The sequence below is a fragment of the Panthera leo genome, chromosome B3 (assembly GCF_018350215.1).
Source record: "Panthera leo isolate Ple1 chromosome B3, P.leo_Ple1_pat1.1, whole genome shotgun sequence".
NCBI lineage: Eukaryota > Metazoa > Chordata > Mammalia > Carnivora > Felidae > Panthera > Panthera leo.
In genome coordinates this window covers 79,681,956-79,826,134 of record NC_056684.1, presented here as the reverse complement: position 1 = coordinate 79,826,134, position 144,179 = coordinate 79,681,956, and the positions used below count along the sequence as shown (strand labels likewise).

The window sequence follows — 144,179 nt, the reverse complement described above, 5'->3', positions numbered from 1 at the left end:
CTTTATGTTCCATTGCCTCTGATAATCCCATGGGATAACTTCCATAAAAGCATGAAGTGGTATCGGCTTGGGGGTTCCAGCTGAAGGTCTGGAGAATGGTGCCACCTACAATGGAGGTGGAAGCAAGATCTCTGAGATTGATGACAGAACACTGGAAAATGTTTTCAATGAATAGAGATCTCTAAAGAGGTAAGTGGTCAGTGGTGTGCCTGCGCATGTGCACACATTGTGTGTGTGTGTTTTGTGTGTGTGTGTGTGTGTGTGTGTGTGTGTGTGTTGTGTGGGGAAAGCAGTAAAGTCTATCCACACCTGTCAGAGTATTTTAGCAATACTACTAGCTGCTCTGCCTAATTTGTGCTCCAATGCTTTGAAGAATAGGATACAGATTTCTCTAAGGAGGCAGGGTGATGACAGCTGAATTTCCATGTTACACGTGTAAGGGTTTCTTTGAGACAGGGATAATATTGGCAGCTTTGTCCATCTTGCTTTCTTCTGAAAATCTCTAAGCATACTCCACAAAAATATCTGTATGGTTATTTTGTCTGTGTGTTATCAAACCAGAAGGTTGATAAGAGGAAGAGAATGGGAGGAATAACAGGGAGTTCCCTGTAAAGGAGAAACAAGGGATACTCACTTGTTCAGGAATTGGCATCACCCCTCCTGCAGTTGTCCACCCCATTGTTCTTTCTCACAGTATCTGGGCGAGGAGGGTGGATTCCACCTACCTGAACTCTCAGAAGCAGGGCCTCATGCCAAGAGGTCTACCTTCTGTTCTCCTCTGCTCACTCAGTGGAAAGAGATCAGGCCTCAAAAGACTTGTTGCAGCTAAACAAGTCTCTGTTTTCATATTAAAGAAGGTCAAAATCATGGATGCCTCATATCAATGTATTAAAGAAAAAACCTCACTCAGCTATTTATTTTTTTTTAAACAGGGAAAAGAGCTAGATTGCTAACTAAATAAGTGTTACCAGAATTCAAATAGGTGATAATTGCAAAAGGAAGTCTAAATGGGCTTTTATTTTGCATTGAAGAATGAAAAAGTCATTGGTGTTTCAGAATCATGAAGAGCCTAACCCTTTGTTTTCCAGGGTTCGGAGGAATCTTTTGAATTCTAAAAAGCCTGACCCATTGAACTGGGCTAGCTGTCTAATTTTCCCTATGTTTCTTATGTTCATAGATGGTCTTCACTTGCACCTCTGGTACTAGTCATAACAGAAAGCAATAATTGCATTACCGAAAACTATCTGCTTTGTTATAATGAGAAAATATTGGCTGGCGGATGCCTTTTTCTGTGGTGTCCCAACACCAAACCTTGCATCAAATACCTTGTTAAACTAGTTATCTTCAACACAGTTCAACCGACCTTTATTGGATTTTTAGATTGATGTACATCACTGTCCTAGTCCTTGAACTTATAGAGAGGGAGTCCGTTCTCTTATGCTTACTATATAGAGGAGGGTACAGGTACAAGTAACTTTGGTATAAGGCAGACTATGGACTGTAATGTAGTCATGTGCTGAGTGCATTGGGAAAGATGTATGGTGATAAAATAAGAGAATGCTAGGAACAATCATATATTAAGTAGATTAAATCATATATTTAATAAAATTGTATGATGAGGGTTGCCCATCAGTTGGTTAAGTGTCTGACTTCAGTCCAGGTCATGATCTCATAGCTCGTGGGTTCCAGCCCTGCATTGGGCTCTGTGCTGATAGCTCAGAGCCTGGAGCCTGCTTTGGATTCGGTGTCTCCCTCCCTTTCTCTCTCTCTCTCTTTCTCTCTGTCCCTACCCACTCATGCTCTATCTCTTTCTGTCTTTCAAAAATAACAAATAAACACTAAAATTTTTTTAAAATAAAAATTAAAAAAAATAAAATTCTGTGATGATGACCATGATTAAGATGGGAGCAAAGATGAGGCTTGAGATATATTTGGCCTATGATAACTAACATTGGATCCATTTCTTATCTGAAATCTGGACCACCACAGTAGTTTCTCCAACTTAATATTAGCTGGCACTTTTGAGTGCTTACTATGTGTCTATCTCTGTAGAGATAGAACTATTATTAGTCCCATCTACAGTGAAATAATAATATTATGCTTAGAGAGATTAGGCCACTTTCCAATGCCATTGTACTAGTAATGATGAAACTGGAATTAGAAACTGGGTTTGACTTACTCTAAAGGAATTCCATGTTCCTATGTTCCCTGTTTGCATGTTTGGAATGGATTCACCAAGGTACACTGATCCCTAGTGCATAGCACATTCTATCCTAGTAAGACTGGTGAGAGTTGTGATGCCAAACTATTTTTCCTCAGGTTTCCTCATATCACAAAAGAAATAATGAAATTGTCTTGGGCCAAAATTTAAAATTTATTTTTAGTCATTTGTGCCAGAGGTAATTTCATGCTAAAAATGGCAGTGTCAGAAGCATGAGCTGGGTATGGGATACTGGTTTTGTCATTGCTTTTTTATAGCTTGTCCTTGCAGAATGTTGGAATTCTGAAAGAAGTAGGAATATAGCAAACAATATGATAGCTAATTAGTAACTAAAGGAAAGTTCTATAACTTCGGTTAATAAAATGTAGATCTTTTAATATGTTTATTTTTTATTATTATTAAAAAAAACTTTTTTTAACGTTTATTTATTTTTGAGACAGAGAGAGACAGAGGATGAATGGGGGAGGGGCAGAGAGAGAGGGAGACACAGAATCTGAAACAGGCTCCAGACTCTGAGCTGTCAGCACAGAGCCCGACACGGGGCTCGAACTCACAGACCGTGAGGTCATGACCTGAGCTGAAGTCGGACACTCAACCAGCTGAGCCACCCAGGCGCCCCATGATCTTTTAATATGTTTAAAACAAAGGGTCATTTAAAAATGTTATTCTGAACATGAAGACATGTAAGGCTGTCCATTGGAAAAGTATTGCAATATGAGATTTGGCCTGACTGCACGCTATCATTTATAAAACAGTGATTCCGTTGCATTTATGAGATTGTGGTGAGAGGCTTCTCACTTGCTCATCCAGAAATTACAAAGTGAGGTAATTGTTCATTTTTTTCAATGTAAATGTAGTCTCTAATCTGATTGAAAGACAGTAGACTGGGATTTGGGTTTTAATTTTGCCACTAAGTTATTTGCCAGTTTGTCTCTGTTTCTTTCTCTGTCCAGTGGATGTGAGGGCACTCCGATTGTGATATTGGAAATCACGGTTTATTCTGTTTAGATGTTTCACTGCTTCATGTGTATCTTTCACTGAGAGGAAGTGCATTCTGTGACTAAAGCTCAGCTGTGAAATGGGAGTAATAGTACCTATCTACCCACAACATTACTGGGAGTTATCAGTGAGACAGTGGTTATGAAAGCTCTTTTGCTAAAAGTATACTTACTGTGAGGCTATGCATATTGCCAATAGTAACTTCTATTTATAGCATATTCACAGATTTATATTTTTCATTCTCACACCATCCCCTGAAATAGGAAAATGCTTTACAGATGAGGAAACTGAAGCACCTAGTGATTTTGTGACTTACTGGCTATTTGAGAGTAAATTAGGAGAATTAGAACTGGACCACAGCTCTCCTAACTTGTTTCTGGGCACTGTTCCCTCCAAATGTGATATATGATTATTTTATTTTGCATCACAGAATAATGGAGAACAAGAAAATTGAGAGTCTTTTAGAGTGGTTTTTCAAATGGCCTGAAAAACAAAAAATATGTTTTTTCCCCATTTAAAGAAGACTTTTGGAGACTCATATTTATTGGAGGAAACAGGGCCATTCAAGAGGTAATTCCTTATGGTGTTTGATTTTACTTTTTGGTGGGCAATTGCCTTTTTGTTTGTTTGTTTGTTTTTTACTCTGCAGTAGGAAAATATTACTATTGTAAGTGAGGGATGCAAATGTGAAAACAGGCTCTCAAATGAAAATTGTATGGGATACTTAGCATTTTGAAAAATATTTGAGTCATTATGTTGCAGTTCTAAAATTGAATCAATGCTATATTTAATAAGGCACAACAGGCTATGAATTATTGCACGTTAATTCATACCCAGTGTGTTGCTAGGCACATGGCTAAAATCTGAGTACAGTCAATGCAACTAAACATGAATACACCATAATTCACACACTGGAGGGGCCCAATGTAATTATAAAATGCTATTATAAAGGGTTATTTAAAAATATTTAGATATGTTAAGTTTTATACCTACATTATTCATGATATATGGTATTTTTATAAATTTAGCAGCTCGATCCCCTTTTCTCAATACCATAATTCCAAGATTTACATGTTAAATCCTAGATCTCCATTTTTCTCATCAGTAGGCTCTTTAAGGCTAGAAATATTATTCTGTGGTTTCCAGTTTTCAGTTGGGAAGAAACAGAACTTTCTCTAAGCAAGAAGTGTCATATGAAGCTGTGTGGAGCAACATTTTGATTAAGGTGGAATAGTGAGGGGCTAAAAATTCTACTGAAGTTTCACTGGAGATAAAATGATGGTCAGGCTGGAGGGTGTGGTTGGGCTCTCCCAAGAGGATGCCACTGGGCACTGAGGAATAGGAAAACAGAAGGAAGCCTGAATACTGGTTCCAGGTATATGAGGAGAGTGCATGAGAGTAGGTTAAAGGAGTGATTGCTCTGGCCTGCTTTTATTTTTAACTTCACAAACTATGGTTTTCATTTAATATTGATAATTGTTGATGAGGAACTTTAGGAAAATCTAATTCCACAAATATTTATAGAATATTTATATTATTTATATAAGGCATCCTGAGGATCTATCTCGGCATCACTTCCAGTGACCCAGAAATGTAACAGAGGCTGCTGGGATTCTAAGTCAGAGAGCTCTGTGTCCTTACCCTCACACCTAAGCATGAGGCAAAATAAATGTTGGTGTAATATGTGCAATAAAACTTCATTTTTACATATCACTTAAAAATTATGTTGTTTAATAAGGAAGAAGTGTTTGACTTAGATTTTCATACTCATTGACACTTGTGTAGCTGAATTTGTTAAAATGAATAAGAGGAGAAAAGTTAACCTTTTATCTCCAATCATTAGTTACATAAGATTTTATTTTTAATTATTATATAGAAAAAATATACCAGCCTCTTATTTTTTCCTGAAAATCTGTTTTGTTCTTGCCTTACAATATTAAATTGTGATTTTATTATTTATATTATTGAATTATATTGTAAACTTTATAAGGCAAGATATTAACATAATAGCTAGGCTTAAATACTATTAAAAGTCAAAGAAGGAAGAGTATTGCTAAAATTAATGAACCGACTTCAATTTACATTTCTATTACCAAGACTAATTGTAAGATCTTCTTCCTTGATTAAAGTCCTTAGTAAATAAAAATATGTTCAAATTTTTTGAGTGTTTGAATTGTTCATGTATTACAGGAAATTAGACTTGACCAAGACATATGTCTATTCAGACTAAGGATGGAAAAATGAACTTCCTTGAACAATGAGCCCTATAGACACAAACTAAAGATCTATGTGGTCTTGGTCATACACTTATTAGTTCTGATTTTTAATTGTACATGTTGTATTGAAAGTTTAACCATATTAAAACATGTTAAAACTAGGTAGTTCCCCCCCAAAAATTCTACAAATAAAAACACTGTGCTTATGATGCTAGTTCTGTTCTCAGCCTAATGTAATGGCTCTCAAACCCAAAAGAGCATCAGAATCACCTGGAGGGCTTGATAAAACACAGATTGCTGGGCCCATCCCCAGAGTTTCTGATTCAGTAGCTCTTGATGGGGCTCAGTAATTTGCTTTTCTACCAAGTTTCCAGGTGATGTTGCTCTTGCAGGTCTGGGACCACATTTTGAGAACCATTGATGAATTTCTTTGAATTATAGTTACTGTTTTAGTTGACGCTATTAGCACACAAGTTGGTATTTATGGAGCCTGGCAGAGATAAATTGAGTCTGTGATTTATTTACTTGATGACTAATAAGGCAAGTTAATAGGTCTAGATTGAAAGAAGAATGTTCAACATAGGATATTTTCCAAGTTTCTGCCCCTTATGAGTATTAATAGGTCGAAGGCTTTCAATCACAAATGCCATTCCTGGTTTATGAATGGCTTGTTTTCCAAAGTTTGTTGTTTCTTTTTGAATGTTCCACAGATGGCAGAACTAACTAGCAAAAGAGAAAAACCAGCCTATTAAATCCCATGTGTCTCAACCGCAGCACCAGTTGAACTCTTATTTTCCATTACTTTTAAGGAAATATGGGTTTTAAGTTAACAATTAAAATTTATAAAGCAAATTAAAATGTCTAAAGTGCTTTCATATTTATGTCCCATTTGATCCTCACAATAATCCTATGCAAAAGATCTTCATTATAATGACTTTAAAGATATGTTCTGCATAAGGTCGTGCATTCAGTATATAACGGAGTTTGGATTGGAATTCAGGTTCTTTGATTCTAGACCCCATGCCCTTTCCACTTGCTGTAATATGTCTAAGTGTCACCTAGGACATTGAGACCCTGGGAACATATGACTATGCAGGAAGCCCCAACCTTTGAACCTGTCTGGTTTTTTATTCTTCCCACCTGAATTTCCGGGATTAGTACCTATTGATCTTGGACTAGATCTCCTACTTATTCCTTTATACCTAATCTTTGACACTTTTCTATTTTAGCTGTCCTTATTGGATTTGACCTCTACTTACTGGAGTAACTTTTATTTCCCCTTTATGTTTAGTAATTCAGGTTCTGTTGTAACCCCAGAAGTGTTTAAGAGAAGGCTTAGATTTCAGGCCAAGAACTTCTTTGCCTGTTAATTTGGAGTCAGAAAGTCCCCTGAATAAGTCTATTTTTGAGGTTAAAATGAAACATAGAGGATAAGGAAGACTGAATAAAACGTATGTTCTTGAAAAGCAAATATTCTCTCACTTAGTATCAACAGAGAGTCCTCCAGCTTTGATTGAGAACGTTGACCATTATGATGGTAGACGAGATAGATTTCTAGTGTTACTGATTAATTTATGGAAAAGCCAGATTATTACGACTATGACAATATTTGAGGTCCCCACTTAGTCCAGGGCACCAATGCATAAACATATGGTTTGCAGGTCCTTTGAGATATTAGTTATTGGTTAATCAATTATGTTACAATATAAGGTGCTTGTTGCCCGCTGAGGATGCCAGTCTTACATGGCACATTCCTGGTATTAAGAAGACTCCAGATTAATAGTCCTCGAGGCTATGTTTTTTCCCCAATATACCTCTTGGATCATGTAATCTTCAGTTGTCCAAAGTGCCAATTTTACAAAAACTATGGTAGAAGACAAGTAAGGTCCCCAGCAGCCTCAATTAGCACAAATATAAGTACATACCATTAACATGAAGAAGAATATGTGGCATGTCTGTCTGATTAAAGAAACACCAGTGATGAAGGCAGAGTGGTGCCACCAGAAACAAGGGGGCCGAGATCGCCTTCAGGCCCATGGAGAGTTAATATTAGCCCTCTTCAGACATGAAAAATAATAATTAAACACTGCTTGTCAATTAATGCCAACTTAAAGAAAGGCCCTACACTTAGATTAAGTGAGGAGCACGGGTTGCTTGAGAAAAGCAAGAAAGGAGGAGGGAAAAGGGTGTAAAATAATGGAAGAGATAAGGTGAAAAAGAATAATTAAACACACATGTACTTTCACAGAGTTAGGGCACTCATATTTCTAATTAGAATTTCAATGCAGGAGCCCAATTTAACCTTAGGGAGTCTTTATATTCATGTCACTGTTGTACACAGCAATCAATCCAACTCTGGCATCTTACTTGCAAGTTGAATTTTCATACTACATTAGTGGAGCCCCAGTCTCTTTGTATCTTTAATGGATATTTTCTTTTTTAGATCTTTAGTGTGTGTTTTGTCTTCTAGAAAATTCTGTTCTGGAGGAACAATAGCCATTTAGATACTGAAATTCAAAAGGGTCAGTGGCTTCTTGACATTAACCCATTTCTTTCTTGACAAATGCTGTCATGGTTTCGAATTATCTTCTATCATTTCTGCTTGAGTGAAGTTAGAGGAATAATCCATGTGTGTTCAACAAAACAGCCTGGTGCACTAGGCAGTGAATGGTAAATAGAAGAATCCAGAATTCTGTCTCCTATTACTTACTGTATAGTCAGCAGTTAATAAGCTGCCTTGTAGTGCACTTCCTCCCAAACCTCTGAAATGGAATTTTGACTTTCTTGTCTTTCCCTTCTATGGTTCGCAGCAGATTCAGGTCTACCTAGCATTTTCTAATTCTGGAACATATCACAGAACCACCATCTATCACTCTATACAGCTAAAAGGTCAGTGGTTCTAGTCCTCCGTCTTACCAAATGGGAAACTGAAACCAGAGAGGTTAAATGTTTTGCCTCAAATCAAGTGGCTCAGGAGGAAGTGATTTTAACTCATATCATGTAATGTAGATCTCAGCACATTATTAATTCCTTTCAAGCAGGAATTTATGACCTCCATGATATATATTACATTTTAGACAGCCCTAAACTAACACTTTTATACTAGATCAGATCTAAGTATTAGCCAGGCCTATAGTTTGTCTCCAACAATATCAGTAAGGGGATATTTTGTTCCTACTCCTTCCTCATAGTCCTGATTTTCATCTGAGCTCTCAAAAACTACATGTTTATTGGCCTTCTCATCGCAGTATGTGTATGGTTTTTTAAATTATTTTTAATTTTTTAAAATCTAATTTTTTTGTCAGATTGGCTTACATACAACACCCAGTATTCATCCCAACAAGTGCTCTCCTCAATGCCCATCACCCATTTCCCCTCTTTTGTGGTTTGCCTCACTCCCTCTCTGTTTGTAACTATTTATTTTTTCTTTCTCTTTCCCCATGGTCTTCTGTTAAGTTTCTCAAGATCCATGTATGAGTAGAAACATATGATATCTGTCCTTTTCTGACTAACTTATTTCCCTGAGCATAATATCTTCCAGTTCCATCCACATTGCTGCAAATGGCATGATTTCATTCTTTCTCATTGCCAAGTAGTATTCCACTGTATATATAAACCACATCTTCTTTATCCATTCATCGGTTGATGGACATTTAGGCTCTTTCCATAATTTGACGATTGTTGAAAGTGCTGCTATAAACATTGGGGTACATGTACCCCTATGCATCAGCACTCCTGTATCCCTTGGGTAAATTCCTAGTAGAGTATGGTCATGGTTTTGTCAGGCTCACAGTGTGAAGTCAGAATCAGGAACCAATACAGAGCCTCAGTAAGTTTACTAACTCAGAGCAATGATAATCCACAGAGAAGTGCATCCTGTGTACTTATCTTAATCACAAAAGATTATGAATCAGGATAATAGGAACTGATGAGGATATTGGCATGGAACCCAAGACGTCTTCTGTTTCTCAGTCTAAAGAGACTGAAGGAAACACTGGTCACTGCCTAGAAACATGGGCTGGGCAGCTAGGCATAGGCAGAGCTAGTGTTGGACCATACTCTGTGGTGGGTTTTGTGAACTAAGACAAACAAGTAATCCTTCCAACTGCTGGCCAACGCTGAGATGTGAAATTTTCAATGCTAATAATTCTTCCTAAAGTTCTTTTTGTACAGTTTAACTGGATTAAGGCATTATGATTTCTAATAAGAAAATTTGTTAGAAAGAATCTTATACATTATCTGGATTCAAAATATTTTTCTCATTCAGGTTAAGAGAGTTGAAATCTGATCGTCTTTGCACATTGCCAAGTGGAGAGGTGCAGCCCAAGAAACAAGCAGATAAATGTTTTGATGAGGTGGAGGGAAGAAAGCTTTGTGTGGTGTTCAGTTCCATGGGTGCTGAATGGAGGGAGTTGAAGAAGTGTCTGAACCTTAAGGATACTGAGACAGTATCTGAGGGTGATTCTGAAAGGGCAGTGATAGAGAGGATAGATAGGATTGGTCAAAGATAAATTTATCCTTGTTCATAATTTTTTTGGGGGGGGGGAAATGGGAGCTGGGGGGAGGTTTGGAGTTGCGTTTACCAACTTATTCTTGGAAAAGGCCTTTATCTAATCTTCAGCCCCATGTTCACCATATACCTGTTATCTGTCTCTACCCCCCACCATTCTGTAGGGAAGTTCCAATAGAATTACTTACAATTAGGTGAGAACCAAATCAAGGAAGCTACAGGTACACCAATAAGATGCCTTAGATTATTTTTCTTCTTACTTCTTCCCAGCCCTCTCTTCCTGAAGCCTAATTATTTACATTGACTTGAAATGTGTTGCTTACCTGATTTGCAATTTCCATATTGTCTTGAATGTTAATTTTCTCTGTGGAGCTACTTCCTCTGCCCTGATATGATCTCTGGACCTGCTATAAACATGTGCTTTCTAAAAGCGGATTAGGAAGCAAGGCAAAACAGGCAACACTTTCCAAAAGGTTTCTCCATTTAGATGGAGATATATGTATATGATCTGATAGACACAATGCTGATACATACCAGATCATTTAATTGCAATATTGCAATATAGAACTTGGCATTTGAACCCCTGAGGACAGGATCTGTGTTTATTTCATCTTTTATCTCAAGCACTAGCTCACTGCCTGGCATATTGAAGAAGCCAAATAAATATTGATCTGAACAGTTGTATTCATTTCACTACTAGAGAAGTACTTGCTGAGTTCCAGGTAGTGGGTAGGAAGTAAAGGTAAGCCACACATTGTGTCAAAGAGTTTACAAGTTTGAGTAAGTGAAATGCACATTATAATAGAGGTTTGAAGAAAATGCTGCAGGAAATGAAAGTGGTAGGTAGTAAATAAAACAAAGGACAGGGAAAGGCTTCATGGAGGAGGCATCTGAGCTGAGCCTTGGAGGATGAATTGAAGTTGGAAAGGTGATGGAGTAGGATAGAGGAGAAAGGAACAAGATAAACTTAACCAGGATTTAGGAAAGTTCTAAACCATAATTTAAAAAGTGTCTTGAGAGGAGGAAAAGGAGATGTGTGTGCATTTGTGTGTGTGTGTGTGTGTGTGTGTGTGTGTGTATGTGCACATGTGTGATAAATTCAGAAAGATATATGGTAGAAAACTTTGGATGACTTGGTTTCAGTAGATAATGGGAATGACTCTGTCACAATTGTGCTTTACGTGCCAATAGTACATAGAATAAATTAGAGGGTGATAAATCAGTTATGAAGTTAATGCAGAAATTTAGGCCGGGGACAGTAAAGGCTTGAAAAATGGTATGGCAGCTGCAAATGTGAAGGAGGAAGTGGATTCAAGAGCTAGTATAGGGACACAATTAAGGAAAAACAACACACTTGCAGGCCAATTGAAAGAGGATGATATGCAAGAGCAGCTATCAAAAATGACTCATGTTTTACATCAGCATAATAGGAGGACCTGATGACAGTAACTGAAATAAGGAAAAGAGGAAAGAAAAGTTTTATAAGTTGGAAAATTGAGCACGTGGCCAGTTCTGGTAAAATGGAGCTGGAATGAATAGGTACTGGCCTCCTTGTCCAACTCTCCTGTCTTCAGTTCCAGTCATCTCTGCCACACTGAGGAGTTCCTTGGCTCTGTGCAGAATGTGGAAGGTGTGAGCAAGGCCTTCACTTAGGTGGGGGAGCAAGCACAAAACCTTTGCTGTCAGCCTGAGAGCCTGAGGAGAGCCTGCAGATTACAACAGAACACTCAGGAATTAGGACCAGAATGCTGGGCATCCTGAAGAAGGCTCAGCTTGTGGATGATCCTTGGGTCACCCTCAGCTGCCTCCCAAGGAAGAATTGCCCCTCCCCCTAGCTCCCAGGAGCTGGGGTGGGGGGAAGCTTAGCACGTAAATGTAGACTCCCCACTCTAGAATCTGTAGAAACCCTAACTTTGACTGTCAGGGAGAGAGGGGAAATGAGGATCTTCCTTCCAGTGCCCAGGTAACAAACTGACAAATTGACTTTTAGAGATGACCCATGGAAGCAGGATGCTTCTGTTTAGGGCACCCCAAACTCTGGATGTGAGATCTGAGAGTGAGTCAGAAGTTGGCAAAGAAAACTAGGGGATCTAGCAATGATAGAGGAAGAGGAGCATACAGAATATGTAACACCTAAAAAAAAAAAAAAAAAAAAAAAAAAAAAAAGAACCGCTGGTGATGACTGAAAACAACTTGAACAAAAATTGCTAAGAGAGCTTGAGGTTCGAATATAGTTTAAAATCTTTCACATCCTGGGAATTAAAAACTCATAATTTTGGAATTACTAAAATTAACACATAAATTTAAAGAGAAGATAGTCCCCCCTGAATTCTTAATCACTGTTTGGGAAAATTAAATGGAAAAAAAGACACCTGAGAATAAAAATAGGAAGCTAAAGAAAATAGGAGGGAAAAGATAAGTGATTTCTGAGGACAGGTACAGGGCACTCAAAATACAAATAATAGAAGTTCCATAAGGAGAAATAAGAATCAATGGAGAAGAGGCAATACTTGGACAAATAAACAATTTCCCTGTGTTGAAGGAAGATTTGAGCCAGAGATTCAAAGGACTCACTGAGTTCCAGGCATGATTGTCAAAACCGCCACCACCATCACCACCTAGGCCTAGTCTGATAATTTTTCTGAGCTCAAAGGATATAAGGAAAATTGTATATACTTCCAGAATGAAGGATCAAATTGTTTTCAAAAATAATAAGAAGCTGTCAATCAGCTCTCACATATACAACACTGGAAGATAGGAGACAATAGAAGATATCTAAAGATTACCAAGAGAAAAGTAGGCAATCTAAGAGTACTAAATCCAGGCAAGATACTCCTCACTTGTTTGGGCAAAAGAACAGTATTTGAGGATGCATAAGAATTCAGAGAATGTATTATCTACATGCTGAATCTGGGGAGAATATTCAAGAAAACCTCTAACAAACAATAATTGAATGAAAAAAGATGAATATATATATGTAAGTGTGCATGTGTCTGTGTATGAATGGATCATTATAGCATATTGGGGACATGTAATGTAAATACTACATAAGGATACTTGAAATACAAATAATATGACTAATGCAAGCTTTAAGATTTGGGTGTGACACAGTGAGATGGGGAAAGAGGGAAGTAACAGTATTCTAATGTATAATGACTTGATCTAATCATCAACATGGATCCTGTTTTGTTTACAGTTTTTGACATTTTGTTCATCATAGACTTTTTTGCATTTAATTTTGATTTAAAGAAATGTTGCATTAAAATATCATTTATTTTGATTATTGAGTTTTTTGACAGCCCCTTAAATATTGTGCCCAAGGCAAGTGCCTCATTTACCTTTCCCTGGTCCTGGTCCTGCCAGCAAAAGTAAGGAAATAGAAAAAGAAAACAATAGATGCATAAAGCCACATAAGAAGAAAGCTTTATGAAGGATTATCAGCAGAATTAGCATAGGATAAGGTCTGAGTAGAGGTCATTGGGTGTGGTGCTGGGTGAGCTATGGTAACAGTAGCAGTAATCTAGTAGAGGTAAAGTCTAAATGGGAGGTTAGAAAGTGGAGGCAACAGATATAGACAATGATCAAGTAAGGTATTGCTTTTATAAATGAGAAAGCCAGTTATTAACAATTCCAACAAGCTTTTGTCCTTGAGGATGACATCATGAAAATTTCCTAGGAAATCACTTGGAGTTAGAGCATCACCAAAAGCAAATAGCTCCCACTCATCTTTGGCTATTGAGGCAGCTCTGAGGATGAAGATGGTCTTTAAAAGAAACTTTCTAGGAAGTCCATGTCTCCTTAGATGTATCATAGCCAGGAAAACAACACAGGCTCTCAAAAATCATTGTTCTCTCACTCTCAAATAGGTATCCACGACTATGGAAAATGATGTGTTCTCCTTTCTTGTACATCCTTCATTACACACATGCACTTCTGAAGGAATAAAAATAGGGAACTTTGACTCTTTTTTTTTAAAGGCCCTCTTCAGACCATACTCCATTTAGGACTTGCTCTTCCTGTAAATACTCTGAGAAGGGTTGCCAAGGAAACCTGAAACAAAGGCGACTTCATGCACTCAAAGCAGGGAAATGCATCAGCACCTCAAATCTTTATACATTACTGCAGATTGACAGTCTCCTTCCTTTCTCTAACTGGAGTTTTAAAGAACAGCCTTAAAGCACTTCACATTTTTTTTTAAAAAATCTGGGATACAGTAGATAGGGAGTTTTTCCTCTTATCTTCTGGCTACCTTTCAAGTGTTTTTGCCATTATTTCACAGTTTATGTATTCAAAAGTAAACATTACAATAATAGCAACTTTTCATTTGAAAAAAAATGAAAGGCTTAAATAAAGAAAATGTAGTTTTCATTTCACATTGACTTCTATAGTGCACCTTTAAGAAATATTACTATGTCTTATATGTTGATTTTAGAACTCCTAAGGCTAGTGTTGCTATCAGTGCAAGAGATCCTCTGTTGCTCCTCACCAGAGTATATAACCCAGCAACCTGCTAACACCTCAAAATCTTTTTCTTAATCTTTTTTCAATTAAAAATTAAATTATTTATTTATTATTTTTAATATTTATTTATTTTTGAGGGGGGGAGGGGCAGAGAGAGAGGGAGACAATCTGAAGCCGGCTCCAGTCTCTGAGCTGTCAGCACAGAGCTCGAACCCACGAACCATGAGATCATAACCTGAGCCTAAGTTGGACACTTAACCAACTGAGCCATCCAAGTGCCCCAAATTAAAATTTTTTTTAAAGTTTGTTTGTTTATTTGTTTATTTATTTATGGGGGGGGGAGAGAGAGAGAGGCTAAGAGAGAGGGAGGGAGGTAATCTAAAGCAGGCTCCATGCTATCATCGCAGAGCCCCATGTGGGGCTATCTCACAAACTGTGAGATCATGACCTGAGCCGAAATCAAGAGTAGTACGCTTAATTGACCAAGCCACCCAGGTGCCCCACACTTCAAAATCTTTTGAATACAAATTGGCTGATTGTCAGAGTTAATTGCCGTAACTGAATATGCGTCATTTTCAACATTGCAAATTGATACTTTTGGTTTAATGCAAAAGACATCATAGTTTTAGAACAGGAAGAATGTATTATATTAGGCAAGAGTCTTTGGGAGGAAATAAAATCCTTATATTTGGCTAGTTGCATGGACAATGCAGGGCTATATAAAAACAAACAGGTTTTTAATAGGTTTTAAAATAGAGTGTGACTGGGTAGCAAGGACCTGGGAAAAGTTAAGGAAGAATGAAGGGATATAAAATAAGAGTGGCCGTTTGGGGTTTGGTAAAGATGGTCACTAACATAGTATCAGAATCTGTGTGTGTGTGTGTGCGTGTGTGTGTGTGTGTGTATTTTCCAAAAGGCCAAGTTTAACTTTTCTTGTGATCATCTTGTTCTGAAGGGCACCATTTTTTTTAACTGTATCTTGCCCCAAGGTACTATTTTTGAGAAACTGCACAACCTCCTGGGAAGAGATGAATGTGATGTTGTGAGAAGCAAAGGGACTGGATACTAGCCACCTGAGTCAGATGGAAGCAGCTCAGAGATGTAGCGCTTCAGGAGGTGTGGCAGCTATCATGTGATAATCATATCCTTGGAGAATCACAGATTCAGAGCAGTACCTCTTGCCTTACAATGCCCTAGGGTGTGATTATCTTATGATAACCATCTTAAAGATGTCTTTTTTGCTCAATTAACACATACTTCCATGAAAATTAGCTATCAAGATGAGTTACAAAATACAGATATTTAACATGACATGTTAAAATAGTGCAGATGTCTTCATCCAATTATTACAATTTGCACTCTGGACAAGGAAAACTACTTGGATGAGTGATTCAACTTGCTAACATTTACAGGTTTTGTAATTGTATATGATTACCAGATTTCTTCATATTGGGCAAACTGTATTTTCGCCGACAGAGCTGTGTTTTTGAAAGGCATACCTAGGAAGGTTTACATAAGTGTCTTCTGCTCTCCGTAATTTGTTCTGTTTGGACCTGCCCTTTTACAAAACTTCCCCAGGGATTCCAATACATTTTCTCATCCATTCTGTGGCATGCATTGAGAAGGAGCCAGGCCATTTGCTTTTTGAGTGTTTGCTGGCAGAGAGTGAAACACACTTGTCATGAGTGCACATGGGCTGGGAATATTTCTTAAGAATAAATGGAGCAGCAATATGAGGAAAAGTTTGTGCACTGTAGAACAAGTCAGTGTTGATCTGAATTCCTCCTGGTTCCTGGCAGAGCACTGAAATACCTCTAAGGCCTGTGGGTTCCTTATCTGAAAGTGGGCAAATTCATTCAAATAATCTCTAACTTCTTTCCAGTTTAGAACTCTGTGCTTCTGAAGTGAAAATACATGCAACCTCTGATAGGTGAAGATGTGAAATGGTTAGATGTTTCCTAAACTGTGTGTCTAGTTAGTAGTTTTCAACCAGAGATGGGACAGTTGACAATGTCTGGGGACATTTTTGATGGTTGCAAGGAGGGGAAATGCTACTGGCATCTAATGGATTGAAGGCAAGGATGTTGCTAAACAGCCTACAATTCACAGGACAGTTCCCCACTCCCACCCGTCCAACTCCAGCAAAGAATTATCCAGGTCCAGATGTCCAGTGTTTAGATTGAGAAACTTTGGTCTAGGGCAAGTTCCTTAACATCTCTAATCCTTAGCTTCCTCATCTGTAAAATGGAGATGATAATATCAGCCTAAGAGAGTTTCTGTGACGATCCATTGACACAATGTATGTAAAACAACTAGCACTACCTGGCACATGTGATAGAGACTCACTAAGTGTCAGCAATAGTCATTATTGTTTTAATTAATAGTGCCAGTATTTAAAAAATATATTGGCCATACACTTGGAAGAAAAATTCTTTCAAGTCAATTTTTGAGTATTTTTCATACTCAAGTATGCCAACAACTTGCAAGACTTCCTGGATGTCTGAAACAATCTATCAGAGTGATCCTCATGATACAGTCCCTGGACCTACAGCATCACCATCACTTGGAAACATGTGAGAAATGCAAAATCTTGAGTCCTGTCTCAGATCTGTTGAATCAGAGACTCTGATGGTGGGGCCCAGGTAGGTTAACAAACACTCTGGGTGATTCTGATACAAGCTAAAGTTTGAGAACCATTGCTCAGACATAGACCTCAGGAATAATTCCTCAAAGTGGAAACTGGGTCTCATCTTTTTAATCACTTCAAACACCTGGTTGAGTGCCTTGTATGTGGTAGGTACTTGGTAACATGATTGAATGGGTTGAAAAGCTAATTCATGAGCAGGACCTGTTCCCACATTTTCAACAGTTGTCCCCGCAGATTGGCATTGGCTGATGTTGACAGACACAAATGAGTTACACCCACAGGCCCTAATCACTCTCTGCCTGTACCAGGTGTAAGGCAGCACGCCTGTGGGCTAAAGAGGCCACTTGTGCTTACAAGTTGAGACCTGCCAGCACAGCTCAAGTGATCCTACACCTTAGTTAGGGCCAAACAAAGGGAGAGGTTTCATTAGAAATAATTAAACTCAAATGAAACAAACCCAGGAGTTCAACATAACTGCAGCTGTGACAGTCATCAAATCATTCCTCTATTGTTTTTATTCAAGGGATTCTGGAACTCATGGACAAATGTTTTGGGGATGTTTGTATGTATATTTGCATTAATGATGTAAATGCCATTTTCTGAGTCTTCTTTTCAGTATTCAAAATTGAATCACCCTGAAAATATAAATCATATTGTAGAAATATGGAACCAAGAAGAAAACATGTTAATTTGAACTTGAAGTCATCCTCTACTATGGTTGCGTAAATTTAGAAGAGGGATTCAGATAATTAATCATAGGAAGACTTACTAAAACCTCAGCCTATTTGGATCAACATGTCTAGTGATAGGTTTTTAAATTGTAAATGTGGCAAGTAAATAGGAGGGAGTCAGAATATTTGGGAGGTAGTTTTTAAAAGCATATTTAAAAAAGTGTTGGCCACATAAAGATATATATTATGTGTAAGTTACAATGCATAACTATAAAATGGATACCCAAGAGGCCACTATTACACTTAAGCAGTGGAATATTACCAATGTTATTGAGGCTCTGTCTAGGTTACTAGTTCATTGCAAATCTTTGGCTGCTCTCCACACTTCACCCAGGTAACTGCTATCTTGAATTGTACTTGAAAAAATGATTTTAATACATGTGTATTTATTTATAATTTACTTACTTTTAGAGTTTGCTTGTTTTTGAACTTTGTTACAAATGGTATTATACTGTATGTATTGTGTGACCTACTTTTTCATGCAGTGTTATTCACGTGGTTGTGAATTCTTTAATTCTTTGCTGAATTATAGTCCAGTTTGTGAGTTTATTATATTTTGTACATTCTTCTGTCCAATTTGGGGTTTATTTATTTACTTAGTTATACATTTTTAATGGATTGATAACAATTGGAAAAGGTCTCTTGCATGTGAATATAACCTAACATCTTCATCTAGAAAACAGAGGAGTTCAACCAGTAATTAAATGTTGGAGTCCAAAGTACTTTCTATCCTTGCTTTTTGGTGATTTGTGATCTTTACATTTGTCTATTTTATTTACTACATAGTGAGTTCTTTGTGGACAGAAATAGATCTATTTCATTTCTGTTTCTCTAATACCTAAGATGGTGCTTGATCTATAGTGGATACATTAGTAGGAATGGTGGCAAGTGACAGAAAATCAACTCAAACCAGGTTTTGTCTTTCTTTTTTTAAGGGAATATATTGGTTGATTTACCTGGAAATCTCAGAGTTGACTCCAAGAAACTTCAGACTCCTATCATCACAGCATCCAGCCCTCAAGAACACTCTTTGTGTTCTTTATAAACACTCTGTATTTATAACTCCCACAGAAGTTCTTGGATATACTCTTACTGGACTGAATTGGTTCAGTTGCTCATCCCTGTACTAGTGATTGTAGTTCCAGGTTATGACATGCTATGATTGTCTTAGGCCCAGATCACATATTCTGTCCCTGGGGCCCTATCTAAACTGCCTCTGTTAAGAGTAGGAATTAAGTTGTTCTGTCAAAAAATTAGGGGGTCCCAAAGAGAAGAAATAGATGTAAAAGCAGTAATTGTCTATTACGATAGATGATTGATAAATTCTAGTTGAATAAAAATGAAAGAGTAAACATAGAAAAGTAATTTAAAAATTACACAAATAGGAACTAATCAAGGGTAACAGGGTATAAGCAATAATAATAAACATAATATATAATAATAAATATAAATAGTAATTTATATTAGCTTATAAAATAATCCAGGGGACCTATTAGAATGGAAAGTCACTTTCTGATGGTAAAAGGGAGAAAAGGGAAAGGAAAAAGAGAAAAGTTATGGTTATTTCAACAGAAATTCCGTGGGCTGAGTACTTCAGAGATGCTAGACCAATGAAAACCAAGTGGTCTGGGATGACAGGTAAACATTGGTGGGATTTGGAAAGAGGTTAATAGGAAGCCCAGGTAATGGGATCAATTTTAGTGCCAGGAAAAAGGTTGAATGTGTGGAGGGAGGAAGATGGAAAGAAGGCAGGGGATACCAATGCCAGTTTGTAGTTGACACATCCAATTTGCTTTCCTTGAAGGAAAGGATTTTTATCAATTTCATGTTCCTTTCATTTATTTATTTATTTTTATTTTATAATTTTATTCTTTTTAATTTACATCCAAATTAGTAAGGATATAGTGCAACAATGATTTCAGGAGTAGATTCCTTAATGCCCCTTACCCATGTAGCCATTCCCCCTCCCACAAAGCCCTCCGGTAACCCTCTGTTTGTTCTCCACATTTATGAGTCTCTTATGCTTTGTACCCCTCCCTGCTTTTATATTATTTTTGTTTCCCTTCCCTTATGTTCATCTGTTTTGTCTCTTAAAGTCCTCATATGAGTGAAGTCATATGATATTTTTCTTTCTCTGACTGACTAATTTCACTTAGCGTAATACCCTCCAGTTCTATCCACTTAGTTGCAAATGGCAAGATTTCATTCTTTTTGATTGCTGAATGATACTCCACTGTATACATATACACCACATCTTCTTTATTCATTCATCCATCCATGGGAATTTTGGCTCTTTCCATACTTTGGCAATTGTTGATAGTGTGCTATAAACATTGGGGTACATATGCCCCTTTGAAACAGCATACTTGTATCCCTTGGATAAATACCTAATAGTGAAATTTCTGGGTTGTAGGGAAGTTCTATTTTTAATTTTTGAGGAACCTCCATACTGTTTTCCAGAGTGTCTGCACCAGTTTGCATTACCACCAGCAGTGCAAAAGAGATCCTCTTTCTCTGCATCCTCACCAACATCTGTTGTTGCCTGAGTTGTTAATGTTAGCCATTCTGACAGGTGTGAGGTGGTATCTCATTGTGGTTTTGATTTATATTTCCTGGATGATGAGTGATATTGAGCATTTGTGTGTGTGTGTGTGTGTGTGTGTGTGTGTGTGTGTGTTGGTTGGCAATCTGGATGTGTTCTTTGGAGAAGTGTCTATTTATGTCTTTTGCCCATTTCTTCACTGGATTATTTGTTTTTTGGGTGTTGAGTTTGATAAGTTCTTTATAGATTTTGGGTACTAACCCTTTATCTGATATGTTGTTTGCAAATATCTTCTCCCATTCTGTCGGTTGCCTTTTAGTTTTGCTGATTGTTTCCTTTGCTGTGCAGAAGATTTTTATTTTGATGAGGTCCCTATCGTTCATTTTTGCTTTGGTTTTCCTTGCCTCTGGAGACATGTTGAATAAGAAGTTGCTGCGGCCACGGTCAAAGAGGTTTTTGCCTGCTTTCTCCTCAAGGATTTTGATGGCTTCCTGTCTTCCATTTAGGTCTTTCATCCATTTTGAATTTATTTTTGTGTATGGTGTAAGAAAGTGGTCCAGTCTCATTCTTCTGCATGTCACAGTCCAGTTTTCCCAGCACCACTTACTGAAGAGACTGTCTTTATTCCATTGGATTTTCTTTCCTGCTTTGTCAAAGATTAGTTGGCCATACTTTTGTGGGTCCATTTCTGGGTACTCTATTCTGTTCCATTGATTTGAGTGTCTATTTTTGTGTCAGTACCATACTGTCTTGATGATTATAGCTTTGTAATATAGCTTGACATCTGGGATTGTGGTTCCTCCTGCTTTGGTTTTCTTTTTCAAGATTGCTTTGGCTATTTGGGGTCTTTGTGGTGGTTCCATACAAATTTTAGGATTGTTTGTTCTAGCTCTGTTAAGAATACTGGTGTTATTTTGATAGGGATTGCATTGACTGTGTAGATTGCTTTGGGTAGTATTGACATTTTAATAATATTTGTTCTTCCTATCCAGGAGCATGGAATGTTTTTCATTTTTTGTGTGTGTCTTCAATTTCTTTCATAAGCTTTCTATAGTTTTCAGTGTATAGATTTTTTACCTTGGGAACATTTCTCATATCAAAAGGCAGAAGGTTAAAGTATGGGAAATACTTTCTTCTTGAAAGGTAATATGCAATGACTGTAAAACCGATACATGTAAGGCATAGATAGTTATCTCTGTAGTTATCATCATCATCATCATCATCTGGTTAAAATCTTAAGTCAGAGCAGAGTGATCTCTATGTTCTTAAGCGTAAATGTAAGAGATGCTTTTATAATTTAGTTTTCATAGGTTCAGAGTTTGAACATGCAACCAACCTAAGTCTTGCATTCAGGGAAGATATTTATGACTTGTATTCAGTTAAAAAAAAAAGCCTTGAAAAGCATAGCAGCTTAGGGAAGAATATTTCTCTTTTTCTCAAAGCCGTGGAATTTCAGTTAGGTGGGTTTATTTCCATAGGAAGTAAGATGGTGATAAAGAACTGATGCCTTGGGGTGCCTGGGTGGTTCAGTGGGTTGACTGTCTGACTTCGGCTCAGGTCATGATCTCGCTTTCCATGACAGCGGGGAGCCTGGAGCCTGCTTTGGATTCTGTGTCTCCCTCTCTCTGACCCTTTCCCGCTCATGCTCTGTCTCTCTCTGTCTCTCAAAGATGAATAAATGTTAAAAAAAAAATTTAAAAAACCCCAAAAAACTGATGCCTTTCAGGCCAGGGTGACTTCTCATGTGATCTTGTCCTCTTCTCATGTCCTTGGTACCTACTTTTTAGTTGTTTGTACTCCTTACACAGCGGGATTTCCCTGTTTCCCAAGGTTTCATTCTTGGGGTCATTTCTCTTTCTCTCTCCCAGAGGTTTTATCTATTCTTGTTTCTTCAACTATTATCTCTATGCAGGTAATTTCAGATCATTATCTCCAGATACATAGTTTTAAGTGTCAGTGGGATATCCTTTAGGCACCTTAAACTCTATATCCAAAGGCAAGCTACTCATTGTCGCTGAGTGAGGATTTCTTATCCTGACTTTCCTATTTTATATAATGACATCAAAGTCTCCTAGATTTAAAACCACCATCAGTAGTCTTTTAAAAATTCTCCCTGATATCTAACTTTCTAAATTTTTATCGAGAATAGACTAGAGAATATGTCTTCTCTAATCCATCCCTACTGCCTCTATCCTAGCTAAGTCTGGTTACTTCAGGTCAGCTTTCTGCATTAGCTTTTCTTCACATCTTGTCTGTCCCACCACTAATCTGTCTTTTGCACTAAGGCCAGATTAATCCTCCCAAAGTGCAACTCTAATTTAACCTGCTCCCACCTCCCTGGTTAAAAGCAAAAAAAAAAAAAAAAAAGCAAAAAAAAAAAAAGAAAAGAAAAGGAAAAAAACTTCATTGGCTTCCTACTTCCTACATTGTTTAGAATAAACTCTTCTTTGGTATTTGATGGTCTCTACAACAGACTATCAATTTATTTTCTAGTTTTTTTTTCTTTTATTGCTCTGCTATTTATGCCATCCCCTTTATCATTTATCATTATGTACACACTTTCTTGTAAACATACCTTTGCTTTACACAGAATGATAATAACTAATTCTTTTACAGGACTTAATATTTTTCAGGCAATAATAGTCTAAGCACTTTGTTTATAATAGCATATTTAATTATGACAATTATCCTAAGAGGTATGTATTATTACTACCTCCCTTTTATAAAAAGGATATCAGAGTGAGAGAGTTTAAATGACTTGCCCGAAATCACATAGCTGATTGATAGTAGAACCTGAATTAGAATCCAGGAAGAGCCCATGTTCTTTGTCACTATGTTTTTTTGCTTCTCTTCTTGTCAAATTCCTAACCATACCTCAGTGCCCATCAAAATCTTCACTATCCATCAGGGCTCATATAAGTGCTGCTTTCAATGATGCCTATTTTGGACTTCACAAATAGTGGTGATTTCCTCCTGCTTTGAACAGCATTGTAATTTGTTTTCTACATTTCTTCCACTATATATACCATGCATGGTAATTTAGTTTCTCTACTATTTTTATTCCTCAACTAAATAAATAAGGCCCTATTCTTGCTCTCAAGGAAGTCATAGTCCTATGTCTTGAAGCATCTAGCAAAGAGATGTCCAATATTTAATTAATGTGTATTGGAATTAATTAGTTAATTTTAGTTAATTAATGTTATTGAAAGCAATACAAGATTCATTTCCAAACCTAGTAATCAAGACAGATAAACTAAAATGTTTAATGCACTTAAAAATTATAAATTATTTATGATAGAGTATAGTTGCCATCTTTTAAGAAAGACTTTTCACATTACTTTACATTGGACTTTAGTGCATGTTTTATTTTGTTTTTAAATTTTTAATTAATTAATTTTATTTTTACTTATTTTTTAAATTTTTATTATTTATTTTTGAGAGAGAGAGAGAGAGAGAGACAGAGTGTGAGCAGGGGAGGGGCAGAGAGAGAGAGGGAGACACAGAATCCAAAGCAGCTCCAGGCTCTGAGCTGCCAGCACAGAGACTGATGTAGGGCTTGAACTCACAAACTGCGAGATCACAATCTGAGCTGAAGTCAGATGCTTAACTGACTGAGCCACCCAGGTGCTCCTGTGTGTTTTGGTTTTTAATTCCATACCAGAGTTATTTGGCTGTTCAAAATTAGGAGTAAAATTACAAGAGAGATTTACTGTGGTTTTTGCTAAACCTTGCTAAACTTGACCCCTTCACTTGTGCTTTGAATAAAACTTCCAGAAAAAGCTCTGGGGATAGATTAAACATTTCATTTGTTATTTGCTTCAAGGTATTGTATTCCTTTGCTTTATAATGCTTACCCACACTCTTGTTCATATTTTCTAGTCCTTTGAAACGTCCTTTTTTAAAAAGAGGGATCTAGTGCAACAAGTATGTGCACTTGTTTGAACATAATACAGAATAAGCACAACATTTTTTAAATTCATTTTTCTACTTCACGTGTCTCCATTAATGTAACGAACTCCTACAAATCCATTACCAGTCTGGGTCCCAAGTCTTCAGGTTCTATTTAAGCCCTCAGTCTGGGGCAAAGATAAAAAATGGCAGAGAAACAGGAATGAGTTATTGACAAGAGAACTCCTAATCTCCCAAAGTGTAAGTCTTCATTTTGTGGGATTTGCCCCAATCAGATCTTCTTCCTGTCTTCCCATGTCTTCCTTACCTTTCTCTTATTACAAAAATTAGTATTCAGCTGTGGATTTTCTTCCTGGAACTGTTTTACCAGGTAACCAGAAAATACATACATACACACACACACATATGATATATGTATATATCTATATCATATATATATATATCATATATATGTGCATGTATATATATATATATATATATATATATATATATATATATATATGTATATATATATCACACCATCTACAGTGAAAGTGGCAAATTTTGGGATGTTGTCAGAATCAGTAAGATCATTTCCTCAGTTCCATGTTCCACTGTGTTGATCATGAAGTTAGCCTTAGAGGCACATTGAGCCAAGAAGGCAGTCCCTAATGTAGGATGTGCAGTCGTGTGAATAACATTGTCACTAACATGAGTTGAAGTGAGATTTCTGCATATAAATAAGGTGAGAAGCAATCAGGCAGCAGCTACTTGAAATCACTTGCTAGTGGCTCTGGATACCTAGTAGAATTATATTCTTTTATCAATAGATTTTAATTTCTAATTTAAAAAAACTCTTTTGCATAGTAGAGTCTGTATGTGAACTGTGGCTGTAGTGAACCAGGCAACATTCATTATCAAGTGTGAGTCCCCTTCCTGGAAGTTGTGTTACTGACACACAGCTTTAAAATTGAATATTATCTTATACTCTCTCAGCCACAGAAATTTTTGGCTGAGATTGTGCTAATTTCTGTATTGGTGGGAGAAGGGGGAGAGAACTTTAAAGATCAAGACCTGTAAGAGATAGAATCAAGGAGTGAGTTTTTGACCAGGAATAGTTCTTTGTTGAAAACTCACCTGGCGGGGAAGTCATCCTTTACAGTGGAGTCTATTGATTGCAATGTGATATCCATGTAATTCTGGGTAAAGGACTCTTCTTGCCCAGTTACGTCAATAGAATCAAATTAGGTCATCAGTAGGTGACAGATGTCATATCCAGTTCAGAATGCCATTTGGTTGATGGCCAGTATGATATTTTATTTGAATGTTCCAATATCCTACAATGGAGTTTCACGTTATTCTGCATATCAAATTATTTTTATTTTTATTTTTTTAATTTTTTTTAAATTTTTTTTTTAATATATGAAATTTACTGTCAAATTGGTTTCCATACAACACCCAGTGCTCATCCCAAAAGGTGCCCTCCTCAATACCCATCACCCACCCTGCCCTCCCTCCCACCCCCCATCAACCCTCAGTTTGTTCTCAGTTTTTAACAGTCTCTTATGCTTTGGCTCTCTCCCACTCTAACCTCTTTTTTTTTTTTTTCCTTCCCCTCCCCCATGGGTTTCTGTTACGTTTCTCAGGATCCACATAAGAGTGAAACCATATGGTATCTGTCTTTCTCTGTATGGCTTATTTCACTTAGCATCACACTCTCCAGTTCCATCCACGTTGCTACAAAAGGCCATATTTCATTTTTTCTCATTGCCACATAGTATTCCATTGTGTATATAAACCACAATTTCTTTATCCATTCATCAGTTGATGGACATTTAGGCTCTTTCCATAATTTGGATATTGTTGAGAGTGCTGCTATAAACATTGGGGTACAAGTGCCCCTATGCATCAGTACTCCTGTATCCCTTGGATAAATTCCTAGCAGTGCTATTGCTGGGTCATAGGGTAGGTCTATTTTTAATTTTCTGAGGAACCTCCAAACTGCTTTCCAGAGCGGCTGCACCAATTTGCATTCCCACCAACAGTGCAAGAGGGTTCCCGTTTCTCCACATCCTCTCCAGCATCTATAATCTCCTGATTTGTTCATTTTGGCCACTCTGACTGGCGTGAGGTGATATCTGAGTGTGGTTTTGATTTGTATTTCCCTGATAAGGAGCGACGTTGAACATCTTTTCATGTGCCTGTTGGCCATCCGGATGTCTTCTTTAGAGAAGTGTCTATTCATGTTTTCTGCCCATTTCTTCACTGGGTTATTTGTTTTTCGGGTGTGGAGTTTGATGAGCTCTTTATAGATTTTGGATACTAGCCCTTTGTCCGATATGTCATTTGCAAATATCTTTTCCCATTCCGTTGGTTGCCTTTTAGTTTTGTGGGTTGTTTCCTTTGCTGTGCAGAAGCTTTTTATCTTCATAAGGTCCCAGTAATTCACTTTTGCTTTTAATTCCCTTGCCTTTGGGGATGTGCCGAGTAAGAGATTGCTACGCCTGAGGTCAGAGAGGTGTTTTCCTGCCTTCTCCTCTAAGGTTTTGATGGTTTCCTGTCTCACATTCAGATCCTTTATCCATTTTGAGTTTATTTTTGTGAATGGTGTGAGAAAGTGGTCTAGTTTCAACCTTCTGCATGTTGCTGTCCAGTTCTCCCAGCACTATTTGTTAAAGAGACTGTCTTTTTTCCATTGGATGTTCTTTCCTGCTTTGTCAAAGATTAGTTGGCCATACGTTTGTGGGTCTAGTTCTGGGGTTTCTATTCTATTCCATTGGTCTATGCGTCTGTTTTTATGCCAATACCATGCTGTCTTGATGATTACAGCTTTGTAGTAGAGGCTAAAGTCTGGGATTGTGATGCCTCCTGCTTTGGTCTTCTTCTTCAAAATTACTTTGGCTATTCGGGGCCTTTTGTGGTTCCATATGAATTTTAGGATTGCTTGTTCTAGTTTCGAGAAGAATGCTGGTGCAATTTTGATTGGGATTGCATTGAATGTGTAGATAGCTTTGGGTAGTATTGACATTTTGACAATATTTATTCTTCCAATCCATGAGCAGGGAATGTCTTTCCATTTCTTTATATCTTCTTCAATTACCTGCATAAGCTTTCTATAGTTTTCAGCATACAGATCTTTTACATCTTTGGTTAGATTTATTCCTAGGTATTTTATGCTTCTTGGTGCAATTGTGAATGGGATCAGTTTCTTTATTTGTCTTTCTGTTGCTTCATTGTTAGTGTATAAGAATGCAACTGATTTCTGTACATTGATTTTGTATCCTGCAGCTTTGCTGAATTCATGTATCAGTTCTAGCAGACTTTTGGTGGAGTCTATCGGATTTTCCATGTATAATATCATGTCATCTGCAAAAAGCAAAAGCTTGACTTCATCTTTGCCAATTTTGATGCCTTTGATTTCCTTTTGTTGTCTGATTGCTGATGCTAGAACTTCCAGCACTATGTTAAACAACAGCGGTGAGAGTGGGCATCCCAGTCGTGTTCCTGATCTCAGGGAAAAAGCTCTCAGTTTTTCCCCGTTGAGGATGATGTTAGCTGTGGGCTTTTCATAAATAGCTTTTATGATCTTTAAGTATGTTCCTTCTATCCCGACTTTCTCAAGGGTTTTTATTAAGAAAGGGTGCTGGATTTTGTCAAAGGCCTTTTCTGCATCGATTGACAGGATTATATGTTTCTCTCTTTTTTTGTTAATGTGATGTATCACGTTGATCGATTTGCGAATGTTGAACCAGCCCTGCAGCCCAGGAATGAATCCCACTTGATCATGGTGAATAATTCTTTTTATATGCTGTTGAATTCGATTTGCTAGTATCTTATTAAGAATTTTTGCATCCATATTCATCGGGGATATTGGCCTGTAGTTCTCTTTTTTTACTGGGTCTCTGTCTGGTTTAGGAATCAAAGTAATACTGGCTTCATAGAATGAGTCTGGAAGTTTTCCTTCCCTTTCTATTTCTTGGAATAGCTTGAGAAGGATAGGTATTATCTCTGCTTTAAACGTCTGGTAGAACTCCCCTGGGAAGCCATCTGGTCCTGGACTCTTATTTGTTGGGAGATTTTTGATAACCGATTCAATTTCTTCGCTGGTTATGGGTCTGTTCAAGCTTTCTATTTCCTCCTGATTGAGTTTTGGAAGAGTGTGGGTGTTTAGGAATTTGTCCATTTCTTCCAGGTTGTCCAATTTGTTGGCATATAATTTTTCATAGTATTCCCTGATAATTGTTTGTATCTCTGAGGGATTGGTTGTAATATTTCCATTTTCATTCATGATTTTATCTATTTGGGTCATCTCCCTTTTCTTTTTGAGAAGCCTGGCTAGAGGTTTGTCAATTTTGTTTATTTTTTCAAAAAACCAACTCTTGGTTTCATTGATCTGCTCTACAGTTTTTTTAGATTCTATATTGTTTATTTCTGCTCTGATCTTTATTATTTCTCTTCTTCTGCTGGGTTTATGCTCCCTTTGCTGTTCTGCTTCTATTTCCTTTAGGTGTGCTGTTAGATTTTGTATTTGGGATTTTTCTTGTTTCTTGAGATAGGCCTGGATTGCAAAGTATTTTCCTCTCAGGACTGCCTTCGCTGCGTCCCAAAGCGTTTGGATTGTTGTATTTTCATTTTCGTTTGTTTCCATATATTTTTAAATTTCTTCTCTAATTGCCTGGTTGACCCACTCATTCGTTAGTAGGGTGTTCTTTAACCTCCATGCTTTTGGAGGTTTTCCAGACTTTTTCCTGTGGTTGATTTCAAGCTTCATAGCATTGTGGTCTGAAAGTATGCATGGTATGATCTCAATTCTTGTAAACTTATGAAGGGCTGTTTTGTGACCCAGTATATGATCTATCTTGGAGAATGTTCCATGTGCACTCGAGAAGAAAGTATATTCTGTTGCTTTGGGATGCAGAGTTCTAAATATATCTGTCAAGTCCATCTGATCCAATGTATCATTCAGGGCCCTTGTTTCTTTATTGACTGTGTGTCTAGATGATCTATCCATTTCTGTAAGTGGGGTGTTAAAGTCCCCTGCAATGACCACATTCTTATCAATAAGGTTGCTTACTGCATATCAAATTAAATGTGTCAATTTCTTTACTAATTTAGCTTTATTAGTTAATTTCATATGTGTGTACATATGTAGTCAACTCCTATCTTTCCTAAGGAGGTACTTTTTTAAAATGAAACGAGGGAGACTTTAAAAACAAAGTTATATGGATCCAAATATTATCAAAATATTACCTAAGTATTTTAATCATAAATACTAATGCTTCCTAGGAACAGTGATTCAGTTTTATTCAAGTCAATTTAGCACATATTTATTGAGTTCCAACTAAGTGTAAGAGAGCATATTAATTAGGTACTATTACATGCTGAGCAAGTAAGATGTAGTCTCTGCTGTCAGCGACTTGGCAATAGTGGGGAGGGCAAACATTTATAAAGTATAGAAATGATGAACAAGGAATTTGTTTTTATTGTATATAGTTGAATTGAATATCCATTAGTCTCTGAACCCCTTGATAGGGAGGGGGTGTTAGTCATCATTGTAGCCAGTATAAAGTTTAGGACATCGTAGGTTCTTGGTGTTTGCCAAATGAAAGGATGAATAAATGTCAATTAAATACCCAGTGAGCATATTTAGCCTCAGTCATTTGTAAAATCAAAAATAATCATATATTTGTGAACCCTGGCACTTTATTAAAAAAAACACAATACTTATTATCTACTTGGTGTTCATCCAGTGCCAGGCACTATGCTAATAGCTTTACATATACACAGTCTTATTTAATCTTCATAATAACCCTGAAAGGCGGATGTTATTTTATAGATGATAAGATTTAGGCAAGTCTAGTAACTTGTCTAAGATCCCATAGCAAATAAATAGAAGATTTAGGATTTAAATCCAGGGCCTTCAAACACCAAAGTCCTTTCTCTTGACTATGCATAGAATAGTGGATAAGACTCTTTTTAAAAGGCCAATAACTTTAAAGAAACAGTTTATTAAGTTTTTAGAGTTTTACTTGTATAATAAAAAAATTACTAAGAATAATTTGAAGTATTTTAGTTCATGGTACAAAATAGTATTGGTGTTGACAGAGACTCTCAACCCATCTGGTCAGACAGGATAGGCTGTGGTCTCATTCCCACAGTGCTGGACATGAGTGTAAATTTAACTGGGGAGCAGAGGAGTTGCAGTGGGGGTGGTGAGCCCAGGCACACTGCTGAAAAGCAGGGCTCATTGTAGGCGTTCAGGTCTGTGTGGAGACATGAGATCTCTATAAGCACAATGAAGACAATTGCCTTCTTTTTTTTTTTTTTTTAAACTTTCTTGGAACCTTGTCATATCTTTTCTTCTTGTCATACTTCTTCAAATGAGCTTCCTCTATATTAATGTAGGGCAGGAGATGCTGCTAGGGCCTAGAATTTCATGGGGGTGGTAGTAAAGGGGGTGCAGTGGGTAGATGCTTGTTGCATGGTTATTTCTTTAGCATCATTAGGAGAAGCCCAACAAGACATTGTAGGACTGTTGTGAAATGTGGTCACACCCAAAGACTTGTCCCTGGGGTGGAAATCTAAAGCAATGAATAGAGGTTATGTTAGAGGAAAGAGAGGTAAAAAATTAAAATTATTTGTGCAGGTTGACAAAATAAGATTTGTGACTGAACTCACTTGAAACTGAGACATATGCAGATGATCTTTTCTTATTTCTTTCATTGTGTTGCACATATTCTTGATTTTATATTGGCTCAAAAATATGTTTACTTATTCACCTTTATGATAAATCTGTACGTTATTTTATTCATATATTAAAATCAATTATCCTGATAGCCCACAGATTAATTTGCCACATGTATGTGAGCACATTTAAATAGCAGGTCTCAGATTCTTGGCCATCTGCCATAGAACCTGCTATCTTCTTTTCTAGGTTCTATCTTCCCCTGAGGTGTAGTCAGAGTGCAGTCACCCAGAATGTGGAGGTAAAAATGGAGGCCAGCAATTACCTAGGCTCCCTCCTAGGTTTTGATGGAGGCAAGGTGTTATGATGGTGAGAAACATGGCCTGGGAATAAAACCTGAGCACGTCCCTGGGCCTCAGGTTTCACATCCATTTAATGAGGGAGTCATTGTTCCAATCTGATTAGAAAATGGGGTAAAAAAAGGGAATATCATGTCAGTGGTGCGAGTGAGGTGGATAATGGAGTTGAGGTTGTGAAGCTGACTGGATTTGAATCCTGGTTCTACCCACTTATTGCAGTGGGAACTTGTTTTTAACTTGTTTTTAACTTCTTTAATTCTTTCCTCATCTTAAAAAGGGATAAACCAATAATTCCTTCACAAAATTTTGTGATTAATAAGGTAAATAAATCAACTGAGGACCAATTGATTCTCAACAAATAGAAGCCATTATTGTTGTACAACCCCGAACAAGTTGTTGAGCCTTGCTATGTATCAGTTATTTAAGCCGTGAAATGGGAACAGTATGGGTACTTATCTAAAATGGTTGTTTTGAGAATTTAATGAGGCAGTACTTGTAAAGGATCTAGAACAATGCCTGGCATATAGTAAATGCAATAAGTGTTAGAAGAAAAAGGAGAAACTCTAATTGGCAGCGTCAGGTAGGGTGGCATTTAAATGAAATTAAAGAATATAAAGATTTTGACAGACTGAAAATAAGAAGGACATTAAACATATCAGGGAAGTGTACTGGCAAAAGAATTCCATGAAAATGCATGGCATGTTTGGTGACCCTTATATTTTCATGTGGTGGGAACATAGTATTTATGACCACATGCAGTAGGAGTTGGAGTAGGAGATGAAGTTGGAAACAGAAAATTGAGGATAGTGGGGGAAGATTTTGAGTGTCCTGCTCTTATGTTAGCACATTTTGAACAGTTTCCTGTTTAAGTAGTTTGATTTCCAGGCTCATTATAAGATGTTGGGCAATATCTTTTCAGTGAAATGTCTTCTGTCCTCTCCCCTGAAGATAGCTCTTCTTTGTGTACCCTTGGTATGTCGCACACAGAATATTTTAATTATTTATAATTATTTAGAATTGCAATAGAATATTTCAGTTATTTGTTTTACTACATCTTTCTCCTCCTAGGCAACTAGGAGCAGGAACTAACTGAGTCATATTTGTAGAGATAGCATGTAACAAGCACCTCGTCCTTCCTTTTCTATTCCTTTTTTAGAATAGGTTGAGAAGAATAGGTATTAACTTTTCTCTAAATGTTTCATAGAATTCCCCTTATATTATGCCAGAGTCCATCTGGCTCTGGACTTTTGTTTGTTGGGAGATTTTTGATTACTGATTCAATTTACTTGCTGTTTATTGGTTTGTTCAAATTTTCTATTTCATACTGTTTCAGTTTTGGTAGTTTATACCTTTCTAGGAATTTATCCATTTCTTCCAGGTTGTCCAATTTGTTGGCATATTGTTTTTCATAATATTCTCATAGTTTTTTGTATTTCTGTGGTGTTGATTGTGATCTCTCCTTTCTCATTTGTGATTTATTTATTTTAGTCCTTTCTCTTTTCTTTTTTGATAAGTCTGGCTAGGAGTTTATCAATTTTATTGTTTTTTTCAAAGAACCAGCTCCTGGTTTCATTGATATATTCCATTGGGATTTTTTTTAGTTTCTATATCATTTATTTCTGCTTTAATCTTTATTATTTCCCTCCTTCTGTTGACTTTAGGTTTCATTTTTTTTTCTTAGCTCCTTTAGGTGTAAGGTTAGTTTGCTTATTTGAGTTTTTTTCTTGCTTCTTGATGTAGGCCTGTATTGCTATGAACTTTTCCTCTTAGGACCACTTTTGCTGCATCCCAAAGGTTTTGGACTGTTATGTTTCCATTTTCATTTTTTCCATGTATTTTCTTATTTCTTCTTTGATTTCCTGGTTGACCCATTCATTGTTTAGTAGCATGTTGTACATGCTACAATATATACATACAACAGTATGTATGTATTCACGGTCTTTCCTTTTTTTTTTTTTTTTTTGTGGTTGACTTCAAGTTTCATATGTTGTGGTAAGAAAATATGCATGGTATGATCTCTCAATTTTTTTGTGTGTTTTTTGAGGCCTGATTTATGATCTAGTATGTTATCTCTTCTGGAGAATGTTCCATGTGCATCTGAAAAGAATGTGTATTCTGCTGCTTTAGGATGAAATGTTCTGAATATATCTGTTAAGTCCATCTGGTCCAGAGTATCATTAAAGCCATTGTTTCCTTGCTCATTTTCTGTTTAGATGGTCTATCCATTGATGTAGGTGGTGTGTTAAAGTCCCCTAATATTATTGTATTATTATTAATGAGTTCCTTTTTGTTTTTTTACTAATTGTTTTATATATTTGGGTGCTTCTATGTTGGGTGCATAAATATTTACAATTGTTAGGTATTTTTGTTGGATTGTTCCTTTTATTATGATCTAGTGCCCCTGTTCATCTCTTATTACAGTCTTTGGTTTAAAGTCTAGTTTTTCTGGTATAAGTATTGCTCCTCCAGCTTTTTTTTTTTGACATCCATTTGCATGATACATGTTTCTCCATCCCCTACTTTTGATCTGCAGGTATCTTTAGGTCTAAAATGAATCTTTTGTAGGCAGCATATAGATCTTGTTTTTTTTTTTTTTATCCATTCTGACACCCTATATCTTTTGATTGGAATGGTTAGTCCATTTACATTCAGAGAAATTATCGATAGATAGATATTTAGTGCCATTTTGTTACTTTTTTTAGTTGTTTCTGGAGATTTTCTCTATTCCTTTCTTGTCTTTGTCACTTTTGGTCTTTTCTTTCCACTCAGTGTCCCCTTTATTATTTCTTTCAGGGCTGGTTTAGTGGTCATGAACTCCTTTAGTTTTTGTTTATCTGGGAAACTCTTTATCTCTCCTTCTGAATAATAGCCTTGCTGGCATAGAGTATTCCTGGCTGCAGATTTTTCCCATTCAGCATGTTGAATGTATCATGCCTTTTGCTTCTTGCTTGCCAAGTTTCTGTTGAGAAGTTTGCAGCTAGTCTTAGGGGCCTTCTTTTGTAAGTTAAGGACTTCTTTTCTCTTGATATTTTTAAGATGTTTTCTTTATCTCTATATTTTGCAAATTTAATTATTATATGTTTTGGTGTTGGCTTGCTTTTGTCAATTTTGATGGGAGTTCTGTGTGTCTTCTGGATCTGGATGTCTGTTTCCTACCCCAGATTAGGGAAGATTTTAACTATTATTTCCTCAAACAAATTTTCTGCCCTCTTTTTTCTCTCTTCTTCTTTTGGGACTCCTATAATACAAATGTTATTATGTTCGATGGAGTCACTGAACTCCCTAAGTCAATTCTCATTATGTATAATTCTCTCTTTCTTTTGTTCAGCTTCATTATTTTGTCTTCTGTATCAGTTTTTCATTCCTCTGCTTCTTCCATCCTTGAGTTCATTGCATCAAGTCTGTTTCCTGTCTCAGTTATTGTATTTTTTTCTTTAAAATGTTTATTTATTTTGAGAGAGAGAGAAAGAGTGAGAGAACTAGCATGGGTGGGGGAGGGACAAGGACAGAATTCTGCAGGGCTTCCATTAGAAGTATTATCAGGTCTCATTTAACAAGCATACCAACACACACCTAGTTAAAACTCACCACATTCTGGCCAAGGACCAAACACTGCCCACTGCAAGCAAGGATAGCCTCTGCAGACAACTGGCGTGAAGGATAGAGCAGACAAAACACACATCAGAGCACACACAGCACACACCAGAGACACTCTCTGAAGTGATAGGCCCTGGACATTATATGACCTCTTCATAAAACCATTACTCTCAGGAGTAGGAAACATAACAGGCTTTCTAACACACAGAGGAAGGCATAGACTTAGTCAAAATGCCAAGAAACAGGAATTCATCCCAAATGAATGAACATGATAAGGTCATGGCCCGAGACCTAAGCAAAACAGATATAAGTAAAATGACTGGTGGAGAATTTAAAGCAGCAATCCTAAGAATACTCACTGGGCTTGAGAAAGGAATGGAAGACTTTAGGGAGACCCTTACCACAGAGATAAAATTTAAAAAGAATCAGAAATAAAAAACATGGGGCTCCTCAGCCCAGTTGGTTAGTTGTCTGACTCCTGATTTTGGCTCAAGTCATGATCTCACAGTTCGTGAGATTGAGCCCCACATCAGGCTCTGTGCTGAGGGTCCATAGTCTGCTTGGGATTCTGTCTTTCCCTCTCTCTCTGCCTCCCTCCTCCTGCATGCTCACTTGCTCTCTTTCAAAATAAATAAGTAAACATTAAAAAAATATTTGAAATAGAAAGGTAGTATAATAAAGCAGTTAATTGAATTAATCCTTAGACAATTTTCACATCAGCTTAAAAACCTTATGTTGCTTGTTTATAAGATCTTGTTTCATAACCTGAAAGTTATGAATTTTATCATTGGAAGAGATTTTATGGTTATATTCTTTAATTACCTCAATTTACAAATAATGAAGCTGAGGGGTAAAATTTTAACAAACATATTTCTAGCAATAACAAATCTAAAAATATTTCAGAAAAAATTGATGAGTCATTTAAAATTTTTTCTCAACACCAAAGGAATTCATCAACAAAATGGAAAGGCAGCATATTGAATGGGAGAATATATTTTCAAATCACATATCCAATAACGGATTGATATCCAAAATATGTAAATAATTCATACAACTTAATATCAAAAAATCATGGACGGGGTGCTTGGATGGCTCAGTTGGGGAAGTGTCTGACTTTGGCTCAGGTCATGATCTCACAGTTTGAGATCATGTTGAGTCAGTTTGAGCCCAGTGTTGGCCTTTGTAAGCTGACAGCTTGGAGCCTGGAGTCTGCTTCAGATTCTGTGTCTCCCTCTCTGCCCTTCCCTCATTTGCTCTCTGTCTCTTTCAAAAATAAATAAACATTAAAAAAATAAATTAAAAGATCATGGACAGAAGATCTGAGTAGACATTTTCCCAGAGAAATATGCAGATGGCCAACAGGTATGTGAAAAGATGTTTAACATCACTAATCATCAATATAAAATCAAATCACAATGAGACATCGCCTCACCCTGTTAGAATGGCTAGTATCAAATGACAAGAAACAACAAATGATGGCAAGGAAGTAGAGAAAAGGGAACCTTCATGCACTATTGGTGGGATTGTAAATTGGTATAGCCTTTATGGGAAATGGTATAGAGATTTCTCAAAAAACTAAAAATAGAAGTACCATATGATTCAGTAATTCCACTTTTGGGTATTTATCTGAAGAAAATGAAAACATGAATATTAAAAGATACATGTACCTCCATGTTTATTGTAGCATTATACAATGCTACATTGTATAGTGGTAAAGACATATAAACAAGTTAAATGTCCACTGACAGATTTATGGGTAAAGAAAGTGTGCAGTATATTTTGAGAGACAGAGAGCTCTGATAAGGGTGAGGGGCAGAGAGGAGACAGAATCCCAAGCAGGCTCCATGCCATCAATGCAGAGCCCCATGTGGGGCTTGAGCTCATGAACTGTGAGATCATGATCTGAGCCGAGATTAAGAGTTGAATGCTTAACTGACTGTGCCACCCAGGCACCCCAGAAAGTGTGCAATATATACACAATGGAATAGTCCTCAGCCATAAATAAAAAAAAGGATGAAATCTTCTCATTTGTGACAACATAGGTGGACCTGGAGAGAATTAGGCTAAGTGAAATAAGTTAGCCAGAGATAGGCAAATGCCATTTGATCTCACTGATACGAGAATCTAAAAAAAAAAAAAAAATTCAAGCTGATACATACAGAGAACAGATTTGTGGTTGCCAGAGGTAGAGGTGGGAGATGGGCAATATGGGTGAAAGGAATCAATAGGTACAAACTTGCAGTTATAAAATAATTCAGTTACAGTGACTATAGTTAATAATATTTTATTAGAATATAGTTAATACTATGTTATTGTGTATTTAAATGTTCCTGAGAGTAGACCTTAAAAGTCCACATCAGAAGAAAAAATATTTTTGTTACTATGTATAGTGACTGATGATAATTATACTGATTGTTGTGATCATTTTGCAATATACATAAATATCAGATCATTATGTTGTACACTTGATAGTAATATAATGCTATATGTCAATTGTGCCACAATTTAAAAAAATCTAGGTAAAAAATCTTCATCTTTTAAAGTTGTATAGAGGTCAAATTCTAGTTTTTCATTAAAAATAAGGTAACTTAGTTTTGAAGAAAGTTTTCACTTATCTAGTTTGGAAATTAAAAAAAAAAAAAAAAAACCTTTCTACATCAATCATGAGAATCACTGATTATATGTACCAGGGAGGAAAGGAGTTGATTTCTTCAACAATATTTGGTAGATATACATTGAAAAAGCTTGATATATTTTAGGAGAAACAAACAATAGTCTCCTTGCAAAAAGCATTGCATTTTCTACAGCACTTCTCATATTTACTTACTTGGTTCTTACATAAAGGTAGAAGAAACCAGGGCTGGTGTTTTCAGTTTGCAAAAGAATGATGTTTAGAGTAGGCCCAAGAATGAAAGGGACAGCCAGGACTGTAATATGAGACTCACTCCAATATAGTTGTCTTCACAACCCAATAAACTGTTACTATTATATATCTGTAGGAGTATTGTGGTTGGGATGCAAACAGTTTTTTGTTAAGATTCAATAAAAAAAATGAACAGTGTTTAGTCATATTTGTAAACATGAAGATTTGGTATCAAGATCTCAGAAATGTGTATCAGGACCAGAATATTTGGCCAAGAAGACATTGGAAACCATCAGCTAATATCATACTTAATTGTGAAAGACTGAATGCTTTTCCCCAAGGTCAAGAACAAGACACAGATGTCTGCTCTTGTAATTCTTTTCAACATTGTGCTGGAGCTTCTAGCCAGGGAAATTAGGCAAGAAAATGAAATAAAAGACATCCAAATTGGAAAGGAAAAAGTAAACTGTCTCTATTTGTAGATGATATGAAAATCCTAAGGGATTCACAGAAAACTATTAGAACTAATAAATAATCTCAGTAAGGTTGAAGGATACCAGATCAATATACAAAAATCAATTGTATTTCTATGCACTTACAATAAATAATCTGAAAATAAAATTAAGAAAGCAACTCCATTTACAATGGCATCAAAAAAGAGTAAACAGTTAGGAATAAATTTAACAAAACAAATGTGAAACCAAATTCTGTAAACCACAAATCACTGTCAAGAGAAATTAAGGAAGACTTAAATAAATGGTAAGATATCCCATGTTCATAGATTGGAAGATTTAATATTGTTAAAATGGAAATATTCTCTAAGTTGACTTACAGCTTCAGCATAATTACTATCAAAATCCCAGGTCAATTCTTCACAGAAATTGAGAAACTGATCCTAAAATTCCTTTTAGAAATTCAAGGAACCTAGAATAGTCAAACGCTAATGAAAAATAATATCAAAGCTGTAAGTTTCACACTTCTCAATTTCAAAACTTACTACAAAGTTACAATAATCAAGGTAGTGTGATACTGGCATAAAGATAGACCTGTAAATCAGTGGAATATAATTAGAAATCCAGAAACAAACACACACACTTATGGTCAATTGATTTTTGACAAAATGTCAAAACAGTCCAACATGGGAAAGAATAGTCTTCTCAGTAAGGACTTTTGGAATGGCGGAACATTTCTGGGCAAAAGAATGAAGTTGGAGTCTTACCTCCCTATAAACAAATTAACTCAAAATGGAAAAAGTGCTTAAGAGTGTGAGAACTAAAACTGTAAAGCTTTTAGAACAAAAGAAGGGGAAGTCTTTGTGATCTTGGTTTTGGCAATGGTTTTTTAAAATAAGACACCAAAAGCACAGGCAACAAAAAAGAAATAGATAAATTGGACTTCATCAAAATTAAAATCTTTTTTTCTTCAAAGGACACCATCAAAAAAGTGAAAAGAGAACTCCGTGGTTGGGAGAAAATGTTTACAAATCATTTATCTGATAAGGGATTTATAGCTAGAATATATAAAGAATTATTAAAACTCGACAACAAAAAGACAAACAACCCAATTAAAAAATAGGCAAAGTATCTAATAAACATTTCTTTAAAGAAGATAAACAAATGGCCAATAAACACTTGAGAATATTCTCAACATCATTAGTCATCAGGGAAATGCAAATAAAACCCAGTGAGATACCACTTTACACACACAAGGAAGGTTATATTTTAAAAAAAACAAACAAAAGATAACAAGCATTGGTGAAGATGTGGAGAAATTGGAACTTTCAACATTTCTGGAGAGAATATAAAATGGTGCCTCCACTTTGGAAAATAGTTTGGCTGTTTAAACATAGAGTTACCGTATGACCCAGCACTTCTATTCCTAGATATATATTGAAGAGAAGTGAAAATGTGCATCCACATAAAAACTAGTACATGAGTATTCATAGCATCATTATTCATAATAGCCAAAAGTGGAAACAATTCAAATATCCATCAACTGATGATGAATAAATAAAACGTGGTCTATCTATACCATGGAGTATTATCGCTCAATAAAAATGAATGAGGTAATAATACATGTTACAACATGGATAAACCCTGAAACATTATGTTAAGTGAAGGAAACCAGTTACTAAAGCCTACATATTGTATAATTCCATTTATATAAAATGTCCAGAATGATCACATCTAAAGATACAGAAAGTTAGATTAGTGGTTGCCCTAGATTGAGGGGGGCTTGTGGTGGGAAGAAGAAAGGAAAGTGACTAGTAATAGATATGACATTTCTTTTAGGGGTGATGAAAATTTCCTAAAATTAATTGTGGTGATGACTGCACAACTCTGTGAATATACTATGTATATGTAAATGTATCATTTAAATTGGTAAATTGTATGTTATGTAAACCATATCTTAATAAAACTCTTACTAAAAAAAATAAAGACGATGACATCGGTCCATTCTACAAATGTTTCTCTCTCTGATAAACAGAGCCTTAGTGATGGAAAGAAGATATGTAAAGCTTCAGCAGTACTTTAGTGGATCCAGTCTGGATCCTCATTGCTTTCTGATATTGGGAGGCCACAGTGTCGTGTTTGAAGTGTCTTCTTTTATTTGCTCTTCTTTTGCTTGGATTCTTTGGATGCATAATGGAAACCAAGTTAAGTTGGATCAAGAGAAAAGGGGACAATATCATAAGGATATAGGTGCATCCTACAATACCCCAAAGAAGGATTATAGTTGGGTCTGGGAGCCATGAAGCACAGCTTGGAAAACCATTCGGGTTCTAAGAAATTCATATTCATATTAGTATTCAGTCTCTCTCTGGTGTGATTTTCTCTGTTTTCAGTCCACAGGGTGAAATTTGGACATCTTTTAGCTCTTTTCCTAACCCAGTGTCATTAGAGCTACACAGAGAAATGAATTGGCTTCTCTTGTCTCCTTCTAGTCCAATTAGCTATGGTCTAGGAGTGGGATCATGTCTTCTGGATGTCTGTCTTAATGAGTCTGAGGGAAGTGTGGGAAAGGGTAATGACTTGTGGCTTGATCAGATATTTGAAAGAGTCTAGCATGCTTAGGCAATACTAATAAGGATAACAATAATGATAACAGTTCATGTTATGGAAGATCTGCCTGTCTTAGCACTGTGTAGGTGCTTCACATTATAGTTCATTAAATCTTCCTAATTCTTTGAGGTCATATTATTAGTTTTATTTTATAGATAAGAAAATTGATACTTGGAGGAGGTTATAAGTTTTCTCAAGACTGATTCTAGTCCTCCATATGATGCTGCCAATTCCTAATAGCCCTATTCTTCTAGCTTAGCCTAGCTCAGCCCAGCTTCTGCTTTTTTTCTCATACTTCTGTAAAGACACAGGGATATGGGGAAGACAGCATTGACAGTGGTTATTCTGGTAATCTAATTCCAGCCACTCCAAAACTTAGTGGCTTATAATAATAATTTATTATGATATCATAGTTCTGAGAATTCATGAAGCTCAGCTTGGTTCTAACTTGGGCATCTCTTGGGTGATTGCCATCAGATGGTGGCTAGGGATGGAGTCACCTAAAGGTGTGACAGAGCTAAACGTCCAAAGTGTTTTTTGTTTTCATTCCATTGTCTGGTGCCTAAGTCCTTTTCCATGTGGTCTCTGTCTCTCAGAGGAGCTTGTACTTCTTACACGGAGGCTGAGTGCTCTACAAGGGAGTGCCTCGGAGTGAACATTCTAAGAGGAGGCAGAAGTTGCCAGTCCTTCTAAAAGCTGGGTCTGTAACTGGCACAGCATCACTTATTCTATATCTAGTGGTCAAAGCAGTTGCAGGCAACCCAGATGCTAGAGATCACATGAACATAGGAGGAAGAAAGGAATTGTGGAAGCCATCTTTGGACTCAAACTCCATACTGTTAAGTGAGAAAGTAGATGTAGAATCAGCATATTAGTAGGAAGCTAATGGTGTGACAGAGTAGGATCTTTCAAGATAAACATAGGCTTACACAAGGGGTCTGCTCTCTACATTTACCTTGACATAACCGGGAAGGACATTTCCAAGAAAACCTTTTGAAAGACACAGTTCCCCCAGCTATCCTTTTATAATATTTTGTGTTAGCAAGACATGATATCTAGGTGTAGATATTAGTTTTATCCTCTGATTTTTAGCCTGTTCCTAAACCATCCTATGGACATAAATGTCCCAAGAGGAAATAAAAGCTAAGGCTGTAAGAGCTGGAGTCATTTGCTCAGTTCCTTTGCCTGCAGGTAAACCATAACAAAGTCACAACTAAAGTATTTCTGTAGAGGTCCACCCTAGTCTTTGATTTGAAGAAGTTTCCATAAAACCCATAGGAAACCCACTGTGAGATACAGTCATTCTTTATGTATGACCTAAGTCCTTCATGCCATGTGTCAGTCACTTCCCTGAACCCAACTCTCTCTGCCTGGGAATCAAAGCATTCACATACTTCAGAAGGAAGTTATTTCGATGAACTAATGAATGGTTACAAAGGGCTTTGAAAGTATAAATTGCAGCATAAATACTTAATGTCTATATAAATACCTTTGCTTCAGCCTGAGGAGGGCTCAGGCTTTTTGAAAGATTTCAACCTTAAGGAGTACCTCAGTAGTGAAGATAAATCTCCTGCTAAGTGAGGATAAAATGATTCTTGCCTCTATTATGTATATTATTTATTGCAAAGGCTTTTCTAAAATAGCAACATGGCAAATTTTAGACAGGCAAAAAAGTATTTCATGCTTCCCTTAGACTCTCTAAGCTCTTTCAACTAAGTCTGTGTTCAGTACACATTTAAAAAATATATATAATTTACAGATATTGGTGTTGAGAAATAGTGTGCAAGTGCTTTCCTGCATATGATTTTTTTGGGGGAGTGGGAAAATGGAAAGAAAATTTGCACTGTATTTTCACATGATTTTTTCCTCCTCTTTGATTTTTAAGGCATAATTTTAAAATGAAGGACATGATTTGGAGCATGCCTTATCAAAAATTATTTTTTTAATACTTAGAAATTGGAAAACAATGTTTAGGGATTACATTAAATAAGATATGCTTCTTTAAACAAATAATTATTACCCCTCCGTTCTGCTGGTGAAGGTTAAAGGAAGAAAAGGATGTATCACACACACATCTGGGGCTTATAGTTATCCTACATCTTTGCTTCATGGTCTCCTTTCCCTGGAATTATTAGTAGGTCAACAAAGATAAAGAATTATTTAGGATCTCAAATTCAGAGGAATTAAGAGGTAAATAGAGGAAGTTAAGGGCCCATATGGGGAATTGCTTAGGAAAAGACAAAAGAAGCTTCCTTATGGGGGCACTATGCTACTCCCTTGATGCCTTTATCAATTGGTAGAGCTTCATGAAAGAGTAAAAGCAGCAAAGATGGAGGGATGGATTCTTCCTGAGGTTGAAACTGAACACAACAGATCTTCACATCCTTTGATATTCTATCTGAGCACAGAGAATTAATCTTTGTTTATTCTTTTTAGCCTTTTATACCTTCTATAGTTGAGGCTTGAGTTGCTATAATCCAAAATGGCGGGCAGAATAAATTAAATGAATTTGATGCAGACTGCAATCAGATGAACAGTGTATTGTCTGTAGGAGAGTTTTGGAGAGCTGTTTTGTAATTAACCTGCAAATGACATATTCAGATTTGATTAATCTCATGTGGTCAGTAGATAAACTTGAGTTGAAGGTTATTGTTTTTTATAATCAACGATAGGCCCTTCTCTATGATATGTTTGCAGGAGAATGTTTAAATAATAGAAATAGCAAAATGTTGGTCAATGCCATGGTCAGACATTTGGCTCATTTTCATAAATAAAATGTATAAAATATTTCACTATATTTGATATACAGAAGTTGATTTAGGTTCATATTTATGCATTGTGAAATCATATCTGTATGTACAAATATGTGTATCATATGAAGATTTTATAGATGTGTTTGTAGATACATAGGGGTACATATATACACTTTTATGATAAAAAGTCATATAGTTATTTAATCAGAAGGATTTGGTATTCATTTGATCTCTAATTTGTTCTTTAAATTGGTATACATGATATATCTATATGAATATATATAAACACACACACATATATATGTATAGTTATAGATTGTGTCTAGTACATTGGTAGATTTCAATTCAGACCTAAAGATTAAAATTTTAATTTTCTCTCATTCTTAATGAAATAACAAAATAGTAGGTCCCTGTGGCGAGATATGAAAAGTATTGTATAGATACCCACTAAAACATTTGCAGACCTCCTCAGTTTTCTGTTTTTAATGTGATGAAAATTTGTACAAATAACAAAGAAAGAATGTCATGGTAATGAAAACATTTCCTATACATGTATTTTAGAAGGAAGCTAAATCAAAGGTCTTCAAAGAATTACTAGGGTTCTTTCTAGGAGGTTATTGACAAATACGTAGTTTGTCTCTGGAGTTTGTGCCTCTTTCACAGATTGGTGTATTTGTGATCCCACCGGCAGAATAAGTGTCTGTAATTCATTTCTCCTTGTTAACTAGTGTGCCTTTGTGTGTAGGATGATTGGCAGCAAACTCGGCTGAGTCCCAACGGATGAGCTTGTTAGCAAAACCCTAGCATCCTATCTCTAATAAAGCATATCAGCAGTACATTTTGTCCTATCTATTAGCCTCTCTGTTTCTTTTTTTGTGAAAAGCTGAGTGTCCCTTTGAAGCAATGACAAATAAACCCCTGAACTGAAGTGCTAGGCTGCCTTACGGACAGCTGGATAGTAAATGTCACACCGTGTAGAGAATGCCTATTATCAGAGTGAGCCATTTGTTCCCGGCCTTTCAGTATCTTAATGTAATACAAAATTGCTAAATCAAGCCCCATGTCTGTGACAGAACATAATTAATGAGAAAGCAGGAGCCAATTCAACACTCTTTATTGGGACCTAATTGGCTCAGGCAACAGAGTTGTCACTCAACAAGAGACTTCCTTTAAAGCAATTTTGTTCTTGGTTGTATTACAGAGCCTATTAAATTGTCCCCTCCTTGATCACACAAAGAAGTATCTGCATGCAATAATTAGCTTTTCCAGGGGGAATTTTTTTTAACTCATGCAATACTGGATCATTTTAAAACTGTCTGAGAAAACACCCAGGCCGTGGGGATGTGCTGCCATACTGAACAGTACTGGAGGCTATTTTCCAGTCTGCTGAGGCACCAGGAAGCTGTGCTGCGGAAAGAAGAAAAAGAGCCCCAAGGAAAAGAGAAACGTGTTCAAATGTGGCGAGTGGGAGGATGATAGAGGGAGTGGGTATAGGGAATTACTTGGAGGGGTAATCATAGCTCACTTCATAATCTGCAGTTTAAAGGAGCAAAAAATGTGGATACCTATATGTGCATATTTAAATGTATAGTGTGTGTGTGTGTGTGTGTGTGTGTGTGTGTGTGTGTGTTTTGTTTTGTAGACATACCCACTCAGGAATGAAAATTATTACAAAGCTATGGCAGGGGGTAGAGGTTAAACATAATAGGATTGTCTGGAGCAACATTATTTTCATTTGACCATATCTCAGAGTTTTATGGGTTGCACTATTTCAAAACTGGTACAAATATTTAACAGCATGTGATTATTAATTACAACTTAAAATTTCACTTTTTGGGGGATTAGGCTCCTTTCCTCCCCCGTATTTAATAAACCTAAAATAAATTTATTCCTGGTATTTATATGATTGTTTCAAAACTGTTAGCCACCCCCCCCCCCACTCATCACAATATCACAGACTTCAAATAAATTTGCACCGTCTCTTGAGAAGTTTTAAGACAATGTGACATGCAATGACTAGAGACGGCAAAGAACCGAGCTTGCAGTTTACACTGGCATTTGCCTGGCAAAAAGGGCACAGCTGGCTAAGCTTGAGGTAAAGCAAATGGGAAAGTTGTAGGAAATATCCTTCAAAACATTCAGAATTAAGCAATAAACAGTATGAGTTTGAAAAATGCAACAGTTGATTTTAGAAAAAAATTATTAAAGGTAGATTTAAGTGGTAACACTTTGTGCAGCCTAAATAAAGGCAAGTATGTAGTCCCTTTCTGGAAATAGCTGTCAATATCTCCCTTCTGTGCCTTTAGAAACAACGCAGACTGTCTAGTTTGCATGGCAGCAGCATTTGGTAGGATTTAGAGGGCTGTTTTCCTCGGCATTGTTACTTTCCTCAATGTGAAGTGCCAGATACTAGGAAAGGAAAGAAGGCAAACCTCTGAAATAGAGGAGAGCTGTGCTGTTCTCGCTGTGCTGTGTGCTTTAGAGAATGTTTTGCAGCTGCTGAAATCCCAGGGACTGTGCCACAGAGAGGATGGTATTGTGCGGCAGGCACTCTGTGTCGCGTATTTTAGATTTTCTAGCTTTTGCCGACATATTAGCCATATCAGTTAATTGTAATTTACTCGAGTAGATAGAGAAATCGCTGCATTTCCCCTGCTCTTAAACCTCCTTCTGACCAGTGAGCAGTTAGTCTCCTGAATGTACTCTAAATGTTTGAAAAATATTAGTTGTTATTCCATAGGGTAATAGAATATAAAACTAACAGCAATGCAAAAATATTAGTCAATAATGTCCTTTCCCAGGTGACTTTTGAACCTTGTGAAAGCACACATTCTCAACAAAGATTTATTAGTCGAGTTGGGGAACACATGATAATGATAGCAAGAGCTGCCAGAATCTAATTTGCTTTAATTAATCATTTGCTTCATAACACGGCAATTCTTCCCCCTCCCCCTGCTTTTTTTAACTGTCTAGATTATTTTAAAACATTAGATATTACACTGTGGATGACTGATGAAACTGAAATTGAATGCTATAAAAGTTAGATTAAAATTTCATTTAACAGGATAAACATTTTAGAGTGCAGAATGGTGCCGATTAGGTCAAGTGAGTATGGAGTGATAAAACAGTCATGGAGTTGAGAGAAAAAATATTGTCAGAGGGCACTCAAACAGCTGGATTTAGTCTAATTTAAATGTTATAGCAGTAAAAAAAATCATTGACTAGAAAACCTCTTATAATTATTCTTTGGTATTTTAGCAACACAGACTGGTAAGAAGTCAGAGTCTCAGTTTAAAAACATTTATTCATTTAACTGTACAAACAAGCTTTGGTTCTGACTGGAAGCAGTTCCCATGGTTAGGGCCAAGAACCTTCAGTGGAGGGCTGAGGCTGAGCCAAAGGCCACACTGCCTGGCTCCCTTAAGAGATTAAATGGCCTATCTTAGATTCCCATGAGGGCCAAGCCTCCAGGTATAGATAGTGTTCTTCCAAGCAAACACTTGTGTTCAGAAGTCTTGCAGACTTACTCCATTTTGTTGATGACTTGATGGACAATTTTAGCACTTAACTCTTACCTTTGTCTTTGTAAGTCTTCCCCATTAGTTGGTTGACTGTTAGGTGGGACTTGGCTCAAGTAAATGTTGAGCATTCTCTAAGAGTTCCCCATTATCTACATGATAATCCTAACCTCTTTTCCGTGTCATCCAAGACCCTTCATGATCCGGCTGCTTTATATATATATATTACATTAGAGATAGATTTAGATAGATAGATAGACAGATAGATAGATAAAATACATACCCAGCCCCATTTTGGCTCCTATTCCATTTACTCACTACCCAACATTTTAACTCACCATTTATAATATGCTACTTGTATTTCTCAATTATGTCCCACCAACTCAAGTTCCTGTGCCTCAGCCTGAATGTTACTCCTCAGACAACTTTTCTTGCCTCTTTCATATGCATATTGCTGACCTTATATGGTTGCTATAAGTATTGAGTTAATTTATTCAGTATGAACCTGACACAAAGAAAACACTACGTAAATGTTAGCTGTTATTGTTAAGCACTCCCTACACTTTGTACAATTCTCCCAGATCAACCACATTATAATATTGTTTGTTCTGTGGCTTATTTCTTGCTATATTATGATCCTCTTGATATATATTGATCACCTCTGGATCCCCTAGTGTAACACAATGTCTGGCTACCATGTAGTAGGTGCACAGTCAATATCTCTTGCATGTTGTAAACTACTCTGTAGTCTGGTCACTAGCCAATTTTTAATAAGTATGTAAGACCTTAAATGAGTGTTTTTTAAGGAAGTAGACATTTTGTATGGGTGAATAATGTTTTTTCTCAAGCAAGTTTTCATACTGCTTTCAGAATCATTTCTAAAACCTCAAAGAAAATTAGCACTAGAATATTATAGTCCCATCTCTTTTTTTCCAAATAAAAACAGTATTCTCCAGGACAATTGATTCATTACCTAATTAATTAAAAATGATAATGAATTAAAATAGTTTTAGAAAATCCATCCTCTACGTATGAAAATTTGGCTCTCATGAAAATATTCAGAGATATCTCCCAAATGAGTTTACGAATGACAGCAGGCATGGAATGAGTTTGTTTTCTCTCACTGCAGTCCTTTGATGGAGGCTCTATTCCAATACTCTATTAAATTCTAAGTTCTAGAATATCCTTAAAATAAACAAACTATTTCATTTCCTTGCCTACTCCATAGATTTCACCAAATACAATTACAATTGTAATTGTAGACTGATACAGCATAGTCCATTAGGATGAGAAAATGAGAGAGCTGTGAGCCTTATTCTGATCCTCATGGATATTTTAGACTAGGAGAGTCACCTATTTTGGAATTTTGGAAGGAAAGGAGCATTGACATCTCCTGCTTTAATAGTGGAAAGCCTTATCGACTCTTATGGTCAACCCTCCCCCCCCCATTAAGTCATATAGTTCTTTTCAATCCCCTGACCCTAAGAAGTTGGGGTGTCTACTGTAGCTCAAGGCACATCGTCATAATAGAGTCATAGGAAGTATGTGCCTAGAAGCAGGGCAGAATCAGATTTATGCATCTCCTTGCAGTTTTCTCTCCTAAAATACAAGGGGGAAATTACAAACTGGTATTGATTTGACTGACTTTGTATCTCACTGAAATGATCCAAGCAGAATGGAATGCACTGTCACTTTCTTGGTTCAGAATTTCTTAACATAAAAAATGGGGGCTGGGGAGTGGTGAGTAACTCTTGTGGTCCCACAGGGAGCATTGTAATCAAGGAGAGCTCTGTACAGTGTTAGAAGAGTCTTTATATCCCCTCTACCTCCCTGCAATATGCACTTGCAGAATTGGTTAAATGAGCCACCATATTCTGGTCAATATGAATAGGCTTGTAAGATGCTCAGTTTGATTTAATGGCCACCCATGGACACTTCCATACGCAGAAGTTCAGTCTGAATAAAGCTCTAAAAATTCAACTATTCCATTTGGCATTGTAGCTGTATTTTAATGTCCTCTTCAGAATTCTCCGTTATAGTAACATCTCTGCAATCAGTCTCACATAAAAAGACCTGTTTGTAATAAATTGGTCAGCCTCTTATGTGCCTATCTTTCCTGATGGGATATAAAACTATAAGATTGTTCCTTGTAGACTAGGCTGTAAGATTTTCAGTATTACTAGTGTATCTCTACATTTGCACAAATGACTTATTTCAGGCTTTATTTCTGTTTCGAGTCTTTGTTTTCATTTTATCTCATAATTGTCCTGAGGGAGGAGGAAGCAAATGGATTGTGCTTGTGAAGTATAGGTCTCTGAGAGCCATTTAACTGAGATGTAGTTTATGAAGAAGTCAGTAAGTGAAAAATAAAATTGTTCCATCTTTTGTCATCCTTTCAATTAGGAGACTTATGTGACAGTTGTGAACTGTAGTGCCCTGGACAGGAATGTTGGCAGACGTAGAAGTGTGCCATTGATTTTTGTGAATATTCTGAGGTGGAATAATCACATTGCCTTGTTAGTATATAATAATCACCCAGTGCACAGACCCTAGACCTTTGGAATCACTCAAAGTTTTCATTAGAGAATCAGCAGTCTTTTAGACTCACTATGGTGTACCTCAATGTTGAAATTGCATATTACAGGTTATGCTCCTGTAAATAAAGGACATTTTGTTATGCCCACACTCAGCTGCGTTTCCTACTGTGATTTCTTTACCAGACCCTGCTGTGACCTATTGGCAAATACAATGCATTATTGGTGAGCCTTTTTTGTCTGAACTTGATGTCTGTCCAGAAGACAAAAACACTGATTAGGTAGAAGGAGGATGAAAGTCCTTCAGGAACAGAGTGACTCTGGACCTCAGCTACAAACTGCAGCTTATTCATAAATGTCAAGAAACAAAAGGTGAGGACTAGTACATCCTGTCTTGAGGGTGCCTTCTCATCTATCTCTGGGAAGCATGACTGCCTTATGGATTGAAATTTAATGGGAAATGACCAAATATAATCGCTGGGCTAAATTTGCCAAGGCCACTCTGATTCAGTTTTAAAAGGGAATCAAATCTAAGGGCCATCTTTTGCCTCCATTTCTCTTGGAGGGTTCTCTGAGGGACCCAAGGATGGCTCACTTTCAGAAATACTGATGGGGTTATTACAGAGTAGGAAGTTTCCCTAGACCTCATTCCTATTTCTTAGTGCTTCTTGACTCTTCACTCAAAGTGCTTGGAATAACAATCTCTTCAAGACATACTGGTATTCTAAGTTGTCATGTAGATGAGGAAACTTTTTTGTCCTCCAAGAAATTTCTTCTCCCTGGTCATTTAATGGCCTGTAGATATAGAATCCTACTAGTGAAAAATGATGGTTATGAGATTTTCATTATGAGCTTTCTTGGTGAGGCCAAACAACAAATATTCATAATGACATCAACAATTTACTGTTTCATTTATTATAAGTCCCCTTTATAAACATTCTCAAGTTATCTATACTTGGCAGATAAGGAAATGTAAGTTCAGTAACTTGGCAAAACCTCTTTGTTGACAGTAGCTGAGAGCAAGCTTTTGAGTTAGACAATCCTGATTCTGCTGCTTATTAGCTTCGTGCACTAGTTGCTATTATCCTTCTTCATCTGGTTTCAAGTTCAGTGTTTCTTCCATTTTACTGTGCTACCAACCTCAAATCATTACCTTGCAAATTAGCTGAATAGAAGGGGAATGTATTTTCCTAAATATGTAGCACAGGTAGTGAATTTTAGACCCTGTTTTGCAAAGAATGGTAGAAATTATAATTGTTTTTTTCCAAAGCAAGAAAACTTGCTTGAAAGAGAAGCAGTTGTTCTGCTGCTGCACTCTGTTGGCTGAGGATACAAATCTTATCCTTCTATTCTAGCAAAAGAGAAAAGCACTGTTTTATACCTGCTGTATGTGGAGTCATCAGGGGTTAGTGATGTTTCTATTAAAGAGTCAACACTGTCTACAAGAGGCTGAAGATGACCAGTTTTAGACAGTCATGTCTAATGCAGAGCATGAGCTTTGGAACAATAGCATTTTCCCCTTTTTGCTTTATGGCAGTTCTCTGATTAAAGGCCAGGAAAACTCTGTTGAACTGTGAAGTAAGGAAGGATTAAGAAATTGAATATGATCAACGTATCCAGCTGTACCTTAGAGAACATATACACACGCAACACACACACACACACACACACACACACACACACACACACACACACACACCAAAGCAAAACAAAGAGCAGTTGACTTTCAGTTCTATTCATTAAAAAGATCCATTTATAATTGTACATGTGCAGAAGGGCTGCGAGACTGAAGTGATACCTGAGAGAGGCCTGGGAATATGTTTGCACCACATTACTTGGACTGCATGATAATTGAGAGCCATTGTGGCTGAACACTTTATGAGTTTGTTTAATTTGTCACAGTAAATAAAGCTTTTTTGATGCAAGTTAATTAGCTCGCTTGTGTTACTGCACATCAAATGTAATTAACAACCAACTGCCAGTGTGGGGTTGCCCTTGTGGAACATGGTAATAGGGGGAAAAACTTAACTGGGGCTGGAGTAAGTAAAAGATATATTGTTGAATCAATCACCCTTCTGCCGGCTTAAATTTGGATGGCCTAGAATCTAAGGGAAAATATCAGATCTCATAAAATATCAGCTCTTTAATTGGATTCCCTAAAAATCTCATGTATTATTCCAGGCTCACATTTGCTACCATATTGAGTAAACTCATCTAAGTGAAATTCCTACCACTGCTCAGACTTCACTTTCTCCTTGATTGGCATTGCCTATATATCCCCTCTCCTTGGATCTTTCATTTCTAGCCATTTACCTTTCTTTAGTTTTGACATTTTGTTTCCCCTATGATAAATGCTGCTATAGCTAATGCAGAAGGAGGGCTATTAAATAATAACCGAGAAGGAATTCGTTTGAATGGGCAGAAGATAATGGAAGAACTCATTCAAAGAAGGGGTCCATACTTCCAAATTCATAATGGTATTCTCATTTAGTTTGTATTTTGAGAAAGTATTCTGCCTTACTTTTTATTTAACATTTTATTTTACATTTTACATTTTAGTTAACACAAAGATGTCAGAGAGCCTTAGTTTAACCCTATTTTTGATCATGTATCAAAAAAAAGGTAGGAAGGCAGAAAGACCTTTAAAAGGACATAGTAATAGTAGAGTTGAGATGCTCCACTTGTCTACTATTTACATTGTAAATATTCACTGGGAAACAATTTATGTTAGGATGAGATAAACTTATAGAACTTTATAGTTTTACTGGAGTAAACCTTTCCCTCTCATTACCTTCATAAGGTGTCACCTCCTTTATAAAAAAGGAAGAATCTATGCCAACTTCTCTAAGTAATAACAGTATTTTTGGGAATAACAACCTAGATAGGAAGGGAAATTGAACTGATAGTGGAAGAACTAAGTTAAGTTCTGACTACCACTAACCAGTTATCAGACCACCTGGGGTGACTCACCTTCTCTGGGACTCAGTTTCCTCATAGAAATCAGAGTTCCATTAGATGGTTTCATCTTTGTCTTCTAGCTCTCAAGTTCTCTTGACTGTATGCTCTCTCTCATGATTTTTCAGGAGATCCTCTGAATTCATTTCTTTTTAACCTGCCCACCACATGTCTTTGCTGTCTGGTTTTGACAACAGAAAACACGTAAATCCAGTGACTCTGAAGTTAAAAGAAGTGTGTTTAAGAATCAAGACTCTGCCCCCATTCATTCATTCAACAAGTATTTATTGAATACTTTCTATGAATGAGGTTCTGGGAATCTGAGGATATAAATGATCTGGATAATCCTTCATATATATAATTGAAAAGTAGATAACAAGTAGCTAGCTTTAAAAATTAGATCTCTCTACTCATATTGAATTATTTAAAAATATTCCTATGTATTATATATATCTCTCTCTTCCCTGGGTTTTTATTTACATGCTGTATGTATTCAACACACCAAAACAAGCAAGCAGGCCTAAACTAAGGCAGAGGGAAGAAAATAAAGCTCCTTTTATACCTGAGCATTTCCTCTTGAGACAGCTCTCTTTACTGAGAGCTGGCAAGAATATACAACTTATTTTCTTTTATGTGATTTGAATATGAAGAATTATATTACATTTGAATTCATTTTTACCCTTTCAAAACTAATATTTTTATTATAAAAGTAATACACGCTTACTCTAAAAACAAAATATTTCAAAAGTTTATGATAGAGAAAAAAATTAAAGTGCCCCATTTTCCCACTTCCTAGGGAAAATCACTCTTAATATGTTGGTTCATATTTTCTCTCTTCCTCTCTCTCCCTAGACACATACTAGTAAAAATATATTATTATGTCTTTTTACACAGATAGAATAATACTATTAATACTGAAACTTGATTTCTTTCAAAGTGTATCCTGGCTCTACTTCTTTGTAAGTAGATCTTTTTTTTTAAATAACTATGTTGTATTCCATTGAATGAACCTAAGTTTATTTAACTAGTATTGCAGTTGATACTATGGATTTATTTAACTAGTATCGCTGTTGATAGATGAATTGTTTTCAGATTTTTGCTTTGTAAATGATGCTGCATAATATTTTTATAATATTATCATCACTACAAAGAGTAATAAACACCTCTTAAGTACTTATGAGGTATCAGGCACTTTGGAACACACTTTATAGACATCATTTCATTTAATTCTTGAAATAATCCGACAGATGAAGGCAGTGAAATCTAGACATGCTAGATAACTTGTCCAGGCTCACATACCTAGAAAGTAATGGAGCTGTGATTTCAGCCCAAGCATGTCTGATTCCAGAGCTAAGCTCCACACTTAGCAAATATTTTTGTACATACAGACAGTTTTGTATATATGTCTTAGTATACGTGTGTGGTACATTTATAAAGATTAAATTGCTGAGTTAAAGGATAGGCAATATTTGAACTTAAACATGTATTTTCAGATTGACCTCTAGGAAGTTTTGCCAATTAGCCCTTCCAATTGCAGCAAATAAGAGCAATATTTTCTCCACACTCTTGCCAACATTATGTAGTATCTTCTTCCACCCAATATGATAGGCAAAATAATTATATCTTTGTGTTGTTTCAATTTGCATTTCTTTATTAATTTCACTCTATTACTAATAAAATGTATATATTTACCATTTTTTTCTTCATGTGTTGAATTATGGCTCATATGCTTATAATCTCTGTTTTAAAGAAATTGCATAAAATTCTCAGTGAAGTTTTATTTTTCATTTTAATACACTGTTAATTTTCTCTGTCATTATATATATCCAAACCGCTGTTTTGTTTCTGTCTATCCCTAATGCCTTTGGAATTCCTTTATGGGCTGGATATAACCAGGTACCATCCTACCAGCAAACTCTGATTATTCAATTTAGTAATCAGTCAAGGTCACAGGACTTGGGCAAGTTAACTGACAAGACAAGGATGGGAATAGGCCACTTAAAGGTGACTTTTTCTCATAAAAATTATGGTAGTTATGGGAAGAGAAACTATTGACTTTTTAAAAAATAACATATTTTGAAAAGATAGCAGAGGGCCTAAAGGGAAAAACTGAGAAGAATGACATTAAAATAACAGATGTTCAAAATGATTTTGTTCAATAAAAATTTTAAAAATTCTTCAGAAAATATAAACTTCATTGAAACCTCAGGACTAATAGAGTACACATATTTGAAATTATGAATGTGCGCTGTAGGATTGGCTCAAGATGCATATAATTAGTTATACTTTAATTTCTAGAAATGAACACATATTGCTTAAGATTTTTCTAATTGAGACATGCTCTGGAGGAGTGACAAAGGTAACATCTATTTGACTTAATCAAGAACAACAAGTTTATATTTCTTATTTTTTTTCTCTTTGAAAGCCACCTGCTTTCAGACATGTCCTTGTGGAATCAAGAGTTTATTTTCTGTAAAATTCTAGCTTCTCATGAGTTTAACCAAAAAAGAATGAAATAATTACTCTATCATGCTATTTACTTGAGACATTAAAAATGCAGACAGACAGAAAGATGGTTAGTCAGATAATCGGATTATACTGGCTGAATCCTTAAGGAATCTGCCACTAAGAGCAAGACAGGAAGGAATAAGGAGGTGTGAGACTTAAAGCCTGAGACAGTGAAAGGTAAATGCAGTGTGCTGTGTTGTTGGGCTCAGAATGGAAAGGGATGACATTTTAGAGGCTATCCCTTTGTCAAAAAGTTCTTGCAGGAAAGCAAACTTAAAAATGTATTATCCGCTACAACCTACATCTTGAAGAAAGTGATTAATGCAATTTGGCCAGTCTATAACAGAGCCATAATATATTGTTGAAAGGGACCTGCTGAGGCAAAATGTAGTGTTGAAAATGTGCTGTTTCTTAGTAATAATAGAGGCTACCGAAGTGAGCCTTAAAAAAGAGCAGGGCTGGCCAATGATTAAGCTAACATTAACACCTTTTCCTACTTGCAAAGACTCCAACTTTCTCTAAGAACCTCTGGTTTTTAAAGCTTTTTCTTCCTGTTGTTTTTGCCTGGTTTGGATATTTTATTTTCTGGTGAGTATTTTGGAAACAAATAAGGAGTGAAGAGATGAAGAAACTCTTGGAGAAACAGAAGCAGGAAGTTGGATTTTGCTTTGCTTTCCATAACTCTATCTTCTTTTTTTAAGTAGAAATATTCTGTATATCAAATCCTGTCATGTGTCATGTTTTAGGGTATGGCACAGTTAACATCTACAGAATGGGATAGACTAGGGGGAACAGAACTTTGAAAATAGACTGCCCATTGGGTATGTGCAGTTCTGGAGGGGAATCCTGGGCATGTGTTAGGTAATGATTTAGCCTGGCCAGCAGAGCAGGTTTCTGAAAGTTTTAACAGACAGGTGGTAATTGAAGTAAGAAGCATGTATTGGAGAGGGCATTTGATAAGAATTGAGGTGAAATCCTGGCAAAATGAGGCAATGGGAAATTCTCAATGCCAATTTGGAAGGGCATGTGGTAGGTGGTGTGAAGGTAGGGAGTGGCAGTGCTCCAGTCACTGAACTGAGGATAAAGCACAGGACTGAAGCCCTCAGTAAAGAAACTTACATGAAAGGACTCTTGCCCCATGGAATATTATTTTCCTGGCACTGACAGGATTCCTGTTTGGTTAGTGGCTAAGTTGTTACCACAGAAGGAAAACAAGGAAACGAGCATGAATTGTTGATTCTTCTGAAGTGGGTAGCAAAACAGCAGTAGCAGGTTGACGTTGCAAACTCTCATCTCTAATGTAACAGTACACAATTCCCTTGACAAGAGACAAAGCAACTGCTAGGTTTAATGTGTCTTTACATGAGCAAATGATCTCGCATAATAATACCGCACCGTGCTGACAATCCTCTATGAATACCGCAGTGTAACGCCGACAGTTAGCTAACAACAGAGCTGCCTGCCCAGATAGAAGGTTTGGAACTACACGGGAGGGACATATTCGACTCAAGGTACTTCTGGGGAAATGTGGAAAGGCTGACATCTGGACTGTCATGCAAAGCAGACACATTCTCAAACACAAGAGAAATGCCGTCTGAGAGGTCTTAGTGAGGCTTCCAAATTGTCATCAAGAGGCTGTTAAATTTTCATAATTTTAAAATAGAAAAAAGAAAGGATCGCTTTAGAGAAGTAGTGGGAGGAACCAGTGCTTGAGATGGATGCATTTATTCATTTACTAAATATGTCTTGACTACTTTCTGTAGTCCAGGTAGCATGCTAGGTGACAGAGCTGCAGACATGAATAAGATCATCCATGCCCTCAAGAGTGTTATTATCTATACTTGGAGGAGGAAATAAGCCAACAATTACAGTGTTCTGTGGTGATAAGCAGGAATTAAGTCAAGGTTGTTATGGGAGCTGAGATAAAGAGTATCTAACAGTGTGTATGTGTGTGTGTGTGAAGGGTGATATTGGTCAAAGAAAGCCTCCAGGAGAAGGGGATATTTGAATTAAATGTCGAGGAATGGGTAAGTGGATGGATGGGTGAACATTCTCGTTGGAGAGAATAAGTCCAAAAACTTAGATTCATAAAAGGGACTCTCATGGAATATATGGTGAAAGTAGTGCTAGGAGATAAATGGAGACATGGAAACCAAGAACTGCCAAACCCCTTATTCAGTAGTACCCTTGGGTCTGTGTTGATAATAGATTATTGAAAACTAAGAAGTAAAATTCTTCTTTCTAGGCAAGACACAGTCAGAGTACAAATGAAGTATTTCCTGATGCAAAACTGGTTAGACCTTGGAGGAAGTTTTGGGGGAAGATTAGGAGATTTCCTTCTCTGAAAGGTATGGTGTAGAAAGTAAGGAAACAAATCAAGAGTTCTTTTAACTTTATAATTTTTCTTTATTTCCAAAATTGCCTAAAAGGAATAGGAAAGATTATTGAAGGGGAACACTGCAGCATAGAATGAAGCTGCAAAATTCTACAAAATATTGGTGGCAGGCAAACATTATGGGATCTTATAAAGGGGTATTTCAGTGTCAAGGTAATGATTGTGTCATAATGAACTAAAGTTATTTAATAACCCTAAAGCATTTGAATTATGTATAGTAAATTCTAACATGCTATCCTTGCAACCTTTAGAAATGAGAACTCACTTAGGTCAGGAAACTGCACTAAGATAGTCTAGATTATTATGGGCATTTAGTTGGTCTTCAGTGATAGGTGATGACTTCTAATACTATCCCTGTTTTATAGATTGTCTTCAGCCATTTGTGATCTGTAGGGTTCAGATCCAACCTGTGTATGGTGGCCCATTTAGTAGTGATGGCCAGGTTCATGTCTAGTTCTCAGCTTAACCCAACTACTTGTGTGGTAACTTTATCAAGCTCTTGCTTTGACATTTACATCTTGCAAATTGCATGCAAAGTATAAACAGAAATTTTCCTCTTTGAAATAGAAATGTTTTCAAAGAGCATTTCTCCATTTCTTCTTTGTGTATCACATCCCATTGATATTAGGAGAACCAATGCTACCAGAGTCAACAGCAGAGCTGGCTGAAAACAGAATGCCATTCAGTGTCACTGCATCTGGTAGCCTGGGGAAAGCATAGGTAACTTCATAGAAATTATCAAATTCTATGGGAAGCACATTGGATGTTGTCTAGTTCTATATCCTCACTTGGCATATGGGAAAACTGCAGTGTTTGCTCAGAGCTCTGTGATGACAATAGATTAGAATTTAGATTTTTCTAAGTTCCAGGGCAGTACTCCCTTCTATCCTATAGCATTTACCCTTTCATCCTAAAGTATACAGCAGAATACTTCTTTTCTATTATGGGTCAGCTATTTTGGAAAACACTTTGAAAATATAAATGTCATAAAAAATGTGTTATTTAAAAATTTTGTGTAAGAAGATTTACATTCACAGGTCTTTAAAATATTTTTTTGGGGGGGTCTACGCAGGCAAGGGAAATAAAAGCAAAAATAAGCAATTGGGATGACATCAAACTAAAAAATTTTGCATAGCAAAGGAAGCCATCACCAAAACAAAAAGGTAACCTACTAAATTGGAGAAGATATTTGCAAATGATATATCTGATAAGGGGTTAATATACAAAATATATAAAGAACTCCTACGACTCAATAGCAAAAAACCAAACAATTCAATTAAAAATTGGGCAGAGGACCTAATGAGACATGTTCTCAAAGACACACATACAGATGGCCAACAGACATATGAAAAGATGCTAAACATCACTCATCGTCAGGGAAATGCAAATCAAAACCACAATTAGATATCACCTCATACCTGTCAGAATGGCTAATATCAAAAACACAAGAAACAACAAGTGTTGGTGAAGATGTGGAAAAAAAAGGACCCATTGTGCACTGTTGGTGGGAATGAAAACTGGTACAGCCACTGTGGAAAACAATATGGAGGCTCCTCCTCAGAAAATTAAAAATAGAACTACCCTATGATCCAGTAATCACACTACTGGGTATTTACCCATAGGATATGAAAACACTAATTTGAAAAGATACACGCACCCCTATGTTTATTGCAGCATTATTTACAATAGTCAAATTATGGAAGCAGCTCAAATGTCCATCAATAGATAAATGGAGAAAGAAGATGTGGTGTGTGTGTATATATATATATATATATATATATATATATATATATATATATGCGCTCACATGTTTTCTATGGCATACCTTTAGACTCTCTGCTTATCATTTTACAACTAGTACTCATGGAAAAGGACTAGAGGAAAAGGCTTTCCTATCCAAATCAGGGCCTTTAATTGTCCTACTCAAATCAAGGTCATTTTCTAAAGATATAACTCTTACAGTTTTATTATTTATCCCATTAGTGACTCCAATGAAGAGAAATATATGGGGTAGATAGAAACTTTTATAAACTTTATATCACCAGTATCCACAGATCTGCAATAGTCAGGCTGACTTCAGACAACATATTAAACAGGAACATATGGAAAACAACCATTGACTTAATCAAATAAATTTCTTTTCCTGCCTCCCTCCCTCTTCCCCTTCCTCCTCTCCTTCCTTCCTTCATTCCTTCCTTTCTTCTTCTTAATACATATTTACTGAGAATCTATTCTGAAGATAGCATATATGAAGGTGATAGGGAGCTAACAACCTAGCTGGAAGACAAGTGTACACACTGGGATAGAGTCAGGATTTGGGAGAGAAGGACTTCATTAGTAAATAAGTTTGGGAATGTTAAGCTAGCAGGGATTCTATACTCAGATGCCTTCAGAGGCCAGGGTGGTCATATGAAGATAATATAGTTTGAAGATGATAAGGAGAGGTGCATCTGCAGGCTGCAAATTTGCCCTTCTGAGTAAAAAAAAAAAAAAAAAAGAAAAAAAAGCCCCTTGGAGCATTAATATCCTGAGACAAAGAATTTTAGAGAAAGTGGGGTGCCATTGAAGAGTTTTGAGATGGATATAATATCATTAAAGCCATGTTTTGAGGGAGATTGAGAAAAAGGCAGAGATGTCAGTGTGAATTAAATGTAGAGAGACATTATACCCCAGAGCATCAGGCAGTCCTGGTTTAGGCCTCTTATCCGCTGTAAGTATTAATAGGGTGCCCTTTCACTCTAAATAAATGTCCTGATTTAGATAGTAAGTAATAACACCTAATCAATGGGGTACATTGGCCATCCCTTCAATGAATAGAACCCCATTCACAGGATTCCAACTGGTTCCTATGAACGTTTAAGGTAATTTCTTAGTAGGAAGCCCTTTATCTAGTCATGGCATATTATAGTTGAGGTGTGGATAGAGAGAGTGCTCACACACAAAAGAACAACAAAAGTTGATATTTCTAAGGTGCTTTGTTGCTGCAGTAATGGTGGCATGGTTGAGAAGTTTAGATATTAGTATAATCATAGGAAAATATGGGTAAAGACAAATATCAAACAGGGAGTACTGATTTTTTCAGAGGAAGTTGATTAAATGGGGGGAAGGAGAAGACTATGAATTTTTACTTATATACTCCTATGTTGGTTGAATTGGTGAAATTCAATTTAATTTTAAATTCAATTAAATTTTAAATTTAAAAATTAAATAATAAAATTTTAAAAAATTAAAATTGAATTGGTAAAATTGGTTAAAAAAAGACCCAATAAAATAATTTTGTAAATATTATGGAAAAGGCTAAATTGGTCTTAGATCTGGTGATATACTGACAGATTTACATATATGTCAGTATGTAAACAGATTTAGAAGATCTTATTTTCTTATGATCTTATCTCCATTAAGAGCGTATGTTTTTCATATCTGGTAAGTGATATATCTTTCTGTTGCAGTGTACTTAATTTTTAGTTCTTAAAGAGTAAAGAAGTGGATTTCTATGGGGCACCTGGGTGGCTCAGTCAGTTGGGCAGTGGAATTTGGCTCAGGTCATGATCTTGCTGTTTGTGGGTTCAAGCCCCGCGTCGGGCTCTGTGCTGACAGCTCAGAGCCTGGAGCCTGCTTCGGATTCTGTGTCTCCCTCTCTCTCTGCCCCTCCCCCACTTATACTCTGTCCCTCTCTCAAAAATAAATAAATGTTAAAAAAATTTAAAAAAAAGAGTAAAGAAGTGGATTTCTATATCAAAGATTATTGAGCAATAAGGGAAATTAGTCATCTAGAGACAATATACCCCAGAGCATCAGGCAGTCCTGGTTTAGGCCTCTTATCCACTGTAACTATTAATAGGGTGCCCTTTTAATAGTTAATAATAATAATAGTTACCATTAATAGTTACCAATACCATCTATGAAATACTGTGTCAGATGATATCTCTATGACCTAGCATAGTTCTGTACGGTGGATGTTATAAATGAGGACGTGGCCACAGAAAAGCTCAGTAACTGGTCAGAGGCCACACAGTTAATAGGCATCAAGCTGGCATTCCCACTCAGGTCTATTGGTTTCAAAGCCAATGCAATTGTAAGTAAACAAGAGAAGGCATATGTAGCAATATTAGATTTTAAAACTTTCAAACTTTGGATCTAAGTAGAGCTATTAGTCATTCCAGCAGGTTGCATGGGGAACTATTAAAAATAGTTTCAAAACTTCTTTTAATGATGTTCTCTGAGAAGACCTACAATTTTGGTCTAAGGCAGATAGGTGGTGAACTGTATCTGATGGCATTTAGTCATTGTCATAGCAAAAGGATCTTTTAATGAAATAGTTGTATCAGAACAGCATGAAATTTATATATTTTTCTTGTTATTAATATCTCAAAGCATATGGCTATTAAGTAATTCTCTTACCAGCATTATAAAGATAGTTTTAAGATAATGTTTGATAACATTATGGCATACTCTTAGAGTTGGCCCTATTTTACAATATTCTGTTGAATGCAAATCATGTTGTTCATGGAGTCAAAGTTCATGGGCTCTTCATGGTCACCCATGACTATGAAACTCCTAGTGACTTGTATTCTTGGTTTGCCAACCTGGGTGACTGTGGGAAAGTCACTTATATTTTTAAGGAACTTATATTTGATAACTACAGCCCTTCAAAAACTTCCTCTCTTCCATCCATTTCTGGGAAAATCCAAGGGAAGTCTCATTTGCTTGCGAATTGGTCTGGACCACAGTTTGCTTTTTTACTCTTTTTTTGGTATATTAATAGCTGGAACTCTGATGCTTCTGTTGCCCTTTCTCAAGCCTCTTTCTGCTGCTGATGTTTCTCCCTACCCAGAACCCATTTTTCACGCTATGTCAAGGCTCCCTGCTTGTCATAGGGAAATTGTCTGTGTAAATGGCTCCCCTAGAGCTGTGAAGTACATAACTTGTGCAATGTATGACAAAGCTCTGTTTAAGTCTAACCCACTAGTTTACTAAATATGTCTAGACCTATCTGAACCTCCTACTAGTAAAGTGGAAGCAGTGAATATTTCCTACATATAGAAATACAAGTGGTTACTATTATAAATACTAATTTGTGACAATTCTAAAGAGACACTGAGTATTATACCCTGACTGAGGAGAAAGTCTTGCTCATATGTTATATAAGTGATATATAGGTCACATGGTAGGTAGGTAAAAGACGTTTCAGTGCCCTTTAACAACCTCATACTCTGTGATTATAAAATTACACATAGATCCACATAGGTAACCCAAGAAGGCTATGGGCCTAAAAGGTCATCTCTACAAAAATAGCAATGCAGTTCCATTTTCAGTATTCTGAGACTGAAAAAGTTTAAGTTCAATGACAAAAATTAGAACAGAGCAAAATAATAGAAAAACATGGTAATTTTTTTCATATTTTACACATGTATGTATATATGTACACACATATAAAGAGTAACTCTAGAGTCTGCTTTAAAGACTAAAGAATTATTGCTGCTTTTAAAAATAAGAACAAAAAAAGCAAATGTGAAAACTTCTAAATTAAATTCCAACATTTTCAAACAAATGCTGCCTGGGAGATCACGCAAAGCATTCAAAGCCTAAATTGAATGTATGTTGGCAAGAGCATCTTCACATCTCTCTAAATAACTAGCTAATACAGTCAGTATTTTGCACCTCATCGAGGCCTGGCACTTATTTGCAAAATGTTGCAGTCAATTGTCAACTAAAAAGAATGCACCATTTCAATCCTTTTTGGTGTGGGGGTTAGGGGACTGGCAAAAGGTTTCTCCTCTGAAGAATGTTGCGTTGCAAAGACTGAAATTCTCCAGGGGCTGCTAATACTGCTGTCAGGTGTAATCTACCCTATCAACATTTTGAGGAGAAAGAATCAACACAAAAAGAAAACATGAGGCCATTAGAAAAGGAGATGTAGAAGCAACCATCTTGAAGCTGCTGTAATTAAGCCTTTTATCTGTTTTATTGAATAAAGTTTTGTAGAAAGTCAAGTAGAGAACAAAAAAATATACTCTAAATTGTTTCTCTTTTCCTTATTCTTTTGCCAGGCCTCTGCTTTAATAACCACAACAAAGGTTCACCAGTCATTTGGCCTTTTATTTAATTCTTTCTTTATTTATTTAAAAGCAAGGCAAGTGATTGCAAAAGAAGTATTGGCTTTGCAGCTTAGCAATCAAGGAATATATATCTAATGGGAAAAAAGCATGTATTGAAACTGTTATAATACAGAACAGAAAACAAGAAGCATCATGAAAGATGAACAAGGGACTCTTAGCATCCAAAAGAAAAATGCGTGGATGGAGATTAGTGTCTCTCATTTTTTGAACCCACCTACATTATAGACATTATGCTTAGTGTTCTATACATTAATCCTCTAACAACGCTATGTGATAGGTGTTACCCCATTTTACAGATGAGGAAATTGAGATGTAGAGGTTAATACATTTGATTTGGTTTCCACAATAGATGGTAGAGCTGATATTAGAATCCTCAAATACCTCTCTAACTCCAATTTCTAACAGGAATGCTTTAGGGAATACTTCACAGAGATAGGGGCTTTTGCATAGATTCTTGAAGATTAAGGGGATTTGAACAGTGTGTGATATGGGAAGTGCTCATTTCATAAAGAAGAAATAGTGTGGGCTTACGGATTGAAGTTTCGTTGGAGCCTAGGGTAGGAGCAGAGTTTCTCTGTTTAGTGAGTTGGGACTTATAGCTAGTTTATAAATTGAAACCTTGGTAAAAGTGGGGAAAGAGTTTAAAAAAACATATGTAGGCCTTTATTTTAATATAAAACATACAAGTATATTTTTATTTGTCAATCATCTCTTGAGGCACCAAATCATTTTCTTGAGTATCAATCTGTTGATTGTAGTCTGTACCCACAGTCCACCATTTTATGCCTGATTTGATACAAACATGTTTGGTTATTTAAAATGGAGCAAAACTGGAAGACACAATCTGAGTGTGGCATCCTTCTGGATTTTTATTACTTTTTTTTCTCAATTTGTTATAGCTGTCTTGCCCATTCCTGGTTTGACATCAGTTTTTTTTTTTTGTTGTTGTTGTTAGCTTGTTAGTTTTTTTAAAGCAAGCACATAACTTAGTGTTCATAGAAACAATTTTCTTTCTGTACTCATATTTTATCAGTTTTCATATTTAATTAAATCACATAATTGCAAGAACAAGTAAGACTGGCATAAATAGGTTTGGACAAGTATACAGCTAATTGGTGGGAGAAGGGCACAGATATACTATATTACTTGCTAGCCTGGAGTGTTTAATCATCCATGTTTTACAGAGGGAATGGAGAGCATTGATCTGATGAGTCAATTAAACAGAAATGTGTTAAAAGAACTGCTGTTGCAATGGAAAAATAGGAGATAACATATATTAGGGTCAGATCTTTCAGGGCCTTGAATGCCAAGCTGAGAAGTTTAGTCATCATTGATTAGCCATTGTTGCTATCCCTACAATGTTGGGATCATTGTGTTCTGAGCTGTGGATGGGGATGATTAATTTAAATGCTGCCTAGAGAGATTTGGTAAAGAAAATTATGAGAGGGAATAGTATAGTGGCAAGTGTGAAAAGAGAAGAGGGGATGGATGTGAAAGATATTTTAGATGTAGGGTGAGTAGGACATGACTGGACCAAATATGAGTGTGGTATTCAATGTATCTTTCTCAGAAAAGTGAGCAAGTAGGAATTTGTCACCTTGACATTGTATGAAACTCCAGGGACTTTACTAGTGCTTTTGACTTCTTGTTTCCATTATGCTTAAGTCATTCTGCAAACCATCCCAGTGATTGCAATGGTATCTCTTGTATTAGCCCTCTGTCCATCACTATCTGTACAGCCTCACCAGTATTTAGCACTGTTGTATATTATTCCCTCATTGTTTTAGGTATATACGCTATTGCACTAAGACACACTCTATGTTTTTTTCATTTTAGCATCTCTAAAATCAGAATGCATCTTAAAATGTCAGTGCATCTTGACATATGATGACATGTTAAAATTTTTTTGTGCTTATTTATTTTTGAGAGAGAGAGAGAGAGAGAGAGAGAGAGAGAGCAAGCAGGGGAGGGGCAGAGAGAGAGGGAGACACAGAATCCAAAGCAGGCTCCAGGTTCTGGGCTATCAGCACAGAGCCCAACGCAGGGCTTGAACCCACAAACTGTGAGATCATGACCTGAGCCAAAGTCGGATGCTTAACCGACTGAGGCACTCAGGTGCCTCATGATGACATGTAAAAATTTAATTAGTTGCATGTTTTTCCTTTCTTATGGCTCAAAAAATAGCTGTGTTTTATAATCTTGAGCACCTTCCTTCCTCAACCAGGTTATAAATTCTAGGAGCAATTCTCAGACCACTTATCTTCTTCATCCTTTACAATGTCTCATACAGTGCCATACACCTTTAGTAAATATTTTTGAATTATTGTTAACTCGAATTAGAATTATGATAGGTCAGTTCATGAATAAGGCATTGAACGAGGACTTGGAAACTACAGTATTCTGAGCTTCAAGGATACTTCCACAATGTCTTAAGGAGACTCTAAGAAATGAAGAAACAGAAATGTAGATTTCTATTCAGAAATCACAACATGAGTAAGAATTAACTTGGTTGGCTTGATATTTAAAAAATTTAGTATCTATTGTTGATTAGCTCTCATGACACCTAAGGAATTTTTGAAGGGGACTATTTGATTTCCCTTCTGTTTGTTTTCTTCCTTGGGAATATATAAATTACTAGACAGGAAAAAATGAAGAGAGAAGAATGAAAGATTCAGGTAATAAAGCCATATAGACTCTACAAGATAAAAATTTTTTTTTTAAAGAAATTTTTTTTAACGTTTATTTATTTTTGAGACAGAGAGAGACAGAGCATGAATGGGGGAGGTTCAGAGAAAGGGAGACACAGAATCTGAAACAGGCTCCAGGCTCTGAGCTGTCAGCACAGAGCCTGACGCAGGACTTGAACTCATGGAGCGCGAGATCATGACCTGAGCTGAAGTCGGCCGCTTAACCGACTGAGCCACCCAGGCGCCCCAAGATAAAAATATTTTTGATAAAGTTGACTGTTTCCAAGATTTGTCTTAGCTCAAAAAGTCTAAAAGAAGAAGCCAGATGCCTGAGTATACATATGTTAGAAGGCACAGTGGCATTTAGGCAAAGGAAACAGGTTAGTTTAGCAGTATTCTAAGGAAAATCGTCAAAATAAGTGTGGATTATCTGCCAATTTCTCCAATTTTCCTATGAGGATATAGAAATTGCTTTCCTTAGAAAAATTAATGAATGATGGAAATACACTTTAAAATCTTCTACTGATATAAATCATTAATGGAATTATAGATAATGAGAGTTTTTTAAATGTTTATTTATTTATTTTGAGAGAGAGAGAGTCGGGGAAGGCCAGAGAGGTAGGGAATGAGGAGAGAGAGAGAATCCCAAGTAGGCTCTGCACTATCAGTACAGAACCCAACATGGAGCTTTAAGCCACGAACTGTGAGATCATGATCTGAGCTGAAATAAAAGTTGAACGCTTAACTGACTGAGCCATACAAGCACCCTGATAATGAGAGTTTTGAATGAAAAGATATTTGCATTATCTACAAATGGAAAGTGAAAAATTGAGGATTTGGCACAATGTTTCTAAAGTGGGTATGAGGTTTTTTGGAGTCTGAGGACAAAAATGTAAGAGATTACAATGGGTATGATTTGAGTGTTTCTCTCTTACATTACAGAACCTAAATCATTTTGGAAAACCAAACCACATTTACAAAATGCAAACTTCCTGGAAACATCCACTCCTTGTAGTGAATAAATACACTTTTCCCCATGGGTAGAGTCTACACCAGGCCTATTAGGAAAATGGTAGTAGAAATGAAATTATAAAAATAAAATATTTAATGAGAAAATGTTTAATGAGGCCATAGTATGATATTGATTTAATAATGATGAAAAAGGAAAAGATGCTTTGTATTATTTATCCTGGCAGCTTCATTTTGGATTGACTTTCCTAGGTTTATTAAGATTAAATAATGTGAAAAAATTAAGACACTGCCAATTCTCAATTATTGGTGTGAAGAGGTAGTTTATTGGCATACAATTAATAACAAATTTTGACTTCCAATATATATTGTAATGTTTCCCAAACTTTGCTACACATTGGAATTACTTGGGAATCTTTAAAAAATATTGTGTTTGCCTCCCAGCCCTAGGCATTCTAATTTCATTGGTGTGGGGTATGACCTGAGCATCAGGTTTTTAAAAAGCTTTCTGGGTCATTCTAATATACAACAACGGTTAAGAGTCACTGTATTGCCAGTGAAAACAAGTATTGCCTACTTTCTGTTTTACTGACATAGAACTCCCTCCGTTCACTGCCTAGGCAGAGAAATGTTTTGTTACTGAAACACATGCCCTTTGCAGAAAGGGTAGTTTGTGTAGAGGGCTGTTTCTGCCTGATAGGTAATAAGCCTGATGGACTAAAAGGAAAATATTCTGATCATAAGAGATTGTGGGAAAGAATTAAAGGTTCTGATAAAAAAAGAAATATTTCTCCATTCCACCTGAGATTGGACTTACTGAGTCCTCATTAATTAGCTTATATTAATTTTCTATAAAATATATATCCATATTCAAAAATCAGTTCAAAATATATTAAAAAGATAAATTTTGATGATTTACTATTCTGAATTACTTAAGTCTTGGGGAATAATCAGAGGTCTATTTTCTGAAAGGGAAAAACACTTCAGATTGTTGATCATTGCAATCACTACTCTAGGTAGATACATATTATATCTTTGTTATCTTTCATTTCGATGATTCCCTGAACTAAAACTTGTTGTAATACTACCCTTCATAATGGCCCTAACTATTCTTTAGCAAGTTCTGTGATAAAAAGAACAAGATAGTAATTTCAAGATGTATTTCCTATACGACTCTGCTTTTGTGACTTTATCGATCCCAACATTATCTGAACTCTTTTCCTTCTAGTTTTGGGATATCAGATGAGAAGGAGTTATTTTAACTATCTCTTGGAAAATAACATCGATGAACTATTTTCGTCCAGTGCAGCATAAATTGTTTTTGTCCACAGTGGATTCCACCCAAAGAAGGCAGACTCTGATTACTGGTTATTAAGCTTTTTTCCCCTGGCCATATGCCTGAATGGAAACGTGGCAGATTTTCCTTTGGGTTTCAACAAAGTGTTTTCTCAAACCGCAATGAAACGAGCTGATTGAAATGTCATAATAACAGTGGTGGTAGTAGATTGTTGCTACTTCTTGATAAAACAGAGAAATGGGGCTATTTGAAATCAGGGTAACTTTTGAGTGAAAGGATAAGACTTGGAAACCAAATATCAAATATGCTGGCTAATAATGAAGACCATTTGCTTGTTTGGAATTTCTGCAGATAGGCTATATTAATTAGTTTCTCATCTCCTGAGACATATAAGAAACACCTCAGAATGAAGAAGAAAATGCCAGAGCAGCACTTGTGTTGGGTGATGTTTGTGTTGGCTGTACTTATGTAGGACGAAAATGTCTTTTTTCTCTTGTTTAGTAGCATTCCCGACACATTTGGGGTGATATCTAATGGGACTGGTCATCAGCCCAGAAATGCATAAAGGAGAATGCATTAGCCACAATTTGTCCTTATAATGCTCTCTTCACTTATTCTGGCACAAGATACGGATATATTCTAAAGAAGATCACCTTGCTAGAAGTGCTGATCACAATGCTCTCATTAGTCATCCTGAGTCACTGAAGTGGACACTTTTATTGGTGATATGATGTAATTGTTGTATTCTCAAGTCTGAAGCCAAAAGAGTTTAAGATTCATGAGGGGTTTTCGATAAAATATATTTAAAATCAAAGTCTTAGTCTTGGGCCTCATGTAAACTGAAAGTAAAATCGAGATATATTATTTGATCAAGTGCCACAAATTTTGGACAAGGCTCATTTTTTTTTTACCTCAACATATAGGATTAATTCTGTATGTTATTTTTTCATTTGTTACCCCCCCTCCATGTATGTCAGCCATTTATAGTTGTTTTTTAAAATTGTGATAAAATATTCCTCACATAAAAATACACCATTTTAAGTATTTTTAAGTGTGCAGTTTTGTGGCATTAAGTACATTAACATTGCTATGCAACCATACCACCATACATTTCTAGAAAAATTTTGTTATGCCAAACTGACACTCTGTATCTAATAAACGGTAACTTCCCATTCCCCTTTCCTCTCAACCCCTAGCAACAACCACTATTCTACTTTCTGTCTCTGAATTTGGCTAGTCTTGGTATCTCATGTAAATGGAATCATATAATATTTGCCCTTTTATGTTCTAAATTCTTTTTTAAGCAGCTGGTTTTATATAGTCATCACAATTCAAATAAGGAAGAGATCAATAATGCCAACTTACTTTCATGGATAAGAGAGCTGATCCCTGAACGTTAGCCAATTTGTTCTACTGACTTCTAGCCCCAAAAAACATTATATCCAGTTTAAGATACTTCATTAAAACACTATTTTGTACTTCTAATCACTTTTATGATATTTGTTCTAAGAAAGTCTTTATTTTTTAAAATTTATTTATTTTGAGGGAGAGAAGGAGAGAAAGCATGCATAGGGGAGGGCCATAGAGAGAGGGAGAGAGAGAATTTCAATCAGGCTCTGCACTGTCAGTACAGCTCTCAAATATGGGGCTCTCAAACCCATGAGCCGTGATATCATAACCCGAGCTGAAATCAAGAGTTGGTTGCTTAACCAACTAAGCCACCCAGGTGCCCCAAGGAAGTCTTTAAAACCTCTCTCCCATCATCTCTCTACTGGTCCTATATTTAGCTTTCACAAAATGAGTTGATATTAATTATAATGATAATGAAGATAGCTAATATTTATTGTGTGCTTCCTGTTTGACAAACTTAATGCTGTTATATATGTATTGACCTCATTTAGTTTATGCAACATTTTATAAGGTAGATACTCCAATTATTCCCATTTATAGGTGAGAAACTGAGGCATGAAAGATGAGGTTGCCTCCACTGGGTTGTGCAGCTAGTAAATGTAGAGCCAGGACACTGAATACCACTACCTGGTCGATATGTAATAAATAAAAATCAGCATGTTAAAATGAACTGGATTTGGGAAGTCTATTAAAATTAAGGAAAGCTATGAAATTTCTGGTTTTTTACTTTTTCAATTATTTTATTTTCATTGGCAATTCAATTCCTTCATACACAAATGATCACCCAATTAGCAGAATCAAGGATAATGCTAAATTGGTTAAATAATAGACATTGCAGTAACATTCTCCTGTACAAAATACTTTTAAAAAGGATGGTCTTTGATTCCTTTCTCTGTATATCTGTAAATGTTATTACACATATGTTAGGCATTAAGTAAATTAGTGACAATAAGACATATGAGAGATGGGTAATACCAAGTTAACCACCAACCTAAGTAGACCAATGCTCTGATGATGCTTTTATCCTATAGGAATTTCAAGTTCTATATCTTAAGTCCACATTCTTTGATACATCAGCAGCACCTATCAGGCTAGGATTTTCTGTTAACTTTATCCTGGTTCTAGTCTTGGTTTGCTCTGCAATAGAAACTGAGTCTTTCTTCTGTGTCTCAGTCCTATGGTTCTTTCAATCACATCTAACAGTCCTAATAGGATGGGTCAGTGGAATAACTAGCCAGTCAGGAGAGCATGGCTGAATAATTCCCAGTCAGGAGGTTATGGGTTATTCAAGTGATTGACAATATTTTTTGATAATGAGTCAGGTAATGGCTTTGTTCTGTCTTCCACGTCATAGCAATCAGCAATTAGAATTCCATTAGTCATTTCCTCTCTGGTAGCTTAACTCCATACACAGCATCCCCAAATATTCACCAGAGATGCATCCTGTATAACAGGTAGTTGGAATGGCTGTTGCTGCAGGACAACAAATGATCTTTGAATTTGGAGAAACAGTCTTTTAACCTCTAATATTGAGGTAAATTTTTTTTCCCTTTCTGTAAACATTGCTTTAAGACTGGATCATTTCAGGGCCAGAGGGGAGACATGGTGTTTACTCCTAGGTTCTCCAGAAATTAGCCTAATGCCTAAAATAGATCATTATTGGATAGAACTTTTAGATTCTCAGTTTCTACTGCCTACTTTCATTCTGTTACTCATGGTTATGTCACCTGTCTCTACCCCCATGCATGCTTCCATCTCCTGCTTTGTAATTACTTTCTTCAAAATATTCTTGCCTGATGATTACATCCCCCACTTACTCGTCATAAGTTTTATATAATGTATATATTGTTTGTAATGTGTCATTTTCCTTTATATTGTTACATTGTAAACATGCTGTGTTAAAATATGTTAAATTGGTTTAAACAAGTTTCCTTTTTAGCTGCCTTTAATTTAGCTCAGATTGGTCTAAATCCATGAAGAACCATATATTAAACACTCTTGAATAGCTTCTATGAAAAGAAACTTAATTTATGATGTTTAGTATTATACATTATACAGTTTCTTTATTTTTCGCTCAGTTCATCATGCTGTGAAAATTCATGAATATTTAACTATTAAATGAAATGCAAAATTTTCATTATCATTTTATTGAAAACTTGACATCTTAAAATACCATACATACCATTAGTATTCTAATGCATTGTCACCTTATTGAAAAATGCTGCTAAAAAACAATACAGCCATTCAGAAAAAAAAATTTTGTCCGCCCAAGGCTATTAACTATAGTTCTACACATACATTAGTGACAAATAAGTGAAGCAGCCAATGCTCACAAAAGATGTCACTAAAATGCTAGGAAACAACTGTAACCATAGAAACCATCTCACACTGCAATCTGAACATCTTTTGTCAGTGTGTGACTAGAAATGAGATGCTTAAAATCATTAGACTATCAAAAAATCTGAACATCTCTCCATTGAAATTTACATATTTAAATATTTTGAAACCTGCAAAAACTTCAACATGATACTTCTATAAAATATTGTTTCAGCTCCTAGCCCTCAACTATCAGTTTAGATATAACAACAAAAATTATACATGAAGACTTACAATTTTTCCCCCTCTATCTTTAGGCTATATGCATTGTCTAAGGAGCCTAAACAAACACCCTGGAGAACAGAGGTTAGCTCTGAGGGCTGTCTACCCTCCTGCTCTAAATCTTCACAATGGTGCCATTCTTCACCTTTCCTTTCTCCTTTGAACAATCACTGGCTTAAATTGTACCTGCTCCAGCAAGACAGGTTTGCAGGTTTCATAAGCCTTCATGACAGTAAGTACAAAATTGTCTTAGATAATGAGATATTTAAATAAAGGATTTGACAAACCAGTGTAGGAGAGCGTGAGTTTGGATGAATGTGGAACAGCCTTTGCAACCTTGGCTATGGAACTGACTTTTTCCCCTTGTCTTCATCTTCTCAGAAACTCCTGAAAGGTCTGGTTATTTAGCTGAATGATCTGTGTTTAAGGGGCAGTAGAAGCCATTTTCCCTGAAACCTCCATTTGAAACTAAAGGTTAAGAAGCTTCTTTAGCAGCCTGGATTATTGAGACTTTACTGCTTCTAAATCACTCTCTCTACCCGCTTCAGTCATCATTCTAAAAACATTTATGAAGCACCCATAATGTGTAGGCACCATTCTAGGCACATGGGGCAGACACATCAGTGAGCAAAGCAATGTTGCCTGCCTTATGGAGTTTGCATTTTAGCACTTGGAGACAGAAAATAAACAACAGAACAAATACTAAATTTATAGTATGGTCTATATACTTGGTATTTTTTGAGTGCCTACCTCATGCCAGCCACCATTCTAGGCTTTTCAGATCCAGCACTGGACAAGATAGGCACAGCCTCTGCTCTCCTGGAGCTTTCATTCTGAAAGAATCTTAAGGAAGGATTTAGTAAATACATGAATACATAGATAACATACTTAATCTTTGAGGCTTTATCATTGGGATCATCCAGGGCAGCTCCAGCTATCTATATTATAGGCAATCAACATGACATAAATAAGTTCCATGGAACAATTCTTTGTGGCTGACCATGTATCTAAAATATGGTGTCCAATTTTCTGTTCATTTCTTCTCATTATACTTATTTTTCGGATTTCTAATTCCTCTACTCTATAGAAAATGAAAACCCTATCCTTTATGAATGGTTTCTATTTTCCCACTGCCAAATAACAATGGTCTTCTTCCATAAATCTCTATAAATGAAGCTTACCAAAGATTTAATAATACATAATGCATGAAATACATATTGATATATGTATACAGACAGTCCCTGACTTAAAACGGTTTGACTTAATGATTTTTTGACTTTATGATGAGGTGAAAGTGATAGGAATTTAGTAGAAACTGGAGTCTGGATTTTGCTCTTTTCCTGGGCTAGTGAGATGTAGTGAGATCCTCTCTCATGGTGCTGGACAGCGGCAGGAGCTGTAGCTCCAGGTCAGCCTCATAATCATGAGCATAAGCAACTGATACACTTATAAGCATTCTATACCCATAAAATCATTCTGTTTTTCACTTGCAGTAAAGTATTTGATGAGTCACATGAGATATTCAACACTTTATTATTAGATGATTTTGCTCAACTGTTGAGTAATGTAAGTGTTCTGAACATGTTTAAGGTAGGCTAGGGTAAGCTATGGTGTTCAGTAGGTTAAGTATATTAAATGCATTTTTGACTTAGTATTTTCAACTTATGATGGGGTTATCAAGACCTAACTCCATTGTAAGATATGTAAATGTGAAATACATGCATATACACACAGTTTTTTGAATACTTATTATGTGCTGGGCATCATGTTAAAAATATCATTCTCAGGGGCACCTGGGTAGCTCAGTTGGTTGAGTGTCTGACTTCAGCTCAGGTCATGATCTCACGGCTCGTGAGTTCGAGCCCCATGTCAGGCTCTGTGCTGACAGCTCGGAGCCTGGAGCCTGCTTCGGATTCTGTGTCTCCCTCTCTCTCTCTCTCTCTGCCCCTAACCCACTCACATTCTGTCTCTGTCTCTCTCAAAAATAAATAGACATTAAAAAAAATTTAAAAAAATATCCATATTCTCATTTAAATATTAAAAGAGCTTGTGGAGGTGGGCATTATGATCATCATTTTCTGTGGGAGGGAAACCAAGGACTAGAACAGTATAGTAACTGGACAAAGGATACATAGCTAGTGACTAGTATTGCTAAGACTTCAACATGAACGCATCAGACTTTGGTCTATGATTTCAACCACGATTATTGAGTCAGGGAGAAAGACAGACTGTGCTTCCCCCCACCCACCCACCATGTGCCCCAAAGGGACTCTCCAGAAGGACATAGCCTGCACTTTATCATAGTGGTCCTGGAGCTTCTTCAACTCTCCTGTGGGTGGCTCCTGTCTACTCACTGCATTCCTGCATCTTCTCTACACAGCCGCATGGTCTCCACTAACCACAGTGTCCAGGATGTTCCTTCACAGCTGTGTATGCAGGGGTGGCATTAGGAATCAGACCAAAGGAGAAGGGTTTCTTATGATTGCTTAATAATGACCTTCTGTACACAAATGTTTAGAAATCTTAAAGTTGTAAAGGACCATGAAGGTATCTAACTCCCTCATTTTACTGATGACTAAATGGAGATTTAGAGTTGACATGAATTGCCCAATTACTTCATTAGCTAATTAGCATCAAAGCCAGGTCTGAACCCAGGAATTCTATCTCTTTTAATAGTAGACTGGCTCCTACACATATCTGTTGTGTGTATGTGTGCCCATAAATGTGCAGATAACCAGTACAGACATACACACACATGTGCATTCTGTATATATTGAGAGTTACCCATATGTTTAAATTTTATTTCCAGTTTAAATTTTACTCTGGAATATCAATTTTGTTTCTTGCCTAATTTTTGTTATGATTCTTTAAACTGCATCTGTAATGTCACAAGCAACCTTGATTCATGGGAGGGCACTGAAGGAGGAACTAGAGAAATGATGTGAGTCTCACTCATCAAGCCTCCATCTCTCCCCACCTCCGCAGTACCTCCCACAGAGCCCACAGTGTAGTTACACTTTGCACCATTCCAAACCCCTATGCCAAGTATGAATTTCATTAGTATTTTACAAACAATATATTTTATATATGCATACATGTGTATGTATACATAGAATATTTACATCCAATAAGAAGGCCCACACATGAAATTTTCTTTTTCTTTAAAAGTGTAAATGTGTTACAAAATAGTTACTCTACCTTTTTAGATAATAGAGAAGATGATGCCTCTGAATTTTAAAAGGTCTTTAATGATAAATGAACAAATGAATAAAAATTTAATAAAAATGGCACAGCACCTTGATCTTTGCCATGGTAAGTCAAGCGTGAGAGCTTTGATTCCAATCCTCAATCACTCAAATGATATCGAATCTAACACATAAGTGATTTCTGTCCACACTGCAATGTAATATCCAGCTGTTTGCTTTTCTTCCGGGACCCTGCTGCCCACCCCATCTGAAACTGAGGGGAGGAAGCACTATTAATCATTCTTTTGCTCATTATTGAACTGGATTCTTCTCAGAGCCACTGGCCCCCCAGGGCATGGGGGAACCTGCTTAGGCGGACCACCCAGGATTCCTTAGAAAAGTGGTCATTCTGAATGCAGGTGGTTGGTCTCCTGCTCAGGTTTCTGTTAAGACCCATTAACTTTGTCTTGATGGGCACTTAAGAGTATTAACTCCTTCATTCCCAAGGCATCTAGGCACTAAAGTTTTTGAATGTTCCAGGAGAATTATTGCTCCTCAGACTCAGGGCACCAGCAGCTCTAGTTCTGATGAGAGAACACCACCCCAGGAAAATTACAGACTAAGGATCCAAATCCGAGCCAAGAAATCCCAGCAGGTACCTCTTAGAAAACTGGGAAGTGTTCTGTATTATGGAATTGAAGATAGAAGTGTTTTTCAGGGTGCTTGGGAAGATTCCTTTGGTATCTCAATGGCCCCCTCCATTAGTTTTCCAGTGGTTGAAAATTTACCATGACAGCTTTATTCCTTTCTATTTAAGATTTTGCCACCTGTAAAAATGCAAATACCCTTGGAAGAATCAGCATATTAAGCTTTATGAATGAAAAGAACATTTAAATGAGAGAGCTGACCAGATTCGTCCTAAGTACAAGCTTTGATAGAAGCTGGTGACAATACTAAGAGAGGGGGATGGAGTAAAGACAGGTGGAGGTGCCAACAACAGGAGGAAAGGAAGAAGGAAGGGAGATGGGATTTGCTGAAAACACTTGTCATTGTTAATAAAGGCTATCAATTCAAGGATTGTAGGAGAAAAAGAAAGGCAGAGGGATGAATGGGGGGTGGTGAATGGGAGAGGAGTGAGTGTGTGTAGGAGTCAGAAACTAGTGAGAGACTGGTAAGACAAAAGGTTGATTTACTTTAAATGCAAACATTGGGCAAAAAGAGATGATCATCTTTGTAGATCAGATACTATGAGAGAGCAAAGAAGTTGATGTCATCATAGTAAATTGGTTTGCAGTACAGATAGAAATCAGTACTTCTGTTTTAAAGTCATCCAATTCCTGGGGTGCCTGAGGGGCTCAGTTGGTTGAACATCCAATTCTTGATTTCGGCACAGGTCTTGATCCTAGGGTTGTGGGATTGAGCCCCACATCAGGTTCTGCACTGAGTATAGAACCTGCTTAAAATTCCCCCTCTCTCTCCCTCTGCCCCTCTGCTTCTCTCCCCCACTCATGCTCTCTCTCTCTAAAATAAAAAAAAATTAAAATCATCCAATTTCTTTGTTGGTATCTTTTACTTTTCTCCATTAAAGTCTTTAAGGATGCACATAAAGCATGGAGACTTAGTAAATATTTGTTGAATTGAATTGAAACCGAAATGCTTTTTAACAACTTTTTCTTAAATCTACTCAGACAATATCACTACCCTGACAAATAGGCCCTGGGAACTCTGAATCCAGAATTGAATAAAAGAGAAGCTCTTTACACTGGGTTAAACCGCCTCTCAGATGTCAGTGCTCTCTCCCTTACACCGAGCATGGTTGCCATTGCAGGAGAGGAAAAATACCTTTTATTCTACCTTTTTAAGTTCTCGCTGGGGCCCTGTTAACAAAGAACATATTAAGAGAAAAACATACAAATTTATTTAATGTAACTTTTATGTGACATGTGAGTCTCCCTCCATAAGGAAATGATACGCCAAAGAAGCAGTGAAGCCTGATTGTGTTTTGTTTTGTTTTGTTTTGTTTTTTTGCTGGGCATCGTGAACCTTGGAGAGTTATAGAAAATGTGATAGGACCAAAAAGGCTATGAGCTAAGAGTAGTAAACTGGAGAAAACTTTTGAGGCCCGTGCATCTAAATTCCTTTTGACATCCCTCTGTCTTCAGAGATAAGGTTGCTCTTTTCCTCTGAATATAGGAAAGGCACCTCTCACATGAGGATCTTATAACCTGCTTCATAGGAAGGTCAGAAAATCTTTCAGGTGCTTGCTGTTTCTCAAATTCCTTCACCTTGAAATATTCAATATGCCAAGGTGTCATATTTGGGGGTGGCCTGTACTGAATCCCGTTACCATTTTCTGTACAGTTTTTCTACTTCTCACTTATGAATATCTACATATCTGCTGTGTCACATGAAGCCCTGTCTCTTCTGGTTTTCACATTTGCTTTTCAGATTTAATGTCTTCTGTTAGACTTTTTTCAACTGATAAAAACTAATTTTTCAGCACTGAGCTCTGTACTTTCCTTTGAACTTCCATACAACAGTCCTGAATGCAATACCTTAACATATGCTGAATAGGACTTAGACTGATACAGAAAGATCTGACAGATAGTGTCTAGATGGTGGGGAGAAGACGTGGATGCTAATTCCATAGTAACTGTTGAAATGGTAATGTAAAATGTGCCAGGATCTATCTCTAAATTATGATTCTAAGCTCTAAATTATGGTTCTAGTGTAACCCTTAGGAATGATTCCAAAAACTCTAGGGACAAATGGCCATAGCTCTTATTTATTTATTTTTTTTCCAGTAAGATGTGTATTTCTCTTTTGTGTCCACTCTTGGAAGTTTATACAGTTCACTTGAGGTATGAGTCTGAATTTTGTATCCAATCAGGATAAATCAGGGATTTGGTTCCTGTGATGCTACACACTATAGTTATTAATGAGCCCTACAGAGTGCTGATTTCTACCAGCCAAATCCTATCACCAGATCCTTGGAGAGAAGATGGTCATCCTGGTGAGAGGGAAGATGGAGGGAGAATGGTTAAGCTTACCTAAGAATACCCAGGTTCATCCTGGATCATCCCAGAGTTTTTGCTTTTAGAGCTTAAGCTCTTCCATTCCCATCCATATGTCCCTCCAAGTCCCTCACAACCCCAGACACACTGAATCACAGATAATCTAATTAGCCATTCCTTCAAGGGCTTGAAATACCTGTTATATGGATCTGTCCTCCAGTTGTTGGACAATTTTTCCTTCTCAACCCCTGTAAGATCTTCTTACATGCTTTTTCTTGACAATAAAGCCATCCATCCAGTTTCCAAGAGAGGTTCCAGTTCTACCCACCTTCACTATTTCTGAAGATGGGAGGGTGGAGGTAAGTTTTATGGCTCAGAGGTGAATTATCCTCTTAAGAATTTTCAAGGAGATTTTTCAGCATCTCTTCTCACTACAGCATAGAAAAAAGTCCAATTTTCAGTAAGCCATCCTTCTACTTTAGGTATCTCCAGGGGTAATTTTGTTAGTACTACCTTGAAATCTTTTTGGTGGCACTTGAGTATACATCAAATTTAAAGTGCTTCTGGAGGCATGGTGTGAGGCAGGGTTTCTCAATTTTAGAGGCTCTTAAAAGAATGGCTGATAGAGTTTTTTAGTTGGAAAATACATAGAGATTATCCAATTCAGTGCAGCAATTAGACATCAGAGTGTTTTCAGTTTCCTCTCTCATGTCATATATCACTAATAAAACTAGAGCTCTTTCTTGATGGACCTTTATTCAACCCCACAATCCTTTCCAATTTAACACTCCAAGGAGACATTCCTAATTGATCAGACTTGATAAGCAATATGAAACCTATTTCCTCTGCACATTTAGCTTGATCTTTTTTTGGCATATTATAGAGAGAGGGAGGAAAGGAGAGTGGAAAAGAGGGAGCTACAGAAGGAAGGAAGGAATGGAGGGAAGGACGGAGGGTGACTGTCTTGCTGGAGTCATATAAGTTTTTTTGGTATCATTGAGAGTATAATTTGTGCTATGCCAACCTTTAACATTTTCATTAATTAATGCTAATTAATAGTTTTTGCTTCACAAAGCTCTTATTATAGAATTAATTCTCCTTAGAAAGCATCCCTAGGAAATAAGTTATAGCATTGTATAATGTAGAGGATCTGAACCTCATTAGAATGAGGGACTTTGTAGCCTTTTAATTTCCAAGCAACTTCTGTATCACTGAGAGCAGAGCTAATAATCCCACAGACTCACAAGCTGAGAAGTGATAGTGTGATTGGGTTGCAGTTTTTAATATTTATGAGTGCCTAACTGTCAAATGGACTCAAATCTAAACTTTCTGCTGTCACTCTCAACAGGGAGGCTGAAAGCAGGTCAAGTGTGTGGGCTCATCCTTCAGTTATTTTGGAATTAATGGTCCACTTAGGTTGGATCTACATAATGCCACATCAACTCATTGAAAATGAAAAATTAGGTCAATCACCTAGCTATTTTGATACCCAGTGAAAAGTCATCAATGTGTCCATTCTGAGCTTTAGGCATAAATCATTAAAATCTTATTTGTGGTATGGATAGACAACAAATACTATTAGGTTCTATGACCCAGTAATGATACATGATATTTAATGAGTACATTTTATATGCCAGGCCCAATGCTAAGCACTAGTACTTTAAATATATTATTTTATTTAACATTCACAACAACCCTCTATACTATTTTCCTTGTTTCAGAAATGAGCAATCAAAAACATAGTTATCTTTCTTTTTTATTAAGATATGGATTATATATTGGGGACCTGGGTTGCTCAGTTGGTTAAGCGCCTGACTTCTGATCAGGTCATGATCTCATGGTTTATGGGTTCCAGCCCCGCATCGGGCTCTGTGCTGACAGCTCAGAGCCTGGAGCCTGCTTCGGATTCTGTGTCTCCCTCTCTCTCTGCCCCTCCCCCACTTGTGCTCTGCCTCTCTCTGTCTCTCAAAAATAAATAAATGTAAAAAAAATTTTAAAAAATATATGTATTATATATTTAATAAAAGCAAATATTCTTTTATTCTGTGGTCAATTATAAGTCTAAGGAGTTTCTGTTAAAGGTGGATCAAATAATAGGGTCTTAGTATAAACTGCCATTGTTTTGGTTTCTAAAATTCTTCAGAATAAAAAGTGAATTTAGAAAAACATATTGGATATCTGGAATGTTGAGGCCTTTCAGGAGAATTGAAACCTTGGTGGGATTAGGACTTTTTATCTTCAGTCTTCCATTTCCTGATACCTCATAATGGGTTGAGGTCACAGTAACAGAATTGAGACCCTGTTCCAACCTAGTTCCAACCTAGAGGAACTGTGTCATATTGGTACCAAGGAAAGATACTGAAACAATCTGGAATTCTGTTTGCCAAGATCATCCATAAAAAAGTACATGATCCAGGAAAGTTGCGCTACTTATTGCCAACCATTCAACATTAAAAAAAATGTTTACTTATTTTTGAGAGAGAGAGAGAGAGAGAGAGCACAAGCAGCGGAGGGACAGAGAGAGAGGGAGACACAGAATCTGAAGCAGGCTCCAGCCTCTGACCTGTCAGCACAGAGCCCCACGCAAGGCTCAGACTCAGGAGCCGCGAGATCATGACCTGAGCCAAAGTTGGATGCTTAACCGACTGAGCCACCCAGGTGCCCCATCAACATTTTTTATACACATGAAATGGCTCATGTATACAGGGAGAGAAGACTTGAAAGGAAAAAGTAGTCAAAATAGTCAATCAACAAATAATTTAAAAGGAGGGACATGGAAGGCAGATATGAAAGTACTATAATTTTGCCTTGGTGATGATAGAGGAGGTGATAGGGCAATTGTGGGTATGCATGTGAGTTTCAAATCATGTAGCTAAATTCCCTCTTTTACCTCATCCAGTTGCTTCCTTGAGTTAGTAATAAAGTTCTCACAGATGAGGCTCCCTCCAAAGTTTGGAGCTCAGATAATAGCTAAGTACACGTCTCCCCTTTCCCACCTGTATACTTTGGACATAGATCTACATGCCAAGTTTCTTCCTGGTCAGGACATGGGGACAGTGCTCTGAGTAGAGACTTGTAGCAGATAAGGCATATATGAGATGGCATATAAAGTCATCTTTCTAGGCCTGTGCCTTGTACAGGGTGGTGAGGATAGTGGTAAGTGTATGTGCATGTGCATGTGTGGAAAAATTCTTAAGGGCAGAAGATGCAATTAAAAGAGAAGAAAGAATAGACATGCAGCATAGGGAAAGGAAAATATCATAGGAAACAGAAACTAGAAAAGACATTGAAGTTGACATTGAAGTTGATACCTAAGAAATGTTTGACTGGCAGAATTGTTTGGTCAGGGTAAATGATATTTGGCCAGGGTTAACAATGTTTGACCAGGGGAAATAAGGCAAAAGCCTTATTTTCCTTTCCAGTTCAAACCCAACATCCTAGCAGTCTGAGATGCAAAAGGTACTGCCTGTAGTATGGGCTTGTTCAGAGTTTTGGGAAATCTTATCTTCCAATTGTGTAGCATGGAAGAGTCAGGGGTCAAAATTTAACAGCATAAAAAAATGATGAATACAAACACAGATGTTTAAAACTCAGGTGCAGATTATTATATTGATGCCCCCTGATCATCCTACAAATTAGAGAGGGCTGCTGACTCTAGCCTGTTCAAAAAATTGTACCTCAGCAGTTAGTTTGTCTCAGATTTAGCCCCTGGCTAATGGAAAGGAACAGACAGGAAGTACAAGTAAGTTATCAAATAAAAATGTTTCTAGTGCTTTTTCACTTAAAAGGTAGCTCAGTGATCTATAAATTGACTGAACTTGGCTTGGTTTCACTTTGCCAGATATTGTCATCATCTTTGACTCACTGATGCTATACGAACCTGCAGGTTTTCCATCATGGGTACATGTTCTTTTGGTGGAGATAGATGTTCTTTTTTGGAACTCTTCATCAGCTGCCTTTTCTCCAGCCTTTCTTTCTGCTCACTATTTTTCTAGGCATGAAGTTCAACCACTGGAGATTTCACTGACATCTAACTGCAATCATAGTCTTTGGAGGATGGAAATAATTAAACTAGATTATATTCACATTTCATATCTTTTTATAACTTCATATACTTTAATACACCCACAGCGACAGGTAAAAGTAAGTCAAGATTTCCATAAAGAGACATTTCACCTTGTGTCTAATTGAAAATGCAAAATAAGAAGTGAATCTTAGAGATGAAACCACATTGGAACAGAGGCTTTGGCATATGAATGAGTTTGTGCCTCAGAAAAAATGCATTTTATTTTTGTTGGGAGGAAGAAAAGGAATGGATATTTACTAGTCATGTGAGCTTGGACAAATCTCTTAATATTCTGGGCTTGAGTGTTTCCATCTGTGAAGTGAGGAGATTGGATTAGATTATTTTGGTATTTCCTCTAGTTTTCAAATTTCATGATTTGGATCTGGAAATCATAAAAACATTCTACATAAGAGGTGAGTGCAATGGGAGGGAGCAAAGTTTTCAGAAGATGCCCCAACTTAATTTGTGATTTAAAATTTTCCTTGTTCTGTTACAGTTATTGGAATATCCATGTCTAAGAGGAACAGAATCACTCTCCCTTGGACAGAACTTGATAAAGTTTTTATTCTTTATATTTGTTCCCTAAGCAGCATTATATATGACATGTGAGAAAAGTTTAGCTTTCTCTGTTTCACAATCATGTTTTCCTAAGGACACCCTTGTTCCCCTTAGTGTGTGTTCTTGAGTAGATGGAATGAGTAGGAGTGAGTTTAGAGAGCTCAGCAAAAAGCGAGGCCAACTCACAAAGAGTCTTATATGCTGTAAGAGAGAGACTTAGATCTCTCAGCACCTTATTAGGAAGGTGATGAAAAGCCATCAAAAGCTTTTTAGGTTTTTAGTTGTGTTGTACATGTAGAAGGTCAGGAAAAGAGGGAAGTTGATGATGACTCTTAGGTTTCTGTCTTGGGAAACTGAGAAGATGGTGGATGTTTGGGTAAAGAAAACAGTGGGCTCAACTTTATGCATGGTAGATGAAAGTATAGCAGGAATGGTTGCAAGAGGAGTTGAAGGAGGAAGGGAAATGTTGACTTTAAAGCAGAGGGAGAAAAAGAAACAACAAGAGAAGGTGGAGGCCTTATTGGCATAGCTAAGGGCTTCACAATACTGGGGGCTTTTTGCCACCTGCTGCTCTAGACTTGCTCAGCTCATTAAACAAACACTTCATTCCTCGGGGAACCTATGGCATGGGAGAGAGAAACAGAAAAACAATTATAACACCATTGCAGGAGCTAGCATCATGCTTCTTTCTGTATTCCTGATGCCAAGAATGATGAATAGTGAGCCCCTTTATGCTTGTTGAAAAAATGGATAAATTAATTAGTGAAGTTCCTTATTAAAAGCATATAAAACATGATATAGGATTATCAAAGAAACAATGAATTATTTTTGAGTGGAGAGTAAATGTCAGATAATATTTAACAGAAAATGGCATTTACTCTGGGACTTGAAGGCAGAGAATGGCTGAGAAACAGTTGAGGTAAAAGGAATGACATTTGTAAAGTCATGTTGGTATTAAAGTGAATCTATTCTTTATATTGAGCTTTTGTCCTTTTAAGATAGTGGTGTTGAGCTCTATTTTTAGTATGGATTATCACAGGGGGATTTAAAAAATTCTTAGAAAAAGACATTCACTCTTGAAAATATGCTTTTATTTCACGGTTTTTAAGATTGCTAAACTATTATGCTTTGCGCATACAATAAACAGAAATGGTGTGTACAGCTTCCCCCACTTAAATGAAATAGGGAAAATAATTCAACTAAGCTATTTCTGCAGTCATTGAGTGAATGATGTCATAATGATTTTATGTGAAGAATAGCATCAGTGTTGATGAGTAAATTCTGATAAATTTCAAAGACCTTAGTTTTAGAATGAATAAATGTGGACTAATTTAGGTTTAAAAACTACTATTAATTCTTTTTTTCAATAGAGCTGAAGATCCATGAATATGCATGTTTCCAGTCTTCCTCCTTTGAGTCTTCAACAGACTGTTGAAGTCTAGAACCCTGTCCTAAGGTATCAACATTCTGATATTGTTGTAATTTATTCATGCAAAATAAGAGAAACAAGGTTTTCTAGACTGTCACATGTGTCTCCTTCCTTAATCAAATACTGTTTAATATATTCTACATGTCAAATATAAATATGTATCATGAGGAATATTCTGGCTCCTGAAGATATGGCAGATTAGGAAGAGAGACAAAATTTACCTAAATGGAAAATCAAAAACAGTCATAACTTGTGATTTTGATTATTAAAGTTCAGTAGAATTCCCAAAGAAATAAATTCTCTTTTTAGCTACTTGCCTTGTTGCATGTTGGTAACAAATACCTCAGTATACAAAAGACCCTACTATGTACATCTGAGAAATTTATGTTTTATTCACCTTCTGCTCCTGAATCTCTACTTATATTCTGGTGTTTTTTCCAAAAGAATTACTTTTATGAACACTTTCAATAGGCAAAAAAACAGACAGCAAATATTCTCTAAGTGCTTCCTGTGTACCTGTTACCTTGCCAGTTATGTTGGAGGCTTATGAGATGAAAAAGACATAGCCCCTGCCATCGACATGCTTTATTTGGTAATGGGAAGAGTGGGAGTAGGTTGGGAGTTAGACAAGTACTCAAATGACTTTGATCCAGTCAGAGTAAGTTAAGAATCATGGAGAAAGAACTCAAAATGCTATGGGTGAAAGCAATTGTCTCTCAAAGCATCAGCAAAAAATAATAGTGAGAATCTTCTATGTATCAAATGTATGGGAAATAAAAAGGCAAAGAACATGGGTCTTCATAGAACAGCAAAAATGAGATTCAGTAAATGTTTTTTTCTTTGAATGGATCATGTAAACCTTCAGTTTACTTGATATAAAGCATCATCATATACCTTGAAAGACTCAGTGAAGTCAGTATCATGTTTGATAAGCCTTTCCTGTCCACAGCCTGAGCTCAGGACCCAGGGCAATTTTCCCTTTTGTCTGAGACTCAAGTATTTTTTTTGGAAGCAGACAACCTGAGGGTCCTTTTCTCTTTCAAGATCAGGGACATCTCTTATTAGCATACTGTAGCTGGCATATTTCTAGCACCTACTACCTACCACCACATATGAGGTGTGGTACCTCATTCCTATTTGATTCTCTGTATGACTCCTGGAAATAAATTCAGTGGGGCAGCTTTCTGTGGTTCTTACTCTAAGACCACATGTTGTTTCCAACTCATATCTTTGGGTGGACAATGAAACTGAAAACTTAAATCTGTCTTTGTTGGGCTGGCCTCCTAGCTGTTTCAAAGGTTCCAGGGATCTAGATGACATTGCTTCATTGGCTCCTGAGAGAAGTTTACCCATCTAGAAGTCTTGGTCCCACCCCTCAGAGATTCTTATTCAACTGGCCTGAGCAAGAGATTTTTTTTTTAATTTTTATTTTTTTTTAATATATGAAATTTATTGTCAAATTGGTTTCCATACAACACCCAGTGCTCATCCCAAAAGGTGCCCTCCTCAATACCCATCACCCACCCTCCCCTCCCTCCCACCCCCCATCAATCCTCAGTTTGTTCTCAGTTTTTAACAGTCTCTTATGCTTTGGCTCTCTCCCACTCTAACCTCTTTTTTTTTTTCTTCCCCTCCCCCATGGGTTTCTGTTAAGTTTCTCAGGATCCACATAAGAGTGAAACCATACGGTATCTGTCTTTCTCTGTATGGCTTATTTCACTTAGCATCACACTCTCCAGTTCCATCCACTTTGCTACAAAAGGCCATATTTCATTCTTTCTCATTGCCACGTAGTACTCCATTGTGTATATAAACCACAATTTCTTTATCCATTCATCAGTTGATGGACATTTAGGCTCTTTCCATAACTTGGCTATTGTTGAGAGTGCTGCTATAAACATTGGGGTACAAGTGCCCCTCTGCATCAGTACTCCTGTATCCCTTGGGTAAATTCCTAGCAGTGCTATTGCTGGGTCATAGGGTAGATCTATTTTTAATTTTCTGAGGAACCTCCACACTGCTTTCCAGAGAAGCTGCACCAAAATGAACAAATCAGGAGACTATAGATGCTGGCGAGGATGTGGAGAAACGGGAACCCTCTTGCACTGTTGGTGGGAATGCAAATTGGTGCAGCTGCCCTGAGCAAGAGATTTTTAAACGCTCACACATGATTGTTATTTGTAGGCAAGTATCAGAATCACCAAGTGTTCTCCATGGACGCCTCTGGGTTCTGGGAGCCCTTCCTCTCTGGTTCTGAGGGAGCTTGACAACTCCTCTATGGTAGGAAGCATGGCTTTACCAAGCCCTAATATTCTAGGGAAAATCAATTAGAATATTTGGGGATCAATTTAAAATATTATGTAAATATTTAACTTAGAAGTCAATATCAGTTTTTCAGGTTCCCTTGGTTCTTCAGTTGACATTTATTTCTTGGGAAGCTAGTATGGCAGCCCCTATCCTAGGTAGATAAGATGCAATTGTGAGAAAGACTCTCTTCTGCTAATGAGAACCTACATAGTATGGTAGAAAGAACACAGGTTTCAGAATCAGGAAATCATTTGTTTGGGTGTTGGCTCCACTATTTACTTTGTTGTGTGACTTCAAAAACTAACTACAGCAAGACAGACTCCTCTCTCCCACCTGGGGCTCAGGTATCATGTCTATAAAATTGAGATATCCATACATAGTTCATGGTGCTATGCATTCAGACTAGAAGTCATACACACACACACATTTCTTCCACTTAACAACCATTTGCTTACTATATAGTAGACACTAAGCAAAATATTTTATGTACTTTTTAAAATGAAAACCCCAAGAAAATTCATTTATAGATGAGGAAACTGAGACTCAGGTTAAACAGCTTGTTCACAGTCGCACATATGGAAAGTTGCAGAGGGAAGATTTGTCTGATAATATGGTAGATCATTATAATGATGGCTCCCAATGAATCACACCTCTCAGTGTCAGCCACGTGCCTTTGCAAGTGAAGTTGCTGCTTTTCCTATGAGATAGAAACTATTTATGTCTCCTTGAATCTGTACTGGCCACATGGTAGATGTGATGTTGTGTGAGTTCTGGAGCCTCGGTCTTAATAGACTATGCAGCTTCTACTCTTGTGGTCTTGGAACCTTCAGAGTACCATGCTGTGAAGAAATCCAGTCTAGCTCACTGGAGAAGTGGGGCCATGTAGAGGGAAACTGAGCTTCCTAAACTGACGGCCAATACCAATTTCAGTACATGTAAATGAGACCATTTTGCTGTCAAGCTGTGAAGTGACTGCACCTACCTGAGTGACCCCCACAAGACCAGCAGACAAATTGCCCAACCAACCCTCAGAACTGTGAGAAATAACAAGTAACTGAGTTTTGGGGTGGTTTGTTATGCATCTGAAACAGATAACTGAAACAGGTCAAAGTTCTTGCTTTGAACAACTGTCTAGAGAATAAAATATATAGTATACTGCTTGGCACACAGTATATATTCATTAAATGGTCAGTATTAGGATCGTCATTGTTAGATTAGGAGGCAAAGCATACACATTCAAATATCTCATTAATAGCAGTGATGATAAATAGCAATGTGTTAAACAAACAGATGCCATGGGAATTAGGTGACATTCACTCTGGGCTGGAAGGGTAGGGTGGCATTGGCACTACTAGCCCTTGAAGCTTTCATGCCCTTGATAAACCTGTAGAAATCCCATTGTCCTCCAAAACTTTGCCTGGATTAGCTTATGGTCACTAAACTTATAACCGCTGCCCACTTCTTTTTACTGCCTCCCATGTTGTTAATGTGAAAGAATATGAGCCCCTGCTGGTACTTCCCAAAGTCACAGAATTCTATTAAAAAATAAGAGAATTCTATTAAAAACAACTGCCACAGAAAAAGAAAAGTTTAAATAGGCAATAGGCAATTACCTGAAGGCCTGTTCCCTGATTTCCCTTGGGCAGTTTTCTGGAAGGTGCTGGCATATGAGTCAGTGCACAATTTCATGACTGGGAGGGAGGTTATCAGAAGCAGGATATGCCTTTTCTTTAGGGGAAAAACAAGGCATATCAACATAAAAGTCTTTTAAACACTTTCAATAACCAGAATGATCTTGAATTTTTAAGACATCTTGAACTCCTTTGGAAAGCATTTTAAGTCATCACTGTTTTGATATTGCCAAGAGGTTAGTCTAAGTGTCATTGCCTTTGAAAGCAATTTTTTTAACCAAAAGATAATTTAATCATTAAATGGCAATTTGGTCCAATAAGCAAGAGTAAGGCAGTATCAGCATGAATTTCAAAAACCTGCTAAGAGCTATAAATATAGCCTGCAATATTTTGCAATATCTAAAGTGTTTGGCCTAATGTTGAACATGCTCCATTGTTCAAACCAGCTGTGTTCTTTCACTCTTTCATTTCTATAAAACTAGGATAAAGGCTGTCAAAGCAAATGCGGCAGCAGCGGCAGCAGACTTTCTTGCTGAAAAGTTCTGTGTACATAGTACATAGCAATCTCAAGATGGAACTTTGAATGTTTCAAACCAGAACAAAATCTTCATCTAATTATAAGTGAACTATATTAAGCACAAAAGGCAATTTCAAATTATACTGAACAAAGTTACATTTTACTCTTTGCTTTCAAAATGCATTTGTCGCAATTTTACAAACTAATTGCAAATTCATTTTGCTTAATTTTCTTAGGTTATTTCTTTTATTGCTTTCAAGTGCTCTGCATATTTCTGAACCATCGAAATCCATAAGGAAGATTTAGAGGATCTTTTTTTGTTGTTGTTAATTTGTATTTAAGATGGTAGAATAGGAAATGAATCATTCTTTTTGTTTCTAATTCTTGGATTAATGTGGTGACCAGTAAACCAGTTCCAGTTATTAGAGACACATTCAAAATAGAGGGAGAAAAAGTTACCAGTGATGAGCACATTTGAAAACTAGATTTGGAGAAAGACATGACAGTTTAGAGACAAACTCAAATGGAGCTGAATGTAACTGACTGCCTTTTATACCTATATGATTGCAGGTCTTTGTATAACTTTGCATGGTTTCTTAAACAGAGGCAGCTCTCCATTTCTACCAAGGTTAGTTATCTGCTATGTAGATTAACTTTGGCAAATGGTTCATTTAAGGCTGGTTAATTCCAGTTTGTCTTCCCCAATTACATGCTGTGTCTAGGCTAAAACAATTCTAAGCTCTAAAATTCTTGCATTCCAAAGTTAAACACAAGTTGAAATTTGTTGTGTTATTTTATATTTACGGTCTGCCCTCCTCTTGCACCGTTAGTAGGGTTGATGGATGGTAGCCAGTGTGCAGCATGTACCATTTTGTTTCACTAGTTTCACAGACAAAGCACGTTTTTGCAAGGATTGAATTCATGTTCTACATGGGCTTTATTCATAGCTGACCTAGAGGGACGTGTCAGTCCCTAAAGGGTCTGCATTGTATTCTTAGGGGTGGTGTGTGTATGTGTGTGTGTGTGTGTGTGTGTGTGTGTGTGTATGTAGGGGGAAGGGTCTCTGGGTGGAGACGGGAGTCCAGTTCTGTATTTTCTCCCCTGCAATGGAACAGACAAGATAGCTACCAGAATTGGATTTCTAGGCCTACATGTTTAATATTATTACTCTATCTTCCTGTGACTAAGTGAATTGTTTATGTGTTTGTTAATTAATTGCCCCCAAATGATAAGATGTGTGTATGCTTCTTTCTGCATTTTGTGGATTTTAGCAGTTTTTGCTTCAGGGGAATGTCATTAAATTGTAATAATAACCTACATTTACATAGCACCTTCAATACTTTTATACTAAAGGAACCTAAAATACTTTGAAATTTCCCTGAATAGATGTAAGAGCTATACATATCTTTCCTTAGATGTCCTGAAATATCATCTTGCCTATAATTAAAATACAGTCATTCTTAAAACATAGCCATAGAAAATGAGAAGTATTATCTCCTTGGCTGGAATTGGAATTAATCAGGGATTTTGGATCTAAGGAGACCATTTAAGGACATAGAGATCTAATGCATGGTTTTTTGGTCTCAGCTCTGCTCTTGCTTGGGTTACTTTCTTCTGACCATCTGGTCTACCACATATCCTAGGAAAGAGTCCTCTCTTCCTTTTAATACTCCTCCTCCTCCTCTTATGCCTCCTCTTCTTCCTCCTCCTTTGTCTTTCTTAATATAGTGACTTGCCCCTTCCTCTTGCTTAGGTGATAGCCAAAGCTTATGGCTCTATTATTGATTAGAAACTATTGGCTTTTCAGATTCTTGCTGAAATCATAATATCAAGATTTCTATTGCCCAATTCGTACCAAACTCCCAGCTGAAAGAAATAGTCATCTCATAGAATGGCCTGAAGTATTTCCAGATGGCTTATTTCTCCAGATATTTAAATATTTACCCTTAGGATCATTTCAAACCACGAGAGACCTGGGTAGTTTAAGCATTTTATTTTACTCTCTCAAGAGATTATTTTTTCTGAATTTTATTTAGTAATTTATTTTCATATTCAAGAATGATTTTGGACAGCTGCTTTTATTGAGCTGTGCTTTACTGTTGTGCCATTTGCTAGATTAAGGGAAGTTGGGAGACAAAGGTCACTTGAAAGTTGTTTTGTTTGTCACAGGAGTGTTACTAGAAAGTGCATGGCATCACACAATCTTCTCTTTATGTGGATCTGAAAGAGACATTTCTCTCTGGTCTCAGTACTGGGAAAGGCTTGGCTTCTTTATAGCAACTGTGTTATTTTTATATCATAGACACTACCAATCATATCATATTTTTCTTTGGCTGCTCACAAACTCACAGCCAAATTTGTAACCCACTTCTAGGAGCTGTGCAAACTTTATAGCCTACATTTCTCTGTGCTAATCTTTCTCTTTGTTTTATTTTTCTACTCTTTTTTTTTTTTACCCTCCTCTGATTATTTTAACATGATTTACTCTATGTATTTTTTTTAACCTATCTCATATCCTCTGAAAATTAGGGTGCACTAGATATAAACAAGCAAATAAATAGCAAGGAAAAGCATTCTATGGAACCCCAGGGGTGTGTGGATTATTTCACATACAGCCAAGACAGAATGCCCTCTGTCAGTGCTGCTAGGTTGTGTGGCATTCCTAAATCTCATCTCTGGAGACCTGGGGCTTTAGACTTTGTAGCAGGATATTCTACTCGGATTTCCAAGAGGAAAAGGTGCTCTAAGCCCAAGTGGGAATTTTAGTCTTCTCTTGTCATGTTGGATTCCAAAATTCTTAAGGAATGTAAATAGGATATTTGAAGTGAATTCCAACTCTGTAAATCCTCCAAATGAAGAGATCACAGGAAGCTCAGAACTGCCTGGTCTTTATGGCTTATGTGTCAAGTATTCTATATGGAAGGGAATCCTCAGGCAAGAGGGAGGAGGCAGAGCCTGACACTAGATGCCCACATTAGGTTGGAACAGCCCCAAAGCTGGAAGAGTGAGTAGCGGGCCTGCCCATGTAAGAGAAAGCTGGATGGTCATGATACTGTCTCCAGGGACTCTTCTTTTATGGTTTAGGGAAAACAATTGCCACCAGGGTTCCCAGAAATGATCTGGGGACCGGCAGTCTAGGGCAGGACATTTTAGAGGGCAGGGATTTCAAGTGGTTAGCAGGTCCATCAGTTTTAGGACCACTGATCTTAGATTCAGTGAAATGATTCCATTTCCTCCCTTGCATGCTTAGCAAACAGTTAAGCCTTTTGCAACAATGCAAGTGTAAGTATGCAATTGTTGCCCTGTTGGAAGGACAGGAATAATGATGCCAAATTACAAATATGAGCCTGGAAAGATGGTTTGGCACTGCTCATGTCCTAATTCCTGCTCTATACCAGGATTCTGGTAAGAAGGTGATTGGGAATGTTGTTTTTTGTTTTCTTTCTTTCTTTCTTTCTTTCTTTCTTTCTTTCTTTCTTTCTTTCTTTCTTTCTTTCTTTCGTATGGAAAATGCTAGGCAGGCCAGGTAAACAAAAAGAAGCCTAGATAAAAGTTTTTTTTTTTTTTAACACTGACTCTGTTCCCAGGTGTGAAATTCTGTCCATCTTTGAGATCTAATTTTACTTGAAAAAATATGGACAGAAAAAGGCAAGAACAGCACACCATCCCTGACTCTCTTACCAGCTTCAGCGGAGGTAAAAAGATAGAACATTTTATCAATATAAATGATTTCCTAGAGCTTCCCCAGGAAGTAGAGTAAGTGGGATTGGGACATATGAGAAACATTTTGAATTTTCTGAAGGAAGATGATAAGGTAATAAAAGCTGAGATCAATTTAGAAAGTCTGACTAGAATTGAGGATCTCCCTGCCTAGCCTGAACAGCCACAATTTTCAGTCCTTGTGTGAATTCCAAGTGACAGCAGGGAAAGGAGTCCTCTGCTCTCCAAACACCATGCAGTCAGTTGTAGTAGTAATGGCAGAGCCCATAGATAATGTTATGCCAACTAGAGGTTGGTGAGAGGTGAGTGCAGGTCTGCAGTCTGAACACCTGGGGCTGGCTTGAGGCCTTTGGCACTGTCCTATGTTTACATGAGTCAGCCCTCAGAGATCCTTTGGCTTCCTGTCTGATTTTTAAGTCATAGCCAGATTGGAGAGGCCGACCAAACTGAGGTCTCCGGACTATAGCAAATAAGAACTTTGGTTTTGACCAGGGTCCCAGATCTCCTTGGGCCCAACCTTCTAGCAGCATATTTGACTTGACTGCTCATAACAAGATGTCACTTAAACCAGTTCCCCTAGTTACTTGAGATAAATAGCACAGAGGGAGAGAGAGAACTGAGGGAGAGTAATATAAAAATGTGTACTTTTAGCTGAGATTTTCAGCTACTCCTTTTGATTTTCAAAATAGCCCCCATTTCTGAATTCTGAATTTCTGGGAGAAAGATGTCAAATCTAATGATTGCCATTTAGTTTTTCCAGTGATTCATTGGTACTGGGAAATAAGAATTGGAAGGGAAGACACAGGATTGCAGCTGGACCAATTTTGTTTTTTCTTCTCCCCATATTGTCGCCACAATGATGCTATTTTGTATAGGTATGTATCTTCTGCATCCTTAGGCCCTGCTTTAAACTCTGGCAAGGAATATATGAAAAATTTCTCCCTTCAATTCTGTTAAAATTATTTCAGTACACAGTAACATAACCTCCCATTGTATAAGTTTCCAACAGATATTTGAAAAAATATAAAGCACTGTTATATGAACCTTAGAAGGTGAATGGAGTGTGGTCTTTGCCTTCCAATTGAACAGGGAAGTTATGCTATATATTAAGCTATCTATAACACTTGGCTTGCTGTGACACATGTGTTGGAAAATTTGGAAGTAAAGCTCTCTGGATGTTCAGAGAAGCTGGAGGAAATTTTCTTTTTCTAAATTAAAAAAAACTTATTAAAATTTTTTTTTGCCTCTAAAATTTTTATTTTAATTTCAGTTAGTTAAAATATAGTGCTATATTAGTTTCAGGTATATAATATAGTGATTCAACAATTCCATACATTACCCAGTGCTCATCAGGGAAAGTGCATTCCTTGGTCTTCACCACCTATTTAACATATCCCTCCACTCTCTCCCTTCTGGTAACCATCAGTTTGTTCTCTGTAATGAAGAATCTGTTTCTTGATTTCTCTCTCTCTCTTTTTTCCTCTTTGTTCATTTGTTTTGTTTCTTAAATTTCACATATGAGTGAAATCATATGTATTTGCCTTTCTGTGACTTATTTCACTTAGCATTAATACTCTCTAGCTCTATCCATGTCATTGCAAATAGCAAGATTTCATTCTTTTTTATGGCTGATTAATACTCCAGTAGTGTGTGTGTGTGTGTGTGTGTGTGTGTGTGTGTGTGTGTGTGTATCACCTCTTCTTATCCATTCGTCAATTGATGGAACCTTGGGCTGGTTCCATAATTTGGCTACTGTAAATATTACTGCAGCTAACATAGGGGTGCATGTACCCCTTCATTTTAGTGTTTTTGCATTCTTTTGGTAAATACCCAGTAGTATTTGGATTGCTGGATCATAGGGTAGTTCTATTTTTAATTTTTTGAGAAACCTCCATACTGTTTTCCAGAGCGGCTGTACTAGTTTGTGTTCCCACCAACAGTGTAAGAGAGTTCCTTTTTCTCCACATCCTTGCCAACACCTTTTGTTTCTTGTGTTGTTGATTTTAGCCATTCTGACAAGTGTGAGGTGATATTTCAATGTAGTTTTGATTTGCCTTTCCCTGATAGTAAGTGATGATGAACACTTCATGTGCCTGTTGGCCATCTGTAGGTCTTCTTTGGAGAAATGTCTCTTCATGTCTTCTGCCCATTTTTAAAATTGGATTCTTTGATTTTAGGTGTTGAGTTTTATAAATTATTTATATATTTTGGATACTAATCCTTTATCAGAAATGTCAGTTACAAATATCTTCTCTCATTTAGTAGGTTGTCTTTTAGTTTTGTTGATTGTTTTCTTAACTGTGCAGAAACTTTTTATTTTGATGTTAGTCCCAATAGTTTATTTTTGCTTTTGTTACCCTTGCCTCAGGAGACACGTCTAGAAAAAAGTTGCTGTGACTGATGTCAAAGAAGTTACTGCTTGTGTTCTCTTCTAGGATTTTTGTCATTTCAACTCTCACATTTAGGTCTTTAATCCTTTTTGAATTTATTTTTGTGTATGGTGTAAGAAAGTGGCCTAGTTTCATTCTTGCGTGTTGCTATTCAGTTTTCCCAGAAGAAATTTTCATTAAGCTGTTGAGAAATGTTTTTCTAGGACTGTAACTTTTGTAGCTAGAACTTGAGAGATATATATTATAGAATTTTAGAGTTAGAATGAGGAGGGAGGGCAATATAGGAACATGGATGACATAAGCTATAAGGCCAAGGGTGGTTTCAGAGAACAGACACTGGCCCAAGTGTAGGGTATATAATAATATTAGTAATAGCTTATCTTTAGGATATTCTATGGTTTTCACATCTTCCCCCCATATGTTATCACATTTGATCTTTATAACAACTCCACAGGGTGCACCTCTATTTGTTGAGGATCAAGTTAATGAATTTTTTCCTCCTCACTGGGCACTAGGGAGCCACAAAGGTTATTTCTGAGATGGGCTTAATGAAGGGCAACCCAGCTAGAAGAATTTTTTTGCAGGCTGGATTGGAATGAGAAAGTCTGGAGTTAAGACAATTCTGACACTATGGTGGTTGTACAGGTGCGAGAACAGAAAGGGAGGAATGAGAAGACACATCCCCAAGTATAATTGCAGATCAAGTGGAAGTGACTTGAATGCTTCAAGAGGGACTCAAAAGCATTATTTTATGAAATTCTCTGCTGTGATCTTTCCTTAGAGTTAATTGTTCTTTGTATTCTCAGAAAATTCTGATCACTTTAGCACTTCTTTCTGCCTCATTTTATTATTGTTTACATATTTCATACTTACTAGGTTGTAAGCTTCTGGCAGATAAAAATAATGCTATTTATCTTTGTCTTCCCTTGGAGGAAGCATAGAGCTTGGTCACTTGCACATAAGTAGTATTTAATAAACACTTGCCATATTTAACTAGTTTGGCAGTGAAAGACACAAAGAAAGCTTAAAACAGCAGGGTTGCAGGAAAGGGTTATTTATTTAAGAAACAAGTGAAATAAAGTGGACAGGATATCCAAGATGGAGTCAAACTTGGTTTAAATCCTGGCACACATTTGTTTTCTAAATGACCTTGGCCAAGTCACTTAAGGTTTTTAAGCATTATATTTTCCATCATATGACATCCCAATGATAAAATCAACCTTTTGAGGTTGCTGTGAGGACTAAATAAAACATTACGTGCAAGTTGTCTAACACAGTGTTTGGCATGGAAGAGATTTTCAACCATGTGAGTTCATGTCCAGGTCTGCTCCAGCCCCCTGACTTGAGTATGTTCCTAGACCGATGAGGAGAAGATTAAGAGATGGAAAACATAAAAGAAAGGAGAAATTATAGATCAAGTTTCCATAAGATGGAGCAGGCAGAGAAGGTATTTCTGAAAAGACAAGACAGATACTCTTCCCTTTAAATAGGCAGAGAAGGAATAGTGAAAATTTATTTTCAAGTGAAGAGTAGTAGTTTCAGGAACACTGATCTCAGAAAACTTGGAAGATTATCTTCTAAAGGTGAGAGGTATGGGGGAGGGGATTGTAAGTGCGGTTGAGTACTGGAAGAGAGTAAATAATATCTGGAACAGCTGCTGTGGGTATTGGGGCAGGGAATCAACAACACAAGAGAAAGATTGCTTAAAAGTAATTAAGGTCAGTAAAGCCTGGATGGCATGAGTTTGCTGTTGACACAATCAGCAAAGCATCAAAAAGCATGAAGGACATGTATACATATATATTTTTTTTCTGCAAAATAAAGGTATACTGATATATTCTGTCAAAGAAACAGAATAGCTTGCCCAATCTACTGTTATATTATATCTGGAAAAGACTTTAGAGATTATGTAGTTCAACCTAAGCTTAGGTATGGGAAATGAGTGTGACTTGCCAGAAATTATTTTACCAGGAGGCCATATGGCATAATGGTTAAGAGTATGGCATTAGGATCTGCCTGCTGCATATGAATCCCAGCTGTGTAGCCTTGGACAAGTTTTTTAGCCTTTATTATTATAAAATTATCCTGTGCCTGAGATACAATAGTCACTCCATGAACATTATCTAGACTCAGATCTCCTGATTCTTCTGTACTGTTCTGTCTGCTACATGAGTCTGCCTTGTTGACTGACAGAACTCCCTAAGGATTGACCATGGGTAACGGACTGTAATCTCTTTTGGTGCAACTCTTTTTATTTTTTATTTTTTCCATTTATTTATTTATTTATTTATTTATTTATTTATTTATTTTTTCAATATATGAAGTTTATTGTCAAATTGGTTTCCATACAACACCCAGTGCTCATCCCAGAAGGTGCCCTCCTCAATACCCATCACCCACCCTCCCCTCCCTCCCACCCCCCATCAACCCTCAGTTTGTTCTCAGTTTTTAACAGTCTCTTATACTTTGGCTCTCTCCCACTCTAACCTCTTTTTTTTTCCTTCCCCTCCCCCATGGGTTTCTGTTAAGTTTCTCAGGATCCACATAAGAGTGAAACCATATGGTATCTGTTGTGCAACTCTTTGTAAAAAACATATCAGAGGGGCGCCTGGGTGTCTCAGTCAGTTGAGCGTCCGACTTCGGCTCAGGTCATGATCTTGCAGTTTGTGAGTTCAAGCCCCGTGTTGGGCTCTGTGCTGAAAGCTCAGAGCCTAGAGCCTGCTTCTGATTCTGTGTCTCCCTCTCTCTCTCTCTGCCCCTTCCCCCGCTCATGCTCTGTCTCTCTCTCTGTCAAAAATAAATAAACATTAAAAAAAATAAAAAATAAATAAAAATAAATAAGAAACACATCAGATATATTGGGCTTATATTAGATATATTGGGCCCATATTTCTTTTTTTTTTTTTTTTTTTTTTTTTTGTCTTTCTCTATTTGATCAATTTTATTGAGCATAATGCCTTTGAGGTCCATCCATGTTTTGGCAAATAGTACAATTTTATTTCTTTTTATAGAGGAAAAATATTTCATTGTATATACAAACCACACTTTTTTAAATCCCTTCATCATATATTCATGGACACTTACATTATCTCCATGTCTTGGTTATTGTTTTTTTTTTTTTTTATTTTTTTTATTTTTTTATTTTTTAATATATGAAATTTACTGTCAAATTTGTTTCCATACAACACCCAGTGCTCATCCCAAAAGGTGCCCTCCTCAATACCCATCACCCACCCTGCCCTCCCTCCCACCCTGCCCTCCCTCCCACCCCCCATCAACCCTCAGTTTGTTCTCAGTTTTTAACAGTCTCTAATGCTTTGGCTCTCTCCCACTCTAACCTCTTTTTTTTTTTTTTCCTTCCCCTCCCCCATGGGTTTCTGTTATGTTTCTCAGGATCCACATAAGAGTGAAACCATATGGTATCTGTCTTTCTCTGTATGGCTTATTTCACTTAGCATCACACTCTCCAGTTCCATCCATGTTGCTACAAAAGGCCATATTTCATTTTTTCTCATTGCCACGTAGTATTCCATTGTGTATATAAACCACAATTTCTTTATCCATTCATCAGTTGATGGACATTTAGGCTCTTTCCATAATTTGGCTATTGTTGAGAGTGCCGCTATAAACATTGGGGTACAGGCGCCCCTATGCATCAGTACTCCTGTATCCCTTGGATAAATTCCTAGCAGTGCTATTGCTGGGTCATAGGGTAGGTCTATTTTTAATTTTCTGAGGAACCTCCACACTGCTTTCCAGAGCGGCTGCACCAATTTGCATTCCCACCAACAGTGCAAGAGGGTTCCTGTTTCTCCACATCCTCTCCAGCATCTATAGTCTCCTGATTTCTTCATTTTGGCCACTCTGACTGGCGTGAGGTGGTATCTGAGTGTGGTTTTGATTTGTATTTCCCTGATAAGGAGCGACGTTGAACATCTTTTCATGTGCCTGTTGGCCATCCGGATGTCTTCTTAGGGCCCATATTTCTTATGAATTTGCATTCTTAACCTTTGACAAATCAAATTTTCTCTTCCGTGTTTCCACTGAATTTATACAGCACCTTCACGATAAGGATGATCTTGCTTGAAATACTTGTAATGAATGGTCTTTATATATAATTTATGAAACTGCCTTATTTCTTTCAACATAGAGTTTTTACAACCACTTACTTTTGAAGACTAATCTCAATTTTCTTAATCAGAAATCTGTTAAAAAGAGAACCCTGTTTAATGTATTTTTGGGTAAGAAAATCAAGGCACAAGGAGAGTCATTGAGTTTCCTGAGGCCAAACAATGGCAGAAATGTGGGATATGAAGCATGGATTATCCATAGAGTGTGGCTTCTCTTCCAATCATAACCTCAAACCAACATGAGCTGATCCAGAGGCCTGATACATAGACCATAAGGCACTAAACTCCCTTTTTTAGAGCCCAGAAATAATTATTTCTTTCCTCTACTTCTCTCACTTCCATTTTTATAGTAATGAAGAAAGAATTAAAAATCAGGCCTAGTAAGACCATTTGGGCCTCAGGAAACAAATCAATTGTTTGTGTTTCCTTCATTCCAGAGATATTCTGAGGGTTGGTACACACCAGCCTGGAAGAGAGAAAGATCCATGGACCATCTCATTTCTGACTCACTCAGCCAGCTGGGTGTTGAGACTATTTCCATGGCTTCCAATCCGTCAGTGCTTGAAAACATTTACTACAGAAAGGATCGCTGGCTGAGGGAAGACATTTGTCTAATTCGGCAACAGCACTTTACACTGCATTTCCAGATTATGCCTCTTCTTGAAAATGATCTATTACAGGAGCAGTTTATAAAATTAAACACTTGTCATTATGCAATGTAAAATTCATGAAGCAACCAAATGTCAGGGATCTACATATTTAAAAGATGGGAGTTTTAGCATTTCTTCCCTGGCAGGGATTCTGAGCAGAAAAAGGCCCAGAGAAAAACATAGCTAATCACAAAGCTGTTTTGGAACAGACCAAACAACTCCTTTTTGGAACTGTTAGTCCAAAGGGACCCTCTTTTCCTAATGAAAAAAGTAATTATTTCTTTAATAAATATTTACTGAGTATCTACTATGTGCCAATCACTATGCAAAGCATGGGACAACATCAGTGATTATAAGCAATGTTCTGGCTCTCAGGGAGCATACATTCTAGTGAAGGGTGGGGTTCAGGGAGGCAGGCAGTAAACAAGTAAATAAATGAACAAGAAAACAATACTTTTGACACTCATGGTTCCCTCCTTACCCATAAACATTATTATTTTTTTTTTTTTTTCTGTCAGAGAAAAAGGAGATCTATCTCTTTAAACTACAGCAAACTTTTTTGAATTGCCAGGGCTAAATCACTCATGTGTACAGTTAACACTAAGCAATTGTGAGGTGCAGAATCCCATACTAGATTCAGAAATGATGAAATGCTGTAAGGTGAAAAAGAAACTAGCTGTCTGTAAGGAACTTTCTTTTGAAGAAATATAAACCACACTCTTGATAAAACTGAAGATCATACTGTTAAGACCCTCTAAACCATGCTCTCTTCTGGTTCAACTTTACTTCTAGCACTGCAAGAAAGGAGTAATAAGCATTTATCTCCAGGGTTAGCCTGTGAGAGATGTGGGAGCATTAGGCAGCTTAAGCTCTTGCTTAGGGGCCCAATTACCCATCCATTGCATGCTCTTGAAGAACATTCCCTGCTACTGGGACCAGTAACCTACAAGTTTACTTCTAATGACTTCTTCATAGGGAACCACACCTACTGGCTATAGTTTTCTTAGGATGTTTGTCCTACCAGCTTGAGACCCATGAATATGCTAGTGCCTTCTCCTCAGAGCTCTGTTGTCAGCTGTCACACCACTATCACCAGTTCACTTTCAAGGCCAGGTGTGTCATTGACATTGAGACCTGGCTGCTTTGGCATATACAGGAATTTTCAACATGGAATCATGGCTTTGACATAATATTTTAACTTCTGTCTTTTAGTGTTTTAAAATATGCATCATGGTGAGAGGTAAAGGTATAGTAAGAGTCAAAAACGTTGGTTTCACATGTCAATTAGTGATGACACAACAAAGAAAACAGTGATTTTTATACATTGAAAGTGCCATTTTTGGTGTCAAAACAGCTACATCAAGATGATTATGTTAAAGTGGGTGCATCATATCACAGTGTCAAAAGTTGTTGAAATGCCCTCTTACTTCATCTTCCTTGCTCATCTAGGGTAGCCTGTTCCAAGAAACTCTTTAATCTGAAAATAACCTGAGTGTCCAGTGTCAGTAACAAACTACACTAAACAGATGTCACACAGCATTCCTGCTGAGGCATAACAGCATCACGCACCTATGTCAGAAAGCAGGGAGCAACTATAGGGGGTGATGAATCCTCAGGCCATAGCCTGTGGTCCAGCTTTTTGTGAACATTTATATTTCCCTTAAAGTGAGACCACTTGAGGAAGGATCTCAGAGGAGAGATCTGAGACAAGTGTGATCCACCTTAGATTGCTATCAAGGGGCAAGTGTATTTTGAGAGGTTAATAAGACCTAGGTTTTGGAAGGAGTGAATGGGTCGGGGAGGGGGGGCGGGGGGAAGACTTCTGTGTGCAAAATATTCCTGTACAAGTGATGCCAAGAGACAAATTGGAGTTGGACATGTGTTCAGGGAACATGTGTTCAGAGAAAGTGGGATGTAATTGGCAAAGAGCCTTGAGTATGTGAAGCTACAGAAATTTGATGTGGTATTAAGAGGCAATAAGAAACTATTATGGATTTTTAACAGGTGGGTTACATAATAGCAAAGTGGTTGAAAGACTAACCAAGCTTTTTTGTGAGATAATCTGGTACAGGAGTGGAATTAGAAGACAGAAGAGCTTCCTTGAAATTACTCTACAACCTAGGTATAAGGCATTGAGGATTTAAACCCATTTGCAAAGACTACATAAATGGAAATGAAGCTGTATATATGAAGTAAATCAAGAAAGAATTTGCAAGATTGGGAAAGATTAAATATGGGGGATAAAAGAAGGATAAATCCAAAATGAATCTAAGGTGTTAAATTGAGTTGAAAATTGGGCATATTGTTGCCATTGATAGCAATGGACATACTTGGAAAGCATGTCTGCTTGGAGGCAAGAGTCAGAGCCCAGAGTTTACTTATCATAGTGTTGATGGGACAGCCAAGAACTATTCTGTTGCAAAGGTAAGTGGTGATATGGACATGGAAAGAGGTTGTAAAATCACTGTGGAAATGGAGGATTTTGGAACTGTCTTTGAAGAAATGGGAGCTAAACTCTTGTGAGCAAATTGTCATCGATTACCATCATCATCACCATTGTGTAAGGATACAATGGGAATAGGTAAATACATTTGTAAAGTCACAAACATTTATAGACAAAACCCAAGTTTGATAAAGTCCCCAAAGAAGAAGATATAGGTGAAAAATTGAAAACAATGAGGTATTTGTGAAACAGAATGAGTAAAGTAGAGAAGAGAGTGCTTCGAGAAAGAGGTACAGTCAGGGTGCCATGATGAAGCAATGAATTCATAGACTAGGAGCAGAATTTGACCATTTGACCTTCTGGAAAAGCTGATTTCCTTTTTTAGAAAGTAGTGAGTTTACAGACAGGATTAAGTAGGGAGTAGCTGGTGAAAAAAAGGGAAGATTATAATAGAACTCAGTTTGAAAAGGGTGGAATCAAAGTTGGAAGGGACATAGAGGTCATCCACTGTGACTTCCTCTTTATTTCAGGAATCACTTTCACAGTCTGTATCCCTAACAGATATTCCCGCCACCTTGTTGGAAGGATGCCCCCTAATTTGTCAGGCAATTGGTTCCATATTTGAACAGTGGGATAGTGGGTCAGTGAAGTTTTCATTTCACTGAGATAAAAAACAAAGCTTGGAAAGATACAAGTACAGAAAGATATTTTCTGGTAGCAGGAAAGTACAGAATGATCAAGTGAAACTCCATATTTAACTAGAAGAGAGGCTTGTATTGGGCAAGAAAAAGAGACATTAGAGAAGAAAGGATGAAATAATCTAGAAAGAGAGGGAAGATAAAGTCTCTTAGAGGCCAGAGGCAGGAAGTGATCAGAGACACAGATGGAAAAGTTATTTTCTTTTTATTTATCCACCCATCAACCAGTGCCTGGTACAGTGCTTTTAGCATAGCATGTGTGCAATAGAGAGACATGCTGATTGATTGAGAAGAAAGGTACTTTTGAAATCTAGGAAAAGATAAAGGGAGGGAGTTGAAAGCAGATCTAGGATCTAACTAATGCTACAAATCTTATGAGCTAAGGAGCAAAAGAAAATTCAGAAGCATTACTTTTGGCCACTGAAAAGAAAATGGCTGTTGTTTAGTCAATTTTAAAGATAATGATTTAAAAAAAAAAGAAAACTATCTGACTCCTTTGTACCTTCTCCCAAAACTGAAGTAATAGACAAGGCATTCAGATCAAATCATCTCTCCTGGAAGATGAGACATGCCAACAGAACCTCAGCCAGATGGGAGCTGTAGAAAGAGGCTCAAAGGGACATTTTGTTGCCCAGTCAGTTTGGATTTAAACCAGGTGCCTCCAGGGTAGAAGGCCAGCACTTCGCCAGGCAAGAGCACGGATGTAAGCTGCCATTGTGTGAAAACAAGTTAAGTTGCTTGGTTCCAGGGAATATGATCCAAGTGTCATAAATGCATCTGTTTAATAATGCGTATCAGTAGCTGTTCCAGAATTTGGGTGCCTTGAGCTGCCTTTGTTTCCTCATTTCCAGAAACATGGACAAGCCTGTGTCTTAACAAAAGCACTAGATGGCAGCATAAGACATCTATTCAACTGTCTCTCTCCACAGGCTGCTGGAATTTTGACAGCTACAAAACGGTACCTGTGGTTTTGTGTATAAAACTGGTATAACTGTTTGTACATTTAAAAAATGTAACAATAAATTAAACATAAGGGAAAGGGGTTGCTAATAAATACAGTGTTAGACTGCATTTTTGTATACCAGGTGACAAGCTCGGGCATTCAAACCTGATTTGTGCAAGGGGATAGGCAGGATGGGAAGCAAGTTGAAGGAGCTGCAAAATGTACATGCTGAGTGGTTATAGCTTCCTTGAGGGTTGTTGTTGATTTACCCATATGTCTGTATGCATTACACAGAGGTGAAAATCTAGGAAAGTGAAGGGTACGATATGTCTGAAAGTCTGGTAACGAGGGATTCTAGATTCTGTGATTCCCCTAACTCACTGTTTGGATGCGTGGAAGCTGAAAGTGTGAGCTCATTATATCTGTTTTCCTTAAAAAGGACACAAATCATGCCTTTCCATTCTCTTAGATCCATGTATCATTTAGAAAATGGGCCTCTTAAGCCTGCACACATCCTTGCCTATAGGACTGGGCTCAGTAGGCACAGTTGTCTTTTTCTCTGTTGTGTAGGCTGATTCACTTTTTTTGGTTAGAACAAACTGTAGTCCGAGATGCCAAGGGTATGAGTTTGATTCCCGTAAGGGCCAGTTGGCTTGCTGCAGAGAGGTGGAAAACAAAAACTATTCCAAGGCTATGTATAGTAAACCTTGCTCTACCAGCTGTAATATTCTTTACCACTCCTAGAAAAAGAATTCAGAGCACAAGTTCTATCAAGATGATCAGAAGCATTATCTTTTTATTCTTTCTTTCTTTCAACAAATATGTATTATCTACTAAGTGCCAGGCATTGTGCTGGGCAATGAAAGATCTAAAACAAAAACAACCCCCCCCCCAAAAAAAAAACATGATATAGCATAATATACATCTTTCTTTATTACACAGACAATAATAGAGGTTCCTACTAGTATAATGACACATGACACATAGATCCATAATATCTTATTTGGGTCTCACAAAAACCCTATTGTTTGGATCTTTTTACAGATAAGGAAGCTCAAGTTCAGAAATAATTAGAAATTTGCCTAAGATCATAGCCAATAAGTGGTACACATGGCATTTGAAGCTAGGGTTTTGATTCCAATTCATGAACTTTTTTCACTACACCGTACAACTATAAAGAAAATGCTTAATATAATATAATATAATATAATATAATATTATATATATACATATATATTACCATTTCAAACTCTTCTGTCGAAAGCATTTTTATCTCAGAAATGTGCGAAATTTAGATCAAATATTTGAATTCAAGTACTGCATGATTATTAGTAAATAATGGTAGGAATAAAATTTACTAACTGTGGAATAAAAATAATATAAGATGCCAAGGAGGAACATTCCACCTTGGTTTGTTGTTGTCCCTAGTGCTGGTTTACAACTAGGACAAATGTTCTTTTTAATAGCAATTTTCTTTTCATAGAGTGGACACACATATTTCTTCTGCTGAAGGAGTGTTTTCCATATATTATCTCTTTATGTCACATACCTCTTTCTCTCATTTCCCTCATTGTTTCCCCTAGGTTTCTGTCATACTCCATAAAGTATGCTCAGCTCCTTGCAGACTGACTGGCATGTAGTGTTTCCTCATTTATTTGTTGAATAAATGGAATGAATAAAAATAAAGAGTCTCTATTTATTTGTTCTCACTTGGTCCAGCCCAAGCCAGTCTCCTGCCTCTTTCCAGAGGATCTCTCCATTTTAAAATCAGAATTTATTTCGAATCTGATCTACTAATCAAGGCTGTCCCTACATTTTTCTAATATTGTATACTCTCTTGCCACATGGTTTAGCACTTGTTTTTGGGTTTTCTGGCATTGTTTTCTAGTTGTTTCATGTAAGAGAGTCGTGTTTCTTCAACCAGAGTATGAGGTCTAGGAGGGCAGTGCTTGTCATCACATAACATCAGTTTAGTTGCTTCTCACAACATTTTGCCTATTTAAATCTGTAAATTCTGTGTGGTCATGCCTTTTTGTGATGGCACATTCTAGTCTAATCCCATCTAGAGGCACTTGAGCATGAGCAGGGATGTGGAGATGCTATCTTTTGGAAGGTGCTGCACCAGGTGAAATCATCCTGTTTCAATGTGGGCATTCAGACCAACAAAGAGGCCGTGTTGCTTTATACCTGCAGCCTGCTGATTGCCCATTTTAGTGATCTAGGTCCATCATCTCTCTTTTAGCTAGTCACAAAGGGCCAGTTGTAAACAACCACTGCCCAAATTGTATCACATTACCCAGGAGATGAGCAAATGCCAGGAATAGCCTCAGTTAGAGTCTAGAGGGCTTGCAACTTACAGCCTGTGATGTAATCAGAAGCAAAGACCATAAAAAAGTAGGTTGATTTCCTTTTACTTACCATTCAATGAAATGAATCATTTAAACACTCAGTGATTTTTTTTAAATAAGCTTTTGACATAGAGATTAATGACGTTCTCCCCACCCCATGCGTTCTATGTGCATAAGCCCAAAGTTGGCTTATCCATATGCATTATGTTGCTATCTATATGGTCAGATCTGAAGTACTCTACAAATGCCGCAGTTTTTTCCTGCTGGCCTATTACAGTATAACCTTTAGCATCATTTATTTTGGATAAGGCATCCAAATTTCTATGGAAATGGATATTACCTGGCAGAGACATTAGAAATTACCAACAAAGAGTAATTCATTGGGTCATTTAATTTTCACTCAGCATCAGCAACCTCCACCCCCACCCTGGCTCAATTCCATCCCCACCACACAGAATCAGCAGGAGGGCAGAAAATGAAAATTTACCACTCAGAGGTAGAAAGTTCTAAAACAATCTTTGTTTGAGACCAGAGGTGAAAGGATCAAAAGTCTGAAGAACCCAGAAGTATGTATGTATTTTTTTTCTTTTGTGGGGTTCTGGAGAAGAGAGGAGGGGTAGGATCCCAATTCCACATTTTTAATCAGTGTGTTTCCAGGTTGGCCTGAGGTTTGAGGTACAGGGTCACTCCATATCGCGTCTGATCAGCACTTAAGAATTTACTGATAAATGGCTCTCCCATCAAATCCCTCCAAACCCTTCAATAGCTGCTCTTGCCTACAAGGATGGGCCTTTCTGAAGGCTCCTGATGACTCACATCTCACCTTGCCAGAGGTCCAGAGAAATACACATTTTTGTGGTTACTATGTTCAGGAGAGGACACAGCAATTAGAATGGGAGTTAGGGGAGGGCATGCAGCCTGGGTCCAGTGTCCTCGGTTTTTGTAGTCTTTGTGATGTTTGTCTGTATTTCATCATCTTGTGTTTGTAAAAATAGCCATGGATAGCCTAATAATTTTTTTGTAGGTACCACATCTACAGAATTAAGAGATCTGTGGTGCCAATTAAGTAGTGAATATTTAAGGGATCAGATCCGTTAAAGTGACCCAGACTAAACTACCTGAACTGCCAAAGAATCAGCTTTGCTTTGGTGATGTGCCAGGAGCTGGACTGTTTTAGTGGGAAGAGTGAGAATCAAAGGATTGTGTGTGTTTGTATGTGTGTGGTGTGGTGAAGATGGCAGTGGTGGTGTGTGCATGGAGTGTCAGAGAGTGTGTATGCATGGGTCGGCACCTCTGTGTATCTCTGCGCACGTATGTGTGTGTGGACAGTGAATCTTATATTCCCTTGTTTAGTGGAGTTAATAGGACTATTATTGTATGGTTTTAGGCAAATTGTTCACTTATGTTATTCACATTTCCAAATATCTGCAGCTGCGTCAAATGAAAGCTGGACTAAACTGTACCTTCAGTTAATCTACTCTGCTGTTTAGTTCTTCTGAGCAGCTCAAATGTTGATAGACCATATGTGGTCCAGATCAGACAGCATGGAGTTCTAGAAGTGGTTTAGGGTTGGGGAATAGAATTCTGACCTGGATAAATCCTACCTGTATAACAACTACCTCAGATGTTTGCTATGAGGGAAAAAAACTAGGCATCTCCTGAAAAGTGCTCAGCATGTGGCATCTCATTTAGCAGGCATCCAACCAATGGACCTTCTCTTTCAACCTGGCATAGTGAGCAGAAATGATGACTTAGCCCTTTGCTTTTGTTCTTCTAACTTTAGAAGACATAATATAAATCTTTTTGCCATCCTCCCAAAAAATTCACTTTATTTTCCAAATAGTGCTAGAACGTAGTAACAAAGTGGTCCCAAATAGCACGCATTTCTGATATGAGGAAATACTTCTTTATGTCTACTGTGGGCTCTAGACTTTTGGTGCCTTTGGGTAATCACATGACTTAAAGCAAGACTTGCAAGAACTCTAAGTCACTATTTTTTCCACACTAATGTAAAAATTACCCTTTAAAGGCCTAACTCAAATTTTCTATGTTGGCCCACAGCCATCTGTCACCTTTGTGAATTTTGACTGCTACTAGGGTTACATGTTCTGAAATAATTTCTTCCATGATATAACATTTCTCCAACCAAATATTTAGCTCTAAGTGTGCAAGGTGTGTGCAATATTTTTTTTCTGTAGTATATTCTACAGTGAAAATGTTTATTGACTGGTGGATGACATTGGTGATTTCATTTTCTAGGGAGTAATTATCCAAAACGTAGACTACCACATTTGGATTTCTTGCTTTTTCTTCTTCCTTCACTACTTTACCTATTGTAAGCCCCCTCCCTACTCCATCCTCTGTACCCCCAGACAATGGACAGGACAGAGGAAATTTAATCTGGTATCTTGGTCCACTCTTAGATGAAAGAATTTGAGAAGCCATTGCCTACAATGAGATTTTTGAGTTCTCCAAATTATCCATGCATTCTTTTTTTTTATTATTTATTTAAAGATATTTTTAAATATTTGTTTATTTTTTGAGTGAGAGAGACAGAGCATGAGTGGGAGAGGGGTAGAGAGAAAGGGAGACACAGAATCTGAAGCAGGCTTCGGGCTTTGAGTTGTCAGCACAGATCCTGACGTGGGGCTCGAACTCATGAACTGCGAGATGATGACCCTAGCTAAAGTTGGTCACTTAACCAACTGAGCGACCCAGGTGTCCCCATGCATTCTTTACTACTATTAGCAAGGGCTCCTAGAGAGAAGCTCATGAAAACTTTATACAAGAACCACTATTATTGCAGGGAGGTAAGGGTTAAGCATAACATATGAAATTAAATGTAAGTTCTGCAGCTGTTCAGCTGGGTATAATAATACACACCTGATACTACTTACATTCTGATGTCCTAGTTGCTGCTAACAACTTTTAAACAAAGAAAGCACAGAATATTTGCATAACTAATTCCAAGTTTAGGAATTTGCTTTATTATCGTTAATGAAAAGAAGGGGAAAAACTCAAGACTATATAACTTGTGGAATCAATTAAATGCTCTCGATTTCTTTCTTTTATTTGTTCATTCATTCGTCTGACTTTCCTTCTTTCCATCCTATACTGCTAAAGGTGATGATTAGGGGAGTGAAATAAGAGGATGTGTTGGGAGAGGTGTTGTGTCCCAAGTGGGCCAGTTCTCTTTTGCTGGTCTCTGTCATGATGACAACTGAGAAAATATTTCTTTTTTTTTTTTTAACGTTTTATTTATTTTTGAGACAGGGAGAGACAGAGCATGAACAGGGGAGGGTCAGAGAGAGGGAGACACAGAATCTGAAACAGGCTCCAGGCTCTGAGCTGTCAGCACAGAGCCCGACGTGGGGCTTGAACTCACGGACCGTGAGATCATGACCTGAGCCGAAGTCGGCCGCTTAACCGACTGAGCCACCCAGGTGCACCAGAAAATATTTCTAACAGCCCCCATGTCTCCATTTCAGCAGCTCCCAATATCACACTGTCCTAGCACTGGAGTACCATGGGCTAGTCCCCACACTATAGGAGGTGCTGTAACATAGCTTCTGTTTACAAACAGCAGACAGCCTAAGTACTGTGGGCACATTTCCCATATGGCATATACGTGGCATGTATCTGGGTTTTGCCAAAACATTGGTGACTTTACATACATTCTCAAAAGTCAAATGAAGTCAATTTCTGGGGCCTGAAACAGTTTAACACTAATAACAGCTCTTTCTCTTCTAGTTTTTACAATCCTACTCCTATTACTCTTTCAGAGTCCATTAAGATGAAGGCTCAAGGGCTAAAAGACAAAGTCAGTGGGCTTTTGCTATTCGGTGCATACTAAGCAGGTCACATACCTGCTATGGGATGAATGGTAAAATGGCTTTGATTTCTCAATGGTGGTAGTCATACTTCTAAGAAACATAACTTCATTTACTTTTAGAGGCGAAGCCAGTTGCCTTAGGCCCTTGCCAACTTCTGCCAGAATCAGGTGCGGGGCCTAGAGAGGTGAAGTAGGCATAAAATGACTACTTCTGGCTTTATTCTTCTTTGATGGTTTACGAATGGCTCTATTATTATGAAATCTGAAGCAAAGAGCTGAAAGAGGCTGGCTTAAACTTCTATGTCCCAGAGCTCCAGTTGGCTTTGAAGAAAGTAACAGCATTGAGGTGATTATCATTATGTACAATAGAAAGGTATGAAAATGGAAATGACTTGTCTAGGGTAACTTGAATTTACTTTTTTTGGGAGATAATATGGAAAAGATCAAACCTTTAATGTCTATTCCTCATCTTTCCCATCCTTTACCCCCACTCCTATCTTTCCAGAAAGCTGGTGTTTACAAGGTTTTGAATGTGTACAGAAGCAGCCAAATCTGTTTGAGAGCCTCAAAAGTATTATCTCAGGGAGTTATTCATCAGAACCATAGGGATCTCCACTGAGGAAAACAGTATCATATTCTTAGGGCAAACAATAGGTAAATTCATTTGCTTATAGGCTATGCACAGCGAAATATACAAAGGATCCATCCCCATTGCTTATTGAATGCTTTCTGGGTTATAGATACATCATCCCACCAAATAAAACAGGTAGAAATCAATATAAATTGTATAATTTATGCAGTTTATAATGTAATTTATAATGGGAGAATGACCGCCTACTATCTGTAGGCAATGTAACCTAACAGACCCACGATGACTGTCTCTGGAGCCCTCCAAACAAGGGAGGACTTTTTCTGGCCACTCCATAAATCCTGGCTGGGGCAGCATAATTTTCTTGTAAATTTATTGACCCCTACAGTGCTGAGTTAGATATTTTTTTGAGGATTTAGAAATAGACTACTTAATGACAAATCTTGGTCACTTCTTGATTAGATTGTTCAAGTTGATTACCTTGGTCAAGGGAAACAACGTTTTTAAGACTATTATAAATTAGTTTGCTGTAGTGTAGAGAAAAATGCTATTCGCACAAGCTATGGTACAAAAAATCTCACCAGTTCCCTGTATTTAGCCACGTGTCTTGCAAATACATACTACCAATTACAGGAGGAACTAGGGGAACAATATAAAGACATGTAATAATGCAGTGCATGTATCAGCCAGCATAGGTGAAGCTCTATAACATAAACTTTCTAATGCAGTAACTTTACACAATGAAGGTTTACTTGCTCGTGTCATAGTCTAATGCAAGTTGGTGGAGTGGATGGGGAGTCTTCTACACAAGCTTCTTTCATCTTCTAGGGCTTGGAAATACTCCATTGGAATATCTGAAATCAGCTGACTAATGAAGAATGAAGAAAAGATGGAGAAGGTACAATCATTATAAAGTGCCTTGACATGGAGGTGACACATGTTGCTGCTTCTCAGGTTTTATTAATGAGAAGAAGTCACATGACCCCATCTCATTGTAACAAGTCTGGGAAATGTGGCTGACCATTCACCAAAGAAAAGAACACAGATAATGGTGAGTTCTAGCTGTCTATTACAGTACAACTCACTGCTTTGGCAATAGCAATATCTTTTCGTAAACATGGGACAAGCCTTTTTTTTTTTTTTTTTTTTTTTTTTTAATGGGACCAGCTAAGGCTTATTGCCAGTATTTCATGTAATAGTTTGTAAAAGAGTTGCAGACACAATAGGGTGACTGTTAAATTTTCCTTTTGTATTACCTTCTCTCAAAATACATTCCACCACTGAGTATTGTAGCTGGGGATCACTGTTTCAGGGTGATAGTAGTGGATTCACTACCAGTCAGATCTTGTCAAGTCAGCACACACCACAGGCCCTTGATCTGAGCCTGGGTAGCTGGTTAAGAGGGCTGTAAATTTCAAGACAGTTCCATTCCCAGGTGCCATGGCACCTCGTGTTTCATTTCTAGCTCCTTGGTGAGAGTGTCTCCTCCCATTGGCATGACATTTAGATTGTTTTAGTGGCTCTTAAGATGGGTGTGAGAAGAACAGAAAAGCTCCTTTGAATTGTAATCAGTCTGTCTCCAGACATAATGCTAGCAAAGATGCTTAAACAGCACTCTGTAAAGATGTTAAGAAAATATTTGTAGTGCTTCACACACACCTATAGACAAAAAACAGTTCTTGTTGCTGTAGAAGCAGCAACACTGTACAGCCTTAATTAAAGCATCATCTGACCTGTTTTTTTGTTTTGTTTTGTTTTGTTTTTTTGTTTTTTGTTTTTTTTTAATGCTACAGTTGCAGAATCCTGCTGAAGAAAAGGATTAATTACAGATGAGCTGTGTGTCATGATAATTAACTATTGCGGCTTCCCTTATTTGCTACATTCTGGTACTTTTTCCGCTTTAGTAGATTCAAGGAATGAGAATTTTTATCACATCTCCTGCCTGATGTCCCTGATGGATTTGTCACACATAAATTTACACAGCATACACAAAATATTGAGCCATCAGCAGTTTTTTTTTGTTTTTTTTTTTTTTTTTACCCCTATGCACATTGGAATAGACAGCAAAGTCAAGCTTGTAATAAGACAAAAAGGTCCAGGTATAGAGATTTTAAAGGTATCATGAGATGTGTTTTTACAGGTTGAGAAGGGGTCCTGAAGTGAAGTTGACATAAGCTAGCTTTGGAAATAGTGAGCACATGTTGGTGGTGGGCGCGGGGTTGAATAAATGGAATCCAAATGATTATGAGGAGATGACAAGATCATCTGGGTCTGATTTGATTAAGACTTGGGATTTTCCATTTAATACAATACAAGCTCATTCATTGCCAAGGTCATATCATACTGTAGTTTTCCACAAGATGTAGAACTCCTGAAAGCATCCGTGGAAAGTGGTGCCATAATCCTAGAAAATGCATAATTTTCTCTACCTGAAAGGATCTATTAGTATTGCCATTTGATTTTCTAACCAAAGTGGCTAAAAGTGTGTCCATAACCTATTTGACATTCCCTTCTGTATTGGTTTGTGCTCAGCTCAGTGGAGAGTTGTGAATAGTTAACCAAGATTCAGGAAAGGTTTACTTTGACTTGGAGCTTCTAAGAATCACTCATTTTGGTGCTACAGATAGCTCAGTTTCCCTGTGATCACCTCACTTCTAGAATGTCTGAAACCAGCCTTGTCACCTTTATTCAACCAGCCCTTTCAATAGTTGTAAATATATAATTCTCTGTATTTAATTTCTATCTAGATACCTACAGTGGCTTCATTGGTCCTGACTAAACCCTGATTAATAGATATATTTTCCAATATATATCTAGATATCTAGATAAGTTTTATAATAGATATATTTTCTAATTCTGCAGTTGACCAATTTCTGAAAAATTATGTGACAGAAATTTTTTTGTAAATAGTCAAAATTTCAGTTTGTTTGAAGTGAATTATTTACATTTTAAAACATAAATTATTTCCCTTCTCCTCTCAAAATAACTTGCACACAGGCTGTAATATTATCCACTATAAATGCCAAGCATATCAATCTAAGGGCACAGGCAGGGTGATCCTGTCTCATTCATATTACTTTTATTTTTTAAAAATTTTTTAGAGTTTATTTATTCATTTTTAGAGAGAGACACAGAGCATGCACAAGAGCAAGGGAGGGGCACAGAGAGAGAGAGAGAGAGAGAGAGAGAGAGAGAGAGAGAGGAGAGGGAGAGAATCCCATGCTGACAGCACAGAACCAGATGCGGGGCTGAAACCCACAAACTGAAAGATTATGACCTGAGCCGAAATCAAGAGTCGGAAGTTTAATTGACTAAGCCATCAAGTGCCTCAATATTAGTAGAAATAAGGACAGTTCTAAATAAATAAATAAGAAATAAAATATATTTTGGTTTTAGAAAATATGCTTCCTGTATTTTCTAATGGGTGATTTAATTTTATCAAGTTATGAGAGAAACTTGACTGGAAAGAGAGGTGGAAATGTGGATTTTGTCAATATCTAGTTATGTCAAAATCTGCTAGTCATTTGGAAGTGTGTCTCCCATACGTAAAATCCTGAAAGTCTATTTAGTATCTTATCAAAGTTCAAAGAGTCTCAACCTATTTGATTACATAAATATATATTTTGAAATAAGATACCAGATATGAACAGTTGTAATTTATGTTAAATTTTAATTTTAATGGATTTAATGGATTTTAATTATCCATAAAAGATAAGGACTGTCTGGCTGATCTCAAAAGTCGTAATTCTGACTGATTTTCTCTTATAAATTGCAGATGTTCTGCTCTCCTGGACAAACTGAAATTCATACATACATAACATTCTTTTTTTTTTTTTTTTAATGTTTATTTTTGAGAGAGATATAGACAGAGAGTGAGCCGGGGAGGAGCAGAGAGAGAGGGAGACACAGAATCTGAAGCCGGCTCCAGGCTCTGAACTGTCAGCACAGAGCTCAACGTGGGGCTTTAATACCTGAACTGTGAGATCATGACCTCAGCTTAGTCAGACGTCCAACCAACTGAGCCACCCAGGTGCCCCCCCCACCCCACACACATCGAGTCTTATGTATATGCATACTATAGTTAAGAACAACTGGTGGTGGTGATGATTTAGAAATAACAGTACTTAACATTTATTCTTTGCAAATTTAATTATAGGCAGGCTTCTTCAGTTAAATTTAGTTTAGTTAAACATATGGTATATATACATACACTGATATAATGTCTGGACATTATAGAGGAACATGGCATTCTTCCCCAGAGTGAAACAGATAAACTTGAGTACATGATGTTAACATTCTTTCTCAGATATGCTTAAATAAAAATACAAGATACTAAATAGTTTTGGGAGAGAAATTAAGAATGAAGATGTAAACTCAAAACATTATTATAACCCTATCATCAGGGCAAGAGTTCTTCTATTCATACAGCATTAAAAAATTTTTTTAATGTTTATTTATTTTTGAGAGACAGAGAGAGACAGAGTATGAGTTGGGAAGAGGCAGAGAGAAAAGAAGAAAAAGAATCTGAAGGAGGTTCCAGGCTCTGAGCTGTCAGCACAGAGCCTGATATGGGGCTTGAACTCACAAACCACGAGATCATGACCTGAGCCAAAGTCAGACGCTTAACCGACTGAGCCACCCAGGTGCCCCCATACAGAATTTTTAAATTGGGTTTTTCTGATATTTGTGTAAGTGTTTTTAGTTATTATAATAGCTATTTTAATCTTGGTAGCAATCCATTTGTTTAGATAAATGTCATTTTAGTATTCTTATTTTACAAAAAAGAAATTTTCCTCATTTTTACAGTTGTGGAAACTGGGGCTTAAATAAGCTAAAGTATATATCTGGACTATGCCAGTTAGATAAGAGATAGGGCAGGTTCACTAAGATCTAGTTCAGTGTTCTTCCCACCAAACTATGCCTCTCTCTCCCCATGTATAGAAGAGAATTAGCTTTGTTGCTTCTAACTTCACCACCTTTGTTTCACTGGTCACAGAGAGAGGTCTGCCCTGGGTTGGGACTGGTCTGGGTTAAAAGGTCCCATTGCCTTATGATCAAGGCAATAAAGGAGGTAAGGAATACAGATGACAATAAGTCTGTAATGCTAAGACAAATGAAGAAACAGAAATGAAAATGGTTTGATGGCCATAAAAAAGCTGTACTTCTCTAGTGTCTGGCTTTAGGAAGCATAATTGGTACTTCAGCTGCTGCATTCTAAACTCTGTCACTACATTCACCCCAGGCACCTTTTGGACAGGTTGTTTCTAGACAAAAAGAGTACTTGTAGGATTACCGAAATAAGTCTGTTCCTCTTAGGCCTGTTCCAAGATACAGGACTCCTCTGACTGGCAACTTTAGCTAGAGGATTTCCTATTGGCTCATTCCAGGGTGATGGCAGTGGAGGTGGAGAGAAGTAGTTGAATTCTGTATATATTTTGAAGGTGGGACCAATAGGATTCACTGACAGTTTGAATGTGAGAGTATGAGAAAAGCATGGATGTCAAGGATGATTTCAAAGCTTTTTACCTGAGCAACTCGAAAGCTGGATTGTCATCAACCAAAATGGAGAAGGCTTCAGATGGAGCATATTTCCAGGGGTGGAGAGAAGTTTCCAGGCTGTCAGTAGTTTTGTAATGTTGAGTTTGGGGATGGCTATTGGACATCCAAGCATATATGTTTAGTAGACAATTTGATGTATGAGTCTGGAGCTCAAGAACGAAGTCTAGTTATATGTTTGGAAATCACTAGCACATAAATGGGACTGAATGAGATCTTTGAAGAAGTGAGTAAGGATGGGGGACAATTGGTCTAAGGATTGAAACTGGATGGTCAGGGAGAAGAGGAAGAACTGACAAAGAGCCTAAGAGGGAGTTACCAGTAAGACAGGAGGAAAATTGGAGGAGTATGGTAACATAGCTGTCTCTGAGACATACCTATGGAGTTGGGAATATTAGAGTTATAGACCGGAGTATGAGTTGTAAGAATAGGATGGGCTAGTGTTCTTCTATACATGGGCCGTTGGATTAACTGTGATGTTGAGAACAAGACCGTCATTGTGAAGCTTTGAACTATTAGTTATGGGCTATGAATCAGTAAAGATACTTTTGATTTCAAAGACTAGAAAATGCAGCTCAAACCAGCTTCAACAATAGAGGAAATGTTTTGGGTTATATATCTAAAATATTCAGTATTAGGGTGAAGTTCAGGTGAGGCTTGATCCAGTTTTTGGGTGATGTCTTCTGGGAAATGAGTTGTTTCTGTCTCTGCATTTAATTTTCCACATAATAGCTTCATTTTAAGGCTGGCTTCTCTCATAGTTTCTAACCCCCGTCAATAGCATCCAGTTTGGTATTTAATGTTTCATTATTCATTTTTGGTGGAACAGAGGGAATTCTTTTCTGGTAATTCCTCCCTTGAGAGAGAGAGAGAGGGAGAGGGAGAGAGAGGGAGAAAGGGAGGGTAGGGGGAGGAGAAAGAGAGAGAAAGAGAAAGAAGAAGCTCCTCTAAGAAGCTTCTAAAAATATCTCATCTCATTTTTTCAAATTAAGTTCATATTCATCCCTGTGGCCAAGACGACAGGATGAACAGATTGCCTTGACCCATTCAGTACCTTCTCCATAACAATGCTGGAGCTGGAGCTGGAGCTGGAGCTGCGTCAATTCTGCCAAAACATGACTATGAGATTAGAGTGAGGAAATGGAAGCTGAGGAGATCTACTATGATCTGTAGTCTGGCTAGACTTCTTGCTGTTAAATACACTATGTGGTTGAGGTTGTAGAGTTTGGAGAAGTAGTCCTTTTGGAGTACCATGAAGAAACTCAATAGATTAGGTAACTATAAGACTCATTAGTATAATTGAATGAGGAAAATAAGTTAAATATTCCCCCCAAAAGTAGCTATTTCTTTTCCAGTGGAAAAAAACTTCTTTTAATCCTATTTCTCAGGGGATAATTCTCAAATCTGGACTATGCCTCAGAATTGCCAGGTTCCCAAACTCTATCTCAAGACTTCATGAATCAAAATGTTCAGAAATGAGGCTTAGGATCTATGTTTAGCATTCATTGCAGATGACTCTCATGTAGCCAGATGAGAGGCTTTGGGAACCAATATCTAAGGCTCATGCAACGTCCACCTTCAATAATAAACAGTATCAAAACTCTGGACTGTGATATCAATACTAAGGGATAAATGGCTGTGGCTTGGAAGTTCAAGCTCCATCAACGGGAATGAAGAAAAGGAATGTTAACGCTCCCTAATGGCCTATAACTTTCCTGGCAGATAATAAATACATACAGATTCTACTTGAAATACACGTCCTTGCCAGTCCTACCACATTCCTTTTAGGCTATGGATGACATGCTTTGGCTCATGCACCTTTCTAAGTACGCTGCACTTCAGAGCTAAACAATTCATTGAGTGTGAATCACAGCAGCCCTACTTCCAAATGTGGCTCTCCAATTAAATAAAACTCAAAATTCCTCTTGGCTGTGTCCTCTAGAATTCTTACTATGTACCAAACTCTGTTCTAAGGTTTTATATGTACTAACTCACTTAATCCTCAACACAACCCTCAGAGGTAGGTGCTGTTTCTATTTTATAAACAAAGAAACCGAGGCACAAAGAGTCCAAGTAACTTTACTATACTGACTCAGCTAGTAAGTGGCAACATTAGTTCTAGGACTGCCATTATGGGTTCATGTTAGGACGTAGGGAGCCTGAGTTCAGTAATGCCTTTAATAATGTCAAACATGGAGGCCACCTGCTCATGAAATGACACAGTGTCATGATTAATTCTGGACAACAGGGAGCTATCTTAAGATGATTTGAATCATTAACACATTAGATAGTGGCCCAATTACAGCACAGGTGGGAGGGGATAAAATGGCACACCTAACAATGCTTCTGAGATTGTTACCTGTGATACCTAGGTACCTAACCTATCCTGACATTGTGTGATTTGACATTCAGTGTAACCAAATTTGACATTGTGGAGTCTTCTAATGATGTTTTTCCTGTATTTCAGATAGAGTCATTTCAGGGAGAGACTAGAGGAAGTTTGAAGGTTGGGATTGGATACTTACCAAAAGAAATGAGAAAGTGGATTGCTAATCAGGGCAGTGTCTTCCCACCATAGTGTAGGGGAAGTTTGAGAAGCCAGCAATGTAAGGCAAGCAAAGCTTTGCTAATGCAAATTGATTCCTGGAGAGCTTCCAGGTCACCAAAGGCTGGTGATTATCTTTGCTGTTGGAATAGCTTTGGATAATGAGTGGTAATCATTAGACATAAAGTGAAAGTTACTTGCCTTTTGGACACTTCTGCAGCATGTGCTTATGGCATATTTAAATAATGGGAAAAAGTAAAATAGAACTCATTTATTTCAGAGTAGCTTGTTGAAAAATGCCATTCCTAATAGCTGTGGCTTTCTTTGTCCAGTGATTTTATTCATAGAGTAACACTCCTTTTATTTCTTGCATTATGGTGGGTGGTACTTTGGGTTTCTAATCTAAAGATTGATTGATTAATAGATCAATCCATCGATTGATTGATTCATCTATTCATTCACCAAACACATTTACTGAGTGAAGGAAAAGACACAAGAGTGAAAATGGCTTGGGTAGTTTAACATTTCCAGAAATGTCTAGCAGGTCATGACAGAGAAACCATTTATGTCAACATTGTCCTAAGCAACTGGGCAAAAAGCCTTTTATATAGCCTTAGAGGAATACTGATCATTTATCCCCACAAAACTGACTTTGCTTTTACTAATCAAATGTCATACTTCCCTTATTTATCTTAACCATAACCTTTGTTTTCATGTTTTAATCCAATCATAAGCATCTGTGATCTTTTCTTTTTAGTTTTCTCAGTTTCCCTTGCCTGTTGTAGAACACCTTCTGCACAGGCAACTTGCTTATGTCTTATTGAGTACAATGGGACAACTAAGTCATCATTAGTCCTATTGCATAATAGCTACCATTTTAGTAGTATAATAGTGGCACACAAAATGGTCCCAAAGCATTATATATTCTAATCCTCACCACAGCCCTGAGTTAGGTATTCTTATTTCCATGTAAAAGAGGAAGCACTCAGGGCTTAGAGGATTAAATGACTTTCTTAAAGTTACCGTGCTGGTAAGTGGAAAAGGGGAAGTTTGTAATCTAGACCTCTACAGCCCCAAACCTTTGTCCCTCATGCTATACTGGAGTTTTGCCACACAGACTAGTAATTCATTTCACTTTACCTGTCTTATTTTAAGGAAATAGCCATTTTATTTCTTCTGGTCAACTTTCTTCAAATATTTTTCCGGGAAGTGACTCATTGATAAGTCTCTCCTTTGGAATTTTTTCTTTATAGATTTTGAACTCATGAGCATTGGCCTCCATGCACCCTTACTTGTATTCAAGGGGAGACATATAGTCTTTGTTCTTTATTTCTTCACCTCCCTTAAGCATTTTCATTGCTGGCCTTTCCTGCCCAACTCTCATTCTTCTCACTTACTTACCATCTCTATTCCTTCATTCTATAGGATCACAAAGAAATGTGCTAAGAAGAAACAAGAAATACATTTTAAGATGTATTTTTGGATAGGAATAGGTAAAGAGTTTGTGGGAAAATATATCCATGTTTATTGTAAGTTAGATTACCTATAGGAAATGCAGGCATGCATATTTTCTTTCTATTAGATTGTATGTTCACTAAGCTAAGGACATGTCTAAGACTATGACTAAGGACATGTCATAGAATCAGAGATGGTTTTGTTATATTATCCAGATTTAAATACTGCATAGGAATTCAAGAGGCAGGTGGAGACTTAAATAAATCACTGAGTGCAAGAAATAGTTTCCATCCATCTGGTCTTTGCACTTTATGTTGAAGATATGTACTTCAGAATATTGTATAACTCACAGGCCCAAATAATATTCTAAAAATAGGAAACTTGGTGGTACATACCATCTAAATGCACAGGCTAAAATGGATGTAAGTAAAACCACTCAACAGCTGGTACAAGTGTGCTGCTGTAAAAGAGCACTGTTAAAATAGGTCATTAGAATGTAGGGCTCATCCCAACAGCCATCACCACATCTCTTGTCATCAGATTTCCTTCTTCTCTTCTTTCCTCATGCTAGATGAGTGTAAGTAACCCAATTCTTATTCTTTATATAAATAAACTCTGAAACATAATTTGGTTCTGAGACCAGAGAAGAAACTGTTTGACTCTAATTCACCTTTTTCTTGAGAAATAATGACATTTTTTTAGGCCACAACATTTCAGTAATGTCCTAGGAATCCTTGTTGCTTAATTGGAACATACCAAATAGACGAGAAAGTTCTGGGAGACATGTTCTCTCTATAGATAGAGATAGAGATAGATAGAGATATAGATAGAGATATATAGATAGATATCTCTATAGATAGAGATAGATATCTCCCATCCAAGTACTAACAAGGCCCGATTCTGCTTAGCTTCAGAGATCAGATGAGATTGGGCATGTTCAGGTGGTATGGCCGTAGACTAGAGATACATATCTCGATAGATAGATAGATAGATAGATACAAGTAGATGCAGATAAATGAAATATGTATATTAACTAACATAAATACATATAAATAAATATAAAATCTGTATAAATTATAAAATCTATCTGTCTATCATCTATCTATATATCTATCTATCATCTGTCATAGACTCTGGGTCTGGAGTTCTCTCTTGTCCAGCAAGAGAGTGGGATGCAGGATTGAAAATGGGAGAGGCTAATGTCCGGGAGGAGACAAAAGTCCTGAGGAAGGGTCCTTGCTCTGTTTTTATTAGGATCAGAAGGCTTACAAGTGTGATGGGTGTGCACAGAGAGACAATGAAACCGTGAACATTAACTAATGGGCGTGGGGAAAAGAGGGTTTTGGAGATATGCTGTGTTTCTGGTGCTGGGTGGAAGATTGTTTACAGCAAACATGAGGTTCCACCTCTGTTTACCTAAACTGGTCTAGGGGATGAGAAAGACAGAGCATGCTACCTCAGGGTCAACGAGGCACCTTTCTTTTGCTAATTAGCTCCACTCTGGGCAACTTCTCCCTACTGCGTCTAAAGTCCTATTTTCCTGTTTACCTATTTTGGTCCTTCCTTCCTGTGAAAGCAGTTTTCTGCTATTGTCCTATACCTTTGTCCTATCCTGGGGGCCTTTGCCCCATTTACCTAGTCTTATTTACCTAATCTTGTTTACCCAAACTTGAGTGTGTACATCCTATAGTTTTCTAATTCATTATGCCTTGTTAAGCCATTGGGGCAAGCTCAGAGAATTCCTGAGCTTATTCCCCACATCTATCTATCTATCTAACATATCTATCTGTCATCTATTATCTGTCTATTTTAGCAGATACAGAGTAAATTGGCACACTACATCATCTATGTTTAAAATTTGGGCATTAGCTTTTCCTTCTTCTAAATGCCCCATCCACCCTTTCCTGTTTGGCCCACTCCTATTGCCTTGCCCTCTCATCACAAAATTTTAGAGTCACCTAACCATCCTTGCCTCTAGTTGTGTCCTTCTTAAATTCATCTTTCGTAAGACTTCCTGGTGATCTTAATCATCAGCAAATATAATGTCACTCTTCTGCTTAAAAAAAGGCAGTGGCAACCCAACATCTGTCTTATTCTTTACTATAACAAAGTATTTCATAATTTCTCCCCCTCCTCTACATATTTAAATTGTAGCTCCTGCAAACCCACCACCTTCTCACCGCATCGTGCACTCTTTATTTTAGCCAAACCAGACCCCTGGCTATTTCCTGAGTAGGCTGCATTTTCTCACTACTCTTGTTTTCTGGCACTTGTTATTCTTTGTGTAATGAAATGGCATTTTCTCCATTGTCAGATTGGCAAGATGCTCATCATTTTTATGTGATCTCTGGTATCGACTCTTCTCTAAAGCCTGCTCTAGGGGAACAGGTGGCAACTTTTATAGCCTCCACTGTTGCATTTACCTCTTCTAATATGATTGGGAGAGTTTGTTCATTTGTGTGACTGTAAACTCTTTGAAGATGGTGTTTGGATCTTTTCACCTTTGAATCTATAAAACTTGGCACAGTGCCTATAACATAAAAGGTACTCAATAAGTATTTTTTAAATGAAAATGATAATTTTGAATTCATCTAGAAAGTAAAATTAACCTAAATCAGCATGTTTATGATATTATAATAATGAGTCCAGAGTTTGAAATAATTCATACCTCTCCATACACAATTATGAAAATACCTGTCATGTGTATGATAACCTATATATTTCAATGCAGAAGGCATGTAATGGTTGTTTGTTTCACTTTAAGTAATACTAAGCTTGATTCGAGGATTCAGATAGTGATAACCTGAAACTTCCATTTTATGTTCCTATCAACCTTTTTTCTAATGGTTTCATGTATTAATGATTATTGCCTGATTTAGTTATTTCATTAGTAATTTAAGAATGCTGATTAATTTTTTTTCATTATTTCACATATATTTGCTGGAATTTTGTTGAAAACAAACAAACAAACAAACAAGCAAACAAACACCTTTTGGTCATCATATATGGCTACTTCTTTATCTTGAAGTATAGTTCATACCAGAAAACCAAAATAATAGTTATTTATTGGCAAATTATAAAGCAAAGAATCAATACTCTACTTACTTTTGGTGGTGTCCAGTGTAATATTTGCTTTGGAATTTATTTCTGTTACTTAGTATTGTACAGTGACATTAATACATAAATTCATGTGTTGTCTTCCATTCTGGCCATAAAATTTCTCTGCTTTTGATTTGTGTTGCTCCTTCAATATCAAGGAATTGTGTAATGATCTTCAACATAAGTATGTAATTGATTTCTTACCAATAAGCCAATCAAGTGCAGCAAAGTAAAAACTAATAATCTTGACACTAAAATATCTCTGAGGGAGGTATCAATCTTTGCATAGGAAAATACTTTGATAAATTTCTTTTGATAAACATGAGAGAGAGGAGATGAAATTGAGGAGACAAAAAGAAGCAAAATAATATGACAAGAACCTGGAACCCAAGTGGATAAAACTTGCTTTGTTAAAGAACAAGGATATCTAATGTTTAATATTACATTATTGATAATGTGAACTATTGCCACCTCTCCCAAAACTTTAGCAAAACCTACTATATAAGACTCAAAAGCTTGATATAAGGGAATAAAGTGTTTAATGTATTTTAAGGGGAGAGGAAACCAAAGACAGGGACTAAATTCCATGTCTGTGTTAACATGGTATAAACTTAGACCATACAAGTGGAAGAGTGAGAGGACAAAGTGAATCAACCCAGCAGAAAAAGGAGTTGAAATTGGCTCTTAGAACTGAGGCCTTCTGAAAACTGGAAATTCTTCAGGAAGTAAAAAGGCAAGTAAAGGCAATTATATTCAGATCTCAAGCCATAAAGTAACATAATCAAAATAAGGAAATGTTATTAAATGTGTCTTAAAAATTTACAATAAAATGTATTGATTATCTTTTCTATACCCTTCTACTACAGGTTAAGAGTTTTCCTTTTTTTCTAGTGTTCTTGTCTAGCAATAATATCCTTTGTTATTCCTTTGCTTCAGTAATACCTGTTTTGCTCTGTAATCAGCATTCTATCCCCACTTGAGCTTGAGGTTACCTTTCCTCCCAGGCATTTTGATCATGCCAGTTTCCATTTGGAAAAGTTCAGGATGGCTTCTATCTCACTATAGTTGAAGTCTGGGATTTTAACTTCAAGCTTTTAGGCTCTTTGCAAGGATAGAACCAGTTTACTGCTTTGATTTTTACCCACCAGGCTGGCTTCTCTGACCGTCCAAGGACAGTGAGTTCAAAGCCTTGTTTTTGTGTTTATGTTATTCCCACTTTACTTTATGTTTGAAATTTCCTTGGGTCTTTCCCCAATTCCCAAGTAATCTTAAAATTGTTAAAATAATGAGTTAATATTTGCTTCAGTAAGTTTGAAGTTATCATTCATGCAGAACATATCATTACTGTATTAGTTATCTAGTGCTACATAAAAAATTAATGAAGAAAAATATGTTTGTTTTGAAAGGTGGAAGACATAATCATATGTTTGTAGGTAATAAGGACACAGTAGAGAATAAGACTTTGATGATATAGAAGAGAGAGGGGAGAGTTCTGGAATTATGTCCTTGAAATAGTGGATATGCTCTTCAGGAGGAGGCAAGTCTTTAAATAGGAGTGTAGGTAGTTTATTTACACTAAAAGGTAGGAAATCAGAGTACATGGTGCAGGTATTGGTAATTGGGAAGGTCTAGTGGTGGAAATATGCTAGTAGGTGAGAAGAGAATGTGTGGAAGCTGTCTTATGATTGCTTCAGTTTTCTCAGTGAACTAAGAAATGAAGTCATCAGGTGAGAGTGAGGTTGTGAATGGATATGTTGAAATATTTGAAAGGAATAATATAGTTATCTGTGAATAGCAGAAGAAATAAACTAGGGAATATTGTATGATTGCTGGGCACATCAAGGACCCATTTAAATTTATAGTGACATCATCCAATTGTGTTCAACTGCTGAGGTGTAGGTTTGAAGTAGGCATAAATTTGGATTTATGCAGGATTGTGATTTGGTCAAATGACTATAATAAACTGACAGTGAAGCAAAGGAATTGAAAGCATATGCAAGGGAGTTAATGTGTAACTGTTTACCATGAAACTTAAGGTGATTTAGGAGGGAAGATAAGATTCCACAGGAGTGAGAGAAAATGAAAATATGATAAGATTAATGGATTGGAGATCCATATTAGATGAAGGTATTGTTAGAATTGGAGTATTAGACAGAGTGCCCCAACATGATAATTTGAGGATGAGATATATGAAATTGAGAACCTGGAGAGGTTGTGAAATTGTAAGCAGAGTCTAAGGCATAAGCATTGGTGTTAATGGCTAAGGTGGAGTATAAGATCATTGGAAGGAAGAAGTTCATCCATGTAGATATGGAAATTGTCTAGAGTTAAAGCAATAAGACTGTTGGATAGAGTGACAGTGAACCAGATGTTTAAACTCTTCAAGAAATGAAACTGAGTGAACTGGAGGATAATAATTACAACAATAAAAGGAGTAGTGGATAGTAAAAGCCAATGACATGGGATTTAAAAGACAAAGAAATAAGTTGGAGAGCATTAAAAAAAATTTAAAAAGTTGTTCTTAGTATCTTTAGAGATATTCAAAAGGCATTCATAAATCAACAATAGGCTGAGATTGGGGTGCCTGGGTGGCTCAGTTGGTTAAATGACTGATTCTTGATTTTGGCTCAGGTCATGATCTCGTGGTCATGAGATCCAGCCCTGTGTTGGGCTCCACACTGGGTGTGGAACCTACTTAAGATTCTCTCTCTCTTGGGGGCACCTGGATGGCTCAGTTGGTTAAGCGTCTGACTTTGGTTCAGGTCGTCATTCCTCAATTCATGGGTTCAAGCCCCACATCAGTCTCTGTGCTGATAGCTCAGAGCCTGGAGCCTGCTTCAGATTCTGTGTCTCCTTCTCTCTGTGCCCCTCCGCCACTCATATTCTCTCTCTCTCTCTCTCTTTTTCTCTCTCTCTCAGAAATAAACATTTAAAAAAAGAAAAAAAGATTCTTTCTCTCTTCTCGCTCTCTTTCTCCCTCTGTCTCTCCCCAGCTCTCATGCATTTACAAATGCATGTGCACTCTCTTTCTCTCTCTCTCTCAAAAAAAAAAAAAAAAAAAAAAAAAAAAAAGGGTGCTATAAAAAGAATACAATTTAAGAATAAAAACAATGTGTGGAAATTAAAAGCATTATTGCAAAATAAAATTCAGTAGGTGGGCTGAGCCACAAAATGGGTATATACAAGGAACAGATTAGTGGTCTGGAAAATAAATATGAAAACTTTGTCCATGATAGAGACCAAAATCTTAAAGACATGATATCTACAAAAGAAGAATTGGGAGATATGAAGAAATATATTGGGGCTTCAAAGAAATTCCAGAAGGAAGGAATGGAATATTCAAGTCAACAAAAGAAGAGAATCTCCCAGAATTGAAGAAGGATCTTACACCTCATATTGAAAGAGCCACTAAGTGCTGAACATGGTGGATGAAAAAAGACATTTAGTTAGACACAGAATGGTAAGATTAGAATACCAAGGAGAAAGCAAAAATTCAAATAGCTTCTATAAAGTAATAGACTGTTAATTATGAAAGAATGAGAAGCAGATTAGCATGAGACTTTTTCTAATCAACTACCCTGAATGTAAAATGAAAGTTGAGCGGTATCTTTAAACAAATGAGTGACAATAATTTTTTTTATTGTGGTAAAGAACTCATAGCATTAAATTTACCATCTTAACAATTTTATATGTTTACAGTTCAGTACTATTATATATATTTACATTGCTATACAAGAGATATCTAGAACTTTTTCATCTTGCAGACCTGAAACTCTATATCCATTTAACATAAATTCTTCCTCCCCTCTTCCTCCAGTCCTCAGCAACTGCCTTTTAACTTGATGTTTCTGTGATTTTGTCTACTATAAACACTTCATATGAGTGGAATTGTGTGTTTGTCTTTTTGTGACAGGTTTATTTCACTTAGCATGTCCTTAAAGTTCATCCTTGTTGTAGCATAAGACAGGATTTTCTTATTTTTTAAGTCTGCATAATATTCCCTGAGTGAAAGTAACTTTTAATTTAGAAGTCTATGCACAGCCTAACTATAATTCAAATATGAGGACAAAGTTAAAACATTTTTAGGCATAAGGCTTCAAATAGTTCACAGAATCTCAAGCGTATATTGCAGAAAGAGGAAGATATGGAATACAAGAAATTTTGGTGAGCAAAATCCAGTAAAACTTTCAGCTATTAAATAAGTGCCAATACACAATACAAATAAGTTAATTTACAACCAAATTATTAGGTAATTATATCATATTATGGGTCAAGGAAAGTTAGAGAACGCTAAGGTTTTTCCCTTGTACAGCATGAGAATATAGATACTGTTTTTATTGTAGTTGTATTTGAAAAATATAAATATGTGTGACAAAAATGTAAAAGTAGTCAAATAGGTTCTGTAACTTTCAAATTGAAGAAAGGAGTAAAATAGAACATTAATAAGTCAAAAATTTGAGTAGGACAAAGGAGAGCAAGAGAGGACAAGAAAGCATAGTTCATAGAAAACAAACTAGGCAGTGGAAATATTGACAAATATGTCATTAGTTATAATATTTGCTATGATATTTATAATGGGTAGTACTTTTTAATATTATTTAATGATGTTTATTAAGAAAGTATTTATTAACATATATAATTTCTCTCTTAAAGGATGGAGATTTTCAAATTGGATAAAAAGCCACATGTAGGTATGATTTAGAGATAACACTAAAATGGTACAGAAAGGTTGAAAATCAAAAAAATAAATATGCAAAACAATCTTTAAAAACTAAAGCATGTATGGCAGTGCATCATATAGTAGATTTAAGGCAAAAAATATTTTATAAACAAAAGGATGATTTTATGTTAAAATATGAACAGCTCGGGGCGCCTGGGTGGCGCAGTCGGTTAAGCGTCCGACTTCAGCCAGGTCACGATCTCGCGGTCCGTGAGTTCGAGCCCCGCGTCAGGCTCTGGGCTGATGGCTCGGAGCCTGGAACCTGTTTCCGATTCTGTGTCTCCCTCTCTCTCTGCCCCTCCCCCGTTCATGCTCTGTCTCTCTTTGTCCCAAAAATAAATAAAAAAAAAGTTGAAAAAAAAAATTAAAAAAAAAAAAAATGAACAGCTCACTGAGAAGATTCAATAACCATGAAGAAAAATTGTTAAAAATACAAAGAAAGTAACTTCTTTGAAAGGAATTCAAAACCTAATGTACTTCTCTCAGAGTGTGAAAGATCCTTTTGACAAGAAAAATAGGTAAAAATAAGTAAGATTATAATAAAAATCAATAAAAATAAGTAAGATTTAATGTACCTCAGCAATTAATAAAGCTCCCCTAGCCCTCCAATTTCAGTATATTTCAGAAAAAAAGAAAGTTGAGGCCCCATGCTCTGATCATAATACAATAAAATTAGAAATTAAGAACTAAAATGTAGAGAAAAATATCTAATAATTGAAAATATTTGAAGAGGGAACAGAATTTGATAGGTAAGGAAAGGTAAAATGAGATTTTTACTCTGTAAAATTCTTAACCTCTCTACTGAGACTTTTGTAACATTGTGATAGGGAAATTGAAGGGGCCCCATCAAGCATTGCCTTTTTTTGATCCTTTTCCTGCTTCTGTTCTTGCTAGGACCTGCATGCCCTCTGTATACAGGCTTTATAGTATTGATAATGTATATCTTCCTTGAGGAGTTAATGATTTCTTAGGAGTCTTCCAGCACAATAGATAACATTAAAGAGTGACCAGGTAAGGTCATGATGTATTTTTCCCAAACCACTGACTTACAAAGAACCCTGGCTCCAGGGCATGAATGACTTACAGAGGACACCTAAATGCTCCTCTTTGTTTTAAACAGTTCTGAATGCCTGAGAGGACACATATACTGGACCACAATTCTCAATAAAAACTCCAGGCTCCATGCAAAGATGAGACACTCTTCTTTCTGAGTCTCCCAGATGCTCTATATCTGCACTCTCTCTCTATCTTCAGGTAAACCCTGCTCTCACTTCCTCTTGACTGGCATTTGATTTCTCTCCTGCATGAAGCCAAGGACCCTCTTGGCTGCTCCTGCAGGCCCCCTCTGGGTACTTAGACCCACCCAGCCTGCATCAATATTACCTGTGTAGTTAAAAAATAAAAACCTATAAAAGAAAAAACAATTAACAAGTTATCCCTTCAGTGAATAAATAGAACCTCAAATATTCTGTTTGCCTTCTATCCTCATCATGTCCCTGTGGATATCATAAAAGTAGGTATTATTCCAATTTGATGCATTGAGAAACTGAGGTACTGCTTCAAAGCAAGTTAAAAGGCTAAGTGGCTGAATCATTTCCCCCTTTTGGGGGGCTTACCAGATAAGTCTACCTTTCCCCTAGATACATGTTTTATAGAAATACATAAATAATAATACAAATTTGATTATGCAAACAAGTCAGAACCATACTATAAAGACAGAATAATATATCTGAAATCTCTCTCATTTAAAATGTAATCCGCTGTAATACCACTAGCAGAAATAATTCTTTTTTTTGGACTTTTTGTTTAGCAAGACAAATTCTGGCTGCTAATTAAGGCAGTGGAGTTCACTGTGTGCCTCATTCTCTGAGAAGTAAACACAAGGAAATGATTCTTAAAAGGTACAAGACCTTTCATTCTTTGGAAAGAAGACATTTCTGTGTTTGGGAAAGTTTGTGATCCCTCATTTTGACACACACAAAATCTTGAAAAAATAAACATCTTAAGTATTAAAGAACATATGTAATGGTTTTTTTAAAATAATGGAGTATAGGGGCGCCTGGGTGGCTCAGTTGGTTAAGCGTCCGACTTCAGCTCAGGTCACGATCTCACGGTCCGCGAGTTCTAGCCCGCGTGGGGCTCTGGGCTGATGGCCCAGAGTCTGGAGACTGCTTCCGATTCTATGTCTCCCTCTCTCTCTGCCCCTCTCCCATTGATGCTCTGTCTCTCTCTGTCTCAAAAATAAATAAACGTCAAAAAAAAAATTAAAAAAAAATAGATTATACAAAATAGTGAGAGCCATCTTTTCTTATTCAAAATGAAATCATGCAGTTTATTCAGAAAACCAGTTTATAACTCAAATTCCTCAATCCTTTGCAAGAAACTAATAGTTACTTTTCATTATTGTTCTCTAGAGTGCCCTTTGTTAGTTGCAATGAAATTTCCTGTAGTATTCAGAATCCTAACTCCTCTCTCCTTCCTTGATTTTCCCCCAGAAATCTTAAATTCCTTTCCATTCTAGATACAGAGCAATGAAACTTTTATCAATATACCACCCTCAGGTTTCCAAACCCACAGCCAACACTGGTTTTGTGAACTCTGGGCCCTGCATGTAATGGGACCCACCCTTCTTGGAAGGAATTGGGATTGATTATAAATAACTAGGTCTCAATAGTTGACAGCTTGCTTTCCAAGGCCTGAAAAGGGTAGTGCACTTTTGTCAGGACAAGTTAATAGGAGGAAGATCCTATATTGGGAACTCTCTGAGTGGCAATAAAATTCAAATACTATATTTTACATTTTCAAATATCCCTGTGCTGTGTCATAAAAACATGATTTATTTCCCCAAGTTGATCAAGAAACCCCAGAGAGTGCAGCAACATCAATTCTAAAACGAAAATATTTGCTTCATATGTGTGAGTTCAGCTATCAGAATTTCAAATTAAACTAATTTAGTAAAAGTAATTTTTGTACAATTAAATCATTTTCATATGTTTGGCACAATGTAAAATAGAAGGTAAATGTCTCCTTGTATATAGTACTTAAAGTTGACTTAATTACATTTATTTCAGCTCTTGGGCAGTATATAAATTAGTCATAGGAAAATATGACTCAGCCTATGCTAACAACTGCCTTAGACAATTTTGTCTTTTAAGTGGTAAATGGATTTTGGTAGTCTGGGATATTTTCAAGTGCATTCTTGGACTTCTTTATTTATTACCTGGAAACTCCTTACTGAGAATCAGGTCAGGACACAGTGGTACATTCTGGAGAAGTTCTGTTAGTTTAGTGAATTCCTTTGAACTTCAGAGTAGATTTCTCTGTCAAGGAACCCATTTTTGGTGTCAAAGAGGCGTTTTAGAGGATTAGGAGAAGGAAACCTATTTTGTAATTTAAGTAATAAGAAATATATATTTGGTCTTCCTGGTATGGAACCCCTTTGAATTTTGTAAGTCATAGGGGTGTCTTTCATTATGTTAATGGAACAACTTGTGGAATGCCCCTTGGTCATCTAAGGATCTAGAATGGTAGCCCGAAGAACTGACCAAGGGAGGTTGGAACTTTTAAGTCTTTTGCTCCTCTCCTTCCCACCAAGGTAGAGGAGCTAGAGATTAAGTTCAGTCACCGATGGCCAATGATTTAATCAATTGTGCCTATGTAATCAAGCCTCTATAAAATCTAGAAAAGACAGGGTTCTTTCTGAGAGCTTCCAGGTTGGTGAACACATGGAGGTGGAGGGAGAGTGAAACTCCTGGAGAGGGCGTAGAATCTCTTTGCCCCTCCTATATACCTTGCCTTATGCATCTCTTCCATCGAGCTGTTTTTGAATACATTCTTTTATGATAAAATAATAAGTAAATAAATCTAGTAAGTAAAATGTTTCTCTGAGTTCTGTGAGGCACTCTAGCAAATTGATCAAACCTAATGAATCATTGAAACCCTGATCTGTGGCACAGGTGACAGTCTGCAGTTGTGTTTGGCATCTGAAGGTGTGGGGCAGTTTTGTAGGATTGAGGGATCTGATGCTATCTGTAAGTACATTGTGTCAGAATTAACTTCAATTGTAGGATACCCAGCTAATGTACAAGAATTGCTTAGTGGTGTGGGAAAGTCTCTTCTCCACATTGGAATAGTTGGAATAGTATCTTAAAACTAAATCTCAAGAAAGAAGGTTTGACATCATCAAACTCATTGACAGTCCAGTAAGATCTAATAATAAACTAGGCAGAAATATGGGTGAGTACTGGAAGTGTTTGAAGATCCAAGCAAAAATCATTAACACTGAGCAGGATTTCTTCCTTCCTTCCTTCCTTCCTTCCTTCCTTCCTTCCTTCCTTCCCTCCTTCCCTCCCTCCTTTCTAATGTTTATTTCTTTATTTTGACAGAGAGATAGAGAGTGAGCAGGGGAGGGACAGAGAGAGAGGGAGACAGAGAATCCCAAGCAGGCTCCACACTGCCATTGTGGAGTCTGATGCAGGGCTTGAACTCATCAACCATGATATCATGACCTGAGCCAAAATGAAGAGTCAGATGCTTAACTGACTGAGCCACCCAAGTGCCCCCGAGCAGGATGTATTAAACGTCCACTTGTGCATAATACCAGTCTAAATTTTGTACACTTGCATTATTTTTGCACTCCTGAAAATTTCTCTTCTAAACTTGTAGATTTCTAATTCATTTATTTGAACTGCATTCTTTGTTCTTACTGGGTAATTCAACCCATTGATCCAGTGTTATGTTCCCCTCCTTCCCTCTCCTATCTTCATCTATATTTTTCCAACTGTCCATTCTACTCTTCTTCCCTTGGTTTTATCTTTGTCTCTTTACTTGATTGAAGGGTGAAGTTGTTGAAGTTTAGGGTGAAGGTTAATTACATCTCACATTCCCTATCTGCCCCTTTGTGGCTTTTGGAATCACCATCCCACACATTCTTGGAGTAACATGTAATTTTTTTGTGTTGCTAGTACAAATCCACAGCTCTGATGAAATCCAGAGGGTAATTTGAGGGGCCAGTTGGTCCTGTGATCATGGATGACCAACCTAAAGGTAATGCTTAGAGTCAGGATCCAAATAGGTCTAGAAGCTTAGGTTTGATTTAAAAGAGAAAGAGAACATCTTCATGTTTCCCAGCTGTCCCAGCTCTTGGCAATTCCAGACTCATGTGTTTTTTTGTTGTTTTTTTTTTTTTTTTTTTTTTTGTTTTGTTTTTTAAGTAGCACCTGTTTGCATTGTAGCCTGAATTTGAAGCAAATTATTTCTACACAGTTGGAAATAACATCAAATTGGCTCTTTTACCAGGCACGCTGGACGGGCGCATTTGGGTTTCATAGATGTTTGTGTGTTCTTGTAGTGTGAAAATGCCTTTATTTAAAACAAATACATTTTCCAACTCATTATCCCTCAGTGTGAAGCCCAATTCTGTTAAAAATAATTACAATGGCTGAATTATTTTGCTGGGAAAAACAGGTATCCACATGCCACTATGAATCAAACTTTTGTTTCCAATAGGCTTTTGATGCATCATCATCCCAAGATATTGTGGCTTGAAAGTTTAAAGAATATTCCTCTAAGATTATTGCCATTATTATTTTTACTGATTTAATGATGAAAATCCTTACCAATACTCATAATAAGTAAATTTCATATCCCTCTTGGGTTACATCAAAACAGAGAGAGTTTCTTTCATTCTATTTTTCTTTTTTTTAATTCTTAGAAATATTGAAACTCACTAGATCCTGTTGGGAGGAAAATAAGAGGTTCATCTCATGACCTGCTATGTACACATAAAGAAGTCTAATTTGCTTTAGGAAAATAAGGGTAAAAATCTGAAGAAGATAAAACTTTAAAGATGCAAAAATTTCAATGCTCACACAAAGTCTGAGACCTTTGGGTCCATGAACTGCTGTCATAAACATCAAATGAACCAACCTATAAACCTTTTGCCCTTATTTATTTTTGTTAGAACCACACAAAGCACATTTACATGCCTTATTATTTTCTCTATCTTTAATTTGAAGAAAATTAAAGAATAGGCAGATGAGGGAGATGGTGAGGAAGAGAGAATTGAATGCTTTGTTCACTAGAAATTTTTTTCAGTGTCTGAACCTTCATGTTATTTAAGTAATGCAAGTTGATCATTAATTCTCAATAAGTTCTCTAAAGTTAAAGCAGTCATGCTATCCAGGGGCATTGGAAAATTCCTCCAGGCAAATAGAGTTTTGCAATAACTATTTGGATATGCAAGAAAATTTAGACTATAACTGTACTGGATCACTTAAAAGGGACACTGGATTGAGAGACACTTTAGTCCCTACAAAGTGCATTTTCCTGGCCCTCAAAGGTGTTCCTTGAATAGTTCTGTTAGATGTTGAGAAATTCTGTTTTATATTCTCCTTGGTGATTCATATTGCACTTTAACATACTGGAAGTTCTCTAAGAAGTTCTGCAATAAAGTAACTTGTTTAACTTTATTTAACCCAAGTTTCCTAAACTTAAATGATCATGGTGCCCTTTTTATATGCAACATTTATTTACATTCTGGGATTCCACAGAAGGAATGCTATTTTTTGCTTAAAGAGCTTTGCAAGGAAGATTTCCAGAATTATCTCCTGATGTACAGGTTATGGTTGGTAAGAAATATCGTATGCAGCGATATTGCCAAAAGTATTCTAAAATCATAAAAGATGTGTGAAGGCCCAAGATATAAGGAGATGTAGCAATGAGTATAAGAAATACGTAATTTAGCCTCAAATTTGGTTTTTCTGGCAGAGTTGTCATTCTAATTTCTTTTAAAATTATCATAATTTGTTCTTGAGATAATGTTCACAGAAACTGTTATATACATGCAACCTTGCTGGAAAATAAGGGACTGGTTAAATGTCGGTGAGAGTTCAATTTTAGGGGAAAATAGACCAAAATGTATATTTAAAAACTTTTTGTTTAATAAATATTCTTTTTTTAAACATTTATTTATTTTTAAGAGACACAGACAGCATGAGTGGAGGAGGGGCAGAGAGAGAGAGAGAGAGAATCCCAAGCAGGCTCTGCATTGCCAGTGTAGAGCCCAATGCAGGGCTCACACCTATGAAGCCAAAGCCTGGAATTCATGACCTGAGCTGACATCAAGAGTTGGACGCTTAACCAACTGAGCCACCCAGCTGCCCCTAATAAATACTCTTTTTAAAAGTCAGCAGTAAAAATGTTTCAGTTTCTCCCCTCTTCTACCTCTCTTTGTATCCCCCTGCCATTTTTCATACTTTAAAAGCAATTCTAAATCACCTCCTATGTACATGGTAGTATGTTAGGTGCTATAGTGGGATAAGAAGAGAAAGAAGGCATGGTCCCTGCCCTTGAGTAGCTGATCAGAAAAGATTTCAGGTTGGATTTTTACACTGAGTAGGTGGATGGATTGACTGTGTAGAACAATGGGGAGAGGTGCATTCTCTGGGGGGTGGCTGGGACGGGGAGGTTCAGCTGAAAAAACAATGGCAGCAGAAGGAAACCTGATCTCAACCCATAGTCATCTAGCACTAGGAAGCAGAAATAACTCAGGTTGCCTTGAGTCAAGTAGGTACCAGCTCTCAGCTAGAGGGCTGCTCGCTCAGAGGGGAATGGCCTCTCTCTGCAGCCAGAGCCGCTCTGTTGCTTTTTATATGAATATATCTTCACTCCCAGTTTAGAAGAGTTTAAGTACAAGAGTTTTGTTGATGTCTGGGAGGAAATAATTATTTATGAACTGCATTGACATAGGGGAAAAGTCTACAAGAAATCTGTTCCCCTTATGGATGTGATGGCAACTTTATGTGAGAGGACTGAAAGGAGCATTTTTCACTGTGGTCATGGTTATGTTAATGACTACTATTAATGTTATGTTTCCAATGGTACTGGTGAGGTCTGAAAAGTGCTCATACCTTCATCTAGTGAAGGAAGGGAATATATTGGACCATGGCTAGAAACCTAGATACCAGGTTTCTACTGGAAAGTTGATGATGTTTTCCTAGCCCTGGAAAGGAAAAGAAGTAGAGACACATCTTCCACTTCCATAAATAAACAGGTCTTTAAAAATTTTTTTTGATAAATTTACCTTTTTTGATAAAAGGTGGAAGTGGGGAATAAAGAATTGGAGGAAAAGGTAAGGATGAGTCTGAGTAGTTCATTGCTATTTGTTTGATGTCAAGTTAAATTGATCTCCTTGATCACTTCTCACCTTCCTTTCCCAAGGTGCAAAAAGGACATAATCAGCTGTTTTATAGTGACCATTAGACTTGAAAGATCAGAAAAAGTACACATTAAGGAATATTATTTCTAATTAAAGATTAACAAAACACTACTCTTTGGACTCTCTGCTATGTACAACCTTTGTTTTTTATGTGCTTGTTATGAGGGACTTTACCTGTGGGCTTTAGTTAACCAATTAACAGGGAGTTACTCTTCAAGAATTCAGTAAGACTTTGCAGTCCAAAGACAGAAAAATCCCAAAAAGAAAAAATGAATGATTTAATTTCTATTGAAATTAGAAAGGCTTTGGAAATTTTTCTGGTGTCTTCTGGAATTTTGATGTGTCTTTTAAAGCACATTCAAATCCTGAATTTGCTGCCATTCCTAAGTCAGTATGACATAGCAATGTGAATGATTTTTAAATGAGACGAGAAAGATCTGTTTAATTTTAAAACCATGATATCTCTTCTTATATGTGTAAAACCAGTACCTTAAAATGGAGAATGTATGACAGTCTAATTATTCTAAAGGTACATTTGAAACATAAACCTCATTACTACACCAAAATAAAAAGCTTTCACACAGTGATGGAAACCACCAACAAAATAAAAAAACAACCTTCTGAATGGGAGAAATTATTTGCAAATGATGTATCTGATAAGAGGCTAATATCCAAAATATATAAAGAGCTTAGACAATTCAACACTGAAAAAACAAATAATTTGAGTAAAAGTGATCATAAGACCTCAATAGACATTTTTCCAAAAAACGCATACAGATGGCCAACAGACACATGAAAAGATGCTCAATATTACTAATTATCGGGGAAATGCAAATCGAAACATCAAGAATCAAAAGACAAGATATAACAAGTGTTGGTATGGATGCGGAGAAAAGTAAACATTTGTTCACTGTTGGTGGGAATGTAAATTGGTGTATCCACTGGGGAAAACAGTATGGAGGATCCTCAAAAATTAAAAATAGAAAAACCATAACAATCCAGTAATTCTGCTGGTGGGTATTTACCCAAAGAAAATGAAAGCACTAATTTGAAAAGATATATGCACCCCATGTTTATTACAATATTATTTACAACAGCCAAGATATGGAAGCAACGTAAGTGTCCATTTATAAACAGATGGATAAGGAAAATGTGGTGTGTATATACAATGTAATATTACTCGGGCATAAAGAATAATGAGATCTTGCCATTTGCAGCAACATGGATGGGCCTACAGGGTATTATGTTAAGTATAATAAGTCAGACAGAGAAAGACAAATACTGTGTGGTTTCATTTAAATGTGAAACCTAAAAAAACCCCAAATGAATAAACAGACAAACAAAGTAGAAACAGACCCATAAATATAGAGAACTGATGGTTACCCCAGGGGAACAGAGTAGGGGGATGGGCAACATGGATAAAGGTGAGTGGGAGATATAGGCTTCTAGTTATGGAATAGAATGAGTCTTGAGAATAAAAGGATTATAGTCATAGGGAATATAGTAAATGCTATTATAATAGTGTTCTATGGTTATAAATGGTAGCTATGCTTATCAGGAGCATAGCACAATGTATAGACTTGTTGAATCACTATGTTGTATACCTGAAACTAATGTAGTATTGCCTGTCAACTATACTTCAGTAAAAAATGAAATAAAACACAAACCTGTGCCCTTCAAAAATACATTGCCCACAAGCATTGAAATTCTATGTTGTTACCTTTACCAAGATATCTATAACTCATACAGCATGATAAGAGAACTAACAGAAGTTGAGCTGCTTTATTTTTTATATTATAGCAGCTAAGACTCATCTTAAGACCTAAAGTGTGTAAGCAAGTATGGCATCATGTATTTGTTGTCAGTCCCAGTGTTAGGGATAACTAAAAAATTTGCCTATCAAGAGTTATTTCAGTCTTTAAGAGTAGAATGTGCAGCCCAAGGGCTACAAAGGTTGGGGTGTAGTTTTTGGGGCGAGGAGGCTACTAAACAACCTCTAAGAGTTGGTCTCACGGAGGAGACTCTGGTAACTAACCAAAAATTGGCTAAAGAATCCTTTGACTCAGTTCTTGCCTGTGGGTGCCAATTACAAAGCAGTGTGGGCAATTCTAAATAAAAATAAATACAGGGCACTATAATAGTTCTTTAGAGCATCTAGTTGGAGATGGGCAGCAAAGGCTCCTTAAGAAGTGACTATCATTCCATGAAGTAGAAATGTAACAGGGAAGTTATTATGTAAATGCCAGTTACTACAAGTGTTGTAGATGGTAGGATATTTTGTAGTAAATAATATTAAACCTTTACATGTGTATAGTGCATCCAGTTTAATAATGTTTCTACAACATCATTTCACACCACCTGAATGTTACCTGCTTGAATATTTCCTGATCTTCTTTTCAGACACTTGATAGGATTATCATTCCTTACTCCCTTGAGCTAAGTGTGGTTACCAGACTTGTCTTAACCACAGAAATGTGAACAGAAATGATATGTGTCACTTCTGGGTAGACATTTTAAAAGTTTGTATACAATTCACCATCTCTTTTCTCCTACTGTGATGATTCAGGAAGCATATGTTTATTTAAAAAATTTTTTTTAATGTTTTATTTATTTTTGAGACAGAGAGAGACAGAGCATGAGCAGGGGAGGGGCAGAGAGAGAGGGAGACACAGAATCCGAAGCAATTCCAGGCTCTGAGCTGTCAGCACAGAGCCTGACGTGGGGCTCGAACTCAAGAACGGTGAGATCATGACCTGAGCCGAAGTCAGATGCTTAACCGACTGAGCCACCCAGGTGCCCCAGGAAGCCTATGTTTAGATGAAATGCCCCTCAATTGGATTTTGAGTCACTATAAGAAGCAGAGTCACTCTGTCAATCCATAATGGCTATGTGTGAATGAGAAATACATTTTTGTTGTCTTAAGCCACTGAGTTTTTTTTTTAAATAGTGTAAACTTATCTTCCTTGATGCTTATAAACATCTATCCATAATTGCTCCTATGAACTCTCATGGTACCTGGTAAAGGAAATTAATACTGAGTAATATGCAGAAGCCACTAGTGCTTTTTTAAAAAATAGACTTTTTTAGAGCAGTTTTAGGTTCAGAGCAAAATTGAGCTTTAAGTACAGAAATTTCCTATATATCTTCTGTGTCTGCGTATGCATAGGCTTCCCCATTATCAACTTACCTCACTAGAGTGGTACATTTATTATAATTGATGAACCTATATTGACATATCATAATCACTCAAAGTGCATTGCTTACATTAATGTTCACTTCTGGGATTGTACATTCTATGGGTTTGAACAAATGTATAATGACATGTATCCATCATTGTAGTATCATATAGAGTATTTTCACTGCCCTAAATATCCTGTGTGTTCTGCCTATTCATCCCTCTCTGCTTCACCTCTGACAATTACTGTTGTTTTTTTTTTTTTACTGTCTCCATAGTGTTAATTTTTCCAGAAGGTCATATAGTTGAAATCATATAATATGTAGTCTTTTCAGTTTGACTTCTTTCATGTAGTACCTGCATTTAGTTTCCTCCATGTCTTTTCATGACTTCATGGCTCACTTTTCTTTTTTAGAGCAGAATAATATTCCATTGTTGGATGGAATATTTATTTATCCATTCACCTACTGAAGGACATCTTGGTTGCTTCCAAGTTTTGCAATAATGAAGAAAGCTGCTATAAACATTCATTTGCAGGTTTGTGTGTAGAAAAAATAATAAGTATTTTTGTGTGTATGTAGAAATAAAGAACGAAACACTAAGGAGCATGGTTGCTGGATCATATGGTAAGAGCATGTTTAGTTTTATAAGAAGTCACAAAACTATCTTCCAAGGTGGCCATACCATTTTGCATTCCCACCAGCAATGAATGAAAGCCCCTGTTCTACATCAATGCCACATTTGAAGTTGTCTGGATCTTGGCCTTTCTAATATGCTTATTTGTCATCTGTAGAACTTTTTGTTGAGGTGTCTGTTAAGGTCTTTGGCCTATTTTTTTTAATTGGGTTGTTCATTGTTTTTGTTTTTTGGATTTGTTTGTTTGTTTGTTTTTTGAGTCATAAGAATTCTGCTATTTTGGATAACAAGCCTTTTGTTACAAGGCACATAACACATGCCTTTTGTAAATATTTTCTCCCAGTTGGTGGCTTATCTTTTCATTTTTTTTTGACAGTGTTGTTCATAGAGCAGAACATTTTAATTTTAGTGAAGTCCAGCTTATTGATCCTTTTTTCATGGATTGTGCCTTTGGCATTGTATCTAAAAAGTTACTGCCATACCTAAGGTCATGTAGGTTTTCTCCCATGTTATCTTTGAGAAATTTTATAGTTTTGTGTTTTATATTTGTGTCCATGATGATTTTGAGTTAATTTTTGTGAATGGTGTAAGAGTTGTTTTCAGGTTTTGTTTTTTTTTTTTTTTTTTTTTTGTATGTAGATGTCTAGTGGTTCCAGCACCATTTGTTAAAAAGACTGTCTTTGCTCCATTGTATTGCTTTTGCTCCTTTGTCGAAGATCAGTTGACTTTATTGATGTGAGTCTAGTTTGGGGCTCTCTATTCTGTTCCATTGATTTGTCTATTCTTTTGCCAATACACACTGTCTTGATTACTACAGCTTTATAGTAAGTCTTAAAGTTGCGTAGTGTCAGTCTTCTGACTGTTCTTATTCAATATTGTATTGGCTATTCTGGATCTTTTGTGCTTCTAGTCCTTTTCATGCCTGGCATATGTTGTAGTGGTCCAAAAGCCTTTTTTGTATTTCTTTATGATTATTGACTGCCAAAAATCCGAGTACTGGCTTAGTGAGTTATTTGTATAAAAGGGATAGCCATTGCCTCTGGACACAACCCGAAAAACATTTCAATAACAATAAGTCAAGTCCATTTGTTATTAGTCCTGGAATGAGATAATCATAATTCCAAACACATTTTGAGGGACCTAAGATCACCTAAATTATAGTTTAAAATAATCCAACAACTGATTTGTATCAATGTATTTACTCTCTAGGCAGGTAAAGAACCACAATTTACTTTTCCTATTTTAGTTCATGACAGTAGTGCCTTCCCAGTCACGTGGGCCCAATTTTCTTTCTCTGTTAATCCTCATAGCCTAAGCAACTGCAAGGCCTGTTGTGTCCTGCTCCAAAGTTCCTCTCATATCCATCACCTTCTTCCTGCTGCATTGCCAAGACCTAGCTCGTGCTCTGTTCATCACTTTCTGCATTATTGTGTCTTTCTCATTCCAACTTCTTACACTCCAATCTGCCTCTTTGTTGCTATTATTTCTTTCTAAATCAGATCTTGATTTTTAGTTAAAATTGAAAACAAGGATTCATATTTGATGCATTTTTAATGTCTCATACTATTTCTACTTTCTGGGCTCGCTCTCCAGTAATCTGCTGAAATGAATATTTGAGTTTCTTGTTCCCATCATATAGATGAGTTCAGTTAAAAAATTTAGTTTATGTGGGAAGACATTTGTGACATTGTATTATGAGAGAGATATTCCTTCCCTTATTGTACTGGCAGCACAATGACAATAAAATAAAAACTATAGCCTCAAATTCAGGTCAGATTGCATTTGTTTGTCCTTTTCTCAGAAAAAAACTTGGTGGACTCATTGTTCCCACAGAATAAAGGAATTCCAGGATATCTAATCTCACTTCTTACCTCACTACTAGTTTGTCCTTTAAGCATTTCATATTATATAGTACATAATCCAAATTAATTGTTTTTTAGAAATGATTTGCTGAATGAATTATTTATCCTAATGACTAATATTGAGTGTATGAGAGCGTGGGGTTATTTGATAAACTAGATGAAATTTTAATGAACTTTTAATAAAATTCAATTAATATCTGTCATGTACATGTCAGTACTGTCATGTACAGCAACAACTTTCAAGATAGTGAAGTCCGCTGGAAAAGGCATTTCACATAAATATGGTGGAGCTACTAAATCTATTGGTAAGAGCAGACTATAAATCCAGCATTTACAGAACATATAACATCCATTTTAAATGAGTCCTGGATCTGCCCATATTGCTGATCAAGCAAGGAATATAAACAAGGACCACACAGAGAGAACATAGTTGTTGGGAAGAAGCTAGAGAAAGTATCTTGGAGAAGGTGGGATTGAGACAGCCCTTGAAAATTGGGAAAGGTGTGGGAAAGAAACAAAAAAATACTAGGGGCAGGAATAAATAATTGAGAAGCCTATCTAATTGTAATTCACTTTAGAGGAGGGAACTGAGATAAGACTAAGTAGATAGATCAAAATAGAATACAAAAGCCTTGAATAGCAAACTGAGAAATTTGAACTCTGTACTTAGGACTAGTGCTTTTTAACTGAGGCTGACCATAGGAGGGGATAGCAAAACTTCCAGGAGAGCTTCTTAAAAACTTCATTGCCCTCTCAATGCCTCATTTCTAAGGTGCACTGAGTGGTCCTTCTGTGGTGACCCACTGTTACTGACGGAGTGCTTAAAATGCTTTTGGCAAAAACAAGTATTTGAAAACTATTGCTGTAGGCAATTAAGAGTCATTGGAAGTTCATGAGTAGAAGATTTTATGCCAAATTGTTATATAATCAGACAATGAGCTTCACGTAGTGTCCCACATCCCTCTTGAGCCTTTCTTTGACACAGCTAAATAATTTGACAGATGGGATAGTAGAGCCCATACTTGTTTTTGTTTTTTTTTTTTTTTTTACTTATTATTTATGACATATTATGGAGTTATAAGCAACAGAAGTAATGTTTAAAATATTTTTTTCATAATTCAAACAGGAAATATGGAATTGTAATATTCATGCACATATAAATGTGCATGATCATTTTTACCTCTTGATACACAGGTGACATTTCGTACACTTTAAAAAAGATTGTGTTTTTGGTAAGTGTCATAAAATGAACTCTATCTCAGGACAAAGGTATGGCCACATTATAATTCCCTTTTAAAATAAATGAAGAGGTGTTCCTTTCCATCTGTTCTAAGTGCTGCACCTGAGGTCCGTATCTGAGTCTGAAGCCTGCCAACATTTACATGCTGATTAATCCTATAAAATTTGATAGAGTCATTCCACTACAACACCTGGAATAATTGCATAGTTGCTGGCAAAAGAGAGCAGAAGGTACTGTTAAATCTGCCAATCATGGTGTAGTTAATAGTTCCCCAGAAATTGCACTAAATACTAGAGTCCTGACCTTTTTGTTTATTCACGACCCATTTTCTTTGTATTCTTCTTCCTTTGATTTGATTGTTTGTTGCTACATTTAACAACAACAAAAAGAAGAAGCAAGCCACCCACACCAAAATCCTCCCTTCATCCATTAAAATTAAGCATTAATAATGACAGAGACTGAGAGAACAGTGAAGCTGCTGAATCCTAAGGCACATCAGTAAAATGCAAGATGGGGCAAAGTAGGTCTGCTGGTTTCCCTGTGTTGAGCTGGGTCCAAGCCATGATGCACCCTAGCCTGGGAACAATTCTTTATGGTAAATTATACTCAATTGTTATTCTAGAGCACTTTTTAAATATGTTTTATTAATAATACCTCCATTCTCATATCATGAGAGCCAAGAAAAAAAGGACAAACACA

At 36.9% G+C, this 144,179-nt stretch overlaps 1 long non-coding RNA gene across 2 annotated transcripts; it reads left to right on the top strand.

Moving 5' to 3' along the window:
* The first annotated feature begins 49,873 nt into the window (after nucleotides 1–49,873).
* Nucleotides 49,874–112,933, top strand: LOC122222420. Of its 2 annotated transcripts, XR_006203747.1 has the most exons (7): nucleotides 49,874–49,958; nucleotides 57,295–57,397; nucleotides 72,560–72,756; nucleotides 84,718–84,803; nucleotides 104,114–104,220; nucleotides 111,803–112,025; nucleotides 112,768–112,933. It is a non-coding gene; the product is annotated as an uncharacterized LOC122222420 (long non-coding RNA). The 2 variants fall into 2 exon arrangements; XR_006203746.1 differs by lacking the exons at nucleotides 49,874–49,958; nucleotides 57,295–57,397; nucleotides 72,560–72,756 and having other exon boundaries at nucleotides 84,653–84,803.
* The last annotated feature ends 31,246 nt before the right edge of the window (nucleotides 112,934–144,179 follow it).